Source organism: Pyrgilauda ruficollis, unplaced genomic scaffold, assembly GCF_017590135.1.
Source record: "Pyrgilauda ruficollis isolate IOZ18807 unplaced genomic scaffold, ASM1759013v1 scaffold27, whole genome shotgun sequence".
Classification (NCBI taxonomy): Eukaryota; Metazoa; Chordata; class Aves; order Passeriformes; family Passeridae; genus Pyrgilauda; species Pyrgilauda ruficollis.
Window position 1 is genome coordinate 7,216,750 of NW_024524044.1, and position 144,179 is coordinate 7,360,928.

At 36.8% G+C, this 144,179-nt stretch overlaps 1 protein-coding gene across 5 annotated transcripts; it reads right to left on the reverse strand.

Moving 5' to 3' along the window:
• Window positions 1-14,480: 14,480 nt before the first annotated feature.
• On the reverse strand, window positions 14,481-79,468 carry POT1 (protection of telomeres 1). 5 transcript variants are annotated; one of them, XM_041471561.1, is made up of 22 exons: window positions 79,016-79,380; window positions 78,312-78,390; window positions 74,801-74,934; window positions 70,477-70,549; window positions 69,061-69,152; window positions 65,212-65,322; window positions 63,336-63,383; window positions 62,081-62,195; window positions 55,086-55,216; window positions 46,015-46,305; window positions 41,949-42,101; window positions 35,353-35,513; window positions 32,858-32,946; window positions 31,653-31,697; window positions 31,031-31,187; window positions 29,564-29,769; window positions 28,164-28,299; window positions 25,463-25,557; window positions 23,570-23,661; window positions 21,329-21,434; window positions 15,829-15,915; window positions 14,481-15,167 (listed from the first exon to the last, which is right to left on the reverse strand). In XM_041471561.1, exons 3-21 carry the CDS (start codon window positions 74,921-74,923, stop codon window positions 15,869-15,871), a joined length of 2,271 nt encoding a protein of 756 aa, XP_041327495.1. In that variant the 5' UTR covers window positions 74,924-74,934; window positions 78,312-78,390; window positions 79,016-79,380; the 3' UTR covers window positions 14,481-15,167; window positions 15,829-15,868. The 5 variants fall into 5 exon arrangements, with proteins under 5 accessions (XP_041327495.1, XP_041327496.1, XP_041327494.1 ...); XM_041471560.1 differs by lacking the exons at window positions 14,481-15,167; window positions 15,829-15,915 and adding exons at window positions 18,895-20,301; window positions 79,394-79,468 and having other exon boundaries at window positions 79,016-79,178; XM_041471562.1 differs by lacking the exons at window positions 14,481-15,167; window positions 15,829-15,915 and adding an exon at window positions 18,028-18,205.
• Between the last annotated feature and the right edge of the window lie 64,711 nt (window positions 79,469-144,179).

A 144,179-nucleotide genomic window follows, 5' to 3' on the forward strand; every position in this document is an offset into this window, starting at 1 on the left:
CAAAATAGGCATTTCCCAGACCCAGAAAAACCGTACAAAAAAGAAAAGGATTTGACTGATCAGACACTTGATCTGACACTTGTTTGTTCCACTGCCTCCAGGCTATTTTTTCATTCTTCACTGAGGCAAATAACCATGAATGAAATCTGAGCCAAGATTTTCATGTTTAGCCAAAAGGATTTTTTTTTTTTTTTTTTTTGCAATGATAGTTCGTTATTAATCAATCTTGTGGAACCCTGAACCTGACATATACAGTGATTATTCATTCTATTGCTGTTATTGCTTCAATTGACAGAAGGGAACAAATGGAGCTTCACATGAATACCAAGCAAAAAGAATCCATGTCTTCAAAGCCCTAAAGTTCCTTTTTCTGACCCAAGAGAAACTCCAACATGAAAGTGAAATGCAGAAGAATTTGTTGAAGTATATTAATCATGAAACAGAGTGAATTACAACAATACTTGCAGAAAAATACTGTACCAAAAATGGTATATAAATATGAGTTTTAAAATGAAAGTTATAAAGTTATTATAAGTTTTTAAAATGAAAATATTGATTAATCTGTCTGACAGTCTTACAATAGTATAACACTTTTTTTTTTTTCTCAGTAATGGCCTTAAAATGTACAAATTACATCAAAATGAATTGTATGTAAGTAATGAGTATTATTAGTTGGTGAAAAATATTAGAATCCAACACAGAAGCAAGGGCTGGCTATTTCTGTACCCTGTGTAGTAACAAGCATAATTTTCATGTTTCATTTCAACAATGTTGTTCTATATTGATACAAATAGAGCTTTAAAGAGGATTCTGTAGGCAATTTATACAGGCGTTTGTAGCCGTTTTTGCTGGTGGAGAATTTGCACAGAGATAAACAACCTTTTAACATCTGTAAGTACAATTGCCCAAGAGAGAAAAATGACAGAGAGGAGGAGGATGCCGTTCAAAATTATGACTATTACTGTAGAACTTGCTCTTTCTGTGTGTTCCATAACAACCATCAGTCAGTGTGAAAGTGAATCTGCTCTTTATCACAATTATTTTCCTCCAATTTGTGTCCAAGTCGGCTTGTTGAAATAAACTGTTGGGCTTCTGGCATCCATTTTCCCATTGGAACGTAAAGAGAAAATAATGAAAGATTAATTTATAAAAAAACCCAAGCCAACCAAACAAAAACATACAAAAAACCCCACCCTCCCCCTGCAAAAAAAAAAACCAAACCAAACCAAACCCAAAACAAACAAAAAAACCCCACTAAAAACAAAACAACAAAAAATTCTGTAAAATTGCTTTAACATTACAAAGCAAAAATGAGAACAGAGGAAGTTACTTTTCAGGCCAGCCAGTTTCAACAGTTTTTCCTAATTTGAAATTGCAGTGGTTCTATGAGCTTGAGTCACATTTGAGTTTTTTCTTGACCTTTTGCAGAAAGAAGCAGGAGTGAGGGAATAGTCAGTTCCCTGTGTACATGTTGTACTAATGAGCACAACCTCAGGAAGGCAAGGCAAGGTTGGGGCAATGTTAAAAACACCCAGAAGTTATTTTCTATTTCCCTGCCTCCCATCCAAAGGGTGATCAGGGCTTTTCAGAAAGCTGATACAATCTATCCTATTGTGATTTTCAATTTACAGTGCAAGTGATTGACTGATGTTTCTTATTAATGTAGTGAATATGTTTATCTGTGTGGTTTAGGCTGTGTTGAAATTACATCAATTTACAGTGTTAACTGTTATGCAGCATAAATAGAGCCTGCATGGAAATTTGAATTGGGAACTAAATGAGCAGATGCAGAGATAATTCCAGCTGTCACTATTAATATTTCCTTTTTTTTTTTTTTTTTTTTTTTTTTTTTTAACACATGCTTCTCCAATTTTAAATACATGGGGCTATGTATGGATAAAACAGGAATCCATTTTCACTCAGATATAGTTCACCCAGGTACCAACAAGCTGGTGTACCCAGGGAGCACAACCAGGGTGCCACGTTCTCACTTGCACAGAAGGCACTGGCTGCCTGCCCTGCAGGAAACACCTGGTGTGTGCCCAAAGAGTTGTGTGCTACTGATACTGCAGATGGAGACATTGCCAATACACAAACAGATTCTCCTTCAGCCCTTTGTGACTTTCCAGCTCATAGTTTAAGGGTGCCTTAGTGCAGTTTTCCTTTGGGGCCATACCAGCTGAGAGAACGTAAAGCTGGGATGGAAATCAGACAGATGCCAACAAATAGCCAAGACTTGGTAGAAGAATTATATTGTGTTTTAATGTTACATTTTGTTTATATAGACAGAAAAAGAATTTCGTATTAATGTCATCAAATTTGTGAAGACATCTTTACCTATAAACAAATCTGAATCCTCAGCTAGATATTCCTTCCTCCCTAGATGAGGTGGGGATATAGGGCAAAGCAAGTGGTTGGAACACATTGTTAAGGTGCAGGTCTGCAGGAAAGACAATTTCCTCCATTATTATAATCTTTTTTATCTATTTTAATCTTGGAGACAGCACAAAATATTTTCCAAGGAACCCTAACCTACCCAGCATAGTGCACTTGCTGCATATTTCTCCTTAGCACACTTATTTTACAGGTCTGCATCCTAAAATTTGTAGGGAATAGCTCCCTCCCCTGCAAAAGATAAGCTATTGCTGCAAGTCATAGAGGACCAATCTTGTACCGATTCCTTAAGTGTTAAAGGGAAAATCAGCCCATTCAGTTGGATTGCAGTGGTAAATTGCATTTGCTGATACATTTGTACAGTATTTTCTATGTTTAGTGTGTAATTTGCGAATTGTACTCAGACATCTAGGTTATAAATTCATTTACAAATATAATAAGAGTCTTTAGGAAACACAATAGTAAAAGCTCATTAAGGAAATTTTTCCCTAGAAAAAAACAAACAAACTTCTTAAAGACTTTTCTTCTCTGATTGGAGAGCTTATACAGTCTTTCAATAAAAGGAAGATAAAAGAAACATCTGTTTCATAATCATAATTTAGACAGCACAATAGTGTCAGAATGCAAACACTACAAGAACTGCAGATGCTGGGTCAGTCCTCAAAAGTATTTGATATCCAAGATTTTGAGAACAGTGTAAGATTAGCAAACACAGAGAACAATCTTTTCATTACAAAAAACACCCCAAAGCCCTCAAACCACCACTTTCCTGCAGGATAAAGCTTTAGAGTTCATTTTCATGAATTGTAATATGTCAGGTGTTTGCAGGAAAGTGTGTGAAATTACGTAACAGAATACATATCCTCCAGAAAAGGTATGGCCTAAGAAGAAAATTAGTGGGTTTACCAAAGATGAAAAGTGATTTAGATAATATTTTCTGCTTGCATTTGCTTAACTGGTATTTAGGAATATCCATACTAATTGAGACCCCTGGGTACAACAGTAATAAAAATAATAAATGTATTGTGAACACAGATCAAAGTCCCCTTCTTCCCTTGTCCTAGGATTAGAAGTATGAAATGATCAGAAACATTAGAATAGATTTTTAAAACACCAGAAATAATATTTGTAATCATAAACTTCTCTGTTGTTATCCAGTAAATTTGTAAAGGTTTTTCAATGGGCAGGCCCAGCTGTGGTGGCACAAAAGCCTGCTCATCTCGGAATAAAAACAGTCCCCTTCTGCCGTGGTTTAGTCGAGGTGTCAGGGCATGGGGACTCGATGACCTTTAAGCTCTCTTCCAGCCTAGTTATCCTGTGAATTCTGTGGTGCAGTGTGAGCACAAGGAGTAAGATTTTAAATTCGATGAAGAAGTTTATGTTTGACCTTGATTAGAAATCAACATATTATAAGTTTTTCACATCCTATTTTGCAGGCCCACAGTGGTAGAAGAAGCTACTAACCTTGCTCTGTAGAACCTACTGAAGAGTCCAGAATTTTTACTTCCACTAATATGTTTCTTCTGGTTCTGAAAGTATGATTATTAAGAAGCATGTCTTTACCTTTATCAATGCTCACTTTGTCAGTTGGTAAAACACATACACATCAGTAAAGTTGTCAGAAGGAAACTGACTATTACAAGAACAATAAAAAGATGGTGCTGCACTAACAGGTTGTGGTGGGTTTTATTCTGCCTGGACACCAGCCTTCTAAGCTGCTCTATCAATCCCCTCTTCAGCAGGACAGAGGGAGAAAATAAGATGGGAAAAAAGTCTGTGGTTTGAGAAAAAGGTAATTTACCAAACAAAAAGTGGAGATTGTACATGTGTAAGCAAAAGAAAAACCAGAAGATTTTCTTCTCTACTTTCCATCAGCTGACAATGTTTGGCCTCTTCCTGGGAAGAAAGATTTTAGCACCCACAGTAGTTACTCCAGAAGGCAAGCATTGTAAATAACAAATGCCCTTCTTTCCTCCTCCTTTCTCTTAGCTTTTATATTTATCATGAGGTATGAAATATCCCTTCAGTCAGTTTGGTCAGCAGTCCTGATTGTGTCCCCTCTCAAGACCTTGCCCCCAGCCTCCCAGTGGAGTGGTGGAATGTTGGGGTGAGAGCATGGATGCTGTGCCAGCACTGCTCAGCAGTAGCCAGAAACTGGGGTGTTATTGACACCTTTCTAGGTCCCAATATAAAGCACAGCACCGTGGGGGCTCTGGGAGGGAAATTCCCTCCATCCCAGCCAGAGCCATTCACAGGTTACATGCCTATTCTCATTTCCATGAGAACTACCAGGCAGGGTACAGGGTACAGAGCACTTCAGGTCTCCACCTGTCACTGCTGACACCTACCAGTCTTTCCTTTGCTTCCTGATGAATCTTTATAAAGATGGAATAGGAATTCAGATCATAGTCATTACCAAACTATTCCTGGAATACAAGAAATAAATCTGGCAGAATTAGCAGCATGGGATTCTGGATGCACTGTCCTGTGTTTCCTTTTCCTTTTTTCATTCAGCAAATATTTTAAAACCTGCAATTACATTTTGGTTGTTGTTGGAGCTTTTTTGTTGGGTTTTACTTCATGCTCCAGAGTCTAATTTTTCAGCCACAATAAAGGGAATTGCCTTACTGAGACTGATTATGAGGCCCTAGATTCTTTCAAATTATACCCTGACCCACAGTTGATGACAATGTGCAAACATATAAATATACACATAGCTTGCAGTGCTGGTCTTTCAAAAAATAACCCATTAGCAAAGACAAAATATTAAGAAGAGTTATTGGTATAAGAAGCCAGACCCATATTATAATACAAAGCAAGACTTTTAAAGATTGAATAGGTGGATATCCATTTAGTTTAACTATAGAATTAATACACTATAGTCTGAAGGAAAAAAAAAAGCGTAAAATCTCATAAAGATTATTATCTTCTTTTTCATTATAATACTCAATTTTAAACTATATTGAAATATTCAGAGACTTACAAGGAGCAGCTGTGGTCACTTAGTTGGTTCAGTTTGGAGAAGGGAAGGCTGAGGGTGCCTAACCACAGTCTACAACTCCCTCAGGGCGGCAGAGCTGTAAATCTCCTCTCTTTGGGGACCAGCAACAGCACGTGAGGAAATAAAAGGAAGAAGTTCAGATTTAACATTAGGAAAATGTCTCTCATCTGACAAAAGCTGAGGAAGAGTATAGGAAACAGCACTGATGAATAATGTCCTTTGATGTGGTTTAGTGGTTTAGGGGTATGCTGTGCCAGAGAGCTCATATTTCTAATTAGTCAGGAATAGCCTGGGAGTAGGAACTGCTAAGCAATTAACTGTGGATATAGAACCCATCAGGAATTAAGCACAGGGAAGCTTTTGGTGAAATCCCACTCCTCATGAAACTGAAAGCAAAATGAATGCACCTCTTGATTTCAGCAGCATGGGCAATGTATTGACTGCATTGCTTACCAGTTCACCAGCCAGTTTGTCCTTGATCTGTTTGCTTTTCTCACCCCTGATGCATCCAGGGTGACTATCACCTCCTATTTCATGTTAGAAAGGCTGTGAAACCAGCAGCTTGTTCAATCCACGAGACCAAAATGCTGAGAGTTTCAACTGATGGCCTAAAATCATGGCACGATGGATTGGTGACTCCCTGGTGAGGTGGTGTGGTTCAGTGGGCAACACCAACCTTGTCAGCAAAGCAATCTTCATTGCCTGTGGCCTTTGGGACTGAAAAGAGTTAAAGCCAGAAGGAATGAGGTGAACTTTGGAATGATGTCACCCCTTGTGCATTGCCAAATCAATAATTCCCTGCGGCACTGTGTAGAGTAAGGACCCAGTGCAAGGAGTAAAAGGAATGGTGGGCTTGTGTCATGACTGCATTCAGCTAAAAGTTGGTGTCTTCTCTTTGCTTTGTTGATGCATTATGCAGAGAATTCCTAAATGTGTAAAGGAGAAATGAAGTATGTTATGGATTTTTCACAGTCTTTACACTGGGAAGAGTTATGTGCAACATTAAGCTTAAATTGATTTTCAGTGTTTGAGCACTGGCCTGGACAATGGATCTAATTAGTATCTACAGTTATTTAAATAGCAGAATTGAATGCCTGGGTTGCAACAGCTCTCTTCTTGGTTTAGAATTATGTTTTGTTAAGGAAACTCTTGTGGTTCTGAGGTGAATTTAATTGGGAACTGTAAACATCAAACAAACTTGCCTTTGCGATTTAAGCTGTGATAGTTTTGTCTGAGTACTCAGCTTAGAAGCAAACAATGAAGACAGAAGCTGAGCCACAGAAAAAACCCAGCTGCTGTAAAGCACATCTCATGGCAACCATAAATCTGGATTTATAAAGAGCTTAAATTTGCCATGATCCTTTGTCAATACATTTGGTCTTTTGAGGTCTTTTCCACCAGCTTTGTGCAAAGCAGGCAGAAAACTGGCCAGAGTGGTACCAGTGGATCACCAGATCCACTATTGGATTTACAGTCTAAATCAGAACTCCTTTCTTTAGCTTGTGATAAAGAACCTTGTGTATTCTAAAGAAGGTATTTTGGGAAAAAACAACTGCTAAAAATGGGTCCTGGGAGGGCTCTGGGTCTCTACTTTTATGTTCACCCAAGAAAACAGTCCCACAGTAGCAGGTACATATTAAATTTACTCAGAGAAGAAAGACATCTGCCTCACACTGTGTTGCAATCCTTAGCTACTTGTTATATTTAGACAAAAAATTTTGTGTGGCTATTACATGCTCATTTCCTTTCAGAGTGAGTAAACAAGACAGATTTATATCTAAATGTGTATGACAGACTTCTCACCTAATCCTTCAGCTTCTGAATACCCTCAGCTCCCATCGAGGTCATGTGGAATACAGGAGTAATAGCAACTCACACATACATGAAGGAAAGACTTTTCAGGGGTTGCAAGTTCAACAGAATCAGTGACAGAGCTGTGGTCCAGGGTCACAGCAGGGATATCACACATTTTCCTCACCTCTCCTTACCTCAGATTGCGTTCTGGATGAGTCATATTTAGGGTGTGGGATATTTTTCTCTGCACAAACCATTATGGAATTTTAATAGCAGCCAAGTGTAATGTTAACCCCTGTGATGTGAATGATGTTTCTCTAATTTGCAATCTCTTAATTAAGGTCTGACATGGCTCAGCTATTATTTACACTTATAGTGGTTGGCCATCTGGGCTTCACTAATAAATAAGCACTTTAATGGCTGAACTACTTAATAACCCTTCAGTGAAAGAAAATTAAAATTAAGGAAATTCTTTCATTATGAAAATCTGCTGTGCCATCTAATTGTTCAAAAGCAGATGCCACTCAAATTCAATTAAGCTGTTTAATGACCTGCATGCTTATTACTAACTTGATGGAAGGTTTGACACAGTTAAAGTAAATAAAAATATCTGGTATGACTTTATCTTGTCATGTTTTTGCATTTTGCTACTTTCCCAAAATATCCATGTCAATCTGTTGGTTTTTTTCCCCTTATATGATAAATTTGTATTGTGTGGTCTGAAATAAGAGCTTATGAAAATTGTTAACAGACATATTTTTCTTATTCTCACTTCCAGATGTGTAGCATTATTCTCACAAAAAATGTCTCAAATTATTCAAATGTGAGGCAGTTGTGAACGTTGTTGGTTAGATAGCCAGCAAAGTTCCCCAAGAAAGATCTTAGTTTAGTCATTTAGTCTGGTTTTTTTAGTGACAGATTGGGAGAGATATTAAGGCTGCTTTTTCTCTGTAAACAATGTCTTATAATAGGCCAAGCTTTACAGCACATTAATGAAATCCATATATAAGTTCATGCTGGTTTATTAAGAAAAAGACATGCTATATTCACTGATTATTAAAATATTATTCAGCACTTCATATCTTATAATGTGCTTCCCTCTTCCTTGTTTCCCTCATCCTTGTGACGTTTTAAATCAGCTAATTATTGCTTGGTCCTTATTGCTTAAAAAATTAAGTATGGATGATCTCTGTTACAAACTTAAATCCCTATTGCAGACTTCCTGCCACACAGCTTTCATGGCATTATGAGGTGGCTATTTCAGTATTCCCTGACAGAAATATGGAGTTGTGTGGATGAGGTGTGGCTCATCCTGGCTCTGCAGTGGTGGGATAGACTTAAAGAAGTTCTAGAGTTGCTGTGCTTCCATGTGTACAAGCCAGCTGCTGCTGTGCTGCAAAACTTCTCCCCACAGCAGTCACTGCCCAAGTGCTGTCCTCGGCTTTGCTGTGGGCAGCAGGGTCAGCTGCCCCTGCCCAAAGCAAACACTGGCAGCAAATGTTTAGTGCTCCGTGGGAGTGGGAGAAGGGCTAGAATGGCCTTTTAAACATCTGGGTTTTAGACTAGATCTGGTGCAAGTATCTATTTATTATAAGCAAATTGAGTTTTTCAGATGTGTTGGTAATTGTGAAACAATGACTTAAACCCGAGAAGGAATCCTGAAGGGAATCTTAATGCAGATGCTCTGGATGGACAGCTTTCCTGCTAAAGTGTGTCCCTCACACACTGATCTCAGATCCAGGATCTGATTTCCAGAGTCCATGATGGGAAGCAGATGACTGGGAGCCCTGGAGGCCCAGAGCCATCCACAAGGTGACAGAGCCCTGGAGCAACAGAGCCTGAAAAACAAGGCTCTTCAGCATCTGCTGCTGCCAGGCAGCTGGCAAGCCTCCAGCTGAGCATAGTCTATGTTCCAGCAGAAGGCTTGGAACAGGATGCATTTCTGCAAAATGCCTGCATTTAGACTTTTAATTTTTAATTTTATAAAACAAATTTATAGCTGCTTTTGCCACAACCAAGCCTAAATTTTTGCTGTTTCAACAACCTGCAGTAGAACTTATGTCCATTTCCTCTCTTCTTGTAGGAGTATGGGGCTACCTGCAAAGCACTTCTCCACCCTCTAATTCTTAAAAGTGTCCCTGTGTTTCGGAAAATAGCCAAAGGTACTCTTTGAGGAAGAGTTTTGCCAGGTGTATTTTGAGGTCACTGCGATTGTTGTGTGTTTTTAACGGCTGTTAACATTTTGGATTGGAGCTCACCCCATTTGTTCTTCTCCATGTACAGAAGTCCTCGATCTGTGTTAGGAAGCAGGTGTGTTTATTTACCTATCAGTGTACTAATAGCAATATTGGAAAGTAAGGAATTTATAGTTCAGACATGGCTAAAACTTGTGACATGGAAAAAGTTTTACGTTGCTCTGGAAGAAAAGACAGATTTTTTAAATTTTAATTTGGAAACATGAAAAAATATCCAAGCTAAACTTGACAACCAAGTACCAGAGATTTGCTAGAAACTCTTCTGAATAGTTAAATGCAACAAAATAAAGAGCAACAAAACCAGTGATTTCAAAAATGTGTGTCATTCTCTTCATTTCTGTGGTTATGGTCATCATCTGCAATTAAAACTTCCTTTGGAAGGTGAATTGCAAGCATGTAAAAGATGCTGTTCTCTTTTCCTCCATCTCCTATGCTTTCTCTGTTCTGCATAGTTTAAAATTCTAGGATGTTTAGCCAGTAAAATTCTACTGAATTATGCTAGGACACACATCTTCCTTAAGTTCCTTTTCTTTCCTTGGTTAAGTTCTCCTCATAGGTGCTTGTCTGGGTGAAGTCTCACTTATCTCATCTGGGCACAATCTTACTCTGTCTCCTTCAGAGTTAAATGTAACATGGGCCTTTTCCTAAGGCAAGGCTGAACACAGCTTATAAAAATGATGATCTCTGCACCAAGTGCTGTGATTATTCAGCAGAGGACTGACTTTTTCACTTGTGGTATTTCATAGGAAAATGTAAACTTGTCCTGCCAGTGCTCAGAGCTGACTGAAATCCACACTGGAATGGTTAGTACAGTCCTAAGCTGGGTCTGATCCTTCATACTCCTGTGGCTCAGAGTAAGGGTGGTGTAGTGCCTGTGCACCTCTGTACAATACTCTCTTTTTTCAGTCTGAAAAGAAGGGCTATATCATCTAAGGATGTTATATTAAAAAGGTAATCTGAAATTAACAGAGACAATTCTGAAACTTGAACAGATATTCAGATGTCCTCCAATACAACAGCTTTTAAAAAATTAAGTACAAATACTTTGTGATACACTTCCTAAGGATTGCCCTGTCCACTTGGGTCTTTTCAGCTGTGGCTACATGCCACTAAATGCTCATCAGCAAATCCAGTTTAAAAAGTTACATCCACCATTTCTGTCACTTCCTGCCACTCCTATCTTAGCTCTGATAGCCCAACTTTTCATGTGGCTCTTCACAGCTGCACTTGTGGAATAATGCAGACTAAATGATCACTTTCTAACATTTCTTTTTAAGCAAATAATTTATTTTAGGCCGGGACATTTAAAATTCGTTTGGAGAGCTGCCATGCTCAAATCCAGAGGAGATGATAAACTTTTGGAGAGGGGGTGTAAGAGAACACAGCTGGGTGCAAATGTAAATCTGGAAGTGGATTTGCTGCCAGTACAATAGCAGCTTGTGTGGAGAGAGAGCTGCTTCCTCTAACACACCATAATCTAAAAATTGAAAATTCTCAGTTAAGCTCTTTAAGCATTTTTTGATGGTGAAATTCTCAAAATTCAGAAAGGATTTCCAGAACAGGACAGTCAGGAACAGCTGCCAGGCCTTCAATGACTTCTGGAAGCATGAAATAATCCAACAGGTTTTGGTGAGGAATGAACCCAAGCTTTATTGCAGATGAAACCTCTTTCTCTGAACGTTCTCAGGGCAATCCTGCCTCAATAAGAGTAGGTAAGGGGGAAAAAAGTCAGGCTTTTTCATTCAGATGCCCTCCATTCATCTGTTTCATTTATGAGTTGCATCTCATCATAAGCACACTGAACACTCAATAGAGACTGTCTCCATATGCCTGTCTGGGAGGGACATAGCACATGATTCCCAAGTCTGGCTGCAGTTCCTGCCTAGACTGGCTTAAAAATTATGCATTAGTCAGATATTTTCTGTCCATGGAGATAAAAAAGGAAATACTTCAGATGTACTTCTAACAAGATAGTATATTTGCTCAGGCTGAGCTTTGGATTTTGCATAAGTGGACACACAGCTAGCCAAATGAATGAGCCTATGGCAAACCTCATGCAAAAAACCAAATGTCATCATTTTCTTGGACAGCAGTCCAGGACTCAGGAAAGACTTACTGTGCTTGCATCTCTGCTTGTCTCTTCTCTAGAGCACATTTTCGGTCATCATCCTCAATTTGTGCACATTTAAGTGGATTCCCCTTTAAAAGCATCCTGATGCTGCCAGAACAATAAGGGTAAACATGAAAAGCTTAAACATCCTCCAGATATATGCCAAAGAGATTTGAATTACAAAACAGGATGAATAAAAGGCTTGGGCTAGAGGGTCTGTCATGAAGATCTTATTTACAAGGAAAGCACTTATTTTCCAGTATCTGCAGATAATAATAATAACCAGAATAAGAGAAATCTGTGAAGAATCTCTCAGTTCCTTTTTTTACACATTGATAAACAAAAAACCATTTTCTTTCAATGAGCATACATATCTTTGGGCTGCAGTACTTCCAGTACAATTAAAAGAAGAGATGTGATACTCATTTGCTCAATTTTTTGAAGCCCTTTCCACCTACTTTCTTGTCTCTTAGCACTAGATGAATTAATAGAAAATAGTGCCACTGCCTGAAGCACAGCTGGGTAGAAGTTGCAACAGATTGTCTAATTTCTAAGGGGTTGATTTAACCTTAAAAATATGGCTGTGGTTCTGCACTATACAAAATGCACTCTACAAAATGGGTTGTTTGTACAATTAGGCCTTAATTGTTAAGTTCTCCTCTTTATTAAAATGCCCAAGACCTCAATTGCCAACTATGAGTTAAGATGTGTGTGTCTAGTACAGGGAAGGATACAACCCTGAGTGTGAAATAGTGTGTTTGTCACACACCTAGGGACAGAAGGGTAGCTAGCACACTGCACATTTCTGCCCCATGTTATTCCTGCTCTTAATTTGGGAAATCGAACCATTCATGGATCATAACCAAATTTATTTGTGTTTATCAAAATCCCACATCTCACCAAGGGCCTGACTCTTCTCCATCAGTGAACATGTCATATTTTTTGGATTAACAACTTTCCAAGTGATTTATTATGTTTTCAATTCTCACACTCTTGTCTTTAAGACCAGGACATCTCAGGCAGCAATGGACATCAGACAGTGTCTTAGTGCAAGCATCTGCTCCTGAGCCTGCAAAGTTAGAGGCTGTACTGGGCACAGATGCACAGCTGTCCATATGTATTTTGAAACTGTTCAGACACAGTTATTGTAAACTGTGATTTAATCTGCTGCTTCTATTTTGAACTTGTCAGTGCTCTCTTTTAGATCTAGACCAACTGTTTCATTTTTTTAATATCTAACCTTTGAAAATCAATTTCAGGACCAACAGGAGAGTACTGATATATTCTTTGAAAACTGATGGTAATTTATACTGGTGCCAGTTCTTTTGGGATCCCAGTAAGAAAGGCACTGACACTCAGGGCTGGTTAGACGATTTATTAAGCATGGAAATTGTAGAGGGGTGACATCAATCTGAGTCCCTTTTGAAGCTGAGAAGTGCAGCTGTCAGAGGAGCCCCTCCCGTGGGTCACAGCCCAGCACACGGCGTTTGCTGGGGCTGGGGTTTGCCAGCTCGGTGTTCCCTGGCAATCCCAGGTACAGACTCATGTGTCATTGACAGCTGGCAGGTTTGGAACCTGAACTCAGCTTTGAAGAGTCCCAGGGACAGTGCACTCCTGTTTCGGATACAGAATAGACTGGGTAGAATGATGATGTGATTAAAAGATGGTTTATTGCAATATCAGTCTCATGGAATGGTGAGACCATAAGGTTGTAACATCCAAAACCATCACATGAGAAGCTGTACATCAGAAGCCATTTTAATTCTATTTACAATGCATTTTATAAATTTCTTATCCAATCAGCTACTTCCACAAAGCTTGCTAGCATCTTCATAAACCAATTGTTAATTGCTACATTTTACATGATTCTGCTGCAATGCATCTCTTTTTATCCAATCATATAACTCTACAGAAACTTATTGCTCTATCTTCTACTTTTTATCAATTCTACAACAAGTGCTATTGTTAAACTTTGTTTTCTACTATCTTGCTTAACATACTTGTTCGCTTATATGAGGCATGTTTCTACTTGCTTAAAACATATTTCTGCTTCAACTACAAATCTTTATTCTTTGTATCTGTTTCACTGTTCTGTTCTAAAGCTTCCAGCCTTCTCCAAGGCCTTAGGTCAAACACTGTATCCATCTCAATCTCTGAGCTTGTATATTGGAGGCCTTGGGAGCTCTCTGTGCTTGCACTTCCCACACACTCCAATATTCCTAGCTCAATAAAGGTATTGTTCCCAAAGAGGCGCATACCTGTAACTATGGTTTAATATAAACTGAATACATAAAAATTGGTTACCTGTGAATTTGTTATGTATGCCTTGATCGGTTATGCTACAGTATAAAGCAGTTGTATGGTATCTATAAGAAAAACATCCCTTTTCAGTACAGTGCCTACTCTGGGGCCTCTGCTCTATTTAAGCAATTTGTTGTGCTTTTCATCAGATTAAGTTTTTATTTACTATGTGGTTTAAGTTTCAGATGAAAATTCTTTACCAAAGCTGAACTACCAAAAGCAGAATCTATCACTGTCCCATTTTTCCATGTGTCAGTTTCAATTATAATTGATTTCCAACTCTGATTTGCTTTGTTGCACGTGCTCTTGACAGGAGAATTTGGTACAGCTCTGTGCTTTCCTGACACATATTAGCCACTGACCTCGATATTTGAGATGAGGCTTGAGTACCTTTGCCATAGCCCCTAAGAAAAGAGTTCAGGATTCCCTGCTCCATCACATCACATCAGCTACCGCTTTACCCAGACTGAAAAGTAGGCCAGACGTTCACATCTTTCTAGACCTTACAGCAGAGCTAATGAGCTTTGAAAATTATTACTATTTTTAAACTGCCTTGAAAAGCTTGCTGTGAAAAGGTACACCTAGACGGTATCATTGTGGAATACCATCTTTGCCAGAAAAAGTGATCTGAGTAGGTTTGGCACTTGGTGAATGACAAATCTTGTAATTTTGGCAATTCTTTTTCCATACAGTTTTTGAAGGATAAAAACAATTTCCAGTAACTGGACCCAGAGGAATTAAAATAATTTACAAATGTAATTGTGACTTAGTCTAGTTAATCACTTCCAACAGACTGGAATAATATTCAAAATGTTATTTATTATCAAGTCATATAGAGCACGACAGTCAAAAGATCTGCATTAGGATTTGCAAGGTACAATATCTGATTTATAGAACTGCCATGTTAGATATTTAAGGTTCACTCCTCATTCCTCATTGTTCCTTCATGTGTAATTTCTGACCTTTCCCAACCCTTCAAACAAAGGTTTTGAAGAGTTCTTTTCTGCTTCTTTTTCCTGCAAGAAGGACCCAAGCCACAGCACGTTGCTAAACAAATGCACCGACTGACCTGCAGGGAAAAAAGCAATTCTTCACCTTTCTCCTTACTCTTAAAGCCCTTTGGTTTACTCTCAACAAAACAACAAGTAATGGAAGCAGCTGTTTTCCTTTAAGTCAAATGCAGTTTTCTGGGCAGGGAGACCTTACACACTCGTCATGGTTTAGGAATGGCAGTTCCCAGTTCAGTGCCCCCACCAAGACTCTCCAAACCATGCTCCACTGTCTCTCACTCCCATTTTCTCCTCTACGTCCCCTGCAGCAGAATGGGGAAGAGAATTGGAGACACAAAAGGCAAAGGTCACAACTTGAGATAAGAACAATTTACTGGAAACAGCAAGGGAAGAAGAAAATGAATAGTAACAGCAACAATATTAAGGACAGAGGGTAAAAGAAAAGAAATTATGTCCATGGGAAAAAATCCTGGATTGTAGACCAGAGAGCCCACTCTGCCTTGCTTACTCCACTTCAAGGAACCTCTGCTCAGAAGAGAGTCCCTTTCCCCCACCCCTGGCAGTGATGTGAAGTGGTACAGAATGAACTCTGCATCCCAGCCATGTCCACTCCTGGCTACAGCAAAAAAATTACCCCCTGTCCTGACCAGAGCCAGGACACCACGACACTGCAGGTACCAGGGCACCTCTGTGTGATGGGAGGCCCCAGGGCAGCATGTCTAGATGGCCCGTGACAGCTCCCCTTCCCTGGCTTATGTCAAAGGCAATCACTCCCATGTTTCCATTCTTATTAACGGGATTTTACTCCTTTAGCATAGTAAGTATGTTAGGAAAAGTGTATCCTCCAAGATGGGAGTAGCAAATGAATGTACGTCAGTGACAGCATTTAAGACAGCTGGGTGGGGAAAGCCCCCTACCCACCCCTGTTAAAAACAATAAAGAGTCCCTTTGGTTAATACACACCCTGTCAGCGACTGATCATACTTGTCACTTCAAACACTGCTCAGAGGGGCTTTGCATTGCTCAAGGCATCATTTGCAGACAGAAGAACTAAGAAAGAAAATCTGTAATTAGATCTGTTCCAGCAGCAGATTTCAGTTTCAGTTTTGCTGCTCTTTTAACCAAAAAACTCAAGTAGCATTTATAAACTGCCATTATCCAGAGAATTCCTTTCAGTGAAGTAACACCTCCATAATTCAAAACTATCTGATAGCTGGCCTTTGAAATTACAACTGAATATGGGCTCAATGCTAAAGGTGTAGCTTGTACAAAGCTGTATTTTTCGTCAGCGTCACTTTAGCAGTGTCAGTCCACAGGCTGCACACACACAGAGCAGAAGGTACAGAACAAAGTTATGCTTAAAGCTTTGTGCAATAAAGCAGCTGATATAAAAAATGCAAAACCAAAACCCAAAACCTTTTTCTTTCCTGGCACATATTTCCCAGTTCAGCATATATCCTTATAAAAAATTCAAATTAAAACAAGTATCTACTAAATGTAAATTTATTCCTAGACTTTCAGTAGACAAATGATCCCAAACCAGCAGTTTTACGGAGATACCTCTGTAGGCATGTATCAGAGTTGCAGCAGAAACAAGGAAAAACACATTGTAGCACATTGTTCTGGGGTGAAGTCCACCCATACCTTTACCAAATACGAATTCATCAATTAGAGTACAATGCTGCTCTACATTTTTTATGCACTTTGGATCTGGTATTCCATCATCAGATGAATGTTTTCCCAAATCATAGTTCTTACTGAGAATTTCATGTACAGGAAATGCTGTGAGCAGGAGCTGCAGCAAACTGTCTCATAAAGATTCTCACAAAGATTGTTAAACAATCTTCATAAAATTGTTTCTACTACTATCCTCTGGAATTTTGTCTGTTTCCTCTGAAAAAAATCAGAATCCTCTGATTTTTTGTTTCCAATTCTTAACATTCACTCTTTACTTTAAATAACACTTGAAGTAAATTCTTATTTGGATTTTTTTTTCTCTCTTCCACTGAATAACATTTTTTTGCAGTGGTCCCACTGCACCTGAAGAACTTGAAAATGTATTTACTTAATTTTTTTCACAACTCCATTTAAATATTTGGCCTTGCCCTATATGGTAGTATCCCAGTTCCTGCCAGTTTTACATCTTAATGCAATGGCTTGGCCAAAAAGTGACCTAGTGTGCATAAATTCTTGTGATCTAAAACATTGGTATTGAAAAGCTAAGCACTCATCCCTGTTAAGACAATAAACTCTCTTCCTTCTGTTGCAAACCTCAGCTTGTATCCTCTGGGCTCCAGTGCCCTTCTCACAGTCCCACTTCCTGCTGCTCAGTAGGCAAAGGATTAGCATTAAGCTAAGCATTTCAAAGCCGTGTCTGTAAATCTCTGGATCCCATAATGCAAAAGCTGATGAGAAAGTTCAATCACTGACCAGGATTGCCTCCTTGTTTCTGCAATATGTTATTTATTTACATTCCGTCTTTCCATCTGGAGTTTCAAGAGTATGACATGTCCAAGAGCTCAAACCCAGCTCTATTTGGAAAGACTTCCAAAGTCCTTAAGTTTTTACACTCCCTTAAAACACAGAATTCAAAGAGCCAAATTACACAGGCACCCGTAAAAACACTATTCCAAAGCTATTCTCTTTTCTTTTTACCCTGAAAATACATTTTTTCTTTTTAATTACAATTTTATCACTTTTTTTTGCACTTATCCATATAGTTGGAGCAATTAATAGGTTCATGTTCCTTTACTGGTCTTTCATAGTTCTATTATTTTCCCTCACAGCTCCTCCTTTTATATTCAGATATTCTTCCTCCTTGATGATGTTGCTGTGTGTGATGTACTTCACATTCCAAGCATATTTTCCCTTTCTAGTAGGAAGGTGATGTTTTGATTCAGTTTTCCTATATGCTGGAATGTATATGGAAAAAGAAAGATGTGAAACCAGCAAGACATGCCTGGAGTTTTCACTGGATGTTAGTGAACCAGTATTAACCTGATCTCCTGTTGGTTCAGATTTTGAGTGTATTTAAATATATATTTCAGTAATGTAAAAACTACTAGAGTAGACATTTGAAATTTTATTAATGTTGAAGAAACTCACCAAAGGAAATAAGATTTTTATTTGTAATTAAGAAAATTGTAAATAACGGCTAAAAGTCATTGCTGCCCGAGATGCTCATCCTTCAGAAACCAGAGGCTGCAGGTGCTGCACGTTCAGGACACAAAAATCTCAGGATTCCACTCACAGTCAGACACTCACAGCTCTCAGCACTGACCAGGACAGGTAACTAAGGTCCAAGGCCCACCTCAGTGACTTCCACTGCTCCTTACCAAGGCTGCCAATGAGAGCCATTTTTAAATGTCTGTCCAGTAATTCCTTCCTATACAGTGATCCTTAGCATGAACAAATATATAGTTGTTAATTTTTTTCTACACATTATATTTAGAAACAGAAACATGTACATTTTAATCCAACAAACTATACATTCATTTGGAGCATTATGTTGGATAAAGGCTACTGATGACAAAGTTTTCACAGTTATGAAATGGAAATAAAAGTCAAATACAAGGAAAACCTCATTAATTGGAGGAATCTTTATTAAACATTTTAACACAATACTCAATAGTAAAAAAATAATGTCATGCATATGTAGAGTCTTTAGGCAGGGATCTCAGACAAGGCATGTGGTGAAATTGATTTATTTCACTCTGAAGTTCAAAACATCTTTTTATTTATTACTTTACAAAGACTTGTTTAGAAAAATGTACAATATCAATATCTTTCAGAGTTGTTCACAAAAAATCTAAAAAAAGAAATCCACATTTTCATACCCTATATAAAATAAAGGCAAAGAAAAAATTCCCTTCAATTTAACTCCTAACTTGTGGAAACATTTGGGTATGGCCAGTGTCTAAAGTTTTATAATATTAATTTGTTGTAATTATTTTTTGTTGATGCATTTATGGAAAAATTCAAGAAAACATTCTTAAGTCAGTCATTCTTATCTCTCTGATAAACTGCAAGTTCAATTCAAAAATATTTTTATTTTTTAGAAATTTTTAAAGGAAATGTGCACTCACCACTTTTAGTATTTGTTGTCTTATACACAGATCAATAAAGAACAGTATCTTGGCTTATGACATATAAACACAGTGTAATATTTACAATACAAGAAATTTACCAGAGGATATATGATGAAATTTTAAGACAAATTGCATAATCTATTAAACAGCCCCCAAAAATGAAAAAAATAAAATGTCATCTACTATCAAAATAATAATCTACTTACAAATATTGCATCTTGCTTCTGAAGTTCTTTAAAAACAGCTGCTGTAAATACTAAGTAATTTTTCTCTGATGGAAAGCATTTGATTTGACAGGGATTTCTACATTAATTATCTTTAGAGAAACATGTCCTGAACTTGTCCTAGAGACTTCTGAATGCAAAGTAAAACCATCACATAGTTTTCTAGTCCAGCAGAATTTTCAGTCCATGATAGCAACAGATCAGTTATGTATCTCCAAATTTAGGCACACAATCTGATTATGTAAGATGGAAAAGGCAGATCAAGCCTTTGAAAATACAGACCCAGCTAACAAACATGCTAACACCTCTGGTACCCAACAAGGCCACCCCAGAATCATTAGCATCTACCAAATATCAATATCCATTTTACAATTTTACACTACCTTACTTTCATGATTGACTTTAATTTTAGTGAAAATCTCCACATGGTCATGTTCACAACCCCATCAGAATCTACAGTAACAGGCACATGTAGCAGTTACTAACAGGAGGAGCTTGTCTAAATGTGCGTATCAGTATAAAGTCAAAGAAATCCCTAAAAACCAACCTCCCTGTCAAGCTGAGAACAGTAATATTGGCTTGCACAAAGTATTCTGAGTTTACTAAAGAGCTCTTTATCTTTGCCTCTGTTGATGTAATTTAATCCAAAAATGAACACACAGCATCATCCTGACTACATTTTACTGAGTAAAATTCACGAATGTAGCGTAACCTCACCACTGCCTTTTTGAAGGATAGATGGAAAGCAGATTGCTTCCATCAACCTCAGCCAAGCAGCTTCCAGTGAAAAGCTGAGCACCTCCACTTGCCCTTAGATCACAAAGTCGCGTGCCAAGAAAACAGCAAACATATCAAAGTATAATTCCCATTCCCATTCACACATAAACTAAAAAATCATAAAAACAAGTTGAATTCCTAAGAAAAAGGTAATTTTTTTTTAATACAGTCTCTAATCCCAGCCCCCCACAGAAACTGATTCTTACTGGATTACTTCTAATTAGCAACACATGACTATACAACATCTTCAGCAACTGTGGTGTCAAAAATTTGGTAATAAACTTGATTTTTCATTGCGTCTCTGACATTATAGGACTTGATGAAGCATTCCAGCCACGGCAAGTCACCTACCAACAAAATCCAAATTACTGTTCAATATTCATTTCCAATTTTTATACGAGGCAAGTATAACTTGAGCAAGACATTAACTAGGATATCTAAATGTATACAATAGTTAATACGAAGAAAAATTGTGAGCTTTGAAATTCCAATTGGTATCTTTTAAGTTTCCCACAAGATCTGAAATGGTGTTCAGTGACAGTCTTCCAAGACATGACCTCCCTGCACCAGCACTCCACAGAACACTTGGACCCAGTAGTTGTACCACAGTATAAAATACATATATTTAAAGACTTTCCAATAATAAAATTTCATCTCCACATGTCTCAATGAGAAATTTCACTGGTCTCAAAGGGAAAATCCTTTACAATCTTTATTACAGGACAATGCTTTTAAAGTATGGCAAAGACTCCAGGGTGATTGCAGTGGTCACTGACAGCCATGTACTTGGAGTATGCTCTGGAGGTTGGAGCTGCATCACACATTCATCCACCTTGGACACATGTAATTTAGGGAGGGCTACTTTCTGCCACAACACATACACTGCACAAAAATCTCTGTAAATGGATTTGGATTAAGCACTGCTCCATTTCCATGAACATTTCCCATGGCAAGGGATGCTCTAAGTCAGCACGTGCAATCAAAAGTAGGACATCACCCAAAGCATGTGCCATTCACGGAATTTCCTTTCCATTTTCCCTAATGTGCTGTGACATTCAGTGTGAGGGTGTTCTGGTTAACTTCCATACGAATACAGATGGCATGTTAGTGCCTGCACAGGCATGACTGTATTCACACACCACTGCATGCTACACGAGAATTTCATAGACCATTTATTTTCCTTCTCAAAGGTGGAGTTAATATGAAAGACATGCTTCAGAACAAATTAACATGAACCCTGCTTTCAGGCTCCAGCATTTTTCAGTATTGAGTTTTGCCTGTGCCTAAGCTGCATTCTAAGACTTTTCATATGCAGTAGCAGATTGAAAGACTGCTTCCTTTCCCACCCCCCTTTTAAAGTAACAGCAAACTGACCTAATTTTCTTCCTGGAGGACAGAGTGCATTCATGGTCATCTGCATCTTTTGCTGAAGAAAATTATTAGTTAAGATTTCAGAGGCAGGAATTTGGAAAAACTTCTCCTGAAAGAGAACAGAAGAATATGAGGTGTTAAAAATCATTAGCCAGAACCCTGATTGCATGTTCTTTTATGAATTTAAAATCAGGTAACACAACAGAAGAATAGTATTGTTTCAAAAACCTGTTTGGATACAGAAAAAACCTCAAGCTGTCTGAAAAAATTAACGCTCTTTTTTTCACTACCCCTGAGTATTCAGGGACTACAGCCACCCAGAAAGCACATCTACGTAAGTCTCTACACATAACTGCCAGACATTCCTCATGAACCTCCACAACCAGACAATATCAGACAATATTAGGGCCAGAGAGGATGGTCAGTGCCTCTCAACAGTCCCTCACATCTTGAGAGGAACAAAATCACTTGAAAACAAGGGGCACTGCAACCTGGTTTTATATTTGTGGCATTCTCTTAGTGCGAGTTTCATTTGCTGGTAGTTTTAGAAACTATGGAGAAAAGGCTTATACTGTGGGGTACACTTCTGAATGGAGACAGAAAATAATAAATGGAACATTAAAATGTTAAATAAACATTTTCTGTGTATTATTAAAGTACATACATTTAGCATGACTGAAAAAACTCCAAGTTTATTCTTTCCAAGTTTGTTACCTGATTTTGGATCTCTAAAGGCTCATCATCTTATAACTTCTCATAGTGAGCTAAGATTTTTGGTAGTAATTTCTCATTATTGTTAAAAGAAATAAATACAGAATAATCTGCCTCTGTATAATCTTTGTATGACATGTTTAATGGCAATGATCAGAAGTTAGTGGATAATCCAGCAGCAAAAATGACACAGATCACTTTCTCTTCTCTCTCTTCAGTCTTCTTCTGACTATAAAACTTTTTCATTTTTTTCCTTCACTGACTTTTCCTGTAAGGAGGGGAGGAAAGAAAAGCACTGTGTTCTTATGGAAGTGCAACTGGAAGTAATGTAAAGCTGCACTTCAAAGCAGCCCAGCTCCTTCTCAGGTGGTGCTGAAGGACTGCAGTTTAGGCTTGGAAACTCTTGGCTTGTCTTTGAAGTACCACCAGCAGGAATGCGAGCAGCTGGCACTTAAGAAGAAACTGTGGGTATTTTCCTGCAGCTAAACTGTAGGACAGAGCACTATCTGCTAAGAAAGTGAACCACCCTGAAGTAAAAATTTTTTGAATTCTGCATCAAGAGATGGTTTAAATCTTTTCCCCCAACTTTATTTTGCAGTAAATTTTTATTTTTCTTTCTATAAAAAGGAAAAAGGGCAGTAGAAGGAAAAGATGACTGGCTGAAATGGGGATTGTAGTCTTTGATCTCCTTTGCTGCTAAAACATCATGTATTTTAAGAAAGAACACATTTTTTCCTGATATTATTCTTACTAACAGTATTAAAATTAAACAAGGTAGAGTATTCTCTTTAAAGTCCCACTCAAAGTAATTCAATATAATGGTGGAAAATGTGCAGATATATACACATTAAACAACACTACTGTGCAAAAAGAAGTCCCACTAAATTCTTTTTCCGCCCCATTTTGTCACACCCACATTGCCACGACAGGAAAACCATCCAGTCTTCAGTGTCTCAGGTAGCAGGAATGGTCTTAAGTTGCTTCAGAGAAAACTGAAGATAGGTTAATTCTAAGGTTAGTAAAGCAATTGAACAAACTGCTGCTGAAGTCCAAGATAAATATCTGTACAGAGGTAGCTGCCTAGGGAAAGAGGGCATCCTTACCTCATGATCATGTGAAACAAAAAAATCAAGCGTTACTGAATGGAGAAATTCTATTGAGAGTTAAAAAAAGAGATAACGAGACTTTAAACTGATACAGAAGTTAGCTGCATAAATTCTGAAACATTCCTATCATTCACACAGCATTCAGGCTGCATAATTTAACCTTGCCAATAAAAGAGAAATTCAGCCACAGAAATATATAAAAGTTTATGGAAATACAAAACAATCTATCTTCAAGCTTCAGTTTTTTTCTTTATGCTTTAATATTCTATACTCTGTACAGTATTAACTTATAATATTGTAATTATTCCCACAAAACACTGCAGGTAACATAGAATGAATATTTGTGCACATACATTTGCCATTTAAAAACAAATACAATCTGAACTCACATCATCTATAGAGTCTACCTTTACCTAGATTTACTTACATGATCAAAAAGGTAAGCATTTAGTGATCCTGTTTCATCAACCAGTGTAAACTTCATAATAAAAACATACTGGAGCAGTTCAATACCTAAAACTGAAGGAAAGAAAAATTTATATTTCTCTGAGAGAATATGCAAGGCAAACTATAACAACTCGAGCTGACAATATCCCACTTTTAATGCAACTGACTTTGAATACTGTCATTAGAAGTATAAATTAACAGACCAAAACACAGAGGCTCTGATGTATGACAGCAAAATGTAATTTAACCCTTGAGACCACATTACAGTTTTCCTAGAAACATTTTAATAGATGAGCCTATAAAAACACAAAGATTTTTAAGTACTTATTCCTATGCTAGTGAACAAAAAAAATAATATTTGCTTAGATCTTAGATCTGATCTTAGTAGGATCCTCCTCTCCTGTGTTCTTGTATCCATGGGAGATTAAAGGACAGGTGCTCTTAATTCAGTGGAAATAAGAATGCCACCTGAAAACTATCTTCTGAGGAAAACAGTTTACTTGATATGATGTAGTAAAAGCTACCAGGCTTGTTCAGAAAAAACTTTGCTAGCAGTCCTTAAAGTATTCTTGCTCTGCGTCAGTCTTTTCTGGGTACACCCACTTAAACTGGAAGTCATTTTATGTTTAATTCATCTGATAGACTTGCAGGTTTATAATTCAGGCTCAAAATACAGCTGATAGAAGAAAAAGATACATAAAATAGTGTAACTGTCAGGAAGCATTTATCACCAAAGGGATATTGGGGACAGCCAAAGGTGATATAGAGACTCCATCATCAGAAGGCATGAAAAGACACTTTACCGTTAGAAATCAAGAGTTCTGATAGAATGGTGGTCCTACAACCTGACTGGCCTTTAGGAATCTTCTCTCAACACTATTGGGGAACCATGAATAGCACACTCTGGAGAACTATATCTACAAACAATGGTTACAGAAAGAGAGATAATAATTGTTTGAATTCTTTCCTCTAAGTTTCCCACAGCTTCTAAAATCCTGGGAGAACTATGTCTCTCTCTGTTCAGAGGATATGTAATTACTACAAGCATTAATTAATATTGTTTTCATTTTGGGAATTAAATCTCAAGCATTGCCAGTTAAATATTACTTTACAATTATTTAAAAGAATACAATCATGAAAGTTTATTTAAGAAAACCACTGTATTGCTCAAACAGTTTTCTTCTTTTAGAAAGTGTTTACCAAACTGATATACTGCTAGATATGACAGATATAACTTAATATGCTAGAACATGAATTGATAAACATGCAAATATTCTTTTTCCTTAATGCGTTGTAAAGTTTTAAACTCCATTTCCATCATTTTAACATGTTGACTGCATATAGTAACACAAGGAACACATGAAGCACAGAATACACATCACTGTTGTGGAATAATTCCTTTCATTTGAGCATTATTTCTTGCAGACTCTCTGGAACATGAAGTTTACAGAAGATAGAAGTCTAACTTGCATGAGTCATTAAATAAGACTGTCTTTAGTTCAGGTCAGAAAAACAGTATCTACAAAAGGAAAAGCAAGAATAACTTCTGCAAGTATGTACAGTTTAAAGGTAAGATCTACAATATAAAATTCTTGACATCTGCACTACCATAAGTGTTACTACTGATACCAATGGTAAAAGAAACTAGTCAACATTTAAAATCTTTTAATTCATACTGGAATAGTTCCATAAGTAACTATGTTATTTCAACTGGTAAAAGGTGAATGAGTTTTACAGCACCATTTTCAGCATGACCATAATTACATGCTTTCTGTACAAAACTGCAACACAGAACTGCAAATCAAACTGTTTCACATCAACACTTCAGAATCAAGACACAAAAGTATTTCGGGACAGTATCACATTAGCTAACCTTGTGCTATTTCAGCTGGTTCCCATGATGGTTGCTGTTCTGCTGCAATGGAACTTAGACTCTTCATAGGCTTTGGAGTTGAACACTGCTTGCACCTAGCATTTAAAACATGATATTGAGACTAACCAAACACTGACGTATTTGTACTAGAAGTGTTCTGCACAGAAAAAACCCAAACTCTGATTTTCTTTCACAGTGGAAGTGCAGAAGTATTTCTATTGCTGCTTGAACAGACACACCAGATTCAGAGCACAACAAAACCCTTAATGCTGTTTTTGAACTATCCATGAGGAGAAATAAATATGGAAAAGACTACTTCAGTGATTAGACAGGAATTAAACTGTACATCAAGACGGAGAGAGCTGGGATTGTTCAGCCTGGAAAACAGAGGGCTCTGGGGAGACCCTACTGTGGCCTCTCCATATACAAAAGGAGCTTATGAGAAAGACAGAGAGAGACTTTTAACCAGGGCTTGTATTTTTAAACTGAAAGAAGGTAGATGTAGACTGTGCAGAAAGAAAAACCATTTCACAAAGAAGGAGCTGAGGCACTGGAACAGGCTGTCCAGAAACACTGTGGATTGCCCATACTTGGAAGTGTCCAAGATGAGACTGGATAGAGCTGAGCAACCTGGTGTAGTGCAAGGTGTCTATGCCCAAGGCAGAGGGATGGATTAGATGATCATGAGAGGTCCTTTCAACACAAACCATTCTATGATTCTAAGATCACTACACTGCTAAACATATGTTCATATGCCACTACTCACTTTGTAAAAGCAGTAATGAATCTGAACTTGTAGCATAGTCTAAACCCATTACAGAGTTACAGGAGAAATTTGGCTTTCCCTGTGTTGAGAATATTGACTAAGAGTTGTTAAAACAAACTATTTTATTCCTGGTGTATTTACAACAATTATTATAAAATTTACACATGACACAGTAAGCTAATGCTGCAAGTGGGTGGAAATATTGAAGAACTATTTAGTTGCTCCCATTTACCTCAAGGAATGAAATTGCAGAACAAAACTAATTTGTTCCAAATTCAGCTTCCATATTAGTGTATTACAGTTAGAGCCTTAAATAAACATTTATTATCTTTTAGAATTATATGCAAACCATGCCATAAAAATCAATAAAACTACTTCTGCTTAAGTGATATAAAGTCAAGTCACTTTTTTCCTTTAAAAAATCCACTCAAACTCCAATAAGCTAACTTAACTGTGAATTTTGCTTTTTATATGTAGTGTGTCTGTGTTTATTTTTATATATGAATGAATGTACATGCAAATGCACACACATATAATTCATTCTACCATACAGAACCCTTTCTAGACTTTGCTAAGTATATGCCACGGATAAAATGTGCATGAAACATAGCTCTGAAATGTCAGCATATTTGTGAGGTTCCTTCTTAAATATCTTACAAACCATTTACTTTTATAGTCCAACATTTGCAAAAAGACCAGCATCTGAAGGTGAGTTGTGTATAGCTGGGTTCCTTCTTAAATATCTTACAAACCATTTACTTTTATAGTCCAACCACTTGCAAAAAGAGCAACGTCTGAAGGTGAGTTGTGTATAGATAGGCAAATATAAGGGTATGGATTATGAAACTACAAGCAGAAATACTTTGTATTGGTGAAGATCCTGTCCCAGCAGGAGCACCCATATACTGCCTTTATTAAAAAAAAGCTGTAGACAGCAATATCTGTAAAGGTCAAAACTATATATACAGAGAGAAACAATTATCTGTATTCATTTTATGGATGGCCCCTTATGGGAGACTTTAGGCTTCACAGGAAACATGAAATATTTCTGCACAGAAATGTTTTTACTGCCTGCAGACCCAGCATAGCACCCCACTGCACAGTGCTCTGCCTGAACTGCTGATAGAGAGGACTCAGTAGCTTGCATGGAGGAGATTGGTATTTCTGAGCTCAGCAGCTCAGGGGGGGACACACTGCTGACAGCTCTCACTGAGCAGGAACATGGCATTGCATGGCAGATCACACATACCAGACCTAGGTGTGGGTATTGTATTCCACAGCTTTGGAATTTTGGAATTCAGAAACCTGTTGAAGTCATCTCTACAGTGAATGTCATCCACCAACAGGTAAGGCACTGTGCAGTGCTGTGGATCACAGTAAGTTACAAACGGTAAGGAAAGGCTATCCAAAATCCCTTACTGCTTCCAAACCTCAAGCCTTCCCAACACTAAGAGAGAGAATGAGGTGTAAATTGACAGGCTATTTAAATATTATCTGTTATGTTGTGTGTATATATATATATATAAAAAAACCCCCCTCAGCATACAGTTTTAAAAACAACATATGTTTTGACTTCAGTCTAAATGAGACCAGAAAATGGAAGATCTGGACAAGAAGAGGTATTCAGGTACTTTGCACTCCATGTGTGTTTCCATTTCCACAGCAAACTGCCCAGCCCATGCACCACAGACAAGACTGAAAATGGACTGCTGTGTAAGAGTTATAGATCAAGAGCCAAACTGCAGTCAGTCCTTTGATACCAGGTATCAGATGATATGGCATTACATCCCTGATGTCAGTTCTGTGGATCATGCTATGTATTTTACAGAGAATCTTTGGGTAAATTATCCCTTCAAGCACTGCAGTCTGAACTACTGAAGAAAATGCTAGCTATTACTGCAACTAGTGAAATATCAACAAATACTTTTAACCTACCCATAATATTTTACATTCCCTTTTAGAAGAAAAGGAGCTGAAAGATCTAGTAATTCAAGATCATCTTCTGTGGATCTCACAGGAATAACGCACTTGAATCTTTTTGTAAGTTTCCAGATTTCTTTTAGTGTTCCACCTATTAAAAGCCAAAAAAACATGATTTCTTAAACAGTAGTCAGAAATAAATTGAACAACTACTCAGCTGATTTCATAGCCTTCAATAATAATTGATATCCACTACCAAAAACTCAAAGAAGAGTCCAATACCTTCTTACTTTTATTCAACAACAGACTCAATTAAGAAACAAAGATGGACATTTATCAAAGCAGATGCCTTAATATCTTCTTCATAGCTAACAGTGTAACCAAGAGGTTGTACTTAGTTAACATCACTTTCCTATAATTACTCCTATGATTTTACTAGCCATTTTCTTAGAAAAAAATCAGAGTAAGCAAACTGACCTTTTACATGCACATATCCATACACACACATACTTAGTTGCTGACACTTTAATATCTGAAAATAGATTCACTGAGTTGTATTGCTCAGCTGTTCTAGGAAAACAGAGAAGAAATAGGTTTTTTTTTCCCAGAAAGAAAAGGTTAGATTGAAGTCAGTAGGGAACACGTCAGAAATAAAGCAGCTATCAGAACTAATTCATTCTAAAAGAAAGCAGAAAACAGAAGGGGTTTTGTAATTGACCCTCACACAAAGGACCACCTGACTTACATTTGCTTATTCACATCACTGCTTGAGCACAACTGAAAGCTTTGTTGTGAACTCTGAATGGTGCTATATGCAATTTATTATTTTTATTATATAAAAATTCCTCAATAGTATTCTTGCTAAATTGCTTTGTTTAAAGGTCAGTGGCTATTTCTCTTTCCTGAGGAGATCTGATAAAAGCCACACCAAACCAAAAAAAAAAACCACTGAGAGAAGCTCTATTAATCTGAAACAACACTGACATCCAGAGGCTGACAAATTTAATTGGAGGCTTGTATTACCAGAAGCCTTTCAAAAGTTTCTACATCAATACTAAAACCAGGCTTGTTTAGAAGACTTGGCAAGCTTTTAAATCAGAACTGACAAATAAGTAAGCACAGATAGCAAAAAAACCAAACCCCATTCAGATGTTAATTTTAGCATAATCAACAATAAACAATATTGGCACAGTTTAAAAATAGACTTATTTTTAAGCGGCTTAGAAGACCTTTACAGACTACAATTCTCCTGTTTGCACAACAGTAACTTATAGTTCCAGCTCAGTTTTTCTTTTCTGTGAAGATACCTTTATGATCATCACTACTTATACTGAATACGACTTCAACACATCTTTACTTTGTACACAGAGTGGACACAGTGCTGTACGAATTGGTGTATTTGCAATTTGCCTTACCTTCTATCATTATCAAGGTGTCCTCAGGATGTTGAAGCATTTCATCATGCTTCACAAAATGGATGGCTATTTCCCTCTGTTTCTGCTCTTGTGTAGTCCATGTTACAGATTCATACCAGGATGTATTGTGTAATTCTGGGTTTGGGGCAATACTGGTAGAGCTGTGTAAAATGCAGTCAAAGTCTTCTCTATCTGGAACTTCTTGCCTAAAAAATTGAGTAAGTATGTTCTAACAGCTTCTCCTTAGGCAAACTACCAACAAGGATGACAGTACTCCAAATAAATATTAGAATATAGTCATGAGGGTCAAAGAACATACAGGAAAAATATCCTCATTGTTTTATCAGTTTAAACATTAAGAGTTGTATAGTATATTATGACTTTCCATGTTAATAAATACGCTAAGTAATATGGTAACCTACCTAAGAGCAGAGGCAGCCTAGTGGCTACATTCCATACAAATGAAAATCCTTGGAAAACCAAATTATCAGCTTTATGTGATTTCAGTTGGGCCTTAAAACGGGCACCTCATCATTAGAGTGAAAAGACTACATAAACTTATGTAGTTTTTTCAATTTTTATGTGTTAGTCTGTTTGACTTTGCAGAAACTGAGGGGAAAAAAAAGAAAAAAAAGGACAGGACCAGGATAGCCTCACGTAAGTACTGTGAAGGGAGAATCTGCAACTATGCACCACAGTTTCTACCCTGTCCTGCTGGAGCGCACCGTTCATGCACTTCCACTTGTCATACACAGAGAAGCAATAATGCAGGCCATCCAAATTACACAAAAATTACAGAATCAATTAGATTGTAAAAGGTCTCTGAGAGTATCCAAAGCAGGGCAACAAAGATGGTGAAATGTCTTGAGGGGAAGTCGTATAAGGAGCAGCTGAAGTCACTTGGTCTCTTCAGCCTGGAGGAGACTGAGGGGAAACCTCATCACAATCTGCAACTTCCTCCTGAGGGGAGAGGAGAGGCAGGCACTGATCTCTTCTCTGTGTTGACCAGTGATAGGATCCAAGGGAATGGCCTGAAGTTGTGTGAGTTCCCTGATATTTTTGGATCCAGAAAAGATGCCTTGTCTGGAAGACGCATTTTGTCAAAGATATTTTATTAATTTGTTTGGAGACTATTACACCTCTTTGCATATCCTATTTTAAAACTCCAATAAAGAAACACTTAAGATCCTTCTATACAGCTATAGTATGGAAAAAACTGTACTGCTGAATTTGCAAAGAAAGAAAAATTTTTGTTTTGAAAGCACTCAACGGATTCTGTAAATGGAACTCATCTGAGGATTTAAAAAATTCCTACTTATTATCAGTGAGTTTCAAATCTTTGCACAAAATGATATAAATTTCATTCAGCTTATCTCACACAAAAGAATTTGAAAACAAACTGAAAATCTAGGCATCCCAAAACATACAGAGCAATTCCTAGTTACTTATACTGTGCAAAACACTTACAAAGAGTTGCATTTGGAACAATGTAGTTTAACAGACTGATGGAGCTTTTGGGGTTTGTAAGTTCTCAGCTTTGCTCTAATGCGATACTGTTGAGGAGCTGTGCTGTTTGTTATGGTTTTCAGTTCTGTGTTACTCAAATCCTGATGATCTGTTAATACTGCAAAACAATACACAGAGAGATGAAAAAGCAACACGCATACTATTAATCACCATAATATTTGTAATACCAGAAATGGCAATTGCAGGTATGCACTTCTCCCAGTTTCCAACTTTTCTTTGCGTCCCAGCTGCAGGCTTAGTTTTATCAACAGAACTTGTTATTACAGACAGTAAGATAAATCACATCAAGCTGTGGGAGCATGGTGTACTTCAGGGTACAGAAACACAACATGTACAAAAACCAAATGAAAGTAGAATATACAAACATGCTCTATTCCTTTAAACAACAAAAAACCCAGTACAACATACATGCATTTATACTCTTGGAATTTATACTCTTAGAATAGCTCTTCCTATAATAACCTTTAAGATAATGTTTCAAAACTACTTTTCAGCAAGATTAAACTTCACCTTACTACTTCAGCAAGATTAAAATTCACCTTAAGGTCAAAATGTTACCTACCTGTAACAGATAACTGCTGACATCTCTGTAAGTGCAATTCAAGATCTAAAATAAAGAAGAATTTCCTAATTATTTTCCTTCCTTCTTTTCTTTTTTATCATACAAAATGGACATATGGACATAGATATGGACACGTGCAAACAGGTAGGCATGTAGATAGACAGGTAGATATACACAAAACCAAATGCTGAACAAATGAAAATCCCAATAATGCATGAAAACAATACAACCACAAACAAACAAAAAAAGCAGCAAAAGTAAGCAGGAGACATACATTGCATATCAAGAGTTAATATATTAGAGGGGAAGTTAGCATATACATTAAATAGGAATGCTTATCAAAATGAACACTTTTCAGAAGTATACTGTGAATGATCTGCTGACATAAATTGAATTAATCCCCTGTAATCTTTCTGAACAGGAACATAAATATATTATCCTAAGACCAATACAGACTGCCTGGTCCCCTCTCTGAACAACCTCTACCACACCAAGAGAGTGCAGTAAATAGGTGCAAATTTTTTTCTAAATTTTCATTTATGGACTGGACATGAAGCATTTATTTATTCTTGACTTTTGCATCCTTTTAGAAATGTCCTATGTTTTTATGTTAATAATGGCTGAGTACCACAGGTTTTTAAAAGCCAGAAGCAAAGATATAGACTATGTCCAAACAGCTTTAGAGTTTAATTCCATTTTAGTTATTCTTATCCTGAGCTACAAATACCATTCAGAAAATAATATGAGATCTGTAAAACAATCAATAAGATATTACTGTTCCATGGAAATGCACCTTACACCTCTGCCACTGACACAACTTTCCATCCAACAGCTTAAGAAGGGCTCCTCAGCAGACAGCTGTTTAGTAGCATTTTCAGTGCCTGTCCCTGCAGAATCGCCCTTTAGAGGGAAGCACTTACATAACTCTGCTTTGTGATCTACTATAGTATGATTAAGAACACCATCTGTGTTTAAGAATTTATTCACTAACTCCTACAAAAGTATCTTTCCACGTAATATGAAATGCTTGTGCTAGAAGACAAGAAAGAGTAATGTAAATTTCCAGTCTAATAAACTGAAAGAATTCTCTAGGGCTCTGAATGTGAAAGCAGCATTACACACATTGAGAAGCAGTAACTGTGACCTTATCTTGACCATATATATATACTAGAAGAAAGAGCAAATCAGCTTTCAGTTGCTCTTACCTGTAACATTGCCAAAAGTGCTGTCTATGTCCATTGAACACATGCTTTCCATATTCTGACTGTCTGTCAGATCCACAGATTCTAAGAATCTAAAGATAAATGGCAAAATAGTTTATAATCTAGAGAAATCTTTTATATATCATCATACACACACACACACTATATATATATATATATGGGATTACATGGGCACTTACATGAAACCTATTTATTACCAACATACAGGTATAATGTTCAGACATAAATGATCCAGCAGAGACATAAAACTCAACTGAACCAGAATTTTTAGAAGATGATATTAATGATGCAGATGAGACACTTTGCAAATCACTTCTGCAACACTAAACACAACATAGTGCCAAAAAGAAATATGTACTACTGGAAACAGAATTCCTGAAAATGGGATATGGACTTCGGTTACTTAGCCTTTCCTAAGGAAGAAAGAAATTTTATAACCTTTGGAAGAAGGGGCAGGTTTACAAGATTACAAGGATTTTATGCAGGCATAAAATAAGGAGAGCCAAAATCTGACTAGAACTTAATATGGCTACTGCTATATGAGACAACAAAAACAGCTTCTCCAAACATATCATCAACAAAAGGAGGGCTAAGGAGCATCTCCATCCTTTATTGGATGTGGAGGGAATCAGTGACAAAGGAAAAGGCCAATGTACTCTATGCCTTCCTTACCTCTGTCTTAATAAGACCAAATATTCTCTATGTTTCCAGACTCCTGAGCTGGGAGACAGGGATGGGGAGCAGAATGAAGTCTCCATAATCTAAGAGGAAATGGTCACTGACCTGCTACACCACTTACACAGGTTTAAGGGGCTGGCTGGGATCCACACAGGGATACTGAGGGAGCTGGCACAAGTGCTCAAAAAGCCATTTTCTATTATTTATCAGCAGTCCTGGATAAGTGAGGAGGTCCCAGTAGAATGCAGATGGTAGAATGCATCTTGCAGATGCAAGAAAGGTCAGAGGGGCGATCCAGGGAACTACAGGCCTGTTAGCCTGAGCTCAGTGCTGGAGGTGATGGAGCAGATCACCCTGTGTGCCATCATGTGGCACATGAAGGATACCCAGGGGATCAGACACAGCCAGCCAGGGTTTATGAGACATATCCTGCTTGAGCAACTTCATCTCCTTTTATGACAAACTGACCTGCTTAGTGGATGAGGAAACAACTGTGCATGTAGTTTACCTGGACCTTAGTAAAGCCCTCAACACCGTTTCCCACAGCATTCTCCTGCAGAAACTGGCTGTCATGGCTAGGACAGGTCCATATTTGGCTGGATGGCTAAGCCCAGAGAGTGGTGGAGAATGGAGTTACGTCCAGCTGGTGGCAACTCACAAATGGTGCTCCCCAGGGCTCAGTACTGGGGTCAGTTCTGTTTAGTATCTATCCCAATGATGAGAGAAGGTGACTGAGGGCATGGCACCCTCAGTAAGTTTGCAGATGACCCCAAGTTGAGCAGGAGTGTTGATCTGTTGGAGTGTAGGTAGCTCTGCAGAGCACTCTGGACAGGCTGGACTGATGGCCAAGGCTGAGTGTATGAGGTTCAACAAGGTGAAATGCACTTGGGTCACAACAACCCCATGCAGTGCTACAGGCTGGGGCAGAGTGGCTGGAAAGAGGCTCAGCCAAAAAGGACCTGGTGAAGGGGCTGGAGCACAAGTCCTGTGAGGAGCAGCTCAGGGAGCTGGGATGGTTTAGCTTGGAGGAGAGGTAGCTCAGAGGGGGACCTTAACACTTATCTCTACAACAAGGGGACAGGAGGTTGTATTGAGGTGGGGTCAGCCTCTTCTCCCCGGCAACAAGTGACAGGAGAGGAAATGGCTTCAAGTTGCGCCCTTGAGGTGGGGTCAGCCTCTTCTCCCCGGCAACAAGTGACAGAAGGAGAGGAAATGGCTTCAAGCTGCGCCTGGGGAGGCTTACATTAGGCACCAAGAAAAATTTCTTCACAGAAAGGTTTGTCAAGCATGGGAAACAGCAGCTCAGGCAAGAGTCATTATCCCTGGAGGTGTTTTAAAGTCATGCAGATGTGGCACTTAGAGACATAGTTTAGTGGGGCATTTGGACAAGGCTTACATTTGGACTTGATGACCTTAAAGGTCTTTTTCAACCTAAATTATTCTGATTCCTTATAAGACAGCTTAGTAAAGAATGTAAATTATCTGCTTCATTGTGAACATCTTTAAATCTCACCATTTTCAAGTAGCACATATGCACAGGTTTTAAATATGCATAATTAGAATGAAGCCAATTAAAACTGAAATCTTGATTTCAATTTTAAACTGCATTTTAAATTTGAAAATAACTGCCTTTATTTATCTATCCCTCCAAATACTTCTCATCATGCTAAAGACATATTCTGTTTTCGAGTTTCTGATTCTTAGAAACATTTACAATTCTAAACTGTACAGCTGTTACATTAGCCTAGAGTTTTCAAAAATGATCTAGAGAAAACCAAACATCTACACATACTACTTACTCTTTTAGTTCCTTAACATCTGGGTTACTTTCTGGCAAGACTCCTATTCCTCGACCATAACAGGTGCCACCATGAAGATGAAATTCCATAGGTGAGACGTCTTCATCTTCAGTGCTTGCTTGTTTCGCATGAATACTGTAAATTCTCAGAAAACTTCCAATCTGAAAGGAAAAGAAAAAACCACGCTGATAACACAAAGTTAGTTATTTACACGGAAAATTCTAGTGCTCATGAAGCTTCTTCCCTGTTTTAACTGAACCACAGAACAGCTGAAGCTGGCAGCGACCTCTGACGATTACCTTGTTCAACTCTTGTGCCCAAAGCAGAGTCAACTAGAGCAGACTTCTTAGGCTTGTTTCCAGCTGGGTTTTAAGTATGTTCAGGTATGGAAACTGCAAAACCTCTCCGCGTGATCTGTTTTGCTTTATCAGGAAACATTACTGGCAGCAAAGGGTGATTCAGAAGCAGAACAAGCCTTCTTAGTAAATTTAATTCTCAAACAAACTTCAGAAGACAGACCAAACGAGTCAATACATTCGTTTCCCAAGGGCACAATCTGCCTTCTATATTCCCAACACAGCCCGACAGAGACTGACATCCTGTGATTTGTCCTGGGAATGACCACATTTAGCAATTGATCTCCTGTCCCTCACTGTGCATGGCATACCATGTTTACATGTATATACAAACATATCTGCTTACTCAGATTTCTCCATCATATCTTACGCTTGGCACTTTTCCTATCTCTGTTAGATATCCTCAGGTACACGGAGAATATGCTTCCTGTTTTGCTTAGAATGATTTTGTGTTTTCTGAAAGAGCTTTGTCAAGGTACACAGACTTAAGCTAACTTATACAAGCACCTATTAAAAAGAAAGTTATGGAGTGGTGAACACTGAACACATCTTTATAAGTTGGGTTTTATTTCAAAATACCACTCCCATTATCCCCCAAAGAAAACCTGCACATCCTGTGATTTGTCCTGGGAATGACCACATTTAGCAATTGATCTCCTGTCCCTCACTGTGCATGGCATACCATGTTTACATGTATATACAAACATATCTGCTTACTCAGATTTCTCCATCATATCTTACGCTTGGCACTTTTCCTATCTCTGTTAGATATCCTCAGGTACACGGAGAATATGCTTCCTGTTTTGCTTAGAATGATTTTGTGTTTTCTGAAAGAGCTTTGTCAAGGTACACAGACTAAAGCTAACTTATACAAGCACCTATTAAAAAGAAAGTTATGGAGTGGTGAACACTGAACACATCTTTATAAGTTGGGTTTTATTTCAAAATACCACTCCCATTATCCCCCAAAGAAAACCCGCACACCCAACCCAACCAAACAACCAAAACCAAGCCCAATGTTCTAAAGGCAGATAAAATGGAGACTCAATTACACAGTTACAAAGTTTTTTTTTAAAATATAATCTGATATCCAGATAATAGCTGGGAAGCTACACACACTCAATGACCTGGTTTTATATTAATTCTAAACATCTTTTAAATAGCCTGATAGTAATGACAAATTATTTTAAATTTACTTCAATTAAAATTAAATATTACAGCAGTTAATTTATTAAGTCATATTTCAGCTTGAGATCCAGCTTTAAACAGTGGAAACTGAAAAAGTATTCCTACTTGATTGGATTGGACATGTCATACTACAACACTTTTAAACACAGGTATACATGCATAAAAGCAGATGGAGCGGCAACCTGTGTCTAGAATCCTCCTCTGTATCAAGGAACAAACTATGACTACATAATGCTGGTATCAAACTGCTTTTTTAAACAATAACCACACATGAAAAAAGCAGCATATTTTCCAACTGAGGCAGCAGGGACATAAAAGTGCACTTCAGCCCGCACCTATTTTGCTTCTGGCATGGAGCTCTTACCAGACTTTTAACTGATCTACATGTTAGTAGGCTGCTCATTTTGTTCATTCAAAGCACCACCAGGGCAGTTTGTGCATTTAGATGGCAGTTAAGAGGCTTATCCAAAGACTTTTTTTTTCCTTTCCAGATGCTGATTTCACTTAATTATGAATATCCAAAAAAGCAAAGGACACTCATATCATAAGACTAATCTAATGGCTATGACAAATGCTTTTGGAGAAAGTTTCTTAACAAGTTCTTACCTAAGTTCTGCATATGAAATAAATGTATGTAAATAAAAGTGTCAAACAGTGTCAACAGTGTCAAACTATTTCCCCACTGCCAAGAGTAATTTGCATAGAAGCAGGAAAAAGTTGATTTTAATTGACAATTTTTTAAAAAAATAGTATATAAAAAATTAGTATTTTCTCTATGTATAAACACAAAAAATTAAATGTGGGAGATGAGAGCTCAGAAGCCAAGAATATGAAATGCTGTGTCTGCCTTCTAAACTTGCGTGCTGAAATTCACACAAAAGTCAACTGAATTGCAAGTTTTAGTGCAACATTCACTTTGCAAGACTCATCATCACAAAAAAATAATATTCTAAACATTTATTGGATCCTTTTCAGAAAATGTTATATTTTATATAACATGTTAAATTTTATATATTCTAGTATCACTTTGAACTACAAAAAAAGAGATGCATAATAATCAGCATTGCCAAATACTGATTATTATACTGATTATCTATAAGGTTCTGAATGTCAGCCCGGAGATGCCTGGCTGGACAGCATGCTATTTCCCTGGATTCCTTTGGGAGGCAGCCTTGCTTACTGTTAACAGCACAGAGCAAATGTGGATGTTCTGGATAAAAATGTTACTGTATTTCTGTTGTTTACACAACGCCTTCAGACTGAGCTCTTTCTATACATATACAGCTCTCTGTATTCTGACTCAGAAGAAATTGTGATCTACATTAAAGTAAATGTCATGATTCACAGAACCATCACCAAAATCTACAAATCCAGCTCCTTACTTGACTTTATAGCAGTTCTGTTTATGACCTACCTTGTTTAGAGGAAGTTAATTTAAAAGTGAAATTAAAGTGAATAAAAACATTTCTTGCAGTAATATAAAATATACTAATACCCTATATTCAGTCTAATTCAAATATTACTATTTAAAGAATACATATTAAGGCTAGAGAGAATTGAAAGGCAGAAGTCATAGATGCAGTTCCCTGTAATTAGTTAACTAAAACAACTTTTTAGCACAGGAAATTCTCATGATTATTTCAAAACATATAGTGTGTTCACAATCACTCTGGAATTCAGTGAATTCACAACAGCATGTGTCACTGCAGGTAAATATTCATGTTTGTCCAAAAAGGCGCACAAGAAGCTGTCTTTATCTACAGGAATCATCTAACAAATTCACCTGTGCTTACTTTTTTGCCTATATTTATGGTTGATTATATTCAGTGGTATTTCTTTGTCATCCTTTTTATTGCATTAACAGTCTAATTTTACTGAGTGAATAGTGCACAACTTTCTGCAAATGAGACAAAGCATATACATGGCATCTGGGCACCATCCTGAGCAGTAAGAAATACCAGCTTAAATCCATTTAAGAGTTTGAAGGACTCAAGAGTGGGTCTTGGGTTTTTTCTTTTGGCTTTTTTTCCCTTTTCAATGAGTAAAAGGACAGAAGTGGGGAGAATACAACTCACATGTCAGAGGAATGTTACCTAGGTCTGAAAAATATGAGCTAGATATTGTGGCCATGTAGTAACTCATTTGAGTTGTATGTTGAAAATGTGACGGGCACTAGGAAAGAAAACTTCTTAGTCCAAACTACTATCATGAAAGATCCACCATGGTGGGATAAACAGCTGAAAATATTCTATACATATTTTACATCTGAAGATAAGTAACACAGAGCAAATACTGTGAAACTATGGACTAGGACTTGTATGTATGCTCAAGGTTAATTGTTTTAATTGCACTATCCATAACATGGATGGCAACACAGAATTGATAGCATCAAGCCAGAAGAGGAATGCACTGGATCACATATTCAGTGAAAGGCAGAAATAAGGAAACCTCTGACCAACTGCAGGCAGCTGTACCCCTGTTGTGCTGACCACTGACACTCACTCACCTTGATGTTTACCACCTAAGCAAAATGCCCCGACGGAAAAACTCATGTTACAGACCTATTCCCAAACTGCACGGCAAAGTCTGTGAACACTGAGAAGTTCTGGAAAACTGGCATAAGGCTAAAGAATGTGGAGAAACTGTACTCCAGTCAGTTGTAGGCTGGGGTTCCTGCAGTTATGAGAAAGCCTCATCTACACCAGGTACACTGCCAGAGGAAAAGGGAAATTCAGGAAAAAGCAGTGAACACCATTTTCTTTGCTTAGCTGTAGGTCTTGCCATGTCCTTATGCCCCAGGTAATAAATACTGCTTCAGAGATGAGATTTCTGAAAATTCTTTTTGTGCTGCTGAAAAGCCAGTCTTGCCCAGCAGGAAAGGGAGGCCAGTAAATACAAAGGGAAAAAGTCTACTTACAGTATCAACTGCAACACACCTTCAACATACCTTTAACTAAAGTTCTCTCCATTGAACACTTTAAGTATTGTCTTAGAAAATGAGATGAAGTGCTCAAATCTTCAGTGTTGTCTGGACAGATGATCTAAAGTTTTTAACAAGCTCTTGCAGCAATATCCCTGACACCATGCTCCAGGATTTGTCAAAATTTCCCTGTGATATATATTACTCACTTTCTCTATAGTATAGTATTTACTCAGAGCTTCCTTGTCTGAACATGTGCCTACAGATACAATTTTAAAATAAGAATATGTATTTCAAGGTTTTTTTTTAAATCTGCCCTTCTTGTTATCAAGGTTGTGTAAAACAGATTGCTCCTACATAAAACATCAATTCCAAGCTGAAACTGTCATTGCAAATGGTGCACAACAACAGGCAAGAGTGTAACCTAACAATTCTGTAACAACTTACATTAAAAAAGGCCACTCTAAGCTAGTGCTAAGTATAGAAAAGCTAATTGAAAAATAGTGCACTTTTTATTGTTTCTGAAACCACCAACTGACAAAATATCTAATCACACTTGGGAAGGTGTATGTGGATACACTAAACACTTGACAGTTCTATACTGCTACAAAAAAAGAATTAAAAAAACCAAACTTTGAATAACAAGATCCTGAACTCAATAAAATATCATACATATTTGGATTATACTTTAGGATATGACATAATTTCGACTAGTATTTAAAAGCCTTAAAAAAACCCATCTATTTTAGGCAGAGTTCCTGCCAAATTTTATAATATATATGTATGCATATATAGAGAGATAAAAATTATTCTCTGAAATACAATTAATTCTACATGTTGCAATCTGAAATCAGTAAATATTTCTGAAATTTAGTTGTCAGCATATCAGCCCTTTTTCATTGATAACTCCACTAAGACAAGCAACTAGAAAGTGGTGTAAAAAAATTATCTGATTTGAAACTTCTACAGCTTGCACAACTGTAACTACTGCAACTTTGGACATAGCCAGAAGGACAAAAACACCCACAAGGGGTCAAGGGGGGTTTCTTAATAATTTCCTTTGAAATTATTAAACCTTCTACTACGCAGTGCAGTATCCAGCAAAGATAAAAATGCTTCAGAAATACGAAAGAGCAAGTGGATAGGAAGAAAAAAACCTGAGAGTATGAAGACATCCCATGTATCACACAATAGATATAGTGACTCAATTCCTGAATATAAAGGGAGGAGAACAATAAAGGGATTATTATCAGCTAATCAAGAAAATATGTTTTATTAATATTAAAATACTTTTCTCCTTCATATTCAAAACATACTATTTCACTATAACATCAATTTTTTACACCAGTTAGCAAGAGAAAAATTCTGGAAGAGAACTTGAAAGTAATTAAATACTTCTGTTAGTTTTGTTATTACACAAATTCTTACGCTTATTTAGCTATCTGTAGTTTACTTATGAATGGGTGTTAATTTACCAAAATGATTTCATGTCTGCTGATAGACCCAGCATAAAAAAGGGTTATCACTTATCTTTTTTTCCTGGTAAAATGTTTTCTTAAAAATGATCTTGAGTATAGAGGGCAAGGCATGAAATGAAAGATGCATTCTTTGCCAAGTTCCTGTATTCAGAAGCAAGATGGCAGTATTGCTGAAGATCTGATGTTTAATTATGTTGTTGTTTTCTCTATCTAAGCATAATCAACATTACTGACCTACTAAATGAAGATTGCACTGCAAACTGCAGAAGCTTATAGAACAGAAAATCTTCTATTGACTTAAGAATTAAGGGTCTTTAACAGGACTACAGGTTTAACATGGCATTGTATCTTTTAAAAATAATTCTAAAGCACAGAATACATTTTCTGAGTGCATTATTTTCATTGTATTATCTATTATATTGCAGCGTCTGGAAAGTGCTTAATTTGAAGAATTTTTTCATGGCAATTTTCGGGTAATGAGCCTGTTTAACACATGTTGAAGAAGTTTTGCATTGAAATAAAAGGTATAGGAAATACAGTGAAAGATAAAGAGGCACATAATTACAGCAGAACAGAATTGATGCATTCTCTGAAATGATTTCTAAGCATAAAACAGGCTACAAAAAGAGAGTGACATACCAAACTGCGCATTACCTTAAGTGATTCTGCCAGTTGTACATGATTATCATAGACCAGAATGTCCACTGCTAGATTTCTCAGCTGATGAAGAACTTTTTCTCCTTCCAGGTCTTTTGCTTCCACAGGCACCTTCCATGTGGGGTAGGGACATTTAGTGCCATCCCAAACCTGCAATGCAAATGAACTATTTCAATGTGCTCAGAATACTTCAGATTCAGACTTTAAATCACTTTTTTAATACTTTGTTTGATTAAAAATTATTAACAGTAAGAGGTCTTTGTTGCAGTCTCACTCTAAAAGTCCTTAAAATACTTGAATTAGACCTTACAGGATTTTTTAACTTATTACTGCTTACATAAAATAACCTGTACAGAGAACATAATCAAGTGCTAAGATCTGAAATTTGTTAATATTTAAATAAAAAAGAAAAATAACAGCTCTGGCAAAACCTCAGCTGCTTATCCAGCACAGAATGACACAATATTCTGAGCTGGAAGGGACCCACAAAGATCACCAAGTCTAACTCTTAAGTGAATGGTCAGCACGGGGGTTGAACCCTCGGTGCGCTCAGTACCATGCTCTGACCAGCTGAGACAATCCCAGGGTCAGCTGTTACAACTGTCAGAATTCATCATATGCAGAACTTAATATTTTAACCCTGCTATAGGGTTTTTTAAACCACTCCAGCTACAGTATGTGAATACTGAGTGCACAGCATATATTGACTTAATTACCGATCTCCTATAGCAGCATACACTGCTAGTTATCCAGAACATATTAGAAAAACATCAGTACTTATCCTCTATTTATTAACAAAGATTCTAAAACTTGTTTGCCTAAAGCTAAATCCTTGATACACTCCAAGTACTGAAATACCAGTAGTTATTTTTCAGCTATCAAAGTGTTCTGGAAAGGTAAGTTTACTGACAGGCTTAACACCTTGAACCTAAAATCTTACTTCTTAACCCAAACATTATTCTGTAAACTATGGTTTCCTGAGTTTCTGAAGATATCCTCTTCTCAAAGACTCAAAAATAATGGTTTGAAATACTGGCACAGTAAAATAAAAATCTAGAAGCATTTGGATTTCTGAAATGCTGCTTTTCATAGGATTTTATACATATAGGTTCAACAAAAAAACCTATTTTCCAATTTTCAGACAGTTTGTGATTCCCAGGTGCTCTGTCCCACGAGTTAGGGACTGCAGAGGGCAAGAAAAAAAGACACTAAAGCCTAATTTTTAAAGGATTTCTACCCATTATGCTTAACTGCTTTGGATCAACAGACCCACAGGAAAAGATCTAAGAATCAGCAGAGCCATGTATAAGTGCACTAAGAATAACTCACGGAATATGCATCCAGAATCAAGAGATAAAAGGGAAAACTGTTCACAGCGAAAATGACCCATGACATCAAATTATGTTGCCAAATAAGAGCATATTCTGAAGGACCCAGATAATGAGGTGGTATATGCTGCCACAGATTAAAAAAAAGCCTGTTATCTTCTGATCCTGCACCATGAAATACTTAAAACCACCTTTGAAAGAGAGGTTGTCTATTGCTTGAATTATCACATCTTTACCAGAACTCAGCTTGAAAACAGATTTAGTGCATATATACTACAAATTTAGTCACTCTGACAAAGTAAACAAATTTGTCAAGTTTTCCATTATTTTTCAACTGGCTTTGCTTGGTACACTTTGGTAATTCTACACCGGAGAGATGATCTTACAAATGAATTAAAACAACCTGCATGCTTCCTGTTCAAAGGAAAAGGATAGTGACTTAATTTCAAAATGTCCTTCGCCAGAGGAACTAACAGGGCTGGCACCAAGGCACCTTTTAGAAGAACTTATAAGCTAGTGAAGTTTCTTAAAAAAAAAAAAAAAATCTTTCAAAAGTATCTGGGTTTGGGTTTTTTCTTGCACAAATACAAATACAGATAAAGCTCTTTACCTCAGGAGCCTGGAAGCTCTACTTTACACTAAACATGGAAACATCCTGGTTTCAAACTGTCCTAGAAATGAATACTGGAATAAAACCCAAAACTGGTTAAATTAATGTTGAGACAACAAATTGTTCTATTACTTGTCATGAACAGATTGGAACTAAAGAAAAGTTAGTGATAACATTTGATCACCATGACTGGAAAACACCGAAATGGGAGAGACAAAATACCTGTTTCTATTTTCAGCAGAATATGCTCATTGTATCACTTACCGTAATGTCAATTTAACTGACAGACAAAAAGGAAGAAAAGATTAATAATAAAACTCTTATGAAAGGCATAAATGACAGAGTAATTTCTAGTGTGTATTCTTTAGTTTCCACCAATATGACTAACAAAATTCTCAGAAAATGGAAAACACTTAGAGCTCAGCGATACCATCTTTATGCCATGTCCAACTCTGCTGCTGTGCAAATAGGAATTAATTTATCAAGTGTAATTTAAAAGTGATACACAAAATTGCTGAAATTCATTTTAGTTGTCTTTGAAGTAGTCTCCACTAGGTACATGAGATCAATGCTTATAATAATAATAATTTTTCATAGGATAATCAATCATTAATTTAACAGATATACTTGGAAAAAAAGAAATGTAAAACATTATTATAAAATGCATAATCAAAATAATACCATAAAATAATATGACTCAATTTGAGCTGGTATTGAATCAGTTGTTTTGTTTGGTTTTTTTATTTAGCAAATCAAGAAAAAAATCAGAAATCTGTCGACAAGTTTTTAGAAAGGTTTCTTTCCTATCACAACCAGTATTTAATATCAGAAATGGATTTTGCTATTGTTGAAAAATGCAGGAATTTATCAACAGACTATTAATGCAGCATTTTTAAGCTTGTCCAATGTATTGTAATACATATTTAAGTATTTAATATTTTATACTAAATAAGTGATCAACCATTATTTGACCTCAGACTTCTACCTTCCTAAATCTACCCTAAAATCTCCCCAAGTCATCACCTTCACTATACAAAAGTGACAAAATCAACTTTGGGTCTTACAACACAGAAAAGTGTGTAAAGAAATAGTAATTTAAGAAAGCACTTGTCTCTGCCCTTGCAAAAGGTCCTTCAATGCTGAAGATACACTTATTAATGAACAACCTAATTACAGTCCACAAAGTCATAAAAAATTTACTGGGTCTCATTTGACATCTATTTCACAGGCATAATTAAATGGAAATGTTTGTAGCAGTTGCAGAATATGTTATAGCATGCATTTAAAGTTTGTTTCTCTGTAGTAACGCAATATTCTGTATGAGAAAAATCTTTGCTGCTTCAATGAAGGAATAATACCAAGTGCTATTTCTAAAAATATTGTAACAATACAGTTTAACACAGTAGAACCAATAAATAGTTTTATGAAGTCACAAAGTGGAAAATAACAGCTTGATCTTTACTTATATTTTAACAATCAAGTACAAAAATAAATGCAGAAGAGTCTTGGAACAACACCAGACTGATACATCTGAACTAAAACTAGGAATATGGTGGAGACCTCCTTTTCATTTAGTTAATGTTAAGGATCACTTTTAGAATCTGCTCTCCTGTTCTGTGGCACTTTGCATTTTGTATTTTCAGTAAGCACTGATGCCTAAAGTGCTTAAGTGTAACTAAAAGAAACTACCTGAAATCCATCATGATAACATAATCCATTCATTGTTTTTTAGGCAGTGCTACTTACCGCACTAATCATATCCAACAAATCTAGAAAAACAAACAGTACATGCTGCTAACTAGAAAACAAGGATACAGTTTAAAACTAACAATATTTTTCAAGGTAAAGAAATCTTGTGATATTTATCTACAAATCTTTGTGAAATGATGATCTATATAATGCCATCTTAATAAACCTCTGTAAAAAACCAAATCAAGCGATCAACTTCAAAGACAACTAGTTTGGTTTTTTTTCATAAAAACAAAATAGCCAAGGATCACAGATTTGTTTACACTAAAAATATTTATCTACATAATATTGTTTAAATTAATATGTCTGTTTTATTGAAAAATGTATCACAATGTCTTAATAAACCTAAAAAATTATTTTTAAAAAGGAAGTCTACCTTTAGAAGAAAAGAAGATCCATCCACTTTTGCTTTTCCTACCAGCTGGCAAGTGAGATCAAAGAACAGCATTGGCTGAACGCCAGACAATTTTGTTGCTGGTCCAGAGATGGAAATATTACTGGCTGCCCAAATACGTAACTCTTCTACTGTTTTCTGCTCTTCGTCCATGAAAGTGTACACTTTGCTGGAAGTTCGAGGAACAATTGGAGCTCCTACAGTTCCATCAAATGTTAAGGATGCAAATCCTCCACTGGTAATTCCCTGCATCTGTCCATTGTATTCCCTGATCTGTAATAAAATATGAATGAAAAATAAAAGTTTGTACTGCATGGATAAATATATTTCTGCTTTATCATGTGCATGGAAAATGGACCACTGATCATTTCTGACCCTGGTTCTATTGGAAGAACAGAGTCAAAATAAAAGCAAAACGGTAAAATTATTATTAATAAGAAAACAAAATGCACAAGCAGAAATATAATCTTACACGAGAAATTTCTGAAGAGGCAGACTAATAACTACCTGTAACACTTATAGCTACAGCATCTTTGCAGAGTATTTTATTTGCACAAATCAAAATATCTGTGTGGTGAACATATCAGGATTGGTCTTACAAATGGCGAAACTAAGGCACAAGAGAAATTAATTTTTAGGGGTTACACAGCAGAGTAATGGCAAAACTATTACGGATTCTTGTCTTTAGCCCCTCATAACAGCCATTTCCTAATATTACTGAATTGAAAAAAAAAATCAGTTCAAGGAGATATTTTTTTTTCCATAAAGCAAGCAGTGATGAGCTTTCATTCTTTTAATTACAAATACAGCTATCACAGCTATTCAATGTCTAATGCCCTGCTTGTGGCAGGCCTTCCAAATCCTGCTGATTTCATTGTGTTATCTGCTGCCATATGAAACAGTATTTAAAGTCTGAAGCATTCCTTCAAGGGTCTAGTCTAGTCTTACTGCTCCCTGCAATTATAGATTTATCTACATCAAAGCACTGCATGACTCATTATCCAGAAATCTGAAACAGTCTGTTTTGATCCACCCCTTTCTAATTAATGTGGGGTCACCAAGTAAGCAGCAACATGCACGAGCATGGCATTTGTGAGACAGTCTAGCATGGGATTCCCAGTGCTCAATTTCCAAATGGCTGAAAATCCCACTGATTTGAAAGTGCAGAACATTCAGTGCATGTCAGAAGTTCTAAACAGCAAAACACTGCCAATAATTTAGGCCTATATTTTATTAAAAAGCAAACAAATCAGGCATTCATTGACCTTGGAAATTCATATGCAAAGCAGTTCAATCTTGGTGACAGGAACTCCTTTAATCCCTGCTACTCTGACATAATGCATAAATGCATTAAGGGTCATCTCTAAGATAAACTTTGATTTACTTAAGCATTCTTCAAACCTGACCAATGGAGCACATCAATTCAGGATGAAGTTTTTCTTCAGTGAAACACTGAAAAGTTTCAATCTTTTAACCTTTACATTTAAATATTGAAAATATGAGAAAAGCCAAAGGACAAACAAGGAAAATACATGGTTTCATAATCAATTTGCCCCCCATTATCTACGATCTGGAAAAACATGTTCTCCTGTAAGATGTTATCTAACATAAAGACACAGATTTACTTTAGTTGCTATCACTGGCATTATATTCCACAGCTTCTCAAAACAGGTAACATCCAGAGGGGATGAAAACTCTCATCACTTTTACCTATTCATCCTGTATCAAAATATACCTCAAGAATACTTTTCATGTCTTGTCTGACATGTCAAATGTTTCTTGAAGTGTTTTAATTTCTAATTTACCTATTCTTTTATTTCTTCATTAGTTCTTGAAAATCATCATAAAAATATCTTCATTTTTTTCTTAGTAAAAATTCTGTCCTAGTTTTCTGTGTAGGTTCTAAGCCTTTCACAAAACCAGAAAGAAAGTACTTGGTCTCCCTGGGCTTCCACCATCACTTATTTTCCTCTTTTCCCAAATCCTTTATGTCATGCTTTGAGCAATCAGGAAGCTGAGATACTGTACTTCTGACATCTCCCAGTACCCTCATTCAGTGAATTTGAAATCAGCCTTAATGTTGGAAGAGACAATTATAAAATAATAATTAAAAAAAAAAAAAAAAGTAAGAAGCTAAATCTCAACTGTCATGATGAGAAAATTACCAATGACCTTTAGAAAAACCAGATGTCCTCAGGCACGGGCGGGTGGAGAAGCCACTGAGTCCTCTCAAATGTAAACAGAATTCCACAATATTATTCAGTGAACAACAGAAGAAATGAGAGAAGGAAATGTAGGATGGGTTACAGAACAAAGTATTTCACAGTTGGAAAATTACTTGTGTTGAGCCCACAAAACACATAATGGCCAACAGAAATTCTCTGGGCTTGGCCTTTAAAAATAAATGATTGCTAAAGTTGTGAAGGATCACTAGAGCATAAAATGAACAAAATCTATGGACAAATGTTGTTTCATTATGGCACTCTTATGCAGATCTCAGATCAAGTTAGGCACTGATACTGTAAACATGTTGTATTTTCCAAACGATTTTGAATAAAAGAGCCAATCTGGGACTTTTGCATATGACAATGCTTTCCCCGTCAGTAGATTTTGTGTCATTTCCAGAGTACGTGGACATATTTTTTACAAAAGTGGTGGGGGAGGGTGAAGCAGGGGGTTAACAGGAAAGCAGGGCAGACTGCTATCTCTTCAAAAATTCCCTGAGAATTTTAAATAATTTCAATAAATAATGATTGCTAAATAAAAATATCCTCTGGGACAAAAAATGGAGCAGATAAAATGCATTTAGCTTGTTCTAAGCAAGTAAATTCCAATACATATTGCAGGAGTCTTTGGCATACTTTCTGTAAATTAAGAACAATAGGTGAACGGTCACCTTAATAAATGGCATGGAAATAAACTCTAGTGATTTCTATGGGGTACAACCCTGTACTGAATATGGTTATTGAAAAGAAGCTAATCTTAAAATATTTATAAATAGATTTACAGCAAAGTAAAACACATCCTTTTTTTTTTTTTTTTTTTTTTTTTTTAACTGAAGATGGTGTTATTCATTTCACAAAATGGAAAAGTGTGATAGTAAGTAGTGTATTAAGCTGGAATAATAGCATATCCATGGTAGCTTTCCATCAAAACTGATTGTTAAATTATAGAAGCAAAGGACTATTATGAAACCACTGCAGGCACAGATCATCTCAGGATATAAAAAAATGCCTAGAGAAACAACATATACCAAACTAATGTATGTTTTTATACTAAGAAGGAAGATTTCATTTTTTTATGATTGTCACTGATGATATTTGTATGAAGGAAAGTATCCTGTCAGAAAAAACCCCACCAGAATGCATCTGGTATATTTCATTATATTTTATAAATGTTTTCTCATCTTAACTAAATAGTCTAAACAAATTTAGATAATACAGGATGCTGATTATATTTTCTTATATTTTAATAATGTAATTCTGGTTTACTTGTTCTGCCAGCTGTATGAACAGAGAGATACTAATGAAACAGAGAAGTAATCTAAAGTATAAATTAAACCATTTTGAATATGTTGAAATATCACAAGAAGAAAACTGAACTACCAAAACTATGTGGAGGCACCATCTAAAAGAAAACTAACAGTCACATGGAAGTAAAATGATTTTTTTTTGAAGACATGATAAACACATTTAGATATTAGGACCATAAGTGACAGCTTATTCTCTAGTATTCCTGAATTGCTGCATACAAAAAAAGATCATCCAAAACATCTGTAGCAATGGAAACACAAATTGAAGAAGAAAATGAGCCCTTTACATAAAATACATGTACATAAATGTACATAAAATAAATACACTTTATTTTATTTACCAATTCAATTCACCTGAAGATATAAGTATTTTGTGGAAAAATTTGTATGCAAGAAGTTTATATACTTAAACCAGTTGAAATAATTTCTGGTTTAGTAATTTAAAAAGGATGGCAGGCACTGTGATACTGCTTTAGAAATTATAATACAGTAAAAAACTACTATTTTGGAATATTTTCTATGTGTTTAAAACCTGATTCAGTAACTTGACCAAAAGTAGTGATATGAAAATCATGTTTGCAAATTGTTAAGACTTCAAATTACAGAGACACTCTATCACTGCCTACAGTCATTATTTCCTGACATTATTTACTACAGGAAAAGTACTTATTTTTAATTTAAATTCCATTCAAAGAGTTGTATGCCTTACAGAATTTTTGAAGGGGAACCAAAAGCAATATTAATACTGACATTTCAGAGAAAAAAAAGTTGGTTTTTTTTTCTGTATTAAAAAAATCTCCTAACTGCTTACTAAAAATTAATTTAATTCCTTCCACTCTTCAGAAAAAGAATTTGCAAACTGGGTAGCAGTGCAAAAGACACCATGCTCTTCAACATCTTTTTTAGCAGAAAGTCTCAAACCTAATTTTGGCCAAGTTGATATATTTGGACCACATTTTCTCAGAAGACACTAAGAGTCTGGGAGTCTATTCTGCTGAAGTTTAATGTTCATGCAGCATGCTATATATCCAAGCTCCAGACTTTCCCCCCTCATCCTTATCAACCTGACAGCTACAGCTAGAGCTGCCCAGGAATAAGAAGTGAGCAGATACTTCTGCTGTGTCTTTCTCTCAGTACCTTCCACATTGCATCAAGTAGAAGGAAGGAAAGAAATCAACTTCCATTGGACAAACTGGATTAAACTAAAGGAGAGAGCATAAAGAGACAAGGAAACTGCTCGCTAAGGGCAAAAGATTGCTCCTGGAAATAACAGCAGATTGTTTAAAGATCAAAGTAAGTAACACAGAGGAACGAATGCTATGTTAAATACTACTAGATTTAGGAGAGTGATGAACAAGAAGAGAGACAGAGCAGAACTAGTAAGGATAACAAAAAAGGGAGTGTGGTACTTCTATGTTGTTATGAAGCCATGCTCCATATATTTGACATTCAGATTCCCCCTCCTCTGTGGATAAACACCTTAGAAACTCACTAGCAAAACCTGTATCTTACACTTGTCAATCTACTGACCTATGAAAGGAATAACCATCTATATTGCAGCTATTAAATCCTTTTGCTCAAAGAGATTATGTGTTTACATTGTAAATCTAGAGTTTGAATCAGATGAATATGCAATTAATAGCATTCAAGGAATCTGATTTTCTCCATTTTTTTTGTTGTAGAGATCTAGGATGCTGCATTAGGCATGGTGGTATTTGGTCGAAGGTTGGATTTGATGATCTTGAAGGTAACTTCCAATCTTAATGATTCTCTGATTCTGTGATCTAACCACAAAACTAAAACAATAGGATTATAATCCATGATTATCCCAAGGTTAGTAGATGACAGTTACTGATGTCTGTGCAAACTCAGTTCAGCTCATGATGCGTTTATGTTATGATACCATGTTCCATAACCTCCAAGACCCTATTTTCCTAAAGAATATTTTCTGACATGGTGCATGACTTGAGCAGTGCAGTGGTGATGCAATAATACTGTCTAAGAAAGAGGGTGACAACTTCACAACTCCTACTTCATTTGTTACAGCAACTGGCGCTCGTGTACAGAAGTAGTTAAGGTTAATGACAGTAAGAGAGGAGAACAGCATCAGGATTACTATGACAAAAACATAAAGAATTAAGGTTTTGTAACTGCTACAGAGTTTGCATTATGCCAAGGAAGCCATACAAGTGAAGTTTATAATCAGAGGTCAGTGTCTCGGTCTTCATTCTCCAAGTGTTGCACATGAATCACGCAGCTCTGCAATGCTGTGATTCAGGAAAAAGACCCAGCAGAACACATCCTGGACATCCTGACTGCATTAAACAACCACAGTACACTGAACAAGATGAACACCAAAATAAGAATGTGTTTCACTTTTTCCAATTCTCAAACATTAAAATGGAAATCCAATACCAATTCTCTTCACTGGAAGTGAGAAAATAAGTTCTCGTTTGTGAATCACTCAGAGGTAATAAGGAATACTAGAGAAAAGCCAATGAGGAAATTAACCATTCTATCATCATGGCAGGGTTTGATGCATTTCAAGAAAGCCAAAACTCCTAAGTCAAGGGAGCATAAAATATTGCAGGCTTAGCCAGTACCAGTAGATTGCCCCTTCCCACTCTTTAACAGTGTACCATTAGGCATTATTTCTGAGATATTAAGAGCATACATGGTGAACAATAAACAAGAAGGTCCAAGAAAAATCCACCTAAGAAAACTCCTTCTTTGCCATAGATAGAAGGAGAAGACTAGACAAATAGATCACAGGCCCATCTTTTATACTGGGAGATGGGGAGCTCACCTTCCACAATCTCTGCAGAGCAGCGATTGTGGCTGAAAGCCCAGGTACAGTACTGTAAATTACTAAATTCTGTAATTCATGAGAAATCATTGTAAGATGACATGCATAAAAATGCACTTCAAGAAATATTAACAGAAATGTAATTAAAACTAAATAATTTCCCAATTCTATTACTAAGACACTTAAAATTTTCCTTCTCTGCAACAAATACTAGCAAATTAAATTACCCTCTATCCAAACTAATTCCAACAAAATCCTCTTCATTAAATTCTTATTAGCTCTGACTATCAGCTCTTGCCAAAACCTCTGTTACTATGAGGAGAAGTTATCCATTAGAAGCCAGAAGTGTAAGTGGGAGCAGTGATTTTAAAATGTGTTTGCTATCAATGTCAACTTCTTGGAAGTCCCTTGAAAGCAGATCTGGGGCAGACAGAACATGAGGACACACTGTAAGGGCTGGGTATATCTATCTGTTCTCACTGGTAAGCACAGCTTTGACAGACTGTGGCCTCTGCTACCCTGGCTTGCTTTCCATTCAGCAAGCTAAGAAAAGGTGATTAAGGCCTGAAGACAAAAGCAGGAAAGAGTGAAGGAGGAACTGCAGGAAGTGTAATTAGAAGTCATACCTACTATGCTGCCTGTGGCTGAAAGATAAAGAGGTCCTCCCCTTCCCAGTTCATTCCCAGAAGCTAGCACCAGGCTTTTGTGTCAGACTTCTACCTGCTCAGACCAGATATGAAAACTTCTGCAGGACCTGTTACTTAGTCTGGGGTAATCAGAACATTCCCATCCAGAAGAAGACACCTTAGTCACTCTAGATAATTTTCACTTACAAAGTAATTAAACAAGCTCTCAGCTCATGCATACGAAGAGACACAGATTGTGAGCAGCTGAAGGTCTGTTAGGACTGGAAACCACTTAGAACAGCTCAACTGTGATGGAAAAAAAAGTGTGTATGAGAAGCAAATTGATAGACCCTCTCTTTAAGTACTGGACCATCATCTTGGAGAATGATAAAGTACCAACTGACAAGGATTCTAGAATTCTAGATATCAAAAAAGTGATGCCAAATCAAAACAGTGAGGTCGCTTACCTGCGCTATATCAGTTGGTTTCCTTTGTAAGTTTGTGATAATAATAAATAGTAGAACTTAGACAGTATTGTGTTTGCATAGAAGAAGGTGCATACATAAACTTCCTGACAGTGGTCATGTTTATTTTCTTAATGTGTACTTAGAAATCCACTACTGATCTACCACAACCATCCAACTTTTCACTTTTCAATTCTATCATTTTGACCAGTCCCTTTCTATTTCCTTCTTCTTCACATATATAAAATATGTACTCTGTTTTCAGAAGTAATAAACATGTTATTGCCACTGAATTTCTGAAATGAATGTATCTGTACAACATTTATCCTGATGGATTCAGAGAAAATATTAAAATCTAGCATAAGACTTTCCCATCTGAAGTCAAATTCATGAACTTCCAAGACTGATAGCACATCTCAAGTACTGATCAGCACACAAGCTTCAAAATGTAAATACAATTTAATTTCACTCTTATTACATATATAGATGACCTTAGAGAAACCTTATACTAACCCAGAATAGTTTAGCTAATTTCTCTCTCAATTGTAAATACTTATAATATAGAGGAGTAACTTAAGACTGTTTCTGAATCTTAACAAGTCCTTTCTTAACAATCTCAGTAGTATGAAACTCAAATACCAGATAAATCTTACCACTTTTTGCATTTACTGTCATGGGGTTTTCTTCTTTGTTCTCCTGCTACAGGAGGTATCAAAACATACATGCTTAGTACTACAAATATTTATCCCTTTTATCATCCTTTTGTACAATTCTAAATTTCCTAGATCTTTTATGTTTCCTAGGACTCTCTCAAGAGTGTTCAGATATGCAAACTGGGGTTTCTTTTGTTGCTGTTATATTCTTAGCTTTTTTGTTTTTTTTTTTTTTTTTTTTTTTTTTTTTTTTTTTTTTTACTGGTCTCTTTCCATTATATTCAATTTCTGCTATAATTATTTTACACAAAAAGTAAAGACAAAATTATGTATGGTTATGCTGCAAATCAATGCTAAAATCACATCACTGGTCCCATTATGCACCTCTTAAAGTATGGTCCAGCATTACAAGATTTCCATTCATCCCTGTAGGGTGGTTCCTCTACCCTATACAGTTGCAGTAGGCATAAGAAAAACACCCAGCAGAAGCAGTATCAAAACTATAAACAGTTTCCTGCATGCCCTTTGATACAGATAAATAGGGAGTAATGCAGGATGACAATGAAGCAGCAGCAGGAGCACAGTGCACACTAACAAGCCCAAACAGATTCCCTCTACTGGAGTGATTCTCCAGCTGACCTTAACTCTTCACAACAAAGACCTAAAGAAACTCCTCAATTCTATCAGTTTGAAGAGGAATAAATTGTGCTCATTTATGTCAGATAAATTATATCCATCTGGAAGTACCACATGATTTTTTGTCAAGTAGTTTAATAAATATTGTTGTTGTTGAAAAAATGTCATAGTTTACTTTCAGTTTTGGTCCATACCATAACCACAGCTATTTAACAATCAGCTGTTTTATCCAATGTTTCCAAGAGTAAATTTCTGTACATATAGAACTAAATTATTCCTATGGTCTTCTCACTGCAGAGAAGCAAGCACATAAATCTCCCACATCCTAGTACATACCTTTATTCTATGGAATCGAACAATATCTCCAACTTTGTAAATTTTTGGTAGAAAATCTTGGTTTCCACTAAAAAGACTGCACGTTAACTTCACATTTGATGGGTCCACAAGTGTTACAATTGAGCAATAATCTGTAAAATATAAAATTGTCTGGATGAGTAACAGGCATTATGGAATTATTAAAACATAGATACTAAATTTGGGAGAAACACCCCTGTGGCCAAATTTTTTCTGCTATAATCTGTGTAACTTTTTTAAAGTTAATTTTTTTATAGTACCATAATAACTGAAGTGTGGCCCATAAGTTGCCAATAATTAGTCCAAATAACTGGAAATGAAATGTGTGATTAAGCACAGTTCTGTGTGAAAGAACACACAAACCTTTTTCTTCTGTCTGCAACAGGCATGCTATTCTTTCACATTTCAATTACTTGTTCTACAAAATGAGGTGCATATCTACAATTTAATAAAATCATCTAAGATTTATTTTGCACAGCTTTCTGAAAAGGTAGTAAGTTTTACAAGTTCTACAAGCAAATTAAAGCATAAATTACATATCCTTGATTTCAACAAAATATGCAAGATAGATATATATACCACAAGAATAGAGTCACACAGTGGTAGCCAGAAAGTAGAGTAAAAATATGAAATATGCCTTTCTGAAGTTAAACTTCACAGAATTTCACTGCTAATAATGATCTAAAAAGTAAAATCAAAAGATACAAAGATGACAAGGCAGACCAGCCCAGAACAGAGCAGTATTTGTGGATGACAAACAAAACCTGTCCATTTTCCATTTCAGTTTACAGAACATGTGTGCTCTAATACCTTACAAATGCAAAACAGAGTAAAAGTACATTTGCTCTTTCACAACACGACAGCTGGTAACCTACGTGAGAAACCAAATAGCAGCAGAAAGAAAGGCTACATCCTGGCCCTGATCTCCTGTACCTCCTACTGTCCCTCCAAGAGACATCTATAACCATAGCCAGAGGGACAGAGACTAGAAAGGAGGAAGGAGGGGTGAAGGGGTGCCTGCAGTGAAGCTGAACCTGGGAAAGGTGGAGGAAGAGTGTTCTCCCTAAATGGTCAAATATTTCTTTGTTTCTCAATATCTGAATAAGCTATTAGATGTTTATGTAACTGGCAATGAATTAAATTCCCCAAATCTAATCTGTTTTGCCCTGACAGACACTTTGTCATCTCTTAAAAAGAAAAACCCAAACAGAAGACAAAAAAAAAAATCTAAATTGCCTTTAGGTGTAATTCTATGAGGCACCTAGTGATAATGTCACTATGCCAGTTTATACAGCTAGGAACTGAACAAAGTTGTAGTAGGTCTGAAACAAAGTCAATAAAGTCCCCATCATACATTTTATAAAGATGCAGACACATAAGTTGTTGCTAGACAGCTTTGAAAGAGAATGCTATCAGTCTAGTAAAACTGACAGATTTCTCTTATATAAAAAAACTACATAAAAAGATGATTGTAATATGTAAACTCTCTGAACAGATTCCATAAATATGAAGGCAGGTGTGTAAGACTGGATTAAAACACACGCTTCAAAAGAAATATTCTTCCATTTCCAGCACATATACCCTTAAATTTTGCTATCATTTAAACTAAAAAGTTTAAATTCCCTAATGATTTGAGTGAATGAAGTGGTGAAAGAAATCCAATGAAGGCTTACCAAGAAATAAAACTTTTCCTACAGATACAAAAACCTTATGCATTTCTATAAAACTAGTACTCTTCTTCCTTCCCAGGATTTTTACACAAACTCAATAATGATAAATCATCATCTTTTGCATTCAGAAGTTGCTGAAATCACTCCCACCAAAGGCACACGGTCCACATACAGTATATTTTAATATTTTATGCTAGCAATGTCAAGAATAAACTCCAGTCACTGGCTGACAAAACTGCAAGTATTTACAACTGTAATCCAAAGGCTGATGTATTTCTTTGGGTACGAATTCTAGAGGTTAACTTAAAAGATCTGTTGCAAATATGAGCAAAATGAGCAATTAAGAAGAAAAGCCCATATGGTTCATAGATTTAGAATCCTTTGGGGATGCAGAATAACATGCTACAGTGCACTGATATAATCCAACATCACAATCAAGGGGAAACAGCAAAAACATTCCACACTAAAATTGTGGTTACTCTTTGATGCTGTGATTATAAAACACAGTCAGCTTCATACATGTGCAGCTGCCTATTTAATGGTAGAAGTTAAACACACTACCTCAATTTTCTGTGTAATTAGCATAATCATATAAGACTCATAATCATCCTAGTCAAAGCAGTATAAAATAGTACACTTGCTTCACATAGCCAGGGAACACTTCCTACATAATAGAGGTTCTCTGTCTCTATGACTTTAGTCTTCCATGCCTTACGATCACCTCAAAACATCACTTCTACAAATCTAATAGGGGTCTCTGAGAACAAAGCACAAATACTAATTTTTTAATGAAATCCTCATTCAGCAAAGTCCTTTCTGAAGGTTAAAAATAAAAAGCCACCTGTCTTTTCCAGCTGAAATGTGGAAATTGTTTCCTGTTTTCTACAGTATCATTATAGATCAGTGAATGAAATCGCTTTTCTGAAAAAATAGTGAGTCAAACTCTACACAGAATTGCTGAATTTACATAATTTCCTAGAGTTAAACAAAACAATATAATGCCATTGGTCACACTTTTGACTTTTCTCAATATACTGCCCAAAAAAGCAAAATTCCTCCATTACCAAGCCAATAAATAAATAAATAAATAAATAATGGAAGTTTACATATTGGAGTAAATTTTCCCTTACTAGAGACATTCACTCAACCGATTAAAAAAAAAAATTGACTGATTTTCTTCAAAAGAGAATTTTTATTACTGGTATATTTTATTTGCAATAACCTGTCTTAAAAATATGACACAAGGGATGCACAATTCAGCAAATTTATATGCTAAAGAAGAAAGCTTTCTACTTTCATACTGGATTGTCTCAGTAAAAGCACTGAATTTCAGTGCTTCACAGTGCTACACAGAACTTCAAACTGCACCTGCCTTTTTTTAAAATACATTTAATTATTATGAAGAGGTATTCTCACTTAGGCTTAACATCATGTGAGGAACCACCTGCCATTGACAGGTACCTATGCTGGCAACACCCCAGAATTGGTGTTATGTAAACAAGGAGACATAACTCATGTTTAATTTAAATGAAATACAGAGTGATGGTCTGCATGCATCTTACACACTTTTTATGCTCTTTCAGGTAAGTCCTTATTGTTGTTTAAAAATACAATTGCTATAACTTGTTAACAAGTTATTTCATTCCATAAAAAATTCCACAACTATTTGGTAATCAGTAGAAGGTTGCACTGTCTGCATGGAGAATGCTGATTGCCAAGCTTCTATGTCCCTTAAATAGTCTGAAATAGGAATCTCTTGCAGCTCTGTAAAAGTTACTGAAAATCTAAAGTTGCCTCCACTATCATGATAGTCATGGTTCATTCTTCAGGTTACAACTTTTCCTTCATAATGCCACAGCATTTCCACTCTGTTTACAGAAATCTCTGTTATGCTGGCTATTAGCATGGGCAGAAAGCTGTTTCTCCACAGCGTGTACAGATAGATAAAAAAACCACAAAATCCCCATACCCCACAGCTTCACGTACAAACTCATTTTCCAGTCATCCTAAGAACTGCTAAAAATCTTTCCAGATTATTGATATTATATGACCAATAAGTTGTTTAGTACTTACTGATTAAAAATTTATTGTAGTTCTACTGGGGACTTCAGCAGTTCCTGACAAATATGCTTGTATAAATTGTTAAGGTGGAAAGCATCGATCTAATTACACATCCCCCTTTGGGCAATCACATATTTATTCTTCAATAACATTTAGTGGAAAACCCACTATCCTGAACCAATAACTTCTCCCTTCCAAGAGATAAAAAAGGTTATGGGCAATGTTGTTAGTAGTCAGGGACTCTAATTAAGATTGCCTTCTGTTTCTTTTATTTCAATACACACAAAAAAGAATATTGCAGCAAATTATTCTCTCTTCAAAACTAAATGGAACACTTAATATTGTTTTCAAGAATTACTGAGGCCATTCAATACACAAGTGTCTGCACTAACACCAAAGAGCTGACCCAGCTAATTTACCATTTATATCTCAACAAGACAGGAAAAAATAATACAAATGTACACACACTCCTATGTGTGTATATATATGTACATACAAACATATGTTGCAGAAGCCCAAAACAAAACCTCTGAAGAATCAAACTGTTTTACTAAAGCTTTTTATTTCTGACATGGTGATACACTTTAGAGATACAATTTGGTAAATATCAGAAGCATCTGGCTAAACAGATGTTTCAATGCCATCATTTGTAATCTCCAGATCAAAGTAACTGTCTTGAGATTTCTATTAACTATTTATTATTATTAATAATAATGTCTTTAAATTTTTTATCTTTTATTTATCTTCTATATTTTAAGATATGAAAGAGTGATTATTTTAAAAAGAAGTGCATATAAGCCACTGTGAACAGAAGGGAAAACATTATTCTCATCTCTAGGGGTCCAGAAATTAAATTGCTGTCTTTACCTCTGCAACAGTTTTTATTCTATTCTACAAAACTTATATAAATCCTCAATATTTTGATTCAGAAAAAAAATCCCAAAATGGAACACAATACTTTGAAAGAAAAACTACCGCAGATATAACTGAGTCTGCTTCCTCACAAAAGGATACCACAACATTCTGTGATGGGTTTGCTTTGCACTGTAAAGTTGGTTTGCTATTACTTGCTAAAAATTGATCACCGTAATTCAAGTTGACCAAATGTTATTGTGTAAATTAGAGCTTGTTCTCGCAGCTACATAATTTTAAAGAAACTCTGGGCTGTTTGATGAACTTGGCTCAGGATCAAATAAAAACGGAGAACAAAACTAAAACTCCGGGCTTCAAAAATTCCTTAAGAATCTGATTTGATTCTTAATCTGCATTTTGGGCATGTAGAACTGTTGACCTAGAAGTGGTCAAGATTTTTAGAAGTGTCTTTTCCAAAATTTCTATCCTTTATTAATTTTGATTCTAAGAAGTATTTCATAAAAATAAAATAGTTACAATCTAAATGAATGTCTAGGTAGGATAAAATGAGATTTTAACTGAACATGTGACATACAAATATACTGCATGTATCTATGATAATATGCTAGATGGAGGTTTCCCCAGAAAAATAAGACATTAATTCCATGACATTGTTAACCAGCAGCAAGGATTCTTCTTCATTCTTCCCTGCTTTATGGAAAACACTGACCAGTATCTACATGAAAAAAAAAGGGCTGGGTAAGCAGTAGGTGTCATGTTGTAATGTCCTAAATCTTTCATGGTCAAGCACATAATCTCTGTAATTGGACACTACAATGACAGAGGCTCTTTCTTCTCCTATTTACTTCTTTTCTTTTAAATCTCAAGGTTAAGTACTTGAGATATCTTTAAGGGAGGGGAGAGAGGAGAATACTATTTTTGTTAAAAATTTACAATATCTTAAACTATTGGGGAAGGAAAGTTAGAATATAGTTTTGAACACTTCCAAGAGATCTTCTAGCAGACAAAATCCCATCTGTCTCTTGTACAAAGCAAGACCAAAAGGACTTTCTTGGACAGTTTTCAGAACTCATGAAGTTCTCACATACAGAGGTGTCAAACTACATGCCCCGAGCAGAAGCATGCTTAGCTGAAACAACTTTGTAATAAATGATTTATGAACACGTTGAAAACTCATTTAATTAATCAGTGTTTTAACACTCACCTAATGCAATAATGGTAATGAAAATTATGAACTTTTAATTATAGATTATATAAACCAACAAGACTAAATTAGCTACCAGTCCAGTGGTACCCACCTTTAGTGGGAAAACAGCACAAAACCTCAGCCTTAAGACTTAATATGTGTAAGAAGGAGCAGCATCTTATACCGCAGGGCATATCTATATAGTGAATAAAGATCCATGTGGATAAAGCACAGTGGCCCCACTTTCCATGCTTCAGGGGGCATCAGCTTGAAGCTATATGATTCTATTATTACAGTGTCAGACAGAGAATGTATTGGTGCAGGATTGGGCCAGATCTAAAGCAACTGTAGAATTTTCTGACAAGAGCCACTTCATGCCCTGACAATGCAGAACAATCATCGACCATTTTGTACCCTCTCAAGCAAACATCACTCTGGACTGCGCAAAAAAATATCAAAAAACCAACACTGAAATACTTGACTGATTAGTGACTATTTTTACTCAAAACCCTAGACTAATTAAAACTGTTTTAGAGATTTTCTTTACAAAGTAGCAAGTAAATTACAAGTATCTTCATAAATAAGAAATATCAGATTGTGTCCCTGTTTTCCACTGACACTGCTGTGTTATTTTAATAATGTCAACTGAAAATATACAGGGAAGACATATTAGGAAGTTATTAATGACATTTTGGCAAGGACTAAATAAATAATCATTTTCCCTATTAAATTTGTATTACTTAAGAAATTGAAGTGATTAACTTGGCAAATAACTCAGTAGAAAAAAATCTCTCCTAGCTGCTTCAGAGACATGCTACTTCGGAAGTCGGAGCATTTAACTTCACGTTTTTACCTATCTGGAAAGAAGGGCCGCCCTAATGACTTCCAGCAATCAGTGCTTGTCTAATTCAGATATTCCAAGTCCTCAGTTCCCTGAAGTCTTGTTAAAGTAGCTGAACAAATGATAAATCTCCTTTAAGAACTTTCTTCATTTGCTATCTCCACCAGTCTGCCCAAACTGACTGATTATCTCTTATCTGTTTGTTTTTCTGTTTCCTTGGTATTAGCTGGTCAAAGCTGTGTTTTAAAGGATCATGTGAATTTGTTGTTCTGGTTGATTTTGAACAAACATAGTAAGAACAGTTCTGGCAGGAGGACATTTCAAATCTCTTGAATATAGTACATACCAGTTCCTTTGCTAATATATGGAGGCTTGAAGAATTTCACAACGCCATACAAATTCACTACAGTTCCATCTTTAAGATGATTCAGGGGAGTATACACATATTTTGGAGCAACAGACTGAAAAGGCATGGTATAATGAGGGAACAGAAGAAAAAATTATTCAAATATTCACACAGAATTTTGTCTTTTAACATCATTCATCCTCAGACATATTTATTTCATCTTAAAAAAGAAATAAAGATTATCTATTTCTTTGTATCTTATTCACTTGAGACTCAGAAAGCACACAAGACTTTTAATTTCTTTCTGTGATTGCACCTTTCTTACAATAAGCCAATCAGTTAATTGAAGTAAGTTTCAACACAGGTGAGTAAAAGTCATTACAATAAAGAACAATGAAAGACAATTTTTTACTGATTCATTTTTACATGTGCATCCAGAGGACTTTTTAAAGCACATACAGAAATAGCTTTGTATTTCTGCTTGGCAGTGTCACTGCAGAGAATCCTTGTCTTGGGCTGGTGGGAGGGGGTTACCTCTCACAGCCACTGTGCACATCTCCTGATTAAAATACCACAGCTACTGTAGGATTAAAGAAATTAAGGACTATTCTCCTCTCACCTTAAGGATGCTGATTAGACTCTTTTAAAGAATAAGAGTTCTCTCAAACTGATTGATAACTTAGGTTTTCAAGTACTATACTGAAAAAATGAAACTGTAAATAAAAATTGAAAACAGACTTTATCACCATTGGTACTGAATCTTTAACATCATGATAAAGAACACTAAAATTTCATACACCAGTTCCTCTGCCTTTAAAATACTATGTCTTATAGAATGTTAAGTCAGACACATTAGAGTTTGTTCCAAACAGAAATCAAAACAAATGTTAAGACTAGTATTGGAAGTCTGACTTTAAAACAAAGGAAGTTTTCATATTTCCTTTTTTCTTTTTACAACACAAGCATACAATCTTATTTAGACCAACAGTTACCTTTCTGGTTCAAATTTCCTAAACCAACATGAAATCCATTTGGAGATAAAGATGGGAACTATACTACAAGTATAGAAAATGTACTACTTCTTTCATATTTTATTTTGTGTTCCAGGTATATTATTTGCAAAAGTAAAAGCTAAATGACTGCTGGGATAAGCGTGTGGAAATAAATTAAACAGGAACAAAAATGAATTCCACACCTTCTTATTAACATGCAGTTAATCCCATGTGATTTAAAAATATCCCAAATACAAACTCACCACAGATGCAGTTTCTGAAGCAGCAGTTGTTCCTGGTTTAGTATAAACCTGTAGAGAAAAAATAACAAACTTTCTGATTACAAAATTGAAGGTACTGAAAATATAGTAACATTTGATAACTTTAAAGCAAATACCACACTATGGAGAAATGCAAACCAGCACACAGACATTTTTGCCGTGTCTGAATCTAGTAAAATTTTAGCAATAGAAGAAAAGTATTTACTTTTTATTTACTTACTTCTTTACAGAAGAAAGCGGTATTTACTGCACTTACACTCACACAAAAGGTTCTTCAAAAAAATACACACATTTTCTAAAGTCAGTTGAATATGTTAGGTCACATTAATAAAGTAGCATTTGAAAGTTGAAGGCCACAAATTTAAAACTGCACTTGCTTAACACAGACCTTAAATGGACTTAAGGTTTTGTACATAAAGGTGTATATACATGTCAGCAGATCTATTCTCAGTGACTTATTACTTTCCTTTGGTTACTATCACACCAGAATAGGATAAATTTTATTTAAAGGTATTTCCTAAGTTTTTTGAGACTTATTTATAAGCCAGACTTACCTTCAGTGTAACGTCTTTTAAAGAACTAATCGTGGAGATTTGATGTCTCCCCAGTCCCCATGAGGAACACAGGGCTCAGCTGCCATCCCCACGCCACAGCCCAGCCTGGCTGCCGGACACGGAGCCCCATGCCACAGCTGTGCCCTGCCTCAGCACTGCCCACTCCTGCCAGGGATCTAGTCTTGCTCTCCACCTCAGCTGCACTCCTGAAGCTAATATTTACTCTTAAACAGCTGAGTGAAAAGTTATGACTGGGGAAGTGAAGCACACACAAAGTCTGCTCGTTTGTATTGTAATGTTAAGCATCCAATATGCGCGTCACCAAACAAAGCGCCACAAGCTCCATTCTGTGGTCAGTGATGAGATAAACAGTTCAGCATAACCAGGTATTCAGGGAGCTGCACAGTGTCTTTGGGATTAGACTGTATGTCATGAGGTCTTGCCAATACTCAGTTGAAGGCCTGGAGTAGTTTCTAAAATATAGACAATTTTAGCTTACACACACCTATTCAGACTCGGGGTGGTTTTGCTATCCATGATCTTCAATGAATATTATTTCTACCTATATATCATCATCATCATCAACAGACACTGAATGTCATGAAACAGTCAGCACTATCATTTTAAATAATTTTGTTTCTCACTGAGCTGTGTGGCAGGTTTTAGTTATCTACAGAGGTCAGACAAAAGTGCCTTTCTGAAATAAAAAAAAAAAAAAGTTCTTTTTTTTTTTCTTAAATTTAAGATTTAATTAGACAAGAACTATACAGATAAAGCTAAACAGAACTGATGTGAGAATAGTACAGAAGAGCAAATATTTTACTCAGGATAAAAGGGTACAATTCTCTGTATAAAATTTAGATTATAGCAATTCATGTATTTGAAAGGCAACAACTAAAGATTTGAGTTAAAACAGTACAAACTCATACACCAGAGAAAACTAAAAATTTTAGACCTGAAATCGCACTTGCACCCTCTACCTTGTTTGCATTATTGAAATGTGTTATGCACAACAGTAGTTTAAAAAGCTCTAGCAATCTATCCAAAGTCAACCATCGCCAAATTCTTGCACTCAACAAGTAGAAATCTACCTGGAAAATAATTTGGTTGGGGCTATTATAAAAATACATGTGCGCACACACACACACAGGTCTTGTTTCCTGATGAACATAGTAAATAATCTGTACTGTTTCAGTTTCACATAGATTTTACTGTTTTTTTTCCTATTATAAAGCAAAATGTACACATTTTGGAAATTAAAAAGAAAAAAAAAAGGAAAAAAAAAAATTTGGGCAACCACGTACATAAACAGTTGATCCAGCTTCTTCAGACACTTCCAGGTGACAATCATGTCTAGCATCCTCTCTCTCTGTAGGCAATTTTATCACCTTGAATCCTGCAACTATGAAGGTTTCCTATGGGGACACAGCAATAACACAAAATTTTAGAGATTCTAACATATGCTTTATTTTAAGACTATAAAATGTGAAATTTCACCCTAAGGTCTCAAGACATCGAAGAAACAAAAATCCTGAACAAATTATAAAAACTGTCTTTAAAGTTTCCCAATTTAGTTCTTCTCCCCATGGAATTTATATTTACAACAAATATCAGAAAGCTTTCCTTTTTAATTTTGCTAAAATTTTCACACTCCTGGTGCTACTGTAATGCAGTGTTATTTTTGACAAAGCCTACGGAGGAAAATTCACACTGAATAAAGCAAAAGAATAATTCTTCTTTGAACACAGTAACACTGACTGCTTTCTGGTTAGCTTAACTAAGGTAGAAAAGAAATCATATGTCAGACCAGCAGCAATAAAACATTTTTTCTTGGAGCTTCTTTCCCATTGAATTACAGCTGTACTTTTAAGAAACTATCCTATAAACTCTGTTTTGGCTGGACCAACAGCTTCCTTAAGGGTTAAATAGGTAGGTCAATCAACAGATTAGTTTCTGTTAGCAAAAGAGACCTTAAAAGCCTCTCTGGCATCACTCCTGAGATTCAGGCACAGACAGCAATTGTAACTCTATTTTAACTTTGGTACAAAGTTCCTCAGACACCACGAAATGAACAAGAAAAAGAAGATTTAAAGGGTACATGATTCAAGTCCCATCAGCGGCTCATGTTTTTAGCAGCAACGTCACCAAATCAGAAAGAAAAAAAAAAGTGAAAATTAAAAAGGAGGAGAAGATAGCTAATACATTAAAAATCTTTAGGTAATCAGAGGTGATTAAAAAAGCTATCTGATACAATGTAAAGCTCCTTTATAGTCCCTTTCTATCAGAACTGCTTAGCAGGGCTGTGCCAGTGTGCTCCATTCCAATAAACATGTTAGACTTGGAACTCTCTTTCTATTCAAGCTTCCAAAAGCACTTCCATAAATTTTTACTGAATAACTTTTCCTCGTGTATTTATTTGATTACAAAAAATAAGAGTTTTCTGATTGAAGTTGACAGTTTTAGCAAATATTGCACTATGACAGTGCTTTTTTGCTATTTCAGCAATCTGACAATGCTACGCTAAATGACTTAAGATCCAAAACCTTAATGTTTTGTGCAAGAAAAAGAAAGGCTTCTAGATTAAGTGACAGTGATATATGTAGTCATTAAAACATTAGGGAAAAATTTTCTGCAGAAAACAAATTTAATCAGTTTAATTCACAATGAAACTACTTAGGGCATGGTGATTTTTAGGTAGTGTCACAATGTACACTTTGACTGAAAAGTAATATATAAACCTAGAAGTAAGCCATACTTACAAACCTAAGTTAAAACATGTGAAAACAATTAGAACACTCAGTATTCTCTGCACCTCTAACACCCTGTCCTACTAACATACATGAAAGTTGTTTCATTCTTTCCAGACACAGAAACACACAAATATAAACTTCAGGAAACTCCAAGAATTTTGCTGAAATCAGGTGTTAGTATGTGTCTTTCCTTTCACTGTTAGGTGATGCTACCCAGAATGTTCCTTCAACAGTAAAATTACCCTTTATCTAAAAAGCTATGCTTTGCTTATACATTATTTCCATTTCATCATTTTATTAGAATGTAGACTGCACAAGATTCTAGCATATGGCTGCTAAGACAGGACTGGAGATCTGCACAGGCAGCTTCTCTTGTCTTGCTCTCCTGTGTCTTAACAAGCTGATAAGTGAAAAATTTTTGGAGTAGTATTAGGTCACTAGTGATTACTCTCATGCAATATATATGCCATACATAGCACCACATTAAAAAAAAAAAAAACCAAAACAAACCTCCTCTCACACTGTGAAAGGACTGTGCAATTTCCATGAGAAAAAGACAGCATTAACCTCAAAATCTAGTTCTACAGGCAGAAAGAACAGATATAGTCTCTGATTTTTTACAAATTCACAGTCAACTTTGACAGGCTGTGACTTGCAGTTTCTAAACATGCTAAAAAATTGTCCTGGTATTTGCATGCTGCTTTGAAATGTAATGCTATATTAGTTTTCAAAATAGATTAGTTTCCATTTCATCTTCAGCGAAGAAGATCTTGTAATTGCCTTGGGAATCAAAGTTATTTACTTAAATTGGTGGATTTTGATGTCAACAGAAGTATATTGCATAAATAAATTATGAGATTCAAACAACATTTTTAAATGGTAAAAAGAAATTTCCCTCATTCACAAAGTGTGAAATACAGTATTTTTCCTGATGGTTAATCTCTTACAGCTCGAGAAGACTCTCAGGATACAACACGGTCACTCACATTTTTTGAAATTGCCAGCTCCTCTCCATGGCTACTTTAGCTAAAGTTCTCACAGAATTGAACTTTAAGAAGATATGATATGGAAATTTAAAAATACTAAAATCTGAAATAGTATGCAGCAAATAAACACTACCTTCTGGACCTTACTGAGTAATTATTTAATGGCTAAAAATTGGGGCTTTTTTTTCAAACTCTGCTAGCTTCAGAAATCATTGTTTCCTCATATGTATAGTCTTCCAAAATTAAAATCTCATTTGAGACATGAGGGAAGTACCATGACGGTTCAGTTCACTGGGGAAGAACAAACAGAGGTTCTAGCACACCTTGGCTGTCTAAGGGTTGTTTCCTGTGGTTTGTAGTTTCCTATCCAGCTCTTTAGTAATGATCTTTTTATCTTCTAACTGCTGCTCAGTACCTTGTTCAACATTTGTATTTTTATCAGGAGAAAATTAATTTTTTCACAGAATTTAAAAAGATTCTGCACCGTACACATTTAGCGAATTAGTTCAGGAACCTTCCACCCTGGCTTCCCCATCAAAGTTGAAAATTACATGGAATTGAGAAATCTGTACAAAGACTATCACTTGCCCAGAGAAGTTGTGGATGCCACATCACTGGAAGTGTTCAAAGGTTGGATAGGGCTTTAGAGCAATATAATGAGGTGAAATATGTCCCTGCCCATATGTCCCTCCCTATGGTGGGAGGGTTGTAACTGGCTGATCTTTAAAGGCACCTTCCAGCCCAAACTATTCTACGATTTAGTGTGAATTCATATCACAAATGAAAAAGCACTAACACGAGCTCACAATGTATCATGTACTAATTTTAATTTCCTATTTGGCGAATATTGCAATGTCAATAAACGGATAGGCAGTCTTATAAAAAGACTGTACTTCTTTTTATCTTGCTTTCCTTCTTTACTGGTAACACATTGTCTCACAAACTCACAGGCTGACTTGTCTAAGTCTTTTACCTGGAGCTAAGCAAAACAAACTTCTCCCTCTGACAAAGCAAGACATCAGCACCAGTCAGTAAAAAAACCCTGTATGCAGAGTTTCGATTTTTAAAAAAAATCTTTTAGTGTAACTGTCTTTTAAGTGAATTGAATTATAAAATACCTTATCAAATGGCAAAACATTCAAAATATGAATATAAATGTGTGACTTCTCTATTATCCATATCCATGATCCTTTGCTTGCTAGTTAAACAGCACTGATAAAAAGAATTGCTTTATTTCAATATTAGTGTGAGAAAGAATTTACATATGCAAAAACTATAGATTTGAAGGGACTGAACAGACTATTTCCAATTTTAGGGATAGGTAGACCAAGACAAGAAAAGAAGTCAACATACATCTGTGAAAAACAATTCCTAAACCAAGAATTTATATGCAAATATGTTTTGGTGGTTTTTTTACCCCATGGTGAATAATTTTTGCACAATCCTCTGCCATTTTTCCGTATATTAAAACATTGATGCTGTTGATCTGGGAACGCAAGTTATCCGAATCTGGAGAAAAAAAGCAAAAGTGATTCCAATGACTATATCTTCTCCAAAACAAAACAGCAGTGGATAGAGATTTACAAAACAAGTTGATCTACAGTCTAACATTTTTCAATTTATGTACAAACAGGAAATGCGCTAACCACAGGTATATTGCTCAGTATACTCTTCACAAGAGGATTAAAATGAGCCTGTTGTACACCAGTGTACAATTAAACAGAAATGAAAAAGATTTCCACTTGGATAATTCAATGTATAGTGTTAGACTAACAGTCACATTAACATAGATCCTATTATATTATCTATCAGAAACTGAAGATATTCTAGTCATAGAAATATTAATTAATAGCCTTCCAGGAAGACTGAAGCAGAAATCATGTTGTCATTTTTAGAGTTTTCTACTTTTTACCGTTTCAATGATTTCAATGTGCAAACTTATGTTTCTATGGAGAATGTGCATGAACTCTCCTCTCCTGAACAGTCACTGAAATCAGCAAGACTCAGGGAGGTTAAGCATCCCTTTGAGAAAGCTGGAGCCAGCACGGAGATTGACTGAGGTCCCAACAAATCCATTCACCTCTGCTAACACCAGGCAGGAGCTGCACACCCAGGCTCGCTGCTCAGGCACAGAGTCAGGAGCCTCAGAGGGAGCACATGCGATTCTCTAGCCACTGTAAGGAATAAGCTGAGAATGAAATGGAAGGAAATGGAAAGTTCCTTGAATCCAAAAGACCCATGACAAATTACCTCCTCCACCTTCCTGACTGGAGAGGATGATAAACTTAAGACTTAAAAGGAACAGATTAATTTTTCATATAATTTCATATCATGATGAACAACTCGAGTCTTTCAGAGTGCTAATCCAGCTACTGGCATTGCAATACTTGAGTAGTCAGGTGTAATTTCCTTTTCTTAAATGCTTAAATTAAAACAGAATGAAACACAAATATTTTGCTGCTATTCAAAACACTGACCTATACTAAAGGTGCTCTTACATAGTATATGCTACATGTACTATGTGGTAACTGTTATGTGTGCAATTTTCTTGGTCGTTCTTATGATAAGCAGCTTGAAAACACACTATTAAAGCTATAGATATAGCTAATACATTACCAGGACAGTGTTTTAAAAACTGCAACAAGAAGTCTACTGAGATATAAAGATTGTATTGTTTCCATTAACTTACCTGGCATAAGTTTAAGATAAACTTTTTAAGGAAATGAACAGTGTTAGAGAGTATTTTAAATCTAACATTCTACTGAACATTATACAAGAGCAAGAACTACTGATGTAGTACCATAAATTTAAAACATATACTTAAATGTAGTACCTTGAACAACAATCTTGAAAAAGTCTCTTCCATCTCTGAGTTTTGTTAATGGGTAGGAAAGGGTAACCATTCCCTACAAAGCAAAAAATAAAATAAAGTGTTGTGAACTAAGACTGTATGCCTCTAAGTTACCGAAATACTGATAACAGCTGAAACACCTGTGAGATAAAAAAGGCAAAATTTATGAAACAAGCATAAATTGCCATTTACATTCTTAAGAAAGAAAGAAAAAACAATTGCTATGGACAGCAATAAAAAGCAACATTCTTGAGAAGAAACAAATGAAGTATTACATGCCAATACCATTTAGATGCCACTGACTAGATGATAAACTTAAACAATAAAACAGTAGCCATGGCACTATACATGTAACTTTTATTAGTTACAAAAATAGTAAAAAAGACTAGAGTTTTAGCACAAAAGCTGAAAGGCATCAGAAGAGGTAGTGACCAAAATCTTAAAAGATACAGCAAAAATTTTCTCCAAAAATACTGGCAAAGGATTACAACATAAATATCAGAAAAAAATCTCAGTCAAGATATAATAGATGCATATAAAGGTAAAAAATCTTCTGTGAAAAAGAATACAGCTGTGAGAAGAGTATTACAAAGTTTTGAAACTGTTGTGTCCTAATTGGCAATAATACAAATGCTCTAAAAGAACCTAAGATTTAACAATTAATTCAAAATACTCTTTTTTCATTGTAATGCTGGAGTCACAATGAAGCAAAAATCAGCAACTTCAGTGATTTTAACATCTCTATGGAATCATCACATCTAGTTAGAAAGCTGGTATCATCAACAGTACCAAAAATGTCAGTCAAGTGTACTCTTTCACAGTATGGCAGATAAAGCACTGAAACCTTCTCAATGATAAAACCACAAAAATTGGTTCAATAAAGAAAAATAAAATTATTGAAAATAGACTCTGTAATATGCTTAAAAAACTACACAAACAGCACAAAATAGACTAAAAGAGAGCATGTAAAAAGAGAGCATGGTAATATGTCTATAAATGCAACATTAAGAGGACAGTCAGGTAAATCACAGTGATTTTACAGCACACATATTCAGTGGGAAGCTTGACTTAAATGCTAGCAAATGCTTCTCATACCAAATCAGAATGAAATATGCAGCAGGGAATTGTTACTCCAGAGGCTTTACAGAGTAAAATTTGTCCTACAATGTGCTAACTGAGGAATAATCGAAATCAAATTCAACAAGATTTTACTATCTGTTTTATCAAGAAATATCACCACTCCATAAAACCTCACCATTATTTACAAAGGCTGATCTCCAAAATAATTTGATAATTTAATCTCCCTAACAAAACTCATTAGTCTTCTCTGTGAAAAGCAGGAATTCACCTGTTAAAACCAGAAAGGTTTCTCACATGTTTTCAAAATTACATCTTTGTTTAAAATGTCACTATATATATACACACATATACACATATATAATTGTTCTTGCTGAGATTGTCTTGAATTGTACTCACGCAGGTAAATAAAAGACTACAGAATTTTTTTTTGTAATAAAGTCTTTGCAATGAAACAGTTACCTCAGGAACACTCAACATTTACATAAATATTTTTTTCTTAGTAAGAAATTTCACTCTGCGCCAGCACACTATTTAAAAGTGAAACTCATTAATATGATAGTGGCTGCTTTCTGACCATCTTTATTTTTTATTTTTCCTTTTACATCCCAGTATCTTCCAAAGAGTTTTCAAATTTTCAAATCCTGGGATCACATTCTTTGTTCTGGCCTCTCCACTTTCCTTTGTATCTCAAACACCTACACTATAGTGGGTGTTAGTATAGTTCTCTTCCCCAGCTACTACCCATTTCCTCATAATGCCCCACTGCCTTCTCCACATGCCTGCAACTCTTAAGCCTCAAACTTTAAAAGAACCTACCTTAGTAAAACTTGTTCAAATTGGCTCTTCCCTCACAAATCCTGCACTGCTTATTGAGCTCAGAAGCAAACTTTTTCCAAAAGGGTTTTTCCAAAACCCTCAACATTCCATATGCCACTAGACACACTCTCAAACCCACCATGTACAATTCTTCTGCTGCATGTGTCTCCTTCCTCCCTCAGTTTGGCTCTGTAGCTCATTTGGCAGCTGATTTTAAGGTTTGGTTCAGATTTGCCACAACAAAATGCAGAGAATTATTAACTAATAGGAGAAAGCATCATGTTTAGTTAACAGACATGATGACTGAGGAGGTACAAACATTACTTGTGCCATTTTTCCACAGAATTGAAATCTGCAGTTTTCAAAGAGGTGCCCCGAAGATAAAAACACAGAAGAATGAAAGGACTGAGACACACAAGTCAGACAGAAGCATCCCAAATGCTTTTTGTTGCTTTTCCCAGAACACATTTCATAAAAATCCTCTTCTGCCCTTCCCTCCTTGTCAAAGCAGGACCTGATCCCTATTTTGGCAGGTCTAGAGTGACAGTGTGCCACCGCTAAGATAACCTAACATCACTGCATTCTAAGGTTCACTTCAAGCTCAGCCTGCAGAACAGGATTTTCCTCCACATTTAATGGTACATTAGCACCAGCTTTATCAGCTCTCCAGTTGTGCTGTTTATGCCAAGCTGTTTTAGTCACCTACTAATCCATGTCAGCAGCAGCATGAAGTTCTCTTAACATAAGGCAGAAGTCTGAGAAAGACATTCTACACACTTTCCCTTTCAGAATCAGCTATACCACTGACTATATGCTTTAAATCATAGTCTGGTAGTAATTGCTCTGCTTTCCTAATGGAAACATGTATCTTGGCAGAAACATTTATATGCATTAAATGCATTTATAATGCATTTTTGTCTCCTTCACCACTTTCTTCTGAAAAAGAATCCCTGTTCTTCCATGTCAGGGCTGCTTGCAGACACAACCCTTCAAAGCAGGGAAGTCTATGTATCATGCAGGTGAACAGGGGCAGGAAACTACCCCCTGAGGAATAAACCCTGTTTGCTAGCAGCAGTGGCTATTGACGTTTCCATTTGCTCCTTTACAGGACCTGAGGGAGGCTGAATCATTCTCAATCAAATCACCTCCTACACCACTCAACTGCTGCCTGCTTTCAAGCAAGGCAGTTCTGCTCCTTCACTGTACCGAAGTGCACCACTCCTGGCATCAATCTGACACCACAATGATCCAGTGCAGAGTGACAGCGGCAGAAAATTATCCTCTCTCCAGCAATATGGATGGTCTTCTGCCAGTTTCCTTCTCATAAATGGACTCAATCACAGGGTCATATAAGCACTAGATTTGGAACTGAGAATATACAGCTGTGGTCACAAAAATGTTTCTGTCAGATACAGAAAAACATTAGATCAGTTCAGCTCATATTTTTAAAATGTTTGTGCCATTTTTTGAAGGATTCAAGACAACTTAGGTTTTCTACAGAACCAGATTTCCTTAATTTTTCCCCCTTTTTTTTAATTAACAGACTGAAAGAAAACCTTGGTTAATGCTGATTTCCTGATACATAAGCATCAGGCATGCCTAAAATGATTCTCAGAGCCACAGACAAAAAAAAGTTAAACAGATAGAAAAAGAACACACTCGAGAACTGACACTGCATTTTACAGAGAATACTTGTTTTAGGCATGAAAAAGGTTATTTCTGCATTTTACTAGTATAGCAGGATTGTACTTCCAATCCAAAATACATCTGGGATTACTGTCAAATATAAGTGTACACCTGGTAATGATAAAAAAGACAAATTTACTAATTGTGTCTTGATGCTGGTAGTTGTTACAAACACTTTTCATAACACTGGATATTGCATAATTTCATATAAAAGGAGAACTACTTTAGAAGTTTTTTTAGTTACTCTGAAATCTGATCTTTAACAGGACTGGGGTGCTTATTACTATTTCTTTTAAACAAAATACTACTTAACCTCCCCCAATCCCTCAATTTTCAGCAAAACATTCTGCATATTAATGTGTTTTTAAATTGGGCCACAGCTTATAAACTCTGAAAAGAGAAACTCCTACAAAATTTCAGTTGATAACATAAGAGAAAGGGACAGGACTGTGAATCAATGGAGGTAACAGCAACATGCAGTGAAGTTCAAGAAATTTCAGTTGATAACATAAGAGAAAGGGACAGGACTGTGAATCAATGGAGGTAATAGCAACATGCAATGAAGTTCAAGATCTTAATTTTTCACTGCTTAAAGATATGCAACAGATGAACACAGGCACACAGCTGCAGAAAGTCACCAAGTGAGATGGAATACGAAAGCACCTTGCTAATGTAACAGGAGCTACTTCAAAGCAAGGCAACATTTTTTTACTGGTTAGTTTACCTGAATGTATTTGTTGGTAGGATCACATCCTTCTTGCACATGTTTGAAGTCCTCCTTCTGCAAATGGCTTGGTAGTGGAGCCTCAGATTGTCCTTCAATGATCTTCAGCAACTGAACAGGCATAGCTGCTTTATCTAAACCAAAATAATGAAAAGAGTCCTGAAGCTCCTCATTTTGTTCAAATTAAGAGTTCCTAGAAGTTACACCTTACTCAGAACGGGAATATTTACCTATTTCATAACAAGACAGTTTAATTTTGTAAAACTAAGAATTTTCAGAGGGATTAGCCTCATCTTTTAGTACCATATACAGCAAGAAGAAAGTAACACTTCCTTGGCAATAGACAACCATCCAAATTACTTGATTTTTCAAACATTCCAAAACAACATAAATGGCAATAAAATATTACTTTACATATAAATAAATAGAAATACATATAAGTGCAAAGGATAATGTAAACAGTGTTAATATTTTATGTACAGATATAATATTTTATGTACAGAAATATAGATAAAAACCATGCAAAGACTTTGAATGACTCCTGCCCCAGCACAAGGTCATGGACAAACAGCCCATATTCAGTTTTTTTCCTATAAGAAAATCTGACTGCAAGAAATTAAAACATTTTTCATTTTAACTTAAAATGAACAACAGATGCTTATGTACAGATTGAAAAATTTTCATCAATGAATCAAGTAAAGAAAAAATAATAAAGAAAATCAGATGGGTATCTACAGATGCTAAGCACGGAAGGCACTCGGAAGAAGGTAAGAAACGTATGACTGTGTCATCTATAATCTGCCCACACTGTAAGAAAAGTCAATGAAATAAATTACTAGTGACAGTCACAATGCTGAGAATAGGGAAGAGTAGTCTATTGCAGTGAAGTTACACATAAGAGAAATAGAAAAAAGTGATCTAGCAATAAGTAGCTATTGCTGCATTTTCTCATTACATTGCCATCTCATTTCTTCTGGGGGTATCTTTGTCTTTGCAGTATAGTTTTTATTTCAAGTGGGTATCTAAAAAAAGCTGCAACATTATCAATCTTCTGTTTGCAGTAAGTTTCAATAAACTAAGGAAAAAACTTTTTCTGTTTTCTGAAAATCCAGATGGCAGTATTATAGCCACAGCCCTAATCTCAAACAGTTTTAACAATTTTTATATGATAGTAAAGAACAGGAAAGAAAGTACTTCCTATAGTTTTGAATGGATACAAAAACTTGGTGATCTACTCAGTAAAAGCTTTAACTACATTTCAGTTACAGTTCAAAAGAACTTTTGCAGTGCTATGCAGACTGAATTCCTACAAAATATTCAGTTATAATTAAATGGAATTGAAAAACCATTGCAAAATCGAAAGACCAGTGAATCGTAAGTTACAGACACAAGTCAACACATACAGAGAGCAAAATTATACACATTCTTTTATACACATTCTTTTAAAAAGTACCTTATTCTTCCAAAAAATCAAAAATCTACCTTATTGTTACTTCAGTATCCAAAGATATCAGACTTCACTAATAACTCAGGACTCTTTCTCCTTCCCCATTTACAGCAAACTCCCCAGTGCTGTTATTCTTGTCTAACAGATATAAGCAAAAAGTCACTCTATCAATAAAATACTTTGGTTTGAGGATGTCTCAGCTGCAATGGCACATATAGAGTGACTAGCTTTTTTTTTTCCTACTTTCCAATTTACATGAGGAGGAAGGAGGCAGAAATGAAGCATTATGAACTGACCACAATCCCCATTCTCTGTCCCCTGCACTGCTTCAGGTAGAAATTGGTAAAGAAATTGGAGTGGAACTAAGCCCAGAAAATGGGAGAGATGGGGGAAAGGTCTTTAGATTTGTTCTTATTTGTCAGGACCCTACCTTAGTTTGATGACCAGCGAGTTAAATTACTTTGTTTGAGTCTCTTTTGTCCATGTAAATGGTGAGGGTAGTATTTTCTCCCCCCTGTCCTCCTGAGGGAAATGACGAGAGCAGCTTTGGCAGGCACCTGGCCTCCAGCCAGGGTCAACCTATGACAGCACAGAGCTGGGAGGTACAGAACCAGACAGGTTTCAATTTCTGCTTGAACTGAAGCAGAAGTAAAAGCCTGCTACAAAGGTGCAGATGCTTTTCCTGCTTTGACCAGTGAGGCATCAGAAGTTAGAACTACTGTAAGATGTTACTAAATGAGACTAAAAATGATGCCTTTATCTGTATGTTTTCAAACAAACACCACGACAGCATTGTCATCAGCTTACTAGGATTTCAAGTCTCTAGTGAAAAGAGCAATTGGAAGATTATTCAGCTTTTCAGTTCAAAGTATCTACTTCCCACTTTATTCTAGCAGACTGAGAAGCTGATGTAGTCCACCTAGAAAGAGTAAACTTCAAAGTTAATCAGCAATATTGATCTTCACCCAGCAACCGTATAACGAGCCAGGGAGATATACAACATAACAGATTAACCATTTTTTCATCCTGTTTCTCTCTGTTACACTACTTGAGCAATTAAAAATAGATTTTTGGTTTTTTTTTGTTTTCCTCATGAAGATGCCTTAACAACACACAGCATTGTAAATAACATTCCAGTAGAAAACAATGGGATGTTTTTACAGATCTTAAACTCCTATATATATAAAACTAAGGTCAGGTGTTCTAACTGCTAATCTCTGAAGCTTTCAGGTTCTTGTTCCCAGCAATTAAAAACCAAAGATATGAGTATCCAGTTGTAAGAGTTATAAAAGTAAATTTTCCAAAACAAACTGATTTGACAACAAAGAGCATTGGCTTTCAAAATCCACATGAAGATATTGTCGGTGCCGTCCTTGGTGTTCCCAACTCTCCTGGAGAGAAACTTAAGTGCAAGTAAGTCTGTCAAATACCTCTGCTGCTCTCAAAAGCCTGACTAATGCTGACAGGAATAATTCCAACTTGAGCCTAAGAAGCTTGCAAATGGTGTGAACAGAGCCCAACATAAGGAAAGATATTGAAAAAAATCCCCAAACAAAACCAACAGAGACTGCAAGAATAGCAGTCAGCAGCATGGGACACTCCTTGAAGAGGAGTGAGACACAACACCTACACAGAGCAGAAAGCAGAGGACTGTGAACTACAAATACCTTTTGCCTTCTAGTAATAAAAGTGACAAAAATTCAGAGAGTGAGCAAACAAAGAGCTTCACAACTTTAACAAAGAATTATATGAAAGGATGTAGACTGTTTCAAGTAGACTATATACTATATATAGGATGTAACCCACAATTTAACAGCCCAGAGAGAACGTGATATGCACCACTCAAACGAAACAGAACACTGATGATGGCTATAGCATCAGCTCTCATGTGTTGCTCTGCCCTCTCCTTGACATTCGGCCTACTAACTAGGAAATTTAGTTGTTTCTCTACTACCAAGAAATACTTCAGTCATACACAAAAATTACATGAAGAGAATAATGTCATTTTGGGAAACAGAGGAGAATAAAACACGTGACTATGTGGATTTCTGAAGGAAACCTCACCAAAGTCTCATGAAGAATGAAGGAATAGCCAAGAGCATCAGCATCTTATGATGTGGTCATTCACAGTGGTAGATAGCCCCTGTAAACACAAATACTAGTCAATGCAATCTTCAGCTAATTATCCAAAGTTAAAGTTATTATGAAATAAGTCATGCTTCATTAGAAAAGCACACAACTGTGTGGACCAGCCATACATTCCCACTATATTTTATGCAATACTTTGTCATAAAAATGAACATTTGTGCCTTGAATAGAATAGGCAGTACAGAACTATCACAAAACCAACCTGCCATCACAAGACAAAGCTTTTCTCATACAGCAGTCTTAATGAAATCAAGAAGACAATCAGTGAACAGTGTGTAGTCCGTCTATAATTTTTTCAGAAGTCTGATTTTGTAATATATTAGTTGCTTGAGAATTTTCAAGAGGTGAGAACGTCATGTCAGATTAAGTAAAACAGAAGGAGAAATAAAGTCAGCAGCATGACACATTCCCTTAGCTGCAAGGCTTCAGCTTGCTCTAGCTGAAGAGCACTTCTCTTTTACGGGAAGTATGTCCTTGGCTGTTTGTACTCATAAGAATAAGGTGATACTTAAGTTTCCTTAGAATACAACCAGGTTTCTTAAGCAAACAAAATTTCCTTTATTTCAGATTAAAATTCACTTATCTGGCATTGTACAAAAGAGACTACAATCAAACATTACCTGTGGAAAAGGGATTCTTACACAGCCATTATTATCTCAACAGTACTTCAGCTCTAAAAGCAGCGGCCTCAGGAGGAGAGCGCTACTCGGCAGACCCCACACTTCACACGACGCGAACTAATCGCTTCAGAAAGTCAATCCACCGGCTACAAAAAGCCGAGACCTTTAGAACCAAGACCATCAACACAATTATCAACAGTGTTTACTCAGTGCCCGGAAAGAAACTTCCAAAGCCGTGGAGCACTGTGTCCCGGAGCAGAGCCTGCGTGTAGGGCAGCCGCGGGCCGGAGGGAAGTAAAGCCGGACCCACAGACCCGCCGATCCCCGTGTGCCACCAACCCCGTTTATCTTTATCCTTATCTCTATCCCTGTCCCTACCCCTGTTCTTATCCCCGTCCCTGTCCCGCCTCGCTGCCGCCTGCGCAACTTCCGCCCTCCCGCGCGCCGACCGCGCATTGCGCATGCCCGGGCGGCGGGCGCACGCGCAGCGGCGGCGCCGGGCACGCCCCGTCCTGCAGGGACCGGGAGCGGATTGGGGTGGGATGGGAGCAGGGACGGGCTTGGGCGCACTGATGCTCCTCTGTTTTCTCTTCTGGTTCTGTTTTTCCATGTCTGCAAAAATCTGTTTAGCAATTTAAATTACGGTGAAGTGAAATCGTGGAAAGCGTATGCATTATAGGTGAATTAAAATCATTTGGGAACATTAGTTTGCACTGCAGATTAATTTAAATGGTTACTTGATCTTCTGCTCTTCTCTCCTTTTTAGCTGTTTTTTTTTTCTAGTTACTTTTTTAAAATTTGCTATTAGATTCTTTCTATGAAGTAATCTTGAGCCTAGAAGAATTGGAGGCTCTTATGTCCTCTGCTTTATATAATCAAAAGAGAAAAAAATAAGCAGAACTTTGATAAAAGAATATCCCAGTTTTATATGACAACTAAACAATTGGGTCGGACAGAAATCTAGCATGAAGTTTGCTTTTTTTCTTTAATTTGTAATACTGTTTTTGAACGGTAGTCCCATTCCTCTCCAGGAGGATGGCGCGGGGCAGGGACAGGGGTGGGGCGGGAGAGGGAACGGCGGAGACGGAAAGCGCGGGCTGTCCGGGGCCGGGCTGTCCCCGTGTCCCCGGGCCGCTGCAACCCCTCTTGCAGGAGCCGTGCCGTCCCAGCCCCCCGGCTGTTCCCCATTCTCCGCTCCAGCTGCGGGAGCCCTGGGGAAGCGCCCGCTCCCAGCCCCGGGAACGCGAGCTTCAGTGCCGGCAGCGGCCGGGCCCGGGAGGGCCAGCCCCTGAGACGTGCATGCCACGGCCGTGCTCAGGCCAACTTAAAAGCTGTCACCTGCAGAAAGTTAAAAATTACGGGGGGAAAGAACGCCAGCTGCTTGCTGGCGTCTGTTGTTCAAACGGCTTTGGAAACCAGTATTCATCTTTGACAGCGACACGGGCTCCCTGAGGCTCGCCGGTGTTGGGATGCTGCAAGCCGACACATGCCAAGATGCCACTGACACACGCAAAGATCCCATTTGCGGTGCTTGCCAATTCAAAATTACAGCAGTCGTGGCTCAGCATTGCAACAGTGGCGCTTCTTCCTTTAGAGACTTCAGCTTTCTGTCTCCAGTACCTCAGAGATACGTCTGCTGCCAGTCTGTGCTCTCTCTCTTTTGTTCCCCATCTCTGCAGTTCTGAATATCTGGGACAGCTTTCTTTTTCTTGTTTCTCATCACTTAGTGATTTTTAAAAAGTCCCACTGGAAACAATTTTCTCCTTTTCTCTACCTTCAAATCATTTCCTTCACAATCCTCCTCCTGTTTTGGAACTCTGTTAGTTACGTCTCTGGAGTGTTTTATAGTTACACTTAGAATTCAAATCCAATTCAAAAAGTGGAACTTGGATCCATCCATGTTCAGGAAGCCTCTGGAGGGACATCTATGCTTTGTACTCATTTTCACCGTTGACAAGCTTTTCTGGAGCAGGCTTCTTTTCTTTGATCATCACAGTTCTCAATAAATTTTAATCCTGTACCTTCCATTGGGTATTGATGTACCATGCTTGATTATGAACAAAAATATTATTAAGACCTTGTTATACAGGCATGATAAAAGTAGCCCACAGCGAGAGCTAAGTCAGAGCTGGGAATTTAAGCACAGCTGGTTGCATGGAGAACTAATGATCTCCTGTTTGAAGAGCCAGCTATGGCAGGTAGACTGAGAAGATTAGTGTGACTTGCCCACATCCTTTGTTTCCATCAAAAGATTTTGAGAAATCAAACTTATCTTTATGCTATTAAGTTCTGTCAAGCAAGCATTTCTGGTGGAATATTGTCTGTCTTCTTTTATGACCTCTATTTTTAAATCTACATTTTGAAAACAATAAGAAAAATTCATCAGAAAAAAAAAAAAAAGTTGATCAAGTGATAAAGGATACATTCAGGAATTAAACATTTTTAGAGCCTTGTGTCATTCAGTAAAAAAATGGATAATTTGAAAGAATATGGTGAGGAAATTGTGCTTTAACCCACACTAATGCATTTCTCTTTTCTGTTAGGTTTCTTTTTCTCATGTCTGTAAAAGATCTCTTTAGCAATTAAAATTACAGTGAAGTGGAATCATGGAAAGTTTATACATTGTAGGTGAATTAAATTAAAATCATTTGGAAACATCAAGTTGCACTCCAGAGTAATTTAAATGGTTTCTTGGTCTTCTGGTCTTCTCTCCTCTTTTGCTACTTCTATTTCCAGTTACTTTTTCTAAATTTGCTATTATATTCATTCTATAAGAAATCTTAAACCTATTTTATATCCTGTATATAATCAGAAGAGAAAAACTGAGAAAAAGCTGTATATAAGCAAAATTTTTAGTTTGATAAAATAATACCCTAGTTTTATGAGTCAACAAAACAATTGGGTTTGCCAAAAATTTAGCCTGAAGTCTGTTTTTCTTTAATTTTAACCTTGCTTTTTGTGATAGTTACCTTCCTCTTTTTCAGTTACTTGTTTTTAATTCAAGAAATTTAATGAGAAGTTAGATGCATTACATCAGAAAGTGATTTTTAATGTTCCAGTAAGTGCCTGTATTCTCATACTACTTGCAGTAATCTTGAAATGTGCTGCATTATATCATAATAGAAAATAGTACCTCTGCAGAGGAAAAAACCCAAAACAATAATTCTGATCTTAATGTTGGTTTGCTTTGTGGCCTTTAATAAACCGCTTATGCTACAGAATGAAAGTCTGTAAATAAATGAGAGGGTAGCGTTACTTCTTGAACCTGTGTTTTGGCATGGGGTACACATGGAAGGTACACATGGAAGTTACACATCCTCTTAACCAACTTAGGAATCCTTGGAAATCCCCAAATGCAACTGAAATTCTGATCTCACTGAAAATAACAAAAAACTTTCCATTCATTTGAGGGAGACCAAGAGGTCCCCCTGTGCATCAAAATTGTATGTAACATAAGACATTGGATCAAAGTTTTCAAGAATAGGAGCCTTTCACATTAAATCAATACCTAGTCACAGGCACTTCTGAAGACTGTTCTCTTAATAAGGCAAGAACTAGATAAGGGTTTTGGAAACTAGCCTTGAGCTCATGGTTTAAAAAAAAAAAACAAACAAAACAAAACCCAAAAAAACAAAACAAAAAAAAAAAAACCCCAAAAAAAAAAAAAAAAAAAAAAAAACCCAAAAAATTGGGCAAGTTTTTCTATGATGTCTTTCCAAACACACATTGCAATGTCAGTCAGGTCCTTAAGCAATATTGAAAATTCTATCTCTTCAATCTTATTTTCCTTGGATATCTTAGTAAACTGTAGCAAAAGAATTGTCCTATAGTAATATAGGCTATTTTCATTAGCAGCAGCCTTGGTATAATGTTTTCCAAGTTCAGCATGAGACATTTCACACACTAAATGCAACCCTTTGTACTTCTTTAACTTTGCTCTGCTTTGATGATAGCACTTGATTTTTACTTGAACTTTTATGGATAGCAGCCAAATTCAGCCAGAGATCCTTTGCTGATCTGAAATTATGTGTTGGTTTTTAGAACTGATAGGCTAAGAGAAGTGAAACATCCAGATTTATTAAAACCACAGAAATTATTATTACAGTATAAATATTTAAGAATTTCTAGATGATTTCCAGGAATTAATTTTGATGAATTGCATCTTTATAGGAATAGTTAATGTGTAGTCACTCAATAAGAGATCATATTACTATAGCATGCTTCTCATTACAAAGTACTGTGCTTAAAGGATTTTCCTTCTGTAAAGAACAGTCAGATTCTTGATTTGTTGTAACTGCTGGGAAATCTGAAATAGAGAGACCAGAATTAGAGTAGTTTGAAATAAGTATAGATGAAATACTAAAATAAGTAATTCTTTGCTGTTTCTCTTATATTAGTGTTGTGTGATTGAAGCTCACTTACATGGGTATAATTTATGTAGGTGTAAAAATAAATAGAGCATATGTTTATAAGTATTTAATGGGTATGTTATGATAATTTAAGAAGCAAGAATTGCAGAGGAGGATAAATCTTTTATTAGACCAAATTGTACAAGTTATGATTTGTATAAGTTATATGATAGCATGGAACACTTTCACAGACTATTACTGATATTTCAGTAGCTCAATCACTGAGCAGATTCATGACTGGCTCCCTGATCAGAAGAATTCAGTTTTAAATAACTCACTAATGGACTATTGGGTGAAGAAAGACTCATTTTGAGCAGGAGACAATTTTCTTCTGTATCTAGGAGATAAGGAAAAAGAAATGGGAGAGGATAAATGTAGACAAGGAGATGAAGAAAGTCTCCACTAACGTGATCCTGGAGATCTGCTTGCAGCAATTCTGTAGTTCAGCAGCTCTAAAGTGCATCTGAAAATCTACAAGTTTGCTTGTAAAAGAAGGTGATATGTGATACATGGAGTCTCTTGCAAGGGATTCTTGTGCCAGCAGGCGACTTCAAAACTTATTGGGGTTTTGAGCATTATTAGGATAAATGCTAAGAGGATATATTCAGTTATTACAGTTAGTGTAAATTTTGGAAGCTGACACAAAGCTCTTTGAATTCAGTGTTAGTCTTTTCATTGGCTCCAAAGGTTTCCTATTTATTGAATCATCACGGATATTGCAGATTAGGTTTCTGTTTGCAGGTATTAAATATGCTTCTTTGTTTAAAATAAGACATTTTTCTTTTCTAAATTTAATGCACCCATTAAATGATTGCTTGGTGGTTGTGTTCTTAGCTAATTTTCTTAGCAATAGGATTTTATTTTCTTATAAGCATCTACCCAAAGGCCTTCTGTAGGAATCAGCAATGGAAATTCATTATCTCTTTGCATAGAAGTTTTTCTGTATTTCAGTTGAAATATTCACTAGCTCTAAGAATGGTGCAATACTAAATTCTTCATTCTATGCAATTCTAAATAAATGGAAATTCATTATCTCTTTGCATAGAAGTTTTTCTGTATTTCAGTTGAAATACTCACTAGCTCTAAGAATGGTACAATACTGTTCTTCATTCTAAAGCCTCAGCTGTCTGACTAGCTATAGAGGTTTGTGCTTCTTTCCTTGATGGTTATCAGCTTGCACTGACTAAGAAGGCTCTGCAAAAAAAAAAAAATTAAAAAAAAATCTGATTTATATAATTGCCCAAACAGTTGATGTGTTAGTGAGATGCATATCCCAGGAGTAAGATAACAAAAAGAAAATTCAGAAGCACTGGATTTTTCCATTTGTTGGAAACACAGAAATAAAACCAGGGATGTATTAAGATATTTTGTGAGAAAAGCAGAACATTTATAACTACAAGGTAATTATAAACAAAATGGCATCACTGAAGTGTTTAATCTTTTAATGTTGGAGCATTTGCTTGTATATCCATTTATTGCACGTGAATTTTGGTTATATGTGCATCAGTTGCAGACAACAGTGGACAGGAATCCAGGAATACATTTTCAAAAAACTCATTGAAAGAGCTTATTAACGGGTACAATTGTGTGAGGGCAGATAAACAGAACTATTTCTGTAAAAGCTATTTATGTATTACTTATAAAATAGTACAGAGTTTCTTCTTCTGTTATTTTCAATAACTGAAGCAATTTATTTTCTCTGACACCTACTAAAACCTGAGGTTTTTTTCTTTAGAAAATATTCTTTAAATAGGATTCTTTATGAGCCAGTTTACCTGGAAATTCAAGTTCTTCCATTTCAAGAATGAAAGTCTAACTGTGGTTATTATCGCAGGCATCATTTTCCTCACTGTGAAAATCTATAGATGCCATCATGAACTGAAATAATTGTGTCTAACAATGCAGTGGTGAACAAAAGAGCCTGTCTTCACCTCACCAGGTTTGTAATCAAAATACACTGAGAAAATGAGAATTGAAGTTAATTTAATATGTAGTGAACTACTTACTTTGAAACTTAGAATTGGAGTTAATTTAATATGTAGTGAGCTACTTTGAAACAAAAAAATATGTCAAGAAGCTGGAGGAGACTTGGAAAGAGATGTTACTGGGAAGCTTATTCCTATTAAGTTATTTAGCTTTCATGTGTGTGATGATGGTGCCAGTTTTCCAGACATCATTGAGTTCTCCAGCCTGGAGAAAACTTCTATAGATAAAATGAATTATAATTTATTAAAATATGGACCTTTTGGGACATGTAAAATACCCCAAAAGCACAAAACCTATTTATTCACTTCTTGAAAATCCTTTAGCTATTAGGGCTCAATTCTGATAATTCTGTCTTCATTGACTATAGCTGTTTTTTTCCAATTTCTTTTTCCCCCTGTTTTTTTGTCCTGTTTGCGTTTAACTCTCAGTTCATTTTTGCATCAATGTATTTTTTTTAATTGTGCATTTCTTTTGGCTTTCAGTAAAATAAAGGTAAAAGGAAAATGAAATTGAAATTAAAACAAAGGAGGAAAAAACTTGTTGCTTAAACATAATGACCTTATCTAGCCATACTAGTTCACCTAGTGACATGTTCACCTCCTATCCTGAGGTATTCTGAATATTTTCTAAGAGATCCTTAATTCAGGTTTTAACTCAAAGGGTCTTAAGTGCTTTTCAGTACCCTGAAGCTAAAGCATTTCATGTACAATGCTCTTAACCTTTTCAGCTTCAGTGTTCTATGAAAAACTTAACAGAAGTAGCTCTACCAGGAATAACAGACCACCTTATTTAAAAACATTTGTAACTTGGAAAATGTTTGTCTTCAGTCTTCCAGACATTTTTGTCTGTGATTTTCCTGGGCTAGATGATTACTTTTTAAAGCTTCTTTGTCAGGCTAAAACAGAAACAGCATTTTCCAAAACATGCCAAACATAAACCTTATTTTTCATTGGAAACAGCAAAACTATTCAAAGTCAGGCAGAATATGCCATTTGTTTTTTGACCGTGACAGAACTGAAAGTCTCCCTCAGCAACTGAATAAGAGGGAAGCACAAGAAAAACTGACCTCTGTGTTAGTATCTAACAGTTTAGTGATGAGTTTGCACTCATCTTTCCTTCTAGAATTTGTTTATGTCATGGCTTAGGAATTTAGTGCTTAGGTGCTCCCCAGTTCAGTGCTCCCAACAAGACTCTCAAACCATGCTCCACTCTCTCTCACTCCCCCATTTTCCTCTTTTCCTCCTCTGCAGAGGGGTGGAGAGGAGAATTGGAGACACGAAAGGCAAAGGTCACAGGTTGCGATAAGAACAATTTACTGGAAACAGCAATGAAGCAAGAAAATGAACAGTAATAGCAACAATACTAATAACAGAGGGTGCAAGAAAAGAAATTATTCACATGGAAAAAAACATCCCCAATAATAGACAATTCCAGTGGGCTACCTCCGCCACGTTTTTTTTGACTAGCAGTGACCTCCTCTCCCCAGAAGAGTGTCCCTTTCCCTTGCCCCTGACAATGACATGAGGTGGTGTAGAATATACAGCCATGCCCCCTCCCAGCTACTGCAAAAAATTAACCCTGTCCTGGCCAGAACCAGAACAGCATAATTCAAGAGTGCTTGTGGTTTCATCCACTAGCGTGCACATTTTTTAGAGTGCAGCTGTGTTGTACTTGATATTTCATATTCTTCTGGACTTCAATGGCACTCAAAGCCACATGGAATCTTGTGGAAATCAGGATTTTCAGCTGTGTCAAGACCTTATGTAACAGACTGCTGAGCTCTTGAGGGGTACTACATGAGCTCAATTTCCACGGAAATCTCAGGGCAGATGTTCAGGCCCTGCAGAGTTATGAGAATATGCTGGTATGTTCTTACAACCTTGGCAATGATCTTGTTGCTGTGCTCTGTAAAATATAGCACACTGAGGAAGTATGGTAAATTGAAGACTCTTAATAATAGCAGATACTGATAATGTTTATTCTTCATTGTCCTACAAAGGTATTTTGTTGAATTGAAAAAAATTATTAAGAAATAACATGCAGTCAAAAGAGACAAGCAAAAATCTCACAGTGTAAATACACAAGGATAAACAATGGGCTGTGTGGCAGTTCTTTAGAGACGGAAGGAATGAATCACATGTGAGTCAGACATGCCATTCTGTTCTAAAAAAAAAAATTAACAAATTGCACAAATAACCTGTAAGGTGCATAAAATAACCTTCCTGTTCAGGAGTTCCGATAAGCTGAAGTAATGTGTCATGTTTCTGTCAAGCTTGAAGAAAAAAAACCCCATCAATCCATTGGAGGCATTCTGAAGGACATCAGCGTCAATGAGGAAAGGCTTAGGAAACATGACCACCAGAGATGGATGGAAAGAGTTGGGGTTATTTAGCCTAAAATTTTTCTAATGTGGAGTCATGTGTATGTAAAAAGAGACGTATTTTTTTGAAAAAGAGAGTATTTTTGTGTGTGGGTGTCCATGGCACAGAGGAGAAGTAATAACCTTAAATTCTGTAGTGAATAATTTGTATTTCACAATAGGACAGACTTTCTGACCAAAAAAAAATTAATGCTGAGGCATGGAATAATTTTTCTGAGATCTGCATTACTGAATGGATTTTTTGGGCCAGGTTAATAAAATATTTAGTTTAGCTAGATGATTTGTCTCAGAGTAGATTGATAGATAGGTAAGGTACCTTCTGAAGGTCATTTTAACTCTATTGTTCTATAATTTTTTCAGATCTCGCTTGAAACCTTTGCTTACTTTAAATTTATTCATTTCTTAAAGCTGTATTATTCTCAGTTAGCATTATTCTCAGCTCTTTATGTGAAGTAATCACTAGATGAGGATGGAAATTTGTTCATATGCAGACTGTGAAATATTTACAATTTGTTGGTTTTTTTGTGACTTATCATATATTCATTGTATTTGGTTGGATGTGATTAATGTGAGCTTAAGTGCTGCCATTTACTTTTACTGCCATTTACTTTTACTTTAAACAATTGTGCTTGATTGTTCATTGCCCCATTGCCCCATTTTCATGCTACATTAGTTCTTTTTTGTATATTGACAATATTTTTGTGGTTTGTGTGTTTTAATGTTATTTGTTTAATTGTCATTTTTTAGATAACATAAAAATCTACAAAGTGCTAAGAAGTTTCAAAAATAGGTTTTAAAATTTCTTTGATAATTTCATTAGTAGCAAAAAATAAGCATTGTAAACAGCATTTTCTGATATATCATAGTTACAATTGCATTCAACTGAATGGACTAAGACTAGGTGCTCAATCAAGTATCTAATTATTTTGAAAAATTGCAGCTGGATGCTGCATTATGACATTGAATATAGAGAAGGCTTCCTGATACTGACTTTTGCATCTTTAAGAAAGCAGTCAAGCATGAAGAAGCACAATAGCACACCAAATCTGGAGCTTGCAAATTTCTAGTAGAAATTTCTGCTAATAGAATAGTGTTTTCTTAAACTAGGTGGTCAAATTATATGCATATATTGATTAATGTTATTATTTATAACAGATGTCCAAGACAGTGTTTTCTAAGAAAGACACTCTTCCAGGAAAAGATTAGGAAAAGTCATTCAGATCACATTTGTCTCAACCTTTGTGAATATGAGTATTTCTTTGCTATTTTCATGCAAATATTTTGTGTCTTTCAGTTTGCAGAACATTGCAATTGATCAAACACTGCACATCTAAATGTATCATCTCAGATGTGAAACTGTCTCTGAAGCATCTACAGCAGTGAGGATGGCAGTTTTAGCTTCTCTGTGACTTAGGTGGGTTACTATAAACAAGGTTCATTTCTGAAGGGGGACTGCTGAGGAGGTCAGAAACATTATGAAAAAGATAATTACCAAAAAGGTCTGTAGTAGACTGGTCCTGGCTGGTAGACAAGCACACAGCTCCTTCTCACTCCTCACTTTCAGCATGTCTGAAGAGCAAAGAGAACAGAAGATAGCTCGTGTTTCAGGATAAAGACAAGGAGGTCACAATTGCTGTGGGGCAGAGTAGACTCAAACTAGGAAAATTATTTCTTGCAAATGAATACAAATACTTAATTACTTTTTCAGGTATTGAGAAACAAAAGCAAAACAAGAAAAAAAAACCATTAAAACATTTAAGAAAATACACCCCTCCTTTTCCCAAGCTTCACATCCGGCGCCTCTCACCTCCCAGCTTGTTATGGCCCCAGGTTGTACTTTCAGTGAGGAAAGGGATCCAGTGGAGGAGGAGTGGCAGTGTTTGCAAGTCAGGCTTGTTTTGGTGCTTCTCCTTTGCTTTTTTTCCTCTGCTTTGGCATGGGCCTTCCACAGGCTCTGTGCCTTTGGGAATTGTGCTCTGCCATGGAGCAGCTCCTGCCTCTCTGACCTTGGTGTTCTCTTGCTGTTTCCTTCACGTTCCCTCCACCTATCTCTGTTCCCTCATTGTCCCTGTGTTCCCTCCTCCTCTTTCAAGAGTTTCCATTCTTTCATAAAAAGATATTTGTGGAGGCAATATCAAATTCAGTGATGAGATCATATTTGGCTTGTGATGGGTGGAGAGCTATCTGGAAGTGACTGTCTAAAAAAGGACAATCTCTGACCTTCTTCCACAGAGGCCACCCCTGCAACTACTCACCCCCAAAACTTTGCCACACCCACACAAAAGGTTTTATCCACATTTCAAATAGAAATTCCATATCCCCTTGTCACTCTTTAAGAACTGAATAGATTCATCAGAAATCTGAAGTTCTACTTGCTCTCATCAGCTTTAATAATTCCTTTATTCTCAGCCTACCTCAGCTTTTAACTTAAACAAATAATATATAAAGGGTGTATTTTTTTTAGCCATTTGTCTTATTTATGGGGTGTTCAACAGCATTGACAATGACAATTTCATTTGTATTGACATCCAATTCTAAATTTATTTCAGGATGGGCAAATATTATTCTTATTTATTACTTGTATTACTCTAGCAAGTAGATTTATCAGGAACTAACACTGCATTGTCATGAGGAGAACACCAGCCACTGACAGTAAGTGCTTCCAACTGGCACGAGAGAAAGCCAGCAATGTAATAAGGTCAGCTTGATGAGAGGTAGTTTTAACACAAGCAAATTAAGCTTTGCCACAGTTGCAGTCCTATTTCTTAGTGAGTCGTCTGTCCATTTTCTTGTTGGTCTGACAGAAGCCAGTGTCCACTTGTGAGAAAAAGTCAAGAGGGAGAAAAAGTTCAAAGGCATGAATTGTAGTGAACAAGGTGTAAAAAAGGGTTATAATAAAGAGTGTACAATATTGCCTACATTGGAAAAATAGAAAATTGCAATTTCAGAGGATTCAAACATCTCACAACTAGTATATTTTAGTAAATGTTGTTAGAAACCACAAACAGAAATAAAAAAAATAAAAAAAAGTATTGCAGTAGTGATTGAGGCTAATTACTTTGTACATCTCCTAAACTCTTGAAAATACCATCACTACCAAACTCTGCCTTTTTTCTCATCCATCATTCTTCATAGCTGTTTCATTAAATTCTTGGGATCAGAAGAAGAAAAGAAGCCAGGGTCTCTGGCCTCTATGAAAAGGATTTTCTCCAGAGTTTTGTTAAGGCAGTGCAGCTTGGTACCTCTCACAGGTAAAAAGATTCAGAGATGGCAGTCATGAAGTTCCTAGGCAAGATAATAGCAAGACATTGATTGATAAGTAGGCTATTTGCTGCCATAATCTTACTCTAAACTTAATAACCACTGAAATATAGAGTGATTTCCCACATGAGGTGCTTGCAAAAAAAAAAATAATACACTACTCAGAATATTAAAAATATTCCTTTCTTATATTCATTTCAGGAATCAGATTGTTCTGGAAATGTTTGTTGAGTGGTACTGATAAAATGGAAGTTGTTCCAGTACCACCGCAAATGATAATGTATAACAGGGCACAGCTTCCTCTGGTATCAACACCTGTTGTACGTAGTGATCTGAGAATTGATGTGGACTCTCTTTATAGAGTGACATTTCAGAGATTAATGGATATTTATGGAAACTCATGAACAGCCCTTATATGAATTATTTAACTGTCATAGGCACATAGAAAATCAGAGAAAGTTGTTATGAAGAACTGAAATGGAAAACAAGGTAACAAAGCAACAGGACAAGAAAAAAGACTATAAAACCAATAAAAGATACAATTAATATTTTGCTATCTGACCAGATATCTATAACTTCTTGCAAAGTTATACAATGTCCCCTAGGGAATAACTAAGATAATTAAGAGCTGTGAAGATAGAGGATAACAATTAGCCATTTAAGATAATTGATAACTAAAGAGGAATATTCCTACAGTAGATTTTAAAATTTTATAAGGCTCTTATGAAAGCCAAAGGATGTCAGTAGGTGTTGTGAAACATCAGAGCTTATCAGGTGGGGCCATAAGTCTCACATAATGCTTTTCCTTTAAATCAGTGCAGTACTAATTGCAATTTTTAAAAATACCACTGAAAATTGTTCACAATTTTTCACAGAGAAAAGAAACATCCTCAGAAAGTAAGAATAAGTAGCTGCTATTGTTCTTTTCTAACTGTAAGAACAGGAAAACAGTCTGGAAAACCAAAAATTGGTCTCAGAGAATAGAAAACGCATTAGTCTGTTGGCTGTTCCAGCTGTGGCCATCAGTGCAAAGTCCTGCAGGAGGACACTTGTTAGTGGAATGAACCATCAGTTGATATATTTTTGCCCAAAACATTTTTGTTAATGTCCTGGACAAGGGTATAGAGTGCACCCTCGGCAAGTCTGAATATGTTGCAAAACTGGGATTAAGAGCTGATGGCTATGCTACCTACTCTTCAGGAAGACCTCAAGTGGCTAGAGAAGTGGGCTGAGAAGAACCCAGGAGATGAGCTATTTTAGAGGGAACTCATGGAAGGAACCTCACCTGATCTCTGAAGGAGTCTCTGGAAAAATCTGTCTCTCCCCACTGCTGAGAAAAGGGGAACCTGCCTAGTTTAGGCTTTTGTGCCTGAAGTTACACTTAGGGAATGTGCACCTTTTTTAAAGCAACCAGTGTGTAGAGACCTAGCATATAAAATCAACCTGACAGAAAGGATATTTTCTATCATATGACAGCCAGTTCTCAAGAAGTGGAATACAGAGCTGAAATGACATGTTTCCTCACTGTGGTCGCTGTTCCAGTCCTGAGTAATGCTACCTGGTGCTTGTCCAACCAATGTCCTGACAGCTTGTCAAGAGGCTCCTTGGAAATAGTTTTCACATGATTTACTGCATCAAACAAGCTGTCTTTACGTTCCAATTGAGGCTTGACAAATTTGTCAGTTTCTCCAATCCATTCACAGTTCATAAAGTCAACATTTCTGTGATGCAACCTGAGAGACTGGCAAAGAAACCCCTGGAGATTGCTTCAAGTGTGACTAATTCAGAAATAGTGCAATATACTTTTAAATCTCAACAAAAGAATGAGGTTTGGAAGGTAGCAGGAGGTCTTCATTAAAAGCTATTTAACAACATCTGAGAGTTTCCTGTGCAGCAAAGATTTATGTTTGAAATTCTCACTGGTCTGTGGAAACTCAGGGCTCCTCTTGAGAAAGTATTTGGTTCAGATTCAGAAGCTATTAGATTGTGAGTTATAAAAATGATGAGGATAGAACCTTTAAGCACTTGGCTGAGCAAAAACCCCCAGTTCTTTTGCTGGGTAAACAACTCGAGTACTGCATTCCTGAAATATTGTCATGCTTTTAAAGTTGTGTTAGTAAAGAAGCTTTCACTTAAGTTTTTTGCTAATTTTTCCACATTGCAGAGAAGAGCAGGTTATTAAGCTGTTATAATACGTATGTCAGTTAACCAGGAAAAGATGGATATTAACAGTTGTCTCTCATTCCCTTTCACACATGATTCTTGTTATTTTAGTGAAATTGATTTTTACCGTGTTTTAACAGATGACACAAGTTCAAAGAAGCAAAACTGTGTAAATTACTAAAATGCCCTAGTTTCAGCTAGGATACAGAATTTCTCCTCAGTAGCTGTTACAGTGCTGTAGTTTGAACTTGGAATGAGAATGTTGTGGATAACACTGGCTGAAGGGATATTCCACACCATAAAATATCATGCCCAATATATAAACTGGGGGAGTTACCTGGAAGTGAGCTTGATCTAGGTTCAGGAATGGGGTCTGGCATAAGTCAGTGGGTGGTTGAGCAATTGTATTGTGCATAAATAATTTCTTTGTTAGTTTCTTTCCTTTTTTATTGTCATCATCATTATTTTTATTATTGTTATTGTTGTTTAATGTTATTATTGTATTTTACTTTGTTTTTAATTATTAAACTGTTCTTATCTCAACATCCAAGTTTTACTTTTGATTCTCCTCCCCATTCTACTACAGTGGTGGGGAAAAAATGCCATTGAAACAGAATTCAGCAGGGTTTTCATCTAAAAATGAAATGAGAGAATTGGGATATGGGACATATTCTCATCCTGATCCTTCAGTCCTCATGATGTGGCTGAAATGTGCACTGGGATGCTCTAAGGGTATGAGCAGATCTTCAGGGTGCTCTAGGCCACACAGCCTGTTGAATTTAGCTTAGCAAAACTGGAACAGCCACTGAACTGACAAAGGTTCCCCAGGCTAAGCCCCATCCCTTGACAAAGCTATTGCTGAGCAGCAAGTCAGGTTGTTCCACAGGGAGGGCAAACCTCAGCTGAGGCCACGCCCAGCACAGGCATCACTGCATCCCCAGCTGGCATTAAAACCATGACATAAGGGAAAAGAGGGTCCCTTAGGAACCCTATATATATATATTCCCTATAGGAATACAAATATATAAAACAATCGGGATTGTGTGGAATTCTAAACTGGAATTAAGTTTTGTTCACATCACTGTACTTTTTGAAAATATACAGCCTGTTCACCATAGCACGTCATGACATGACGTAGAAATATTTGGGATGGGATTATTTTACTGTTTTCTGTACTGATTGAATCTCCTGCATGCAGTGGAGTGCTCAGCTTTTTAAAAGCTGCATTAGATTTTTCTGAAAAACGACAGCAGGCTCTGAACGAAGACAAAGCAGATTTGTTGCTTAGCAGAACGACATATATATGGCAATGCTTCAGAGGACAAGAAATGATCTTCTAGTGCTGGCCAAAGCAGTGACAGGAGTATGAGCTTGAGATTACTGGAATGTGTGGGCAGAGATGTGTAATTGATATTCACAAAATCATAAAAGTCTTTGGACAATTTACTGCACAAACAGGACGAGAAATTACTAACAATCTTTTATGCAATTGCTTCTGACTCACATTCTCAGCAGTAACCTGCACGCTTGGCCACGCTTGGCCCTGCTGTGCAGTTATATGTCAGAGTGCCCAGGGTAACAACAAAATTCTTTTGTTCTTGAGACAAGCATGCAAACATTACTTGAGGAACTTTGATTTGTGCTAGTACACCTGACATTTTCTCTGTCAGCAGAGAGAAATACCAAATTTGACAAATCAAACTGCTCTTGCTCAAAACACTTTTCTGGAATTCAATTTGTCTGTTTCACCTGGCAGTTTATAAATTCCTCAGACTTGATGTTCTGTCCTCAAGATGAAAAGTGCTTCAAAATATGAGGATGGTTTTTCACTCTTTGGGGTCCATGATATTTATCCCAGCCTGTAACTTGTGCAGCAGTTTGTTCACAAAGTCTTCAACAATCCCTTGGTCCTTGAGAAAGTGTTCATTCTGTTAATCAACTGGAAGCAGCTACAGGAGATGTTGGGTTTTCCCAACAAGAGCCATAATGTTCTTTCTATTTTCTATTACCAAGAAGAGTTTAGTAGTCTCCTGCAATAAGTTTCCTCTGCTTTAAGTCATGATCTGTGCACTCAAAATATCTTCCAAAGGTGGGCATAATAGAACAGGTGAGCTGAAAGCAGCCAGACAGTTTGGATTTGTCTGGAGCTGCATGGAAACAGTTTTATTTTTCTAGTCCAGCTGGGCTCTGTGCATGCAAGTGTTTGCTAACATTACACCAACAGAGGTTACCTAGACAGGAGAAATTCCCCTTTGTTTTGTGTTATCATGGATTCTACTTGGAACCTGCTAATAGCTACTTGTCTTCAGCTCCAGATTCTCCAGCCTTGTCCATGTAAGGTGTTGCTCTGCTGAGTGATGAACTAGCTTGAGATACTGTGTGGTTAGTTAGAGGAATTTCTTGAAGAATGCCCATAAACAACGTCAGAGTATATGTGACAAAAGGAACGTGTGAACATTATTGTGCTTTGCCTCTGTCTTGTGTGTGTTTTGTAGGTTTGCTCCAGTGAGAATGCAGCAGGTTCACTTGCCAGGGGACTCCTCAGCTGTAACTTGGAGCAGAAGAGTGGTGTGAGGTCAATAGCAAATAAGTAAACAGCATTAGATCAACCCAATATAAGGAGATGATGTAAAATTGAATCAGGATGAATAAACATAGTGTTTGATACTGCAATGTGCATAGGAAGCCACAGGAGCTGTTGCCACATTATATGTCTGTTACAGCATTTATTTTATATGTTTATTTTATGTACATCTAAAATTATATATGTGCACATTTCATACAATCTTAATCCTTGACAAAAATTTCTAGCTCATTATGCAGTAGGTAACGATGCTTCTAAGTGTTGGAACACAGCTGCTAATGCTAGTAAGCTTTTATCTTTTCAGGTAGTGTGTTTGGCAGGATTTTTTTGATGTGCCATGAGTAACTTACTCAAAGAATTCCTGGGCATGATGCTGGAATTGAAAGGTTCCAGTGAGGACTGTCAATATATAGTTTGCATGCGACTATCTAATTTCCCACAATAAGAGTGGTTACTAGTGTAGAAACAAGCTTTTTTGTACCACCTAGTTTCAAAACCAAGGAATACTCTCAGTAAATTTAATTTACTAGCGTAATTGTCAGGCATCTCACTTTGATTTTTTCTTGATTTTTAACTTGATCTCAATAAAAGTCTGTCTAATCTCTTGAAATCTAGATTTTCTGGGCCTGCATTCGGTACTGAGACTGCATTCAGAAAAGTGAGTTGGATCTTTCCTACTTAGGAAACTGGCTGAAGGGTTGATTCAGGAAATAAATTAAAATTGCTTTTATTGCTTCAAGTTACCATAAGTGTTCTATCTCAGAAGTTCAAACTTTTCTCTGTAACTACCTAGGTCTAGTAATTTAGTGGTTTTGCCCCTCATGAATCACCTGAATCCATACACTGATGCTTTGAAAAAATATTTTCAATAGACTTTGCTGTAAATGAAATATGCAACAAAATATTATAACATGCAAGAAATGCATAAAGTTAAGTGCAGAAGTGCTTAAAAGCATACAGCAATCAATGTACCACATCCTTTTAAACTCTCTATAGTCACAGATGCAGTAATTTAGTATTACTGACATAACTAATCCTTGTGAAATCAGTAGGACATCTCACAATGGCTGATATAAAGGACAAGGACTAGTAATTGCAACAGCATCACATATAGGGTAAGGAAGAATTTTTTTTTTTTCAAATTCTATAGTCAGATGGAGCAGACATAGTAAAAATCAAACTTTTTCATGACCACAAAAAAAAAAAAAAAAACAAAAACCAAAGTGTCAGGTCTCTTAAAAGAAGATACTGATTTTGGCATCTCTCTTTTAATGAAAGTTCACATAAGAAGGAAAAAACTATCTCCTCAGAATTTCACCTCAGGTTTTTAAAATGTAATTTACAGATTCTCATGATGTAAAATTGTGATTTCACTCAGAGGAAAGAAAAGGAATTTATTGAGGACCAAAGGTAAGATATTACAAGCTCTTCTGAGTAGCCTAGAGATTTCATCTTGTTTGTTTGTTTTTTTTTTTTTTTTTTTTTTTTTTTTTTACTATATGAGATTTCCTGACAGGAAAGTAATTGCAGGTGTTCAGAGAGATATGGATCCAGCTCACAACACCCAATGTTAAAGCTGTCAGTTGAAGTACAGGAATCTATCCTTTCTCTATGGTATTTTTACTTTTCAAAAATGCAGTATAGTTGTATTAACTAATACTTGGACAATGAAAGACCAATGAGCAACTCACTAAACAGCTTCCCTTGAGGTCTGGTGAACAATGGTACAAGGTAGATTTCTGTTTCTGTAATATTGGCAAGCCAAGAGCCAGTTTTTTATCTTTCTTATGAACAAGAGTAGCTTGAGGTTATCCAAATTCACACAGCAATTCCATCACTAGAGCACTCACATACTGAGAGTACTCCTGGATCTTACAACCAGCTGCCACAGAAGAGCCCTAGTGCCAGTACTAAGGCTGTCCTAGTGACCTTCTTTCACTGTTGGGAGTACTGTTGTAGCCACAATAGCATAAAGATAAATGAAATATAAAATAAATAGGGAGTGGCAATGGCCAGATACTTGAAAAATGCAGAGCTGGAGGAAACAGGATTCTTTTAAATGTTTTTCCATTATTGGACAAGTATTAGCATATCTCTGCTACAGACTGGATAAAAGTTGGACAAAGGAATGGAGAATGATGCAAAATTTATAGGCAGAAAACTTTCACTATTCTTGAATTTCTGTCAGGTGGAGATTCCTTCTACCATAACTACTAACAGCACTTCAATGCTATGTGGATGTCAAGTGAAGATGTTAATTTTGATCAGACTGTTATTTCACCTTGCTTAATAAACATCTTTGAAAGAGGCTGAGTGCTGCTTCTGAGGAGATGGGGATGGTCTGATCATCCATCCCTGCCTGACAGGATTGGACCTGTTATCACTTGTTTAATGGTCTTTCCTTGTCACACATTCAGATATTGATCACATTTTGTTTATAAAATAAATACCACTATATTACCAGTCATAAAATTAGTGATTTATTTTAAAAATATATCAGGAACATTTGATTGTAGGAGTTAATAGTATTGACAGTTTCACATCCTGACTACAGGCTATGCAAAAAAATACCTTGGAATAGCCTTTGAAAAAACAGTGATGGCAAAACCACCAATTACTTCAAACACTAAACTAAGCAATTTATTAATTACATTATGGAACAGAAACCAAGGGGGCTAGAATCAGAGAGCACAATGGTCTCTTTTAATCTTTATTTCCAGAGGTTTAATAGTTTTAAATTTAACTAACACTAATAGTGAGTAAAATAGGCAAGATGGGCAATGCTGTTGCATCGGGAAGGAAATGTGAAATTTATGGTTTGTGTGCTTTCTACCTTCCCAGGAACCAGTTGGCATCTTAATCCAAGCACTATTTTTTACAACACCAGGATCAATACTGAAAATGGGAGAGGTAATAAGCAGCTTTAATTCTTCCTGTAAAGTCAGAGCACCATCTACCAAATGATAAATAGGCTCAACCATTGCTCTGTTTTCTGAAAAGCTCCTCATCCACAAGGACCTATTTAATTATTTCTTTGTTTTTATGGGTCTGTCTACAGCCATTTACTTTTCCTTCACAGTCGGTTACCCAAGGTAATTCTAACTCTAATGACACTGGGATGTTTTGCTACAGACGTTGGAGGACAGTTTAGAGACCCTGCTGAAAGCATTTTCCTCTTGCTAATGGTAAAACTCCCCTCCTCTGGACCTCCTCAGTCCCATTATGAAATATTTCTAGTGCCCTGTCAAACCTAGTATCGGACCCCTACCCTTCTACGCTCGTGCCATGACCACAAGTCTCATTCCAGCTCAAGCCTGGGTCCCTAGTCCCACCTCATTTGCCTGTCTCCAGCCTTGTCCACATCGTTCCCAAGCTGTTGATTAGATTTTCTGGACTGATATTAGACTGAGTCATTACCTCTGCTTTCTCTGGATGGTGGGTGCTCTGCTCACCCTGCTCAGATACCGTGTGTCTGGGATCTGCTGGTGGGGATGCAGTGATGCCTGTGCTGGGCATGGCCTCAGCTGAGGTTTGCCCTCCCTGTGGAACAACCTGACTTGCTGCTCAGCAATAGCTTTGTCAAGGGATGGGGCTTAGCCTGGGGAACCTTTGTCAGTTCAGTGGCTGTTCCAGTTTTGCTAAGCTAAATTCAACAGGCTGTGTGGCCTAGAGCACCCTGAAGATCTGCTCATACCCTTAGAGCATTTGGATTCCCAGAGCACTGTTCAGCTGAAGGATTGGGGTGAGAACATGTCCCATATCCCAATTCTCTCATTTAATTTTTAGATGAAAACCCTGCTGAATTCTGTTTCAATGGCCTATTATTCCTGTGATTTATTACAAAATTATTTATCTGTGTTTGTTTTGACTGGGCTAGAGTTAATTTTATTCACAGCAACTGGTATGGGGCTGTGGTTTGTATTTGTGCTGAAAACAGTGTTGATGATACAGAGATGTTTTTGTTATTGCTGAGCAGTTATTTTGCAGTTATTTCACAGTTTAGTTACTGCTTGCACAGTAACAAAGGCCTTTCTGCTATGTGTACCACCCCACAAGTGAGGAGGCTGGGGACGCACAAGATGGTGGGAGGAGATGCAGCCAGGACTTCTGACCCAAACCAACCCAAGGGGCATTCCAGATCATGTGGCATCATGCTCAGCATGTAAAGAGAGGGGAAGGAAGGGTGGGACGTTTGGAGCAGTGACATCTGTCTTCTCCAGTCGCATGATGGAGCCCTGCTTTCCTGAATATGGCTGAACAGTCTTTGTTTTGCTTTGCTTGTGCCTGTGACATTTGTGTTCCCTGTTAACCTGTTATTTCAAGCCATGCATTCTCATTTTTCCAATTCTCTTCCCTATCCTACCTGAAGAACCTCAGTTTGTATGAGATGAGTACAAGGAGGAATGTGTAAATGTGTGTCCTTTAACCAGACTATGTGCAATCATTCTGTAGCATGACAAACAAAAAAATTTCCTCAGAATAAGATCTAAGCATAGAATCAGTAGAGTTGGTTTTAAAAGATAAAACCAAACAGGCAAATCTAATGGAAAGAACAAGCAGACCTTAAGACCGGCATTATATTACATTTTTATGTTGGAAGGTGAGAACAAATATGTAAATTCTGCACACTCTCCTTTTTCCTTTGGTTATATTTTTTTGTTTTGGTTTAAATTCTTCTACATAATTTCCATCTCAGCATCATTCCTATTTGCTTTTGGCTTAAATGTCTTTCTTTGAGACATTAACTGATAAGTTCTAAAGTGAATCAATGATCCTATCTCTGCTCTATGGGAAAAAGATTATAAATAAAAAATAATAATAAATAATAATTATATTTTGGAAGAAGTAGCACTCCTCAGACCAGGGCCTGGAAATGTTGCATAGTACTGATGTTGTTCGATTTATTGCTCTGTTTCTTAATTATCTCTGAAAAAAATAGGCAAATCTTTCTTGCTGTCAGGAAGCTCTCATCATGGGCATATCATACACAGGTGCCCATTTCACACAAAGCATGAGAATATGAAATTATCATTTTAAACCCTGTTCTTTAACCATTTTATTATAATCTCTGCCTATTATACTGTAAAATATTGCAGCTCCTGTTAAGAACTGTAGCAGTAACATGTAGGAAGGAAATATATTATAGCTTGCATCATCTGGCTTACAAGGTCTAGCTAAAGCTTTAAAGATAATTAAACATATATTTTTATGAGTTAATTTCATTTGTTGCTATATTTTAGAGCATTACTACTAATGCTATTAGTCCTTTTTATGTAAGAAAATCACATAGGTTTGGGGTTTTTCCTTTATTTTGTTCCTGCTTCTTTCCTGTGAGTTTCAGCAATCAGCCTGAAATTCTAAGTCCAAACTTTCCAAGGTATCATGTTAAAAGAAAGCTTTGTTAAATTATTGGAATTTTTTTTCTGAAATAAAAACTCTGACTCTGACACCTACAGCATTGGCTGAAAATATCTAAAATGATCAAATCACTGCAGTAAATTCCTTTTTTCTTGGCTGTTGGAAAGAATAAGCAAAACAGATGTACAAGATTTTCACAGTCTGAGGTGGCAGAAAAGGTGTTTGAACAAGGTTTCACCTTTGCCCTAATTCAGTTAACAAGTTTCAGTTTCCTGAAACTGTTGCTTCAGTTGCCAGATTAAATTGTTTCTCAAATATCACAAACTATGCCATCTCAAATGAAGATGGCTAGCTAGAAAGATTGAATAATTTTTTAACTCTTGTATGTCAGCATAGTTTTTCCTTTAGAAATGTCAGAAGTTATTTTCTTTAATTAAAGGAATTAGTCAGTAGAGATGAAAATTTCTAAAGTGACCATAATTTAAAATCTTTTGTTATTAACCTGTTACAATTGTCCAGTTTGGATACTTCAGTAGAAGAGAAATAGCAGGAAACTGGAAAAAAGATAGAAGAGGGCTATTAAGGTGTTGGGGGCCTGACGAATATAGTGTGGGAAGAGAGGTTCTGAAGCTGAATTTGTTTAGGCTTAAGGAAGTATTTCCCTCCTGAAATGGAGTTAGAGACAATGGAGCTAGACTCTCTTTGGAGGTGATGAAATGTCTTCACAGTGAGAGCAGCTAAGTTCAGGAGCTGGTAGCACAGACAGGCCGCAGAATCCGAGCCAATCCCACAAAACCTTGAGCAGCCTGCTCCAACCTTGGAAGTTAGCACTATGCCAGGGAGTAGCATGATGGGGCTGCTCTGCAAAGGTGGTATGATCATGCAGGGATGGGGTTAGGAAAGCCAAGGCTGACCTGGAATTGAATCTGGCAAAGGGATAAGAAGGATAAAAAGAAAGGATAATGTGAGTACATAAACAGCAAAAGGAACTCTACAGAAAACCTGGTCCCAGTGCTGCATAGGGAAAATGAGCTGCAGACAAAGGTTATGGAAAAAAACCAAGGTAGCTGGTGCCTTGTTTTCTTCACTCTTAACTGACAGGGCCAGCTTTTGGGAATCACAAGCCCCTGAGACCAGAGAAGAGTCTGGAGCAAGGAAGAATAACCCTTGATAGAAGAGGACTATGTTAAGGAGAACTCAGGTGAACATACAGAAATCCAGGCAGCCTGAGTGGTTGCAGCTACAAGTGCTGAGTCACTAGCAGCACAAGACAGTAAATCATAAGAAGGTGATCAGGAGTAGTCAGCATGTTTATGAAAGGAAAATACTGCTTAACCAACCTGATAGCCTTGTACGGTGAGGTGTCAAGGCTGGTAGGTGAAGGGAGAAAAGTGGGTGTTTATCTTGACTTTAGTAGGGTTTTTGAGTCTTCCAGGACATCATCACAGATTAGGTGACAAAATCTGGGCTACATAAACAGAGAGTGAGGAAGGATTAAAAGCTCACTGAACAACCAGGGCCAGAGGGTTTGATCAGTGGCATAAAGTCCACTCAGATAGAAGTCACAAGTGGTGTACCCTCAGTGGCTCCCCAGTCTACCACCCCCTTGACAAGGGGACAATACTATAAACTAAAAACAACAATTTACTAAAGTCACAAATAGCAACAACAGCACAGGTAGCAAAAGTACACAAAAAAGGGTTCTCTACCCACAGAAAGGCATTTACCAGTGGGACAAAGCTAAGACAGCTGCTGCTCCCACACCACATGGCCCCAGGGAAACAGACAATATGGTAGGGGGCAAGGATGCTCCTGCATTAGCCTACACAGCTAAAAGAACAAAGAAGACAGTATGGTAAATGAATTTCTGTGGGCCAATGCACTCCCTCTGCCAGACAGATGATGTGGAGACAGAGACAAAGCAAAAAGAAACCTGGGAAAATGGCACCCTCTGAAACAGGAGCCTGCACTGCGGATGTGCCTGCCCGGTGAGGTCTGCAGGGTGCAGGACCTTCCTTGGCAGCTCCTGGGCTGTGACTGCACTGGCTCCTGGGACTACCCCTGAGGCCATGTCCCACACAGCAGCTGCCTTTTCAAGGCTTGGGCTCCACCCAGTTGGAACAATGATGACCAGCAAACCTGCAGAGATGACAATGCAGTCCTGGATGAAGGTTACCTCTTCCCAAGCTCCAGGCACTTGAAGAGCAGCCACACTTCTGCTTCCACCTGTGCTTAGATGGACAGCCCATCAAAGGTGGCATAGCTGATGTGGAATAGTGCTAAACTCAGCCTCCTACCTCTGTGACTGGGACAATTACTTATTTCATTTTTTTATTATTAGACAGAAAGGTATATTTCAAAATTATAGAGTTTTCTGTTCAGATTTCTGTCCTTGTTGTTGCAACTCCAGCATGAAGAGGTTTTGATTGATAGGGTGCATCCTCTCACTCTTGGCAGAGCTGTTTCTGGTCTGCCAGCTTGTTGCTTCTCTCAGTAGGTTTCCTACCAAGTCTCTTAACTGACTGTAAACAGCATGTCAGAGGGGTTAATTTTCTATCCCACATTCTGCAATAACATGTACCTAGTACAACTGAAAGGCATCGAAATGGAACTAAAACATATGGGCTGTCAATAAAATACTGTCACCTTAGAGTCATTATATACTCCTTGTAAGGGCCCAAATCTCTAAAAAAAAATCACTGTGTGGAGGTTTCCTTTCCCAACATAATTTCTATCTTTTTAATTTAGTCCTCTTCAGAAACTACTATATTTCATCATTTAACTCAGAAATTGGATGCCTTAGGGCTTGACTTTATCATGCACTAATAAAATGAAGAGAAACAGACCTTTAAAAATAATTGTGAAAATACAGTCTGTCAGCAAGGATTAGATTCAGCTGTGGCACTGGCTTGAAAAAGTTATTTTGCTCTAAAATACATTAAATATTTATTAGCTTCACCTGAGGTAAACATGTAGCTGTTTACATATCTTCAAATTTGTATATACGCACTTGTAAATGAATTTAGAAAGGAGCACCACATTCATGAATATATACTATTCTTAGCTCTATTTAAAAAAATAAATCATCAGAGTGTTCCACTAGCAATAGGCCAGGAGTAGAAAGGTAGGATATTTGAGGAGCAGGACCCATTTCCTTAACCTGTCTAATAAAATGTGCTATTAATAATTTGATTTGTTTTGTCTCCTTTCTGTCTCAAACTCTTCTTCTCCACAAGCTATGTCAATTGACTTAGGGCAGAAGTTATACACAGAAGTGTAATGTATTCTGGTTTTCCTCATACTTACCTGTAAGAGAAGATGGCCTAAACCCATAAGAAACCTAAAAACCCACAAGAAATATCTCTACTGTGATCAAGAGCTTTGTGAAACTGAAGATCTCAACAAACTGGTTTTAAAATCTTGCTGAGTCCAGATAACATTCAGAGAGTTTTCTCTGGCACCTAGGATAGATTTTTTTGGTAAAATGGGGACGTTGTGGACCATGCAACACAGCAATTAAAAAAGCTTATGCCCCAAAACTTGTCCCTTTTTGGCATTAACATTTTGAACTGCAGAGTTCCTCAGAACCTCTGTGACAGAGCTTCTGTGACTTCTTCTTATGCACAGAAGCAGTTCAGTGTCTGAGAAAACTGCGCCTATTTCATAACCAGAGTACTTGGGTTACACAATGGTCAGAGATCCTCAGAACACACCAGAAGCACAAAGTGAAAAAGAAAGTATTGAATGGTCTAGTGCAGTATGGGAAATCTGTGTTCCACCCTGTGTTCTGAGGACTATTTTAATCTTCCGCATAATGTAAATGAATTGTCATAGGAATTGAGACAGCAGCAGTATTTAAAGTTAATTTTAGACCTTGGATCAAATATTTTATGTGATTTTCCAATGCTTGACATAGTTTCATCTGCTCAATCCCTTTTCTCTGGAACATTATTTACTTAATGTTTTTTTCAGCACTTTTATTGCTACTTCTTTAATAATAGATATCTTTCAGAGACTATGATTTATTATTCTTATCTGTCTGCCACTTGTAAAATATTTTTATATGTTCTATGGTGGTAATTCAGATTTTTCTGTTTTGTTCCTTGCAAGACTGCGCAAGTTTTCTTAGCTTTTTATTGCCCTCACCAAATTTTTCAAGTATATTAGATTTCAGTCTATCAAAGATTGCATTCCTAGCACCTTTTAGCCTATAAATCTTACCATTTTTCTCCTCTTGCAGTCCATCTATTGCCTGTGTCCTTGATTGCCTGATTTTCTTTTCCTTTTGTAGTGAAATAATGCATGGACACCACATGATTTTTTTACAACTTGCTTCAGCAATTTAGTAATTGAAATTTGAAATTGTCTTTTCTATGTATTTTCTCAGCGGCTTACATAGATTTCGACAGTTGAGAGAATTAATCCTTTACTAAACTTTCCCGGTGGTAAGATGTCTCCAGCTTTTCCCATGATTGAAACACCTTTTCATTTGCATTATCCTGTCCTTACTCCTCTAGGAAAAGCTTTGGCCTTCACTGCTGCAAGCATCTCCTGCAGGTCTGTGTAAATTTCCATGCACCCTCACTGGGGGATTCTGGCAGTCCTTCACTGTGGTGTGAAGGACATTCAGGACACTCTTGTAGTTACCTTTCTCTTCTGCCCTTCCAGCTACAAAACATATTCTCAGTCATGGTAAGAAATAACTCACTTTAGAAACATTACAATGATATACTGAAAAAATATTGCTAAATATGAAGTTTCACTCAGATACTCTTCTGCCAAGTGTCAGCATTCTTGCTGACTGCCTCTTCAGATTTCTTTCCACCTACAGATCTCAGACACTAAATCCTTTTAGTTCTTGTACCTACTGAGTGACTTTTTTAACCTTTTTTTTTCCCCTCTGGATTATTATAACTCTCATTTAGGATTTTTGAATTGACCATCAGCTATGGTGAAATGCAAGAAGTTTCTTACATGTTCTCACTTTCAAGTCATGGTCTCCACCTTCAATTCCTAATCTTCAAACTGAAACAAGTCATTGATACTGTCAGCTGTGACCAAAAAATCACCTGGAAATGGAGAAGATTTTATTTTTGGCTCCAGGAAACAAAGATCAGGTTCTTTTTCTCACTGTCAGTAATTTGATTTAAGATTTCATATCTTTAAGGAATGTCCAAATTAACAAGAATAAGGAAATAATCAGAAATATTAATAATATTTTGCATCCACATGTGCCTTTGTATCTTTTAAAATATTGTAAGATATTCTTCAAATAAAAAAAAAAATCTGAAAGATAGATGAAGCTTACTGGAATTCGTTACATTCAAATAGAAAAGCTATTTTTTCATATATTTCTATGCTTTAATGTTAAGGCACTCAGTGAAAATGTTTCTGTTTCCCAAAGATCATAGCCTTACCTTTCCCTTAGGCTCTGATAGAAGGATCAGTTTCTCTATTTGGTGCAAAAGACTGGAGTGCACATTACAAATGTTCTTGATCTGTCACAGTGACACAGCTCTTTCACATTCAGATGCTTCTCATGTCTATGGACTAAAACTCACACAGCCTTAAACACTGAAGTAGTAATTAAATTCTAATCTGTATTCAACTCAGTGATGCCTGCATCACATGGCTACAAATAAACAATTAATTTTGTGGAAAAAACTAGTGACACAACATTATACTAAGTATAGTCTCCTCTGCTTAAGCAGTTAAAAATGGTGGCAGGGTTCTTTAGCCATTAAAAAGACTTTGCAAGTGTGCTGACCACTGAGGGACTTCTCCTGAGGTGATTTTCTGTTCATATTTGATAACACAAAGGTATGCCTTATCCATGGAGATCATATTATTGCTCAGCAGGTATAAGTTGATATTGCTTTGCTTATGTCAGTTGTATGCCTTCTAAAACTTCTGAATACGACCTATGATAGGATTTTGAGTCAAACTCTGTAGGATTTTAGTTTGTTAAAGTGATTTACCCTATTCACATATAATTTGAGCAAATTAATATTTTTGGAAGCATACTTTGAGGAAAACCTATTAATACAAGCATTCACACTGTGCTCATCTGTGTGGTATGTCTGCTTCTTACATAATGAGCAGGAAATAAAGGAAAGAGGAAAGAATTGATTGAATCAGTTTCCTCAAGCTTCAGCAGCGTGTATTCACACTGTTGTCTCTTTTTATGCCTTCTAGTTTGCTCTCACTGTCCTGAGTCAACAGAAAACATTTACTGTGAGCGACTTTTCAATAAAAAGGCAAGAATATATGAAATACAGAGCAGGCACATTCTGCACTATAGAGTATTATACCCCTTTGACACACCTCAGACAAAGTGAATGGAAATTGCACTTTTGTAGCTCAGGGCACATAATTTTAGAAGATAGGCTGCACCTCTTGACAGAAGAAGGCTTGAAATATGCATGAGCATTCTTCTGAGAGTTTTCAGTCTTCTGGAATTAACATAGTAAGTACTTTAGCAGATACATCAGGTTACAAGAGTAAGGGAAGATATTCAACCCTTGGTGTAGTCTCTCACTGCAGTAAGTCTTTTACACATAGTGTGCAAGTAGGCACAGAACGAAACAATAGCAATCTAATCATGTTTGGGGTTTTTTTGCTGTTTTAAACATTAAAGAACACCCTTTCTCTGCCATACTTAATTTCAGGAATCTCAAAGCCTCAGTTCTTAGTCCTCTCCTTCTCTTTGTCGCCGTATCCATGGCTCTCTCATGCACTAAAAATCAAACTGGGTATTTCCAGCCATGTGAACACAAATCATTACAATTTGATCTTAAATGTCTGCTGTAGCAACTCTAAATACCATTTAGATCAGACACAGAAAGTATGCCTCTCATACATTACCTGGGGGTAACATGAAAACATAACAGAAAAAGGAATTGTTCATATCTTGTGTTATTATCTTTGCAGAGCTGTGGTGACTGGTGCATTCATGCCAATAACATGACAAACATTTCACATTTTTTAGCTAAAAGAGAAGGTTTTTGGTGTGGCTGTCACGCACAAAAAAAGACTGCTACCTTCCTTTTCAGCACAATATCTTATAGTGACTATGTAAATGATTTGACAGAGGACCTGGCATAAAAATAGAATCATGATTTCTCGGGGATGGCTTTGGAAAACACTGTCTGAGATAATTTCAAAAAATCTTTTGACTTACAAATCACATTTTTAATCTTCTGGTAAAAATGTAAATATATCTCAGATAGTGTTAGTCCAATTTAAGAGGATATTCTATTTAAGACTAGATTAGAGAAAATGAAAGAAGCTTGTTTTGTGTTTGGCTATAAGAAAAAAGTACCTTGAACTACCATCACACACTGCTTGCATACAGAATTGCATAACATTTGAAAAATATATCTCTGGATTTTCTTAACAGTTAGAAATTACTCTATGTTACTTAGAGGATTTAGTGGCAGAATAATTTCTTTTTGATTTAATAAACAATTAATAGATTTGTATTCTACTTTGTACTTCCACAGATGCTGAAGTGAACTAAAGGGGAAATTAAGGGTTTCATTTTTCCTGGCTTATATTTCTGGAAGCAAGTGTTATAGACTTTGTCCATAACAACTGTACCAAAGGAGAATCAGGAAGGTAATTAAGGTCCACCTTTAACAAAAATACTGTGTTATCTGCCGTCCTTCAAGAGTCCAGATCTTGTTTACTATGATTCCTCACTGTATAGGTTAGATTTTAAGAATCCAGAGCAGTAATCTTTATAAATTTGCTTTAGTCACAGAACAATGGCTATTGTTGATGGAGGGCTACACACCTCCAAAGTGGAGGAGAGCATGAAAGTAGGTGGCTTGATACTTGCTTGACAGCTAATGAAAACTTTAATTAAAAACAAGTTATTTGTTGATAACACAGAAATCTACATATGAATTTTGTGCATAGCCATTTTGTTTTAGCCCAGAAAATGGTATGAACATAACTTCATTGACACTTTAATAGGATATGTCTCACCTAACTTTAGTTGTGTGAAAATTACATGTTCAGCCTAAGGTGATTATATAGAGAGCTCTTTAGTCAGTGAAGATATTTTCAGTGTGGGCCATTATAGCCAGAAATAGATTTCTAATACAGAATGGGATTAATTCCCTCTGGGTGTGCTCATTTCTCTCCACAGGTTACAGCACAATGACAAATCCAAACTAGGAACACAGTTAAGTGACATAAATCCTACTTCTAGGTGAACAAAATGCATAACAATAACATAAAGGAGAGGATGAAATTTTAATTTTATTAACTCCTTACAGAATTAATTTGAATATATTGTCCTGAGATATTTGTCCACCATATGTTTATCCACCACAACCACTTATTTAATTTATTTCCTGAATATGTGTGTATTGACCACTGAAAATGAAATTTTGTCCTGTGTTAAACAGAAAGTCAGGTCTGCAGCTCCTGTAAACTGAAACTGCTGAATGATGAAGAGATGCAGAGTTTATGCTGAGTAGCATGTTCCCATTTCTCCAGTCAGGTAAAGAAATCCAATCCCATGAACTTCAAAGCAGGCAATGTTTTAGCCACAAAGTCCATTTGATTATCCAGATTTGCCACCACAGGAAAAAAAAAACCTTTTAAAATATACCCTAAATTATGCCAAATTATACTCAGTCCTTTCCTAGTGAGCAGCAGAAGCTGGAAGAGTGGCAGTACTTTGCAACACATGAAAACTGAGAAGAAATCTTAGCTAATGATGCACTATTTTGTGTCAGGTCTCTTGGTCCTTTCTCCCCATTGTACTCAGATAGAGACAAAAAAGGAAGACTAAAATATGTTCTCTCCCTGATTCCTGAGCCTGCTCTGTAGCAGACTTTGCATAGCATACTTTAACCTTGGACCTGAAATGATCTGGGCTAGTTGATAATCGACCTTGAGAGTTTGTTAACCATTAAGAATTTGCATCAGCGTTGTAGCCTTCCAACAGCTGTCCACACACAGCAGGTAACTTCCAGACAGATTAAGTAAGAAATGGATGTATAGCCATATTTCTGCCTGATGCTGAAAAAAATGGATGGAATAGAACGGGCAATGTGGTCTTTTATACTCACATCTCTTTCAATTTCCCTTAAACTGGAACACTTTAAAGTGCATTAATAATACAGACTTGCTCCTGTACAGTTTTTTTTTATTCAGAATAACAACACAGAGTAGGAATGGCTGATGACACTCATGATATACCATAGAACATTAGGAATTCTTACCTCATTCAGATAATAAGGGATATTTTTCTTAACCTACTACAAATTTTATATTAAGTAATGCAGTTTCCTTTTTCTTTTAAAAAAATTACCTTGTCAGGTGAAGAGTAAACCAAAGAGAGAACAAAATGACACTTACTCCCTGTTACCAGCTCAAGTCCAAAGGAAAAGTTCTCAGTGGCCCCTGGCTCTAATTCTGTTCTCCCACAAGAAACACTGCAAGCAATCTGCAACTTGTCATCCAAGCATGTATTTTGATTTGATGATGAAAATTGACTCAGTATTTAAAAGACTCTTTCTGAAAAAAATTACTAAGCCTAGGTTTGGCAGCCAGGGTTTACTGATTACACCACAGGTCATGAAGCTGATCCACTTAGAGGAACCAATCCCTCTGCATATGTACAATAAGCTCTACAGGATTGCTCTAATTCTGTTGGAGTTTTCTTTTGTTTTGAGCGAGGTTTTGTGTGCGGATTTTTTGGTTTTACTTCCCTCCCCCCCCCATCTCAGTAGATCATACTTAACAGACTCTTCTGTCTCTGCCTGAACTGTCAAAATCCAGACACTAGGTGCTAATTGCTGTGATTATGACATTAAAATGAAATTTCTGACTCTTCTGTGGCAGTGGGGCCAGCTCAGCAGTCTCTAGGGTAGGAAGGATACATTAAAGGTTTGAATATAATGACATATTTATTCCATAAGTATCACAGCCTTCTCTCAAAATTAAATCTGTTGGGTATTCCTTTGTAAAGAAAGGGCTTTACTTACAGTTAATTTTTATGCATTTTTGGAAACAAAAAGTGACTTTGTTTGATTTCCTTTGACTGGAAGAGGAGTATCTTTAAAAGTAAAATGTGGTGCTAATACCTCCCATTTTCTCCCCTTGCAGTTTTTTTAAGTGGAATTTCCTGATCCTCATTACAACAGTGCCCCACAGGGATGTTGATGTTTGCACATAATAATGATTCCAAGCAGCACTGTAGATAAATCTTGGCATGAAAAGAAAACAGGCTATAAATGAAAAAGAAAAAACTCTACTAGAAATGCAAGATAATGTAGTGGGCTGGTTTTGCTGATGTTTGAAACAAATGTATTTAAACAGAGAGTGTTAGGCTGAATAATTAAGAATTATAGAAGAGCAAATGTAGAAAAACAAATATGTACATGGTTATGCTATAAATGAGATTTTTACTAGAAAGAGAACTTTCACATTTATTTCCTTATGTTTGAAATGATGCCAAAAATGAGTGAACAGAAGGAAGAACTTCAAGACAGATCAGACCTAAGAGCAGTGTTTCTTTTTCTTTTGACTCAATTTCTTTTATTCAACAGCTATACAGTAACTTTGTTCCTATTTCAGCTTTCATAGTAAAACTGGGAATGGAAAAGCAGACCAACATCTGTGAAATAAGGAAAGAAACATTTGAAAGCCTTCAACATAAGGACATAACTGGTACCAGGGAGAGTTCAGGGTGGCTTCTTTTAGGACTCTAGTGGGCTTCAGCAGTCACTGTAGCTGGCTTAACATAGTTGAAAATGAAAGTGTTTTCTAAAATATTCTCAGAAAACATTAATTTGATATCTACTGAAGGGAGATGCTCTGCTCAATGATTACATTGTGTCCTGATGCATGTTGGGATTTTGTGGCAACACACGTACTCTTTTCTTTCAAAGTCACTAGAGTTACTTGGAAGGTTCCTCCTGGGTAGCAGAGCAGAATTTGACCCCGAGCCATCATTCCTCCTCTGGCTGTCAGCTCTCCCAGCAGCACGCCACACAGGCTGCAATGGAATCTGGCTAATAACAGTCCTAGTGAGTTTATCAGTGGATGGCAGTGTGGAAATGTGTTTCCTCAGTCTTGTTTCATATTCAAAAAAAAAAAAAAAAAAAGAAAAATAAAAAAAACCACACATACTGTTTGTATTTCTGAAATGACAGGCATGGAATGGAATTGTGTAAGTGGCTATGATTCTGGTCTCCTAGTTATTAGAACTGAAATATTTATCTGTCTGTGTATACATATATATGTATATACACACACACACACACATATTACATACTGGGGAGAGTCAGAAAGGACTTAGAGAAAGGTCACTGTAATTCAATTCCAATAAGTCAAATTTAAGAAAAAAATACATCAGTGAGCAAACATATACACACTCACACACTGCTGAATGTCACCCTCTTCTGCACAGCACTATGAGGTTGTTCTATATGACCTGCACATTTCTCCTTGCCCCAGAAAATCCATCCTTGATAGGGCACACACCGAGAAATTTATGGAAAGATGATCAGCTTAATCTTTTATTCTGTTTGCACAAATCCACATGATTTCATTGTTAGCTGTGTTAACCCCATACCAACTGAATATACAAAAAGAAAAAGAAAACAATAAGGAAAGGTGATGAGGAGGTGGGAAAGGTTCTGTGAATATGCCACTGGCACTATATGGATAGATATAGATATAGATATGGATATAGATACATAGATATAGATACATAGATGTAGATACAGATGTAGATACACAGATATAGATATAGCCACAATATACAGGCACTAGGCTCTTCATCATGCAACTGAGGCCCAGCACAGGACCACTTATCTAAACCTTTTTGGGAAGAGACCATATTTGGTGCCTAATGAGCTAGATGGATTAACTAAAATGATTTTGTCAAATAATAGCATTCCCTTGTGCTCAATATGAGCTGACTTATCTTGCAAAATGAATTCAGTGAAGGACTTCTGCCCATCAGTTGTAAAATAGCATGCTATATGATGTATACCAGCCAGACCAAAATACTGGGGCATGCATTTGATGTCTATAGCAAATCAAAGAACTTAAGAGGGTTAGGAAGGGAAATAGGATTACTGAAGTAAAAGGGATTGATTTTGTTCAGAATAAAGTGTAACTTGAATCACAATTATGTTTGCAGATAGCATCTATTGTGTTACAAAGATAGCACAATGCTCAGAAACATGCCCGATTCTTGCTTACTGCCTCTGTTCATTTCCCATTTCTGGCTTGCTCCTTTGTATGGATTTTTTTTTTTTCCTTCAAATTAGTTTAGATCACAATACCATTCTGCAGTCCTAACAATGTTGACATCAGATATACCTAGTCAGCCATAACTGTTAAGGGTTTATTTTGTAGTTTTCCAAACACTTGCTGTATCCTTTTTTTCTACCAGTTTGGTACTTCTCAGCAGAAGCTCTTTTTCTCAGTGAAGCTCTTTTCCTTTGGTAGAAGATAATTTATTGGAGGTGGAGCTTTTGTAAAAAGTGATGGTTTTGGCATACCTGTATGATGAGGTGTATGATTTTGATCTATGACTCCTCTTTAAAAATTCAGATGAACATTTTTAAAAACACTTTTGATTTTAGAGGCTGAAGTTTCCAACTCAGCACAATTCAGTACTTCATTTCTGAGTCTTGCATTTCTCATTCAGTACCCTGTCGTGTGTGCAGCAAAAGAGAAGGTTTATCTGAAAATCAGTACCAACTGGTAAGGATAATACTGAAACACAAAATCTCATTGCAAAATAACCTTCAATAGCAAAAAACCAACAAGTTCTATGGAACAAGCTGCAAAAGGTAGAAACAAGGTGATTTTAGGCCAGTAATGATCACACACTTTTTCAGGGCACCTGGAGCTGGGGCTGTGGCTTGCTGCAGCCCTGGTTTGCCCTGCTCCTGGCTGGCAAAGAAGGCAGGACAGCCCAGGCAGAGCCTCCCCTCCTGCCAAATGCACCTTGGCTGCCAGGTCCTGCTCTTCCCACCCTGGGGACAGCAAGTGAGAATACAGTCAAACATTATAAACTACTGTAGATTCAACATTGAATCTATTGAATTCAATATTCAGTCAGGGTTTTTTACCAAAATGAAAAGCTCATGTACCTTTCTGATGCACCAGAACAGTATTTTCTAACACAAGTATTTTCTATTGCTGATAAGGCTCCTCATTCTAGTAAAGCCCAGAAAAGTATGGGGTTTTTTTTCCATTTCCTTCCACTCTTTCCCCAGCAGCCCAGTAGAAATCTCAGAAATTAATTCTTAGCACTTCCAGTGGCCTATGAGATCTAGCATTAAAGTACTGGTAAAATTTAAGACCCAAAATCTAGTTTGGGATTTCTTTGTACTCCACCTGAAGTACTTTAAGATTTTCTTTTTGGAGCCCAGCTGCAGAGATGTTTCAGCATACAAAATAGAAAATAAATAATATAAATGCCTATCTCCAGTTTGTCAAGAGCCAGAATACAGACTTTAGGTGATTCTGTGGTCCATATATAGACTTCCTACAGCAGAGGATTTTTTCTGTCAGAGACCTGTTTCCGTATCAGACTGGTATTTAGGAGGAACTGAGTTTATGCCTGATGTATTTTACAATGATGGCTGAATTGGTTGATCTACATGCTTAAAAAAGTCTCCAACAAATAAACAAAAAAGCAAGCATAATGATAATGTCTTTCTTGTTCAGCTCTACTCAGAGGAAATGTAGGGCTTTCAAATTGAAAATGTTATTAGGAGCACTGTATTATGATTCTTAGGAGGATTGAAGTGCTTTTTTTTTTTTTTTCTTTTAAAATCAGTGATCTAGGAAAACTTTTAAAGCAGTAATTAGGTATCACATATCCATGGAGATATAGGTAAACAGGACTTACCTGCCACAGAAATACAACCAAATTTAGACTGGCATGCAGCAGCAAAGAACAGGCAGTAGAGTGACATGCAATTTTGCTCTCAATTAATATGAAGTAGCAGTCACCAGAGGGACTAGACATTGTGTAAACTGAAACCAAACTACTCTGAAATGAGTAGTGACGTCTGTGTTTGAAACATTTAGGTAGACAGACTGTAAGCACTAGCAAAACCTTTCTTATTCTGGTTGAAATACATTGCCCTTTCCTCATCCAGGTCCCTTTTTGTCTCATGGTTTTGATTTTTGATTTTGGGAATAAATAACCTGCATTGAATACAAGCAATATTTCTCCAATATTCAGTCCTCTTGAATTCTGTCATTTAGTGTTGACCTTGATTAACTTGTGATATTTAAAGAATCACTGCATAATCTGGTGGACTTGCAATATCAAAAAATAAAACTAGCAGAAGGGTTCAGGGCAGAGGACACTTAAAAACTACTCCTGAAACAGATAAAAATAATTTGTGGCCTGAAAGGGAATTCTTAATGAATGAAAGAAGATCAGTGAAAGATTTGGTGCACTGATGACTGGAAGCATCTTGCATGAAGAGAAGTTTGGCAGTAACTGGATGAAAATGTTAAACGTGAGTAGGCTGGGATACTGATAAATCTTGAAAAGAGGGAACACCAGAGGCACACAGAAAGGAAAGCTCTATGCTATCAGTGCACCTGAAGCTGAGAAGTCTATTTATTGAAAATATTTTAGGGGAAGAATATAGTCCTTCTACTTTTTCACGTATTACAGAATATGGCAAGATTCAGACACGGGGCAGACTGGTGACAGTAGAAGCCTGCCTGTGGGTCCCAGAATGGAAGGACACTGCCTATACTAACAGGAAAAACCTGGCCTAAGGCTTGTGAGAGGATGTTTCATACTGCTTGGGATGCCAGCCTAGGCAAGGATCAAGATGACCTTGTTTAATACATCTGTCTCTCAAGCAGACTTTGTTTCTCTTGGCTAGATCTGGACAGAATCATTGCACAAAGGGCATTGGAGCTTCCTTCTCCCAAAATGTGAATCCTGTATTTATAGTTTGTATGGTGAGTAGGTTTTTGCAATGTGCTCACTGGGGAAAACTGCCTCATCTTGTTTTTATAGAGACAATTTGATCTGCCTCTTTGTGTCTCAAGACTTGCTTGATGCTTGTAGACTCTAGAGAGCAAGCTCTGCATATTAGAAGGATTTGAAATAAAGATACTAATACTTGCAAAAACTCCAGTGTAAATACAGTTTGCATTATTATTTCCAAGAGCATAATTTTACTCAATATAAAAACTAATCCACAGATAATAAAGGGGTCTTGGAGGAAGATAAGGTCATCAAACCTACTAGATATTACTTTCAATTAAGTAAATGGCGAGTGCTTTTGCTACCTCTGCTCCTTTTGCTTTATCATCTTTGTACTGAAAGAGTTTTATCTGAGAAACAGTTGCTTGGTTTGGGTTAATTTATTAGGAGGTTGTTAGTGTAAAATAGCCTTCTCAAAAGTGCAGTCATAATCTAAGGAAGAAAAAAGAAAGAAGTGGACCAAGGTTAACTCTAAGAAGCTGGCAGATCTAAGCCCCAAAAATTAAACGTGAATTTTAAGTAAATTTAGAATAGGCTAACATAGAGAAGACAGTAGTGGCCTTTTCTTCAATTAGTAATAGTCACAATGCATTTTTGTTGTTTTTGTCTCATCAGACACTGCAGAAGCCTGTGCCACTTTTAATGGATTATTGTAGTTGAAAGTTTGGTGGTGAAGAAAAAAAGAAATACTGCACAGTTAAGGATGATGCAACATGAAAGTGTAACAGAATTTTGTCCTCAATTCTACAATGAAATATGTAAGCTTCAATATTTTCACTGCAGGAGTCACAACAACAGTTATGGGATTTTTTTTCTTTAATGAAATCTTTTCCCAATAAATTCGGTCACTAACCTGTCTCAGCTCAAATATTTGCCATGTAGCATGTTATACTGACTGTAAATTTGCTTTTCCTTCTGTCTGAGCGAGATGCAAAATGTGTTAGAAATTTAGATAAGTTCATTTTAATTTCACCTGCAGAGAAATCATCTGGGTATTCTCTACTGACACAGACTAGTGATAATTGGGCTTCTGATGTCTCCTCTAGGCCTGCTGTCCTGCTCAGCTGTGTTCAGCATATATTACAGTGCACAGAAGCATCTGCAGTCTGATAGCAGCCAGTAGACTCCTGCAGTTTGTTATGGCTTTCTCCGTTTTCTGCTGTGGACATCACAGCCATGAAGCAGAAATAATGGGTGTCCAGAGAAAAATAGACTAATACACCATACATGTAATTTTTCCTTTTCTGACCTGCATTTTGATGGAATTTCTGGTGAAAATATAAGCTATGAATGAAATCCTTGCCAGAGGGTTTGCAAACACAGCAACAATATACAAGATAAAATAGTACCATAGAGATCAGTCTAGTCTCCTTATCTGACTCAAACACTGTAGTTCCTTTCTAATGAAATTATAAAGTGGATTTCTGCATGGAGACAGAGTGAGCAGGTGGAAGTCAGTCCTCTATGCTTTATGGCTTTGCTGGTACAACAGTAGCAAAAGTCAACCCTACATTGCAAGTTAGGCCAGCATCTCTGTCTAAATTAATTCATATTCTAGTAACGTATATTTCTCATCACACTTAATAAGGAGAGTATTCTTTACTGGTCTTTCAGTAGAATGATCTGTGAAAACAGTAGCTGGAGGCTTCCTTTTGGTGGTTACAGTGCATGGCAGCAAGGTCAACCCTAACTTTCTCAACTGTTAGGGAACCCAAAATTCAGCATCTCACAGTGTTCCTGAATCTAGTATTACATGGGAGCTTAGAAAGCAGTACAGGGCCACACATCACATTTTATTTCCCTTGGAAAGCCACATAATGCTCCCATATAGCTGGGGTTCAGTAGTTTATTGTGGGTGATTGTAAATATTTTTCTCTTTTGATCTTTTTTATTTTTTAATCTGTTAACCTTCTGCACTTTTGAGTGTTAAATAGGGATATGCATGGTCCAAAACTGGTTTTAGCTCTTTAAAGAAAGAGATGAGTAGCTATCTATGAGTAAAAACAACTTACATTACCAAAAAGGAGAAAATGCCTGTGTGGTTTCAGAGGTAACCTTGTTGCCAGTAGTTAGAAGGAGGATAAATTGAAGACATCCATACTTAATAGAAGCTTGGGATCCCTATAGCTATATTTTACTTTTCCTGCAAAATTCTGGTGTCAGCACCAAGAGCTGCTGGTGTACCTGCTTCTTGGGCCATGATTCCTCAGCTCTGAGACGAGAGTAACAACACAGTGTCCTGCTGGGAGATGTCTGAGTTTTGAAAGCAGCCCCTTCCCTTCCAAAAGCCTTGGAACCTTACAGCTGAGCAGAAACCAGCAGGCACCACCCTTTCCTGTGCCTCCTGTGCACAGACATCCCTAGGAAGCTGTGCTGTTATAAATAAGTAATACCTTTTCTCCTTGAAACTGGTGTTCAAGACACTACAAAGATCTGTCAAGGCTGTGTAAGACAGCAGCATGTCTGTCTTCTGCTGAGCACTAAAACATCCTTTTAACAAGATGCCAGGGCTTAGTCTTCTGACAGTAACTCTAACATTTATGTATTTGTTTGTTTATTTGTTTATTGCATTCTGATTTCTTTGAGGGTTTTGCCATTGCCAGAAATAGAAAAAATCTGTGGGCTGGACATGAGCTCCTGCTGGTCAGAAAGCAGTACCTGGCCAGCTTGCTGATGGGCTGCAATTTATCTTCTTCAGTTAGGCTTTATTTTCTGGCTTGAAATTCCTCTGTGTGGATTTTTTTTTTTTTTTGGTCTGCTTGCCAAATCTGTGGCTAGTTACAATTACGCATTTACTGACAAATTAATATTTTCTCTTGGTGTCAACCTTACATGTATTTTCTTCATATATTCAAGACTTTATTTGCAGTATCTGTGTATTTCTAAGCTGTTTGTCTTCAGTATATGGTCCCTCTCTCACTGAGATATGTAGAGAATGGAAAGCTAAAATAAACTAAATTATATAAGTATATTTTAATATGCATAACGAACAGTAGAGTTAATCCTTCATGAGTCTTTTCTATTTAATAAAAATGACAACACTGTCTCTCTCGTCCCCCCCTTTCTGCTTGATCTTGATTAGTCTTTTTTCAAAGAGTTCAAATCTCTTATAAACTCAAAAAAAAAGAACATTAGAGCAAGGTAGAGTTGGATAGTTCTTTATAATTATTTTTCTTCCTAATTTTCTTATTTTTATTATTTTCTGACTTCCAGCAGTTTCTTTTGCAGGCTCTGGGTGGGAAGTTACATTAAGGATACTATTATTTCATCTCCTTCAACATATAATTGCTTGATACACTGTGAAATAGGTCCCTTAAGCTTCTGTGTTTAACTTGTCTTTATTATGCTGCTTCAGTAATAAAAATTAAATAAATAATATGGAAAAGAGATGTTGAATTTCTGTAGGTGGATCTGTCATACTGTTTCTGAAGATTGTTACAGGGGAGTCCAGAGACGCACAGGGGTGTTGCTCTTTAATGACTATTCAGGACAGCTGGTTACTTGTCTTCTTGGCTGGGGTGATATTTTTGTCCTCTTCCATCTTTGCTCCTGGGTGTTGAGAGTTCTAAATGTGTACTTCACGGCACCTCAAAAAGGAAGGTGGGATATGGTGATACAAAACTTCACAGTAATGTAACCCATGACCACATCAGTGTCTCTCTAGGATTTCCTGCTGACTTAATCAAAGATGGAGGAATTAGAAGTTGTCTATTACTGAAGAAAGGTTTTGTATGGGAGTTCTATAAAATATGGTACTCAAACCTCCATTTTTTAATCCTTCATGCAAAAGTTTTTTCTGTCCAGAGAGGACACTCACATATATGCTTTTCAGACTCTAAGTAGCCAGAGTGACACCTAAGTGCCACAGAAGAATCTGGGAAAGACTGTTGTGTGTGAAACTTTAAAAGCCAATCCTGTTTGATGATATAGCCTGTTTATTCTGTAGGGGAACTCATTCTACATTGGCTGCAGCAGGCTTGTGTAAGTACCTGTGAAGTTAAAGAGGGATTGTGTGTCAGTCCCTGTATGTTGTTCGAATTTATAATTGCTTGCTGATTTTATCTGAGGGATACATAAATCTGTGATGGGCTGATATTTCCCAGGTTCTGGATGGAGCACAGCATGGGGACAGACCTTCTCCTTCAGAAGACAGCCTTGGAAGGGGTCTCCTCTGTCTAGGCCAGCACTGGCTCTTCCCTGCCACATTCACAGCTCCATGAAGAGGAATCAGTATCAGTAGTGGTATGGGAAAGTGAGGAGGATTGACATTACCACAGTCATTTCCAAATTTAGAAGCAATGATTTAGAACTGATATGAGATATCAAGACACAGCACAATATTTTATGAAGATAATTTGCATGAAAAAAATGATGTTTTTAGTAAGTTGAGAGCTTGCTGTTCCCTCTACCTCTGAAAATATTTTTATAAATAGCTGAAGACACATCTAATGAAATGTGATTTATTAAAAAAGTCAGTGTCTTTATTATTATTTCTTTATATAGATATATACTGTATACATATATATGTAACATAATTTTCTCTGAAACTAGCTTACTCTTGAATTGGCAATTTTAAGGTATGCCATAAAATGTCCTCTTTCCTGATTTTTAGCCAAGTGATCACCTAAACTCCACCACTCTTCTGACTGTATTAATGACTGTATGAATGATTGAAATTTCACTGTGATTTTTTTGCTTTGGTCAGTCATTTGAATTTCAGTTAATATAAAGCTTATCCCTCCAGAGCCAAGTAATAGACACCATTCAGCCCATCTTGCAGGTGATAATGCCCCAGTCCAGGACAGTGTGAACAGGCTGGAGAGCAGCAGATAGAAGCCCTACAGTAGGACAGCTTCAAGTGAGGAATGATGGCCAAATGTCATAGGTCTGCCAGATATTCTGGTTTCTATGTCTGGCTGACCTCTCTGATGTGTTTTTTTAAGCAGAGTTCTCTTTAGAGGGGAAAATGATGTTATCACATTTTTAAGGGGAAGAAACTGGAACAGGGAAAATGAAATACATGCCTGTGATTACCCAACAGAGAAAAGACTGGAATCTAGTTTTCCTGACCATGATCTGTCTTACATGCTGCACATAACCTGGGCCTTAGTTTTTATTAGAACAATATGTCTTTTCTTCATTACAACAGTATTTTCCAGATGATTACAGGCTTCACTGATATTCAGTTTTCAGACCTTCATAGCCTTCTGAAACTAAAACAAATTTCTTCTGAAAGAGAAAATGACCAATATCTGACAGAAATGCCCTTATATAATACCCCTTTTCTTTAAACACACTTGTTTCAACTGAAATATTTTAAGTACATAAAAGAATGTGTATATTTTTCTCTCCATCTTTGATGCACACAGGAATAACCAAGTCAGTTTTACTCAGATTCATTTTAATGAAGCTTACTGGTGGGTGACAACTGAAAGAAAGAATTTACTGCTTGGATTTTTAAAAACCTCCATCTGAATTTGTTTTTCCTTGTTGTCAGTTTATCTGCAATAAATTAATATGTCTAAGTATGATTTTAGAGGTGTCACTGGGAAGGAGCTGATTTTCTAAAGTAAATGTATAATAAGTACAGCTTCAAAGATGAATTAATAGAAAGGTAAGAAAAATATAGGGAAGAAATCTGATGAATTATATACATAATATTTTTTGCCTGTCTGTTTTTCTAATATTGTTTCAGAGTGAATATTCAATAATTACTTCACTGAGAAACACTTTTTATGCTATTTCATTAATGTGCAGTTAATTACTAGTGGTGAAATGGCTATTAAATAAAAGAGTATTCCTATTTCATTGCTTTTTTTTTGCATTTCCCGCAAGAGGTAATATCACAGATATGCCTTTGCAAACTTTAAAATGTTTAAAATTTCTTTTGGAAGTTGTTACTCAGAATCAGTGTTGCAGAGATATCTAAACAACTGATTCCACAGTCATATCTCTCTCCATTTTTATGTTATTTCTTTTCACGCAGAGATGAGGAAAGATATGGAAGTTGGTTCTTAAGTCACCATTTCAGTTATTCTTTATGTAAAGACTTTTTACTACAGAAAACCTCCAACCTCTTAATGCAGCTATTCTATTCATAAACACTCTAAAGAGGGGTAATTAATCTCCTAAACTGATTTTGCTTCAGATCTGTGGTGCTGTAACATCAAACAGGTGTGCCATTGTTGGTAGAACATGGGAGAAGAGCCTTGGGGTTCAGCTTACATTTCCTCCAACATACCCTCTTAAAATAAAAAAAGCAAAATGAGTGAGGCCAAGCCCCTTAGTAATAAAATCAAAGATGAGATGAGTGTTAAAAATGATGAAGTGAAGGATGGCATCTTCTTCCTTTGGTATTGACTAACTTTTCTAAATATTGAGCTACTGCTAAGACAGGCAGACAAAATATGAAAGAATATGCTTATCATGTTTATTCAGCTCTTTCTGAAAAGCTGAAATAAATTTTCAGTACCTTTGTTGCTTATACATTTACTTCCCTACTTCAGGATTGTTCTGTCACCCTTTTATTTTAATTTGATAATGAGTAAGTTTCCTGACAAAAGGCTAGAAATCAAGGTTAACAAGTAACAAATTAGTATAAAATCAAAATGTCACAAAGTCTCTGTGGAATGCAGCTGCAGACATTGGTTATTCAGGATCAATTTTTCATTATATTCTGCAAATTATTTTAAGCTATTCTTCATCTATGATGAATTGTTCTTTATCAGCTGCCAGAAGATGGAGCTCTTTTAGTAAACCATGATGCTGCTATTTGGAAAAAATGCAAAAAAAATTGCATAAAAAACCTTTAGAAAAACATTAAGAATTATTTCCATTTCTTACTAACTATGGCTTATTTAAACACATTTTAAAGCAGGTAAAATTGTATTCTTCTGCAAATCTAAAAACCAGTTTGATATATTAATTACATTTTCAGATTTTCTTAATTTTAACCTTACACTTTAAACTCTCTTGTTCTTCCATCTTCTGAATTTTCCAAACATTTCCCAATAGATCAGAAGTAGCTCTTTAGTTAAGACATATGGACTTGCAAGGGTGTAAAGTAAGTGAAGAATTGACTCCAAATTCTCTTTCAGTGTTCCTGGTTTCAGTGGTGTGAGGCTGGAGTGGAAGGCTGTGTAGCTGGGCTCTGCAGAGCTCCATGGCTGTCAGCCCAAACATCTTTCACTGACACCTCTGACAGCCTCTGAGCAGGTGGGCTTCACTTCTGCTGACAGTAAGCCACCTCAGACAGGTGACAGTGGAAAGCTGTGTAAATGTGCCTGTGAAGGTATCTGTGCATCTCTCCTGCTGCATTGACCATGGAGGGAAGACAGATAATGAGGTTAGACTAGACTGCTAACTTTGGGACAGGCAATGTCAGCCAGAATGAATCCAGAAATCTTATTAACAGAATTTGTGAAGCAAAGATCGAGTTTCTATTCACAGCATTGATTCAGACTTGTTTAATATAAGCTGTGATTCACACTTCTTTAGTATAAGATGCAACCACAACAGAGTACAAACATAAAGTTCAAATTGAAGGGAGGCAGCTGTGCAGCTTGGAAAGAATAGTGAAAAAAAAATTGTTATTTTGTATCCAATGCTGTATCTTAGCTTTCCACTTAAAATGGAAATAACTTTTTCATAAGTGTCCAGCCTGGATGGAGGAATCATAAAATACAGATTTTCTTACTTTAGATAATTCTTCCTATTGTTTTTGAGAGTTAAGGAATAATATAATGAAGAATTTTCACATTGACACAGCACTTGAAATGTAGACCTCCAAATGTTGCTTGGTATGACAGGATGGCCTTTTTCATCTATTTTAAGAAAACTTCTTTTGCCTGTACAGAAATTAATCTGTTTGTGTGATCCATCTGTCAGTAGCTCTCACTGACTTTGTCAATCAGCCTGGATTACACTGAAAGTCACTTTAGGTCTGAATTGCAAAGATGATAACTGTGTGTTTGTATGAGTGGATGTATTTTCACCACTCTCCTGATGCAGTGAAATATTTGCTTCCAATGGAGATTAATGCTATAATAAATGCTTTTTCAATCTAGCTTGGTGTCAGTTAAAATACAGCAAGTCCACTCTGTGGGTTATTCACTTTGCAAACCTCTTTGCAGTGGTAGACAATAGCAGTTTTGTCCTACAATGCCTTTGCTTTGTATTACACTTCTCTGGATGCTCCTAAAACCTTGCACAGCTGTACTGTGCATTGGAGGTAAAGGCTGGAGATTCACTTGACACCTTTGCTTTCCCTCAAGCCATTGAACAGAGAAAAGTATCTGCCAACATCAGGAACTGGGAACAGAGAAGAAGTTACAGCATTGAATGCAGAACTTAACTGCTGTCACTCCATATTGATTTTTCAGGAGTTTATGCACCGCAATTCAAGCCCAAAGTTCTGATAACCCTCCTGAAATCCACTTTTCAAGTGCACTCCCTCTCATACACCCTGAGCCTATACAGTGGGTATGGGTTTCAGCTTTGCTCTGATTAATACTGTTTTCTGGGATTGTGAAAGTCCACACTTGACTCCAAATTCTGAAATTAATTTAGAAAAATGTCCAAAAGAACATAATTTTTATTTAATTTTAGTTTTTTAGGATTTTTTTATAGTCAGCTTCCAAGATATCCATTATCTTTGGATCTTTCTGTTGGCTTCTCTGATGAGCAATGGAAGGATCACCAGTGCAACAAAGGAGAATGTTTACTTGACAGTAAATGGCCCTAATGGACACATGCCAGAGGACTCAGCAAGAATGCATGGTGACATCCATAAATGATGGTGCATAATGATGACAGAGAGAGTGCATATATTATTGTTTGAGGCTTTCATTACTTATGGCTTTCATATTTGTGCTGACACATCCTCTTGTGGTGTCTGAAGCAATGTTATATCAAACTCACATGGTGTAGCACCTTACTTCCTTTTCCCCAAACTAGAAATATCTTGCTGAATGATTAACAGGTGGAGGGATTTTTTTTTGGCAGGGTTTGCAGTATTGAGCTTTGCTGTAGCACTCTTCTCACACATCTCTCCCATCTCATGAACATTGTAATTACCTCTCATAAAAATAAAATCCACCCTTGCATTCAATGTAAGTACTAGATTTCACTATTTTTTTCTTAATTTCCTTTACTCATTTGAAAAAGTGATAATGCAATTGAAGGCTACTCAAATCCCAAGGGAAATTAAAAACAGCTTTTGGTACTGAACTTATAAATGGTACTTTTGGATTCAAACTGATGCTTTTCCATCAATTAAATCTGATTTTAGTACTAGCTTCTCTTTCTTAATGATTATGTAAAAGACCATATGTAACATAAATAAGCAAATTAAGAAGCAAGGCTAGGAGGAAAATAGAGAAACAATACATTGCATTTCTAAGGTTGTTTTTAGATATGCCACTTGTGACCATAGTGGTAAAAGTGTGTCATCAGTCAAATGTGCTCTGAACCCTGAAAAGGAGTAATTCTTTTACAGGAATACTTTTCTTCTGATGTAGATGTTTACAAAGCAGGAATTATGTCCCTTTCGATCATGTAATTATTTCTATTCTCAAGCAAAGTTCTATGCTCAACTAAAGTAGTTAAAACAATAGGAAATATGCAGGTTAATCAGGACTACTGGTTTTCTGTTACAGCGTTGTCCAATGTGACTTAAAGTTTTTGGTGCAATTTTTCAGGAGGAAAGAGTTTCAGTTAATGATAATCTGTAAGGCTTTGTTAAAACTACAACCAAAATCAAAGTGGATTTTTTCAGAGTATGGGGGATTCCATGACAGAGGTAGTTACGGAAAAAATATTTATTCTCATACTAAGCAAGGATATTGGTTAGAATGTGGAATATTAATTTCTCTGAAATATTTAAATCTGACACTCCGGAAAACAATTCTCTTTTGGCAGACCTCCTTTTACTCTTGTGGAGGAAAGCTTCAAACTAAGGAAACTAGTGGAACAGTCATCTCCATAAAACCTAGCAGCAAAGAAGTCCCTAACTAGGGATAGGTATATAAGTGATATACTAATATTTCTGTTAATAAGATAACTAATATTTCTGTTTGGCACTTCTTGGACAATAATAGAATGAATGTGGAAAGATAGCAACCCTTTGGAGAAGACATTGTACATCAAGTCATTACTTGTAGATTCTTTTACTGTAGTTCAAGACACTTATAATGTATGTATTTTCTTCTGACTTGTAGAAGAGATATCCTCTGTGTTGCTTTATAATTTGTAGTAGCCTATAAAAGGCAAGAACTAGGCTGTCATAAGCCTAGAAGAGTAACCTAAAAAAGGCTCTAAAAGTCTGGGAGTTAGCTTACATTTTTATTACAAGATGGTAACGCCATTACAGGTTCACTCCAGGCTGTTTCACATTTCATTTAATTATACTCACAATTTTATATCCTCTAATTTTGTACCTAAAACATGCAATACATTTACTTAATATTAAAAAAAAAAGCCCCAAAGATATGAGGAGTCAGAACCAGATTGATTTTTTGGGGCTTATTTGTCACTATGAGCAGAGATTAGAGCTCAATGAAGAGTGACTCATGATGTCTGTGCTCTTTGCAGCATGACTGACAGTTTGCAAGTAAAGAAAGACACCTATTTGTCTGGGAAGTTAGCAGTAAAAGGCCATTTTATTCAGCCAGACTGGAGCTGTATTTTAGAAAATGTTGCATCCATTTTTCCCGCCTTGGTGGACACTAATACAGTCTGTACACCCAAACCAACACTTTCCCAATATAAGCACTTCGTATTTATGTCTATCCTGACTGCACTCTTTTCCTTAACTTTGGCCTTGGTATAGAGCCTACTTGGAACAATGTAAAAACCTTCGACTTTGGTGGAATTTGGATCTGATAAAAAGGTGCATTGCCAGGTTTTTTTTGCAACAAAATGGCTTTTTGACTCCTTGGTAGCAGATCTACAAATGGATATTGACACTTCTTGTTTAATCTTCTATTTTCAAAGAACTCTCTGAGTTGCCCAATTTCCAGTAAACCACCTCTAAATCTCTTCAGATTCCTCTTATATTGTGAAGTGCCTTTAGATTTAGTTGCTTAGCTTTGAAGTGGAATACTGCAGCAATCTAGAATAGAATTGTTAAAAGTATTCTGGTTGGTTTCAGTTCAAGTCCATTATCTTCCTGCAGAAGACAGGAATATATTTCCTTTATCTTGTTTTTCACTCTTTTGTTACATGATTATAGACAAACAGACATAGTATTTATTTGATTGTATTATGTTGGAACTACTACAGCAAGAACAGACAAAAATAGGAAAAAAAACCAAACCAAGACAACACTTTTCTATTTCTAAGATTATAGGTCTGCTACATTTAGTCAAAGTTACACTGTTTACCATGGACTTTAGCTGGTTATCTTGAGGTCATATTTAGGCAAAAATAACATGACTCTTCCTTTCCAGTTCAACACACTTCCATTTTTTGCTTTTTCTTTTTTTCAGTGTTTTATATTATTAGGACCTCTGCTAATGAAGATACTTATATTTTCCAAAGAGAAGCATGGAAAAGCTTCCAAAAATTCCAGCAGATTTAAGCATTTCAGGAGATAGTCCTAATTTTACAGTGTAATTGGTTAGATTTTCCTAAATTAGATTCTGAACCATGGACAATCTTTCTGTTGTGAAAGACATGCTGGGGGCTAGTACTGCAGAACTGGAACAAGTCTGCTTTGTTCCAACACACTGAGTGGAGGATATTCCTTCTTTCTGGAGGATACATAATAAAAAGGCAAAGCATTCAAGAAGGCAGGATTACCTGAAAACTCAGGAAACCCTGAATTTCATACAGCTGTGAGCTACAGAAGAAAATGGTGCTTGACTACTGTGCCTGATGCAGAGTTTTTAGAACACGAGGGCATATATAATTTAGCAGTGACAGCAGTAATGGCAGGAGAAAGAAATTTACTTCAAAGGAAGAAGGAACAGAGGGAGGAAGATGTTTTAACAAACCTGCAGCTCTCTCTGGGAACAGTGCCTTACAGGATTCAAATGCAGAAGGCCAGACTCTTCTATTGATTGCTGACTGATCCATATTTTTTCTTCTGTCAAAGTTAGTGTATACTCAGCTTTTAGATTTAAGTTCTGCTTTTAACTTTAAAGGAATAAGGTCTTGGGTGAATTTTCTCTAACAATTGCTTTTCAAGGAAAAAAAAGAAAAGTAACACATGCAGAGAAGAAAACCTCAATGCAATGCTTTTTTTTTGTTTGTTTGTTTTTGTCTCTGGTGGTGTAGAACAGAAAATTTAACTACATAGAGTCTCCTTTCATCCACATGACAGTCATGTCCCTATAAACATTGGACTTCTCCACAGACAGAGGTCTGAACGTGCTCTAGGATAGCTTTCCCTTAGCTGCTTTGATCTGCAAGTCAGGTGGTGCAGAAGATTATCTAGAGCAAAGAATCAACACTATGGGAGTTTTAATGACCAGGCAGCAGTCATAAATTAGCAAGTCTGCATGTTGAACAAAAGTAGAAAGCATCAACAGTCTGTCTTTCTAAGGTGAGGTTTGTCTCCTTTTGTCCCATGGGAATCACAGCATGTGCCAGGAATCCCAGAGTCATCTTTTCTTACTTGGTTAAAACTCCGCTGGTCCTTTGGTGTCCCACATCAGCTGGGAACACCTACAGGAGAAGTTGCCTGAATTTTTATTATATTCCATAGAGTATGAATGAGGGAAGGAAGGAAGGAAGGAAGGAAGGAAGGAAGGAAGGAAGGAAGGAAGGAAGGAAGGAAAAGAAAAAAGTTGTTCTTATTCTCTTGTAGGATTTAATTGCTCTCTTTGCTGAAATGGGAATAATATTATCGAAAACATTTAAACCACTGTAGGATATGCTGAATATGTTGCATATTCATCTTGAACTCATCCATGAAGTAGCAACAAAAGCTGAGATTCTAGCCTGTGTTCTCTTTCAGTCTTTCTTCATAAGGATCAGTTTGCTGGATGAGAATCAGCAGGTATCTAGATTATTCACTGCATATGCTTTGAACAGTCCTATTCATTTGAGGATTGTGATTCCAGAAATAATGACCCTATAAATGTGATTTCCCAAACATTGGTTAGCTTCAATGGAATTTCCCATCCATTTTAGCACATCCCTGTTATGTGACACTAGGAATCCTGACAATGATGCACTGCCTAACTAAAATAGTAACTTTTATGAAAGGTATCAGAATGAGGGGAGGTAATGTTGGGAAGCAACATTTCAGCAAAGTGTCCAAATTTATATTTGTTTCCAGCTGTTAATTAAATGAAAGCACTTGCTTTGAAAGACCCCTGCCAGCCTTACTGAATGTAGTAATAATAAAGTAATTTTTGTCTTGAGAAGACTGTTGTTTTTCAACAGCTGTGTATTCTTGTTAGCATTGCCAATCTCTGTTACAAAACAAAATCACGTGCAACTGTATTTCTGACACTCTTTGTGGTTAAGATACATTATTTTGTGGTAAGCACTTATGATGTAAAACACTGTTATTATGTAGTAACTATTAAAAGTCAGCTGGTACTGGGCTATAAGTTATAAAGTATGAGGCAATTATTATATTTTCTTCCTAAGCAGAAGGAATTATTGACATACCTCAGATGTCTACTAATAAAACTTATACTATAAAACTTATAATTATGGAAATACAAGCTTTGAAAATTAATATTGGTGATGGAAAGGACAGTTCAGAAAAAAAATCTTTAGCTCTTTTGGATTATTCTATGCAATTTTGAGATGATTATACTGGTTGTGTGAGTTGACACAGGCAGGCACCAACTACTAACATAAAACTATGGCTGAAATGCAAAGAGTACATTTATTTCATTACCTCACTAGTTGGAGGATCCCGAAGCAATACTCAGGTGGAGACACGCAGGTGGAAATGATGGCACCATCATGCTGAACCCATCCTAGCAGCGGGGAGGCTGCTGTTTGCATGCATTTATTAAGGACCCACGCAACCCATGTTGCCATCTCCCCTGTGCTCTTTTATGATCTCTGAGCTTTGATATTCTCTCTCCCAAGGCTGGGAGTAGCTCTGGCCGGAGTCTATGTACAAATCACGGACAGGACGGGACTGCTAGGAACACATCTTGAGCTGTTTTATTTTCCAGCATCAGTCTCATTACATGGTTTTGACAATGGGACGCCATCAGCTGACATCCCAGGCAGCAGACAAAGAACTTAATGTTACAATTACTTTAAAAGTTTTTTGACCAATCGCACAAAACAAAAGCATATTGACAGTTGTTCCATCCAACCACTATAAGCACATGCACTTTCGGTTAAAACAATGCTTGCTTATTTCAAATAAAATACCTGCTAGTAAGCCTTAAATCATAAGGCACAGAGCTCCATTATTAAGCTTAGAACTTCCTAATATCTTGGTAGATACACTTTTCTGCAGCTTAGGGAGTTATTCTAGACAAGCGTTAATACATAGACCATTGTTCTATTTGTCCTTACTTTTCAACTTCTTACATATTTTTTCTGCTGACCAATCTTATGGCTACTGCTTAGCTCTAATCACAATTCTGCTGTCTCTGAGGTCTGTCTTTTGCAGCTTTCCCAAAACCTTCTGATCTTAAGGATTCCCACATGGGAGCTCAAGCAAGTCTGTGAAAGACCTCCAAGTCTCTGTAAACACCTATGTTATCTCTACACAGAGATCCTACTCTTCAAAACAGTCAGAGGTGCAGTGCAGTGGCACATCAGCTTCCACCAAAGTGAAATCTCGTGATCCCCCTGCCACACCAGCAACAGAAGCAGGTCTGTCCCCATATGTCTTGATGGAATTAAGGTACACTGCACACCAGTGTTGACCAAAGCTTTATACTCTTGTGGTTCCGATGTCCCAGGTCAACGAATCCACACCATCCGGAAAACACGGTTTTCCCTAGCCCATACCTGGCTAGAGGCAGGGCCCCTCTAAGCCTGGTTATCCTTCTTTCCCTGAACATATGTCTTGGAAGTTCCTCCAAGGGGATCGGACATGTCATAATCATCATCATCGTACCTGGCAGTTCATCTACGGGGAACTGCAGCTGCTTTCCTTTTGGTGGAACTTCTTCTCTGAGCCCTGTATTCCTTCAATTCATGCACCCGTCGGGCCAGAGCAGCAGTGGATTTTCCATCCCATCTCCTCATGTTCTCTCCACAATCACGCAGGAAGAACCATAGCTCAGCTCATGGGGTGTACCTTCTCTCTCCATCTGGGGAACATCTGCGTTGGGTACCAGAGCCTCTCATCTGTACTGCCGAGATTTGGAGGTCTTCTTTAATCTCCTCTCTGAGATTCTTGTGGTTCTCCTCCATCTTGTCCTCTAATTTCTGCAGACGTGTTTCCACCGCTGCGATTCTGGCATGTGTTGGGCCATGTACAGCATCTGCATAAGCTCGGAGCTTCTTTGCCATATCAAGCACGGTCTTGTCCCTGTCATCCCGCTCCATTATGATTAAGACGAAGCATATTCGTGTGGCCCAAGTCATACAAGTTTTTGCCACATCACAGACTGCATGGTACCAAGTCTGGATTCCGAGCTGCTATGTCGTCTGAGAAGATAGTCTCTGCCACTGCCATTTCTCTCAGACTGTGGGATTGCAAAGACCCAGCAAAATTGATTCTAGTTTACAGTACTTAGTTTTGTTGTAGCTAAGAAATGAGCAAAAGGCAAACTTTCAGAACATATATGAAAGACATAGTAGGATTTCTCGGGACATTTATTGCTTAAGAAGCCAGTTCTAGAAAGCGGATGCTTAAATGTTGAGATATTCAAATTATGAAGTTTATTGCATACATTCAGTTTCTTTTTAGCTGTTAATTAGAAAGTTCATGCAAGAGACTATTTACTTCCAAAGTCATCACAGAAGTTGTAGGGTTGATGAAAATGATATCCTGTTATCAGAAGACCTTATTTTAAATTTACAATTTTCATTACAACATATTCATAAAACAGCAGGCTAAAATTCATTTTAGGATGAAAGCAGTAACAGAGTGATAAAATACAGGTAAGATACCCAAACCCCCTAAATCATTCATAGGGAATAATTACATTAGCCTTGTTTGTATAGAAGCAGAAGCTACAACTACACATAAACTCTTCCTAGAACCTGAGAACTAAAAGGATCTAAGGGATTGTTTATCTATGTATAATTTTTTTTCTTGTTTTATAGTGATACTATTGGACCCAGTATATAATGAGGGCAATGGCTATGAAATAATGGAATGCACATGTTTCCAGAGCAAACAAAGTATTAACAAACTTCCTGTGTTTCCTCCTTATGTGGCATGTGATGCTCCATTGGCTTCAGCTTCACAGTAAAAGAAATTCTAGCTCTTTATTTCTTGCTCTGTTATTATTCTTTCACTCCTTCTGCCTCTGCTCTCATAGTCTCAAAAGAATAGACTTTTCTTTTGTTCTGTTAAGCATGAAGTCACAGAAGCAACTCTTCAGCAGGGAGAGACTTTTACTGATAGGAAGAAAATTTCAAAAGGTCTGAGAACTTGTCTTTTTGTCACCAAAATCCATAAGAGTTTTATCATTAACTTCAAGAGGAGTGGATTCAGAAATGAATGCTTTCAAAAATCCTTCAGCAAAAAGTAGCTTTTTCTTCCTCTTTTGCCTGCTATATTTCTCTCCATCCTTTCTTCCAACTCCTTCAATAAATTTCTTTTGGGTGTTATTCAGCACATAGATACCTTTAACTGGAATTTTCAAATACAAGAAGTATGTGCTGAGTTAGTGTATATATTTAGATACAAAGTAGTCAGTATGGATATAGTATAACCAAAAGCATATTTTAATAGTGCATCTCAGAAACTGTGATGTGATTTAAGAGACTTTAGATGCTCATCTCTATTTTTGCACTACATCCACTAAATGCATACAGCACTACAGACAAATTTTTAATATTTATATTTAGGTCGCCACTTTTAAAAAGTGAAGGTTTTTTTTAAATCAAATTGTTTATCTGATTTTTTCCCTGAAATATCTTGTTGACTTAAAATTTTCACAGCAATGTTACACTTATTTTATTAATCTATTAATCTATTAATCTTAATCTATTATATAGATTGTATTATAAAAAAACTCCCAAACTATTTCACTTTTGTATTTATTTTCATGTATTGAACATAGAGGAATAATTCTCTGGAATTAAATATTTACAGAAATGTTTATTGAATGTATCAAGTCAGATGTGATTAATGTATTTAGTGGAAGTAACGTGAAGATTTCATTTTATTTATTTAACTTCATTTATTTATTTATTTATTTAAACATGTGCCTGTTTTCTCTTCATCAGCATTTATTCTCAGTGTCACATCTCCTGCTCCCTGAGATTTAATGTAAGGAAGTTTCTTTTGGACACTTTCCCATCTGTTCAGGAAAGTGCTGTAGAAGTTTTGCATTACATCTTTCCTATGTCATGATCATAACATCTAATGCTGTCAAAGTCTACATCTGCTATATCACATTTGCCAACTCTGCTTAGGTTCTCTAGACAACAATGTTTAGACAGGAGAATCCTACCCAGTTAGTCCACAATGTTCTGTAATGTTTTGAAGGGGATAGAGAGGACAAGGGTACAGACACACAAAAATATGTAATAACTCCAGAGGTTTCTTGTGGTCATATTGAAGAAAAAATTACTCAAAGCACCATTTTTTCCAGAGTATTTAATTCCTTATTTCTTTTTCTACAAAACTAGTTGGATGAACTTTTCAAGGTGACTTTGCAATCTAAGTTAATTCACAACCTGTCAGAAATTGTGGCTTAAAATAAATGACCCTGGAGTTTTTCCATTCTATTCTAGAAATAAGTAAATAAGAAAATGCATAATCTAAAAAATAGCTCTAGTTGCATTTTTAAGCTCACAGTTCAGAAGAATTTTGCCAATTAAAAAGTATAGGTGTAGATTTACTATGGCCTATTTCTTTTGATATTGTGTATGCAAATAGTGTTACAATTATAATGAATTAAAATATGGTAATAAAAATAACTAATTTAGGCTCCTGATCATATAAAGTAGTTGGGCTTTGATGCTTAAAGCACCAGTGGACTTATATTCCATGCTTCCAGTGTACCCAGAAGGCTCATCAAGAAATCTCTTTCTATTGTTTATATTTTAAAATTTACTTCCATGCAGTGCCAGCTCCCAAGACATCTCAGGGGTCATTGTATCACCCTTGTTGATTGCTATTCCATGTACAGTGCCATAGCTTTTTCAAGGTGACAGTCTTTATTCCTGCTTTCCAGCCTCACAATGCACTTGTTGTCCCTATGCTACTCCAGCCCAAACTGTTACAGAAATCTGGCATGGTAAGAGAAGACAGCTGGAGAGCAGTGCTTTTTAAAAGTAGCTGCAGCATAGAGATGTTCTGGGCCTTGATATTCCTGGGCAGTGAACAGGTGTATCAGGCTTCCTGGGTGATGGATAGCTCCTTTCAGCTCAGCTGGGTAAAAGGGTATTATTTGTTAAGCAGCTCTGTCTGTATTTGTGCACTGAACTTTCTGAGGACTGCTGTGACCTGAGCTTTTCTGTGCATCTGGAAGAACAGGAAGCTGCAGCTTTGGTTTAATTTTGATTCCAGTCCTCAAACTGAAATCTGTCAGAAAGTAAAGTATTTTAAGCAAAATTCAAATTCTGCAGTTTGGTTTTGACATATCAATGAGTAGCATAAATTCTTTTTATTTCAGATGAAAGCAAACCCATCACTACATTGAAATTTCTGTGCATTTTGAAATTAAGCCAGATAAATACATCTTTAGAAGAAAATCCTGTTTGAAGCAACACATCAGTTCCATTGCTTTGCTATACTTCCAGCCTGCAAAGCTACCAGTAAATTTGCAGGAAATTGCATATTCCATGTGGTAGGGTCAACAGAGTTGGAAAAGTCAGGTGGTCTTATTAGAAAAGAGGTTTCAGAAATCACTCTGAAAATCCTGCTATATTTTTGTCCCTGTAGACACTCTTGTTATTGTAGTCCCTGGTTAGAGAATCCTTTAGAAAATGATAGAATGCTGGTTTAAGGAAAAACACTTTTGATATTCCCTCCCTTTCATATCTTCTTATGAGCCAATTGGTCAGGCAATGAACCAATAAATTGGATCTTTAAAGCTTTGGGAAGCATTGGGTGTTCAGTGCTGAGTTGGCAAAGAATTTTTGGTGGGTTTTTTATCATATTTTAGGGAAGTTTCTCAAAATCCAGTGTGGAGTCTGTGGGAATAGGAAGTAGGGAATAAGAAAAAACTCCAATTCAGAGACACAACACATTGTTAGGGAGACCCTTTTCTTTCTTGCTCTGTGTTGGGATCTGGTATTTGAACATATGTTTCCAATGTGCAAAGCATGCTCTAAGCTCTGTCATCCTGGTCGTTGTAACCATCCAAAAGGACAACCTCCCCAGCTTTGTACAACTAATCACTGGGCAACAGACTGTCTCTACAGCAGTAGAGGTCGGGTACCCAGCTTGGAAACTGAAGGTTTTGAGTTACAAAGAACTCACATGCTCAAGATACTGCAGTCAAAACAATTGTCAGAGCATGCTGAGGTTAGAGTGAAATGCTCTTATATCAACTTTGAGTGTTCCTCAGGAAGGAGAAGGAAAATAGGTGAGTTAACTGGCTATTTCAGTTATTGCTTGTATTGTTTAAATTTCAAGCACAGCATAACTGTGAACAGAAAACAATCACACTAATTACCTTTTTTCCAAGTCAGAGGAGGAGCTGGATAATGAAACAGGCATGGGAATCAGTATCTAAGGAAAGCGCTGAAATGGGCAAGTAGGAAAATGCCCAGTAACAGGCTGCCATCAAAAAATTTTGTCTCTATTGATTCAGAAATTACCATAATTTAAAAAAGAAAAAGAGTTTGAAAAGAAGACTATGGATTATCAGATAAATGCACATATCTCTGGGAGCTGTCACCTTATCTGAGGTGTCAGGTCTCTCTCCCTGTGCTATATGTATCTGGAGTGCACAGATAAAGATTTCTTATATGTCAAATAACCCCCCAAATTCCATTGGGAACTAGAAGGGCTTTATGTGCTAAATACTTACATTATGAAAAATTAACTGGAATTACAGAGAAGAAACCACAGATTATTTAATCTTTTTAATGTTATAATCGGTCTTAAATTTGCAAGGATCAAGAACGTATTTTGCAGAGACTCTTCCAGGCTGCAGTATTGCAAAGTGTTTTACTTTGCTGAGTATGTGAATGAGAACTGTGTATCCATAAAAAAGTCATAAAGGAGCTCAGAAATTTCCATCCTATTTAATTTAGTTTGCATAAAGACAAATTGTAACCTGATATATATGCATTTATATACACATATGGAAATATATACACATTCATATATTTGTGTGTATGTATGTATATACACATATACATATCTCTGAGCATGTTTTTTTGCATCCTGTATGAGTACCTGGAGTATATACTTTCCTAAACAGAAAACCCAAAAGAATCCTGCTTCTGCTGTGTACTGTCTTGGAAGTTCTAGCCTCTGAGGAATCTTCATTCCTCTGAGGAATCCCAAGAGAATGTGACAAGACATCTTTTCTGTCACCCTATAGAAGATTATTTTCACATTGTAAACTGCTATATTAGAAAGCCTGGATGCCTGGAAAAACAAGAGAAATGGCGGTCATCAGATGGTCAATACATCTGTTTCCTTTATTAGAGGACAGAGAGAAAACAGACAGCTTCTGGATAGATGTAGCAATTAGAATTTCTTCTTCAGTCTATTCGTAAGCCACTAAAAGTTGTCTTTAAGTGAAAATTATTTTGTTATGAAAATCCTCTCAAAAGTTGGAAGACATGATTTTGTCATTTAATAAATTGCTATGCAACTAATCAAAGCAGCCTCCCAACCCACAAACCAATAAAAGCAAACTGCTCTGGTAGTACTTTCTGCACAGCAGAAGTCTGACAGTACCACTTCTTGTGCACACAAAAATAGAGGGCTGTTGGGCTGTTGTGCTTAGCTATGAGAAGGAGCTTTCTGATGGAAAGTAAGTGTGAGTAATGACATTTTTCCATCCAGCCACTGCATTGATGAGATTAGACTGTGAGAAGTATCTTTGTGTGATTCGTCTTCCTCCTCCTCTCTCCAGAAGGGCTATACACATAAAATCCTTCACTTGCATTTTTGTGCAAATTTTTTCCAGGGAGCATGAAATTTTCTTTGTTTTGCCCTTGGAGTATATTTGTTGCTGTGCAACAAAAATTCTTATGTGCAATTTTAAAATATTTTCAAATATTTAATACGGTGAAATAAGAATGACAAAATTTATATCCCTAACTGTAAACCTGCATTGTATCATTGCTCTTTGCTCTCCCTAGATAGATTAATTTGCTCAATGCTTTGATTCTAAATATTTTCTGATTATTCTGGATTTATTTTCAGTGCAATAAATATTTGACTATGAGTCTTAATGCAGTAATATAAAGATTGTTGATATTATTTCTTTTTTTTTCTGATGATCTTTTTTTTTTTTTTTTTTTTTTGAGCAGCAGCCGTGATATTATTTCTTTTTTTTTCTGATGATCTTTTTTTTTTTTTTTTCTTTTTGAGCAGCAGCCATGATAGCTGAGCATGTATTGAGAGGAAAGTCATTTTGAAGCAAAGCTATTGCTGAAACAGGAGACAAAGGCTATATTACTACTAGTATGAAGGAGGAAAATAACCTGTTAGGTCATTTTCTTAGATAATTGCTCTTTATTTGGAAGGATTCACATTCTCAAATCCTTGAATATGAAGCTGAAATGTGTTAGATGAATGGGAAGAATTGACTAATATTACAAATATATACATATACATATATGATAAGGGAATCAAATCCTAGTGTTAGGAATATGGCCCAACCTATTTATCCATAAATGAGGTATTCTGTGCAAAAGTGAGCTGGGCAGCCTGTCATAACAAGCTCCAGTTCCCTGACTTTAAAAACTGTAAATTGGGTAGCGCCGTATATGGCTCTTCTCCATTTATCCACTTCAGGCAGCAAATATCTTAATCATCAGATCAGAATCTGGAGTAGAGCTCACAGGCAATGCTCCATTAGCTGCAGTCCTGTGCCTTTCAGCTCTCTACCATCTGTTTCAATGATCTGTTAAATGGGCAAAATTATGCCCATTCTCCACCAATCCACCCAGACTTTAAAGGGTAATCCAGCACAGCTTTTTTTAATATCAGCAGGACCTCACCCATGAAGTTCTTAAGAAGACATTCATGCCTTCTAACCTTTAGCATGAAGAATCCAAGGCAAAGCCACAGGCAGCTATTTTCTCTTTAAGAAGAATCTTTTGGCTCTGCATTCTCCCTTTGCCAAATTTACTACCATTCTAATATCACAACTGACTATCTGGATAACCAGGATAGCCATGCTCATCTTTCTTTATTTTTTGAATACTTTATAATCTTTAAGACAGACAAATTCCAAGTGGAGGAACACACATGTTGCACAATATTAATAAACATTAAAATTCATGCAAAGAATGTCTCTATGGTAGGAGCAGGAGGCTCCAGAAATAAGGTCCCTGAATTCTCATTATTTTGGTTTTGTTATTGCCAGATGGTTTCCTTTCCTCACCGGTTACTTATTTTTAGTTATCTTTTAAAACACTTTTGTAGTGAGTGATTAATTTCAATACTTCTAGAAAGGAAACACAAAAGTGTGTTTTGACACATCCTGAATTTTTATGAGAGGGTGTATTTTTAAAATTCCATAAGTTGCTTAGCAAGTTCCAGTGAAGGGGTATTTTGAAATATAATATTTCTGTTGATACACCAAATGTAGAATGACAGTTCTGACCACTAAAGTCATTCAGCAGATTCTGGAAACCTTTTTGGCAGAGATCTGCCACTCACATGTTGTAAAGCAGGCAGAAGTGTGATTTAGCTGGGAACGTGATGATGCTCTACGAGAGTAAGGAAGCCCATGGGGATGGCACAGCTGCAATCCCTATTCCGAATGTAGTGCTCAGAATATGTTCAAGGAAAAGATAAAATGCCTGGGTTGCTCAGCCAGTTCCTGTTACCATGACAACTATGGAGAGCAGTAATTTAGATCAGCCTCAGGGTTACTCTTTCAGCTCTTGCAGAGGAAGGGACATAAGTCCACTTACAGGTGGTGGAGAAGGCATAGGATATGACTACATATGTATGTGTGGATCCATTGTGTCAGCTAAATCAAATATTGAGGTTGCTGTGATATTCCTTTAGACAGGTGGCAGCAATTGTCAATGTATCAGTGGAAAAGAAGAGCCTGAATCTATAAGAAAGGAGCGGGCTCATGTTGTTTCATTGAACCAGACCTGTAACAAAACACTATGCCTGTATTCTGTCCACTGCCTCCCTGTTCCTCCTTCCAGGCCTTGCCAGGTGTTCCTGTGCACCTTGCTAACTTTCCTCACAAGGGCTGGCAGCAGCTGCAGCAGGCTGCTAGAATTGAACCTACCCCTTCTCATGTCATTCCCTTGGCTGCTTCTCTAAGGCATCCATCAGGCTGTTTCCTTGCCCCAGCTTTGCTGTCTATAGCAACTCTTAGGGAATGCTCCAGGCTTTGCAAACAAATTTCTACAGCTCAAAACTTCTACAAACTCATAAACTTGTAGAAGTCACCATTTCCTTTTTCAGTGCTGCTCACGTGCTCCCCTTTCTGATGTGGGGAAGCTTGTCCTGCAGAATTATGTGGTTTTTGTCTCATTCACGATCTGCCTCCATGTCACTTCTGTTTCCTGGCCTCTTCATGCATGCCATGTGAAACCTGCAACAAGGTGTAGCTGCTTTCCATTAAATGAACCAAGACACTTTTGCTCCAGTCGTGGTATAAATCACAGACAGTGATGACTCATACTCTTACCATGTTCTTTTCCATGACATATAATATGCAAGAAATAAGACTGTAATCATTTCACAGGCTTGACTCACTTGTATTCATAAATGAGCCTTTAACACCTCAGCGAAGAAAATGCAATTGACTGAGCCATGTAAACATGAAGCACCCCTAGAATGTTAATGCAGGCCAATCTTTTCTTCTCCTTTAGTAAGGAAAGACTCTGGGGACCTGAATGCACAACATTTGTCTCATTATGTCTAGCATGCTGTTGCTTTGCTTTTTCACAATGGCAAGGTAGCCTGCTGACACAGCTTGCCAGACTCCTGCCTCTCAGTGGATGTTTAAGCTGGGCTGACACAAATAGGCTGTTGAATTGCAGTCATTTGGCAGCCCTCCCACTCAAAAGATGAAGAGCAGCAATCTTGATTTACAGGGCCTCTTCTCATTTACTTCTTTTGTTGGGCAATATTTTTTGTTTAAGAAACAGATACACTGAGCTGAGAATTTAAGCTCTGGTTAATGATTCTGCAGTGAAAAACCTTTTGCCTGTGCTAAAGCTAACATTCCTCTGACAAAACAAGGTACACAAAGATAATCCTGAATTCAGCAAGTCTGCACAAATATATAACAAAATTGGGTGGTTGAGTGTTTTTCTGTATGACTAAAACCTACAGAACAAGATTGTAGTTTGGAAAAAAACCAAGGAATGCTAAAATGTACATATTGCCATTGAGTACTAATTTGATATTAATATTCAAATTGTTAACATAAATTTTCACAGAAGTATTGAATTTCATTAGGAATCTTTGATGCAATTCATTTTCCTTTTCAATTTATTCTTTAGATCGTTTCAGGTTGATCAAATAGAGGAAAATGCCAACAATGTATTTTTTAAAATTCCTACAATTTGTTTTTAAATGGAGCTCAGCCTTTAATTTGAGTAATTTTGAACTTTTTTTTTTTAATTTAAATAATCAAACTCCTGATTAAACATTGCATTCATAATTTATTGCATTTTCCCAATACTAATGGCAAGAAAAGAGTAACTAAAAGTAAAATTCAAAACTTTGGACTGTTTTGGATTTTCAGACATCATTTTTTACTTGGAAAAGGGAGTGTGAAAAGTCTAGAGAATGTGACTATATTTGATGGGAAAGGATTGCATGTGAGTTGTTTTCTTTTATTCATCTCATAGTTTAACCCTTCTCATGTAAAGCTATAAAATTAGTGTAATGTATTTTCACATAATATAAAATGGAAGATAATAATAGTTTTGGAATATAATCACAAGTTTTGTATCCCTGTGGCACCTGATTCATGTCCAAATCATGCCCAGCAGCAGTAGCACCTGGGATCAGGCTGAGATGACTACAAGAGCAAAGGCACACAGGCATATTTCAATAAATCTAGGCACAGACATAGCTATAAAGTTTAGGCACTTTCAATGAGCTCTATAATGTATTTGAAGTATTTTTAGATTATGTTTGCTGTATTTAATTCCCCCATCCAAGTAGGTGCTGCTCCTCACTAGGGTAATTGCTTCTCCTAATCTGCGCTGATCAGTTTTTCTGCCTGCAGTGCTGGAATTAGAGGAACATCATCTTAGTCCTGATTCTAAATGCAGCCTTACTAGAGATGATAACCTTAACATTTTCCTTACCAGTCTCAAACAGGAGGCAAGAAAGTGTGTATACCAAAGAGCCAAGAGCTTTAGCTGTGATATCTTCCTGTACATTTCTGCAGACTATCAAACACTGCAGAGAAACTTTTCCTTACCCAAAATAATCCCATTTCTCTTAAAGCGTAAATACTAGTAAGCAGCCAACTTTCCCAGGAAACTATTATCCTTCTGCCTTTCTGTCCCAGTCTTCCTTCCTCTCCTCCCTGTCCAATCTAATCAGACAGTTTAGACACTAAGCTCAAGACAGCAGCTGGAATCCCAGCCTCACACAGGCACCACATCTGCTGTTTGATTTTTAGTGATAAGGGGAGATAAGAACTCCAATCCCTTCCCTTTTTGACACTGGTTTTGGTTGGCATACTTGTTCTCACTAAGTCATCCCAGCCACCATTTTTCTCCCTTGCACCCTGTCAGGGCCGAACGTTTTTAGGCATTTGATTGTCTGTGCAATTCACACAGTTAGGCACAACTCAATTAGGCTCCCACCTCCAGTCCCTCAGCTGACTGGCATGTGTCATCCCCTGACTCACCAGTGCAGACACCTGATCCTCTGAGCCAAAAGGCTGATATTTTTAGTAGAACTCAGAAGTATAAAATGTCAAATAAGTTCCATATCACCCAGTAACTACTGGCCATGTACTTATCAGGGCAAAGGGAACTTTGAAACACTTACACAATGCTCAGAGATTGTTGAATGTCCACTGCATTCCTTTAGAGACTGCTTTTTGCATTGCTGCATGTAGAACCAATAACTTATAGTTCTTTGGAATTGAAAAATCTAAGAATTGATGTAGGTGCTGTTCCTGACCTAAAAAAGTTATCTACTGGGAGATGTTCGAAGTAGAGATCGCTTTGCCTAATATGGATTTTATCCTAAATTTCCAGAATCATCCTTGGCAGATTTAGCCAGGCTGATTTTCCTGTAAGGGCATATTGGAAAGTCTCATGCAATAATAATTAAGTGCTGATTTTATAACAGGCAGAATCTGAGCTGCACAGAGATAGGATTTCCAAACCCTGTCACTTGACTATGCTGCTATTATATAATTATGTTTTCAGATCTCTGAAACTCCTCTCCCAAGCTGTCAGGATGAATGGGCAGATGGCAGAGAGGGGGTGACAGGTCAGATGAGCAGGTAAGGCCATAGCTCTACTGTTCAGTTAGGATCCAATGACAGCTGGGCCCCCGTGGAATGACTCTTTCCCCTCCTGAGTGTAAGGAGCAGCTAACTGCTGGACTGACCAGCTGGTTGCAGCACTCTTGGTCACAGAGCAGGCAAGGGTCACACTGCAGCACTGCATTGCCCAGGAGCTGCTTGGGCAACTCTCCCTCAGCTACTTGACAGGCCTGGATTCTGCTGCTGTCCCTTTGCAGCTCCAAGTGAACCCACTGCTTGCTAATTTATTTATGCCAGGTTGTTTGGAAGAGAAGTTGACTGGACCATTAGTGTCAGCTATGTTAGAGGACAACAGCAGTGGAAGAGTTTTGCTGGCAGATTTGGGACACATGAGAGAGCACTTTGAGGCTAAGAAGCTGCAGATATTTCAGACAACTCAATTCTTACAGTAAATATATACATGAATTCTATGTAGCGAATTAAAAAAACAAAAGAAATTTAATGTTAAGGACTGATTATAAAGTTACCAGTATTAGTAGGTAAGCTTTCAATATTTCATCTTTCAATATTTCATCTGCCTTAAGACACTGTTTATTGTACTGTTCTTTTTAAAAGAAATTATTAGGCTTCATTATTAGGCCTTCCTCCTCCCCACCCCCTCCCCCTACTCTGTCCAGAGTTAGTATTGGAATCAAGATGCTTCTAGAGCTGCTTTTAGATGCTTCTAGATGCTATATCATAGCATCTTTCCCTCCAGATACTGAAAATTTGGGCTGATAGGTTCTTCAAACAAAAAGTAGTACTTTCAGATTACTGGTATCCCACCACTGGCCCAAATGTTTGCTGCTTAGTTTTATTTTATTTGTTGAAGTTATGATAAGTAAAAAGCCTTGTCTAAAGAATTTTGAGCAGTAGAGTGTACAAATTCATCATCAGACAGGAAAAGCTTGAACAGATTTTTTTTTTCTATAATGTATGTGAGGAATTAGTTACATTCACGAGGTTGTGATGAATTTACATTCTGTGTTCTTTCAAACATGACAATGATGAACATTATGGCCTGATGACTAAATATAGGTTTCCAGAAGGAGAGCACATGTGACAGCCTGAAATGCATGTGTCTGAAGAATTAGTACCCAGTATGTTAACTATGAGTAGAAGAATAAGAATGGAGTACTAAATCTACATTTAGTTTTAAAAACAAAACCAGAAAGAACTTTAAACTTGCTTATTAATTCAGGGTGGCTCTTGTGTTAGTGAAAACTTGATATAACAGGTAGAATGTATTTTGATTATCTGTAATTAAACATGTTAGACACCAAACTTTTGGCTACAAGTCACTGGCAGAAAGGG

Excerpts from the sequence above, each read along its gene's own strand:
- POT1 (XM_041471560.1), bottom strand. The coding sequence starts at position 74,923 with ATGCCTGTTCAGTTGCTGAAGATCATTGAAGGACAATCTGAGGCTCCA. Across the intron at positions 42,102-46,014 it reads GATCTTCTTTTCTTCTAAAG|GTTTGGGATGGCACTAAATG; the intron begins GTAGACTTCCTT and ends TTTGCATTGCAG. Across the intron at positions 31,188-31,652 it reads TCAGCAGTTATCTGTTACAG|TATTAACAGATCATCAGGAT; the intron begins GTAGGTAACATT and ends ATTGTTTTGCAG.